General features: G+C 47.9%; 1 protein-coding gene across 1 annotated transcript; it reads right to left on the reverse strand.

The window, feature by feature from the left end:
* Positions 1-16,577: 16,577 nt before the first annotated feature.
* On the reverse strand, positions 16,578-107,982 carry LOC126536039 (vitamin D 25-hydroxylase-like). The gene is made up of 8 exons (XM_055073352.2): positions 107,769-107,982; positions 98,096-98,217; positions 94,853-94,959; positions 93,550-93,854; positions 73,861-73,976; positions 48,306-48,564; positions 26,809-26,999; positions 16,578-18,989 (listed from the first exon to the last, which is right to left on the reverse strand). The coding sequence occupies exons 1-8, from the start codon at positions 107,945-107,947 to the stop codon at positions 18,805-18,807; spliced, it is 1,464 nt and encodes a 487-aa protein (XP_054929327.2). The 5' UTR covers positions 107,948-107,982; the 3' UTR covers positions 16,578-18,804.
* Between the last annotated feature and the right edge of the window lie 36,197 nt (positions 107,983-144,179).

Below are 144,179 nucleotides of genomic sequence, written 5' to 3' on the forward strand. Positions count from 1 at the left end.
CATGCCCAGTGATCCAGGGTGGCATCAAAGCGGTTCATTGGAGACCGAGTGGCACATATCCAGTACTCCAAAGCGGCGTCAAAAAGTCTCTTCTCAAAGCAGCACTTGCTTAGATCCGCGTTTACAGGGACCCATGTCGCCGTGAAAAAGGTTCGTTAAATAGCAACAAGAATCTTTACATCGTGTTTTGCTGGACCCAATAAATGTTTATTCAGGCACTCGGTAATGGGCAATGGGTTTGAGCCACATGTGACGTGGTTCGCCGGGGTCCTGCTTTTTGCCAACTTTTCGGATGTTTCGATCACGAGTCTGAACCCCTGAACTTTCTACATTTTCGGGTCCGTCAAGTCAAAAGGAACACGCCGATACCCGACTTTTATGGGTGGCTGGACTTGTGTGATATTTCTTGCCGTTTCTCTTTTGAATACGCCGTTACTGTGTGTTGAGCCTAAACGTGTTAGGGTTCGCGCGGCGAGAAATCGCTCGCCCGCCTCTTCTCGTCGGAGGCTTTTGCAGCGACTTTGTGATGGAGTTTGAGGGGTAAGGGGTGTTTTTAGCCCCCGAGGACTTCACTAAGGACTCCGGGTGGCAGCTCCTTTCCGCCAGAGGTTCTTCAATGAGAATGAGAAACGCGGCCAATGCCAGTGTGATCGACGTTCAGCATAACGCCGGTTCGAAAGCTCGGGACCGCGCCGACCGCGCGGGTATTAAAGGCAAGATCATTAGAGGGGGCAGGATGCCTCCGCTGCCCAAGGAGGAGGCAAAGGTCGTGATGCGACCCACGGGAGGCCTGTGTATCGGCAAGTTCGGACCTACCGCAGTCACCGACGCCATATGGCAGGCTGCCGGGTTCGATTCGGCGTCGCGGGACACCGACACGATGTGTCCCAAGTTTCAACAAAATATACTGGTGATCAGCATACCCAACAGGGACAATGCTGCACGCTACATCAGCATCGAGGGCATCTCCGTTGCCGGTCAACGTTTTGAGGTGGGCGCTTACGAGGCCGCCCACAACTCCACGTGCAAGGGCGTCATCTGAGGCGTCTCCCTTACCGACGGGCCCGCGGTGATCGACAAAAATCTCGTCAACGCGAGAAACCCCACGGCGCTGGGCGCAAAAATATTCAAGAACACCGGCACCGTGGTGGTCCTGTTCGAGGGGTACCGGGTGCCAAATTTTGTCTCGTACGGCGGCACTATAATCAGGTGCACTTTATTCCGCAAGCAAATGGACGTGTGTTACAGCTGCGGCCGACTCGAGCACCGCTCCGACGTCTGCCCTTCGCCCAACGACGCCATCTGCAGGGGATGCGGAGAAGCAAACCCAGACGCTCTGCATAGGTACGATCCCAAATCAGGCACGCAACCAAGGGGGGGGGGGGGGGGGGGGCCAGGGGGGCCCGCCTTGGGTGCGTGCCCTTAACTTGTTAGAGCAGTAAACGAGGGATCCAAAAGAACTGTGATTGTTCTGCAAATATATATTTCTGTATATTTCTTCCAGAGATAATTCAAAAACGCTACTATAGTCGGATACAATTTAAGAGGAAGCTTTAGCTCGGCCCCAACTGCAAGGCGGCCTATTCAAATACACGTAAAACGCAAAAACGTTTTTCTGAGATAACCCCTGAGCCGATTTTAATTAAATTTGTTGCATTTGAGAGAGACAGTTAAATTCTAGTGACTGTTTGAAGTGGAATTTCGATGTAGTGCCTGAATTTTGTTAAAAAGATTTTCAAATATTCGACAGTTTTAAAAAAGTAGAAGCACGAAGTTTACAAATTCATTACGCTGCATCAAGAACAGATGTCGCGGTTCTGTAAAGGGCATCCATTAGACCATTCAAAGCGGGCGAATTCGATATATCATTTTGCATATTATGTGAATTTGTTGCGTTGTTTACAAGGGTTCTGCAAAAGGTGTATTCCCATATTACTAAATTTTCTTGAGATTCATACATAACACTTTTGTCTGCTTTAAATGTACTATTAGATGCAATTAACAGAATTGTGATATCATTTTTAGTTGCCGAAAGACAGAGTTGTAAACTTGATGTATCAGTATGTATAAAACACGACAAGGCAAGTTTTGTTCCTTTACTAAATGGCGTGCCACAAGGGAGCGTACTAGGTCCTATGCTTTTTAACCTTTACATTAACGACATTGCTAATATTGATACAACCGTAAAATTTATCGTGTATGCCGATGGCACTAATCTTCTCATTTCTGGTCCGAATTCACAAGAATTAATGGAAAAATGTAACTGTCTACTCAATAAGCTATCTGAATGGTCAGTCGCTAATTGCCTAAAAATAAACCCTACGAAAACTAAAGTAATGTTATTTCGCGCAAAAAATAAAGTTATTACTAGTAATCAAACCTTAGTGTGCGCGGGTAAAGAACTGCAAGTTGTGGATGAACATAAAATATTAGGGGTCACTTTTTCCTCGCACCTTACTTGGGATAAACATATTGAAAATATCTGCACAAAAATGTCTGCTATCACAGGCGTTCTGTCTCGATGTCGGCGTCTTCTTCCAACCAAAGCAAAACTGAACATTTATTATGCCTTATTTTTTTCCCATTTAAATTACTGTAGCTTAGTGTGGGCGACTACAGGAAAGACTAACATTATGAAAATCCTTTCTTTGCAAAAGAAAATGAATCGGCACATTGACAACATGGGTTATCTGGAGACAACGCAGCCAGCGTTCTTAAAGCATAAAATTATAAAAATAGAATATTTCTACACGTTTCGCCTTCTAAATTCATTTTATTTCTCAAATACTGCCTTCAAAAATTTCCTAGCGTCTACTGCATCTTTGCCACCAAAATTCAATTCTTCCAATACAAGAAATAGTGATATATGGTATGTCCCGTGGTTTCGTAATAAATATAGCCTACAGTCATTACAACATAATCTACCACATATATTAAATAAATATAAAGGTACATATACCTCTTCATCGAAGGAACTGCGAATGCATTTTGTAAACATGTGATCAGTGATTGTTTATCGTTCTTTCAGAGACAACTGTACGTATTACTAATTTTGTAACCCATACACATGTATTTATATCTTCTGGTGTATCGAATGTTTTTTTTTTCATTTTTTAGTCTGTATTATCTACTCTCTATATCAGAGCGACTTGTATTAGTTTTGTTAGTAACCCTTACACACATACTTCCATTTTTCTGATGTATCAATTATGTCTTTTCTCTTAGTCTTTATATTATTTTCGGTCTTGTTATTGTGCATTTTTAATTAATTTATTCTGAGTGTCTAACAATGTTACAATTTTGATGCAACCACCATGTATGCCTTGTAATGGACCATCGGCCTAGTCAAGCTGTTTTCCAACAGCTTTTAGCCTTTGGTATCCACCAGAACACTTGTAATTCTGGAAATAAAATTGAATTGAATTGAATAGTCTCGTTTCCTGAAAATTTTCGATTTTTGATAATTTTTAATAAAAATTGACGATATAAAGCAAAAATTTGAAACAAACACTCACTAGAGTTGAATTTTTTCTTTTAAGTGCAACAAACCTAGTCAAATTTGGTGCAGTTGTTGCTGAGAAAAACGAATTCTCCTTTTACATGTATTTAGATAGGAGCACCCGAGCTAAAGCTTCCTCTCAAGTAGGCAATGAAGCCCCGCCCACGCCCTCATAACCACCAGCCACTATTCCTCCGCGGGGCTACAAATAATTCGTACTTCAAACCTCTTCTGTTACCCAAATAACGCGGTAACTACAAAAATAAAATTATTACCGCGTAATTTTATACCTTTCCCCTCGCCTATTATAGTGGAATGGCGAATGCCTAATTCATTATTGAACTGAAATAACATGCTTGCTTCGCTACAAGTATTTGTTGTGAAGTTTCACTTCAGTTGGTAGTGAAGTTTCATGAGTAAAACGGATTCTGCAGTGAAATTAACTGCACAGCAGACTTTTGAAGGGTGAAATGCTCCGACTCGATATATTTTGTCCATGTCTGTTGCACACCTCATTGTTTCCGCCGATGAAAAAACTTCTGAAGAACAGCAGACGCTCCGGAGGTATCAAGTACGACGCCATTTGAAAAGGCCGCATGACGACGATTTTGTTTGCTTCTGACCACGGAGGAAGGAAACTCAGGAGAGGCCCTGACGTCACTCTTTGTGAAGCTAAAGTGAAGCCGGAAGTTGGCGTTGCTCATGGCGTTGCTCCGCCTATCGGTCCAGCTCTCCTCTCTTGTTTACATTTCTCGCGAAACCACGCCGCGCTGCACGCAACTGTGCTGCTCGGACGCGCGCGCTCCGCAGCAATACTAAACAATCGTTAGCACGTTAGCATGATTCCACGAAAGAGGGCAACATTTTCCGCGGATATTCCTTCGTCCGTTGCCATTGCCGTGGCGCGGTACATTGCGTACAGCGTTGCATGCGCGTTCATTTCACGAACTTTAGTTCCTCTTGTCCCACCTGGCCACAGCAACATCCGGTAGAGCACGGTCCAGATAACGCAGCGCAACAAAACACAGAGACCAACGCAAACCTGCCCGCACGGCGCCTTTGCCACGGTACGAAACCTACGCAGCAACACGTGTGAGCGCACAGAACAATAACAAAGCCGCCATTGTGGCCCGAAAGGCGTGGCCGCTACAGCAAAGAAATAAAAAACAGCAAAAAAGAGGAGAACCTACTACGTCATTTCCTCTACACTTTTCTCCTAGCGCGCGGAGGGGGTAGGGCCTCTCCTCAGTTTCCTTCCTCCATGCTTCTGACATTGGCTGGCGGAGTAACACAACTCCGCGCGGTCCGTGTGCCTTTGTTGCCAACTGCTGTTTTTGAAGTTATATTCTGTTAAAGTAATTTTTATTTTACACTTTCGCATCTTTACTTGTTCTTGGCAGTGTTCTTCCTGCGCGAGTCCATTTGGCGTGGTTCTTTGTTTGTCAAGTAAAGGAGAGGTGTATCGCACAGGTGTACCTGTAAAATACACTTTATTTCATTTCTCTTTTGTGGGATTACGCGTTCTTATGGCGAATAGTGGGCGTTATTCACATTTGTACTAGTAAAGGTAGCCCCCCCCCCCTCGTTTGTATAGAAATGTTACTTTGGGTGAGGGTCGGCTGCGGGAAGCAGCCGACCCTCACTTGGACCGATCTGGCTGGTCCCAAGCCCGGCGCCAATACCGAGGCTGCTCCGGCACCTCGTAACGACCCGCCCAAAGAGCAAGCTAGGGACGAGGAAGTCAATCGCTTACGCAAAGAGAACGACGACCTCAAGAACACGATCAAGAGGCTAGTTGACATAATGGCAGAGATCAGGAAACTCGTTTCGAATGTGTTGGGTAACGGTGCGTCAGTAAGGGCCACCGAGACCCTAATCCGAGCTCCGGTAGGCGGTACTGCGACGTCCTCCAAACGCCGGGAAGTAGTCAAACAAACATGTCAATCGGGAGCGTTGTCCGCAGAAATCAGCGAGATTAAGCAAACTCTCATTGGGCTGACAGACGGCCGCAACAGGTAACCGCTAGCGTCAGTTTCTTCACCGATAGCGTTCGCCAAATTCAGGTTGCGCTCGGGGACCCCAACAGGGGCCTCGGAGCTCTCGCAGATCACATCGACGCCATTGAGGCGCGAATGGCTTCATGCGCCTCCGTCGTACAACCACTAACCGTTCCCGCCATACTAAAGGAAGCTGGACTTCATTATCCCACCAGCGCGGTGACAGGAGGTCCCAGTCTTTGCGCAGCCCTAACTGCCCCGTTAAGTGGTAGTCCGTCAGGTTAGCCATAATGGATAGATCCAAAGAGAGTTTTCGCATTTGGCAATGGAACTACATGGGATATTCTAACAAGAAAGCCCCTCTGAAACAGTTTTTCAGGTCTTCCGCTGTCAAACCTCAAGTCATTGCTCTCCAGGAAACATTAGACTCCGCCGCCTCGCTTCAGGGCTACAGGGCCGTGTCGGGCCGGCCCAGGAGGTGAGGGACTTGCACCTTGATCGATAAAAGGCTGACTCATCTCACCCACGACCTCAAGCTGGTGAGTGGTAGAATCGAATATGTCATGGTTGAGATCCTGCTCGGCGTACAGCAACGGAGTCAGCGCAGAAACAGCGTGCTCAGTATATATAGCAACCCCAGGGACTCGCGCCAGCAGTTCAAGACCATCCTCAAGAAAGCGACCGACTTGACCGGCCCTCGACCGCTCGGTCGTCGTCGGCGACTTCAACGCACCGTACGGCATCGGGTGACGTCTACGACACTACCAAGGGGCGCAACCTGTTGCAAAACGCCACCAAAAATGACCTCACTCTGGTCACTGACAAGGATTTTCCTACGCTCATCGGCAACTCGGTCACCCGGGACTCGACACCCGGCCTCGCCTTCGTCAGGAACGTCGAGGACGTGGGCTGGGAGAACATCGCCATGGAGTGCAGCAGCGACCATTACATTCTCGAGACCAACTGCAAGGTATCTCGGAGAAGGGTCAGGGAGTTCACGTTGATCGATGGGGACCATTTTCGCAAGATTCGCGAAGAACCCGGGAGAGCCAGGGCACCCGCCACTCTCGAAGAATGGTGCGAAGGCATCCGGAACGACGCTTCCGCGGCCACCAAGAAAGTGGGAACCGATCTCGACGTCGAGCAGATGGACAGCTGACTCGCCCACCTGATCGAGGCCAAAAACGCCCTGCTCCACCGATGGAAGGGTCAAAGGCTCAATCGCAGACTCCGAAAGATGATCTCGGAGCTCAACAAGGCCATGGATGACCACTGGAAGGTGCTATGCCAGCAGTAGTGGGACGAGCTCTACGAATCCATCGACGGACAGATGCGCAACGGCAAATCCTGGGATATGCTGCAGCACATTCTCGAGGAAAGCGGCTCAAAGTCAAATCAGAGGCATACGTTGGCCCGGGCCCTTCACGAAGCCACCAGGTCTCACATGGTCGATGAACGCGTCTCAGAATTCATACAGAAGTACCTGCCCGTCCGTCGCGACGGGCATCCAGTGACCCAACTCGATCCCGAACTACCGAGGCCTTCCTCTCCCCGAGCTGGACGAAGACTTGTCCGTTGCCGAGGTCAGACAGGCCATCTTCGCGCTCAACCGCAAGTCTGAGCCGGGTCCGGACTGAGTCACCAACAGAATGTCGAGAAACCTCGACGACGCGTCGATCGTCTTTCTGACCGACAAGATCAACGAGTCCTGGAAGAGCGGCGTTGTTCCTGCAGAAAGGAAGACGGCCTGCACGTTGCTCATTCCCAAGCCCGGCAAGGCCCTGAACATCGAGAACCTCAAGCCGATTTCTCTAACCTCATGCGTCGGCAAGGTCATGGAGCGCGTCGTCCTCAGCAGGCTCAACGGGTACCCCAAAGGCAACGAGGTTTACACGTTCAACATGATCGGCTTCAGCACTGGACTGTCGACGCAGGATGCTATGAAACTAATCAAGCACCAGATTGTGGATGGCCGTTGCAGAGACGTTAAGGCTCTGCTCCGTCTGGACTTCTGAAGGCTCCACACCTTCATCGTCAAGACCATTTCAGACCTGGGTCTCGGTTCCAGATTCCACAGCTACGTTAGCTCTTTTCTATTGGACGGGAAGGCCAAGCTTGGCATTGGAGATTTCCTCTCCGAAGATGTGCCCCTCGGTGGGCGGGGCACTCCTCAGGGCGCCGTCATCTCCCCCACACTGTTTGACATCTGTTGTGGGGTTCTCACACCCATGCTCTTGAGACAAAGGAACGACAACACAGTAGTGCAAACAATCACAAGGGACAGATTGCACCTTTCATAGATCAATGCCTGCTAGCCGAGTTGCTATCCACAAAACATGCCGATGGGCGCGCCACAAATCTAGAAGTCCGACTCGCCGCGACCGGATAGCGAGCGAATATGTTCACCCCATTCTGGATCCCAACGCCTGGTCGTTCACGTGTACGGTCACGCGAACGGTGGCGCGTTCGAAGGCGGCCACGCGAGACGGTCTCGCAGAAGCATGGATCGGTGCACGCCCGGGACGTCCGCGGCACTCGCCGACCCGCCGCCCAAGGGCCCCTTATCTTTCCCGCACCCCCAAGTAACCCTGCCGTGAGGCGGCGCTAGCAGCGCAACACTCGCGCCATCTCTCGCACTGCGCCTCAACCACTCCGACCACTGCGGGCGCCAGGCCACGCGACGAAGCCGCACTGCCGAAGACAGGAGCTATGCGGGAAAACAAGATATCAGGGGACACGTGAGAGTCACGCATCCCCACACTGTATGATTGGTCTTTCTGGGAGGTTGGCACGTGTCGAGGACGTCAAGCACACCATCTACGCCAACGACATCACCATATGGTGCTCCTGCGGTTGCGAGGGCAGAGTCGAAGAAGTCATGCAGGAGGCGATCGACGTGATCGACGAGTATCTCCGCCTCACCAGATTTCGATGCTCCCCCGCCAAGTCGGAGCTTCTGCTTTACAGAAAAGAGACAGGAGCCCGACCTAAAGATTGGAAGCCAGTCTCCGAAAGCAGCATCAGTCTTCGCAGTTGTGACGGGGGGTGATAACCAGGGTTCAACGTTATTCGGGTCCTGGGCATGTTTGTCGAATTCAACGGCGGGAACTGAACGGCTCACCGCAAGATCATCGCAAAGATGGACAACGCTTTCCGCCTCGTTCGCAGAATCGCAAAACAAGCAGAGAAGCTTCTCTTTGCCCACTGTCAATAATCTGTTCCTTCTCCAGTGCGCCTGTGAAAGGCCTACTTTCTGGACACAATGCTCTGTCCATGCATGCATGCATTTTTAGCTTGTAAAGACGTCTATTACCCCTTGCCTCAAGCTGGTCCTTGCTGGTGTCACCCAAGAAAATATTGGGGAGTATGGCGGTGCACACTTACAAAACACTGCTGATACCAGTGAAACCAGATTAATGGAGCTGCTGTTTTTGTTGTTTGCCCACTCCATCCTCGTCAGTTACAATGAGCAGTTCTTTGTCCGAACAGAAGGCATATGTGGTTGGTCGTGCATAGCCTGCGCACTGAGACTTGTTGGCATGTTATGACCTTAGCACAGTGTTTATATGTAAAAACCTTCTGATATGTTGATGACTTCCTTCTCTTTATCATACTTTGCCTGATGGAGCCAGCAAGTGGGTCAACCAGATGTTCAACAGGCTTCCCACTAGTTTTCCCAGGGTCTCCTTTACCAGGATTCTGCTCATAGATATCTGTTTTGTTGACCTTGCACTGCACTTCAACCGTGGCCACACCTGCTAAACCTATAGCATGCGATCAAAAAAGTGCTATGCATCAGGTTGCTCCAAACTCGTGACATGTGCTACAAGGCCTTGAGGAACACCCTCATCATACTGTATGAAGCTTTGCATGATAAGTGCAATGATTAACATCTGCTGGTTTTTCAGTGTTATTCCTGTCCAGCTTGCTGAAAGCTATCCTGAGTGTTTCAAAAGCAAAAGACCGCTGCTGGACAAGAAGTGCATAGAACAAGGGTCGCTATAACCACATATGTCACACAATATGAAGAAGGCCACTGAGTGTACAGGTGGTTTACTTCATATCCAACAAGCTTGGTTCTCCCTTTGCAAGTGGGTCAACTCAACTTGCCCCGAAGACACGGCTTGTGACAAACTATGTGCCATATGCTGTGTCCCCTACAAAGCTGAAGATGTGTACGAAATTCTGACACCCCGCAGCAGCTTCTACACTGGGCAAACATGTCACTATAAAACGACTGCCTTTACTAACATGCTAATAACATGAAAACGGGCAGAAATCTGGCTATTCATTGGCCCCAACTGCAGGTGCAAGCTATTCTTCCACCAGATGTGTGTTGTTCAAAAGAACTGGAGCTATACAAATGCACATAATAACAATGATGTTTGAAAGCAGTGTTTTGGAGTTGAACAATATTCTGCACAAGCAGCGCTACCTGCAGCGCTGGTGCCTTATAGCCCCAGTCCATCACTGCGCCACCATGCAAAGGCGCTATTTGTGAATTATTAACTTCTACTTATTATATTTATGGTGGCAATACACTGCAAGTACATATCATCCATATTGTGTGCAATATGGTTAATTGATGTCAACTATGATAGCCATTCCTAATCTGAAATGCAACAAAAGAGCAAAAATAGGCAACAAATTGTAATTCAATAAGAGAAAGACAACCAGTGCACAGGATAAGTGACAAACTTCCTTTTATTGAAAAAAAAATGTCATGTGCGAGTATGCCTCCAGCAGTGGGCAGCAAACTTTCAAGCTTTGGTGACGGAGGTAAAACTTAGCAAAATGCTACACTCACACTCAAATGTAAAACGGCCTTGGACACAGAAAACAGACATTATATTGTACAGAATCAAAGGGCAACACTTCATCCAAGAACACTCTATGGCACCACATACTTGACATGGTGTAAAAGATGTTTACATGCCCTCCCCATAAACTAAACGAAAAAAAAAACAAAAACAAGGAAAACATTTCTGAAAATGCAATGTGCAGAGTCTGAAACCCAGAAAAAACAACACAAGAAATTTTTCACTAAGTCTTTCAACGATTAAAATTGTCAGTCTGTCTCATCACTTAATGAAAAAATTGTCAGTCTGTCTCGTCACTTCTTAATGAACCTGTACAGCTGAACAGGAAAGAAAGCCCAATAGCAGGGCAGCAGAAAATGTGACCAAATAAATATACTTTGCTTACCAAGGATACCTCCGGTTTAGTTGTGGTCTGACTTTGCACAATAATTGTGTATAAGCTTTTCTTGATTAGAATGGTTTACCAGATAGGGAAGAAATGGCCATGGTGTATGCATAGTCTACGCACAAAAAGCCACTGCTTTCTTACTTTTATTTTTTTCTCTACTACTATTCACGAGTATTTAAGTGCCTTAATAGCACAACTGAGATCCTACTGCAAAACACAAAATTGGGCAAATTTTGGCATAAGAAAATCGCAGTTTCACTCATAAAGGAAAACAATGATGCAGTAGCTGGTGAAATATGCGCAGGAAGGTTTCTTCATTCGGTGTTTGTTGAAGTGAACACTTGCCAATGGAAGTCAGTAATCTCCTTTAGAAAAGTAAAATAAGTACGAATCGTATTTATTTGTGGGAGTTGTGGCTCCCTGTGTTGAAGTGGAAAGACTCGACTTTTCTTCCACTTCTTTCATATCCGGACTTGGCCACTGGTCTCCACCAAAACAACCCTTTAGCTCTTACTGCTGAATTTGTTTTGGTTTTCTCAAATCTATATTTGGGCTACTCATTGCTAGGTCTCGCGCTGTGCTTGACGAAAACGAGACAGCAACAGCCCCATCCAGTAAATCTGAGAAGCCAAGCACTAGATGAAAATTAATGAAGCAGATGCACCCAATCACTGTCATTACATGTCTGAAGAAAAATTAACATAGGCCTGCCTTTTTAAGTGGGAAGGTAATGTGTCAGAACTTGAAGGCTTGGACGCCAGCTGTATATACAGTACGCAGACATTGAGCAGCTTTTAGCCAATCATGGCACCTGTTGGCTTGATTGCGCTCTCCAGGATCAGTATTCACCACTACTGTACATTCAGCGGAGTGACTGAAATATAGAATTGTGGACTGCCAATCTTTTGATCATATGTTTGAATCCTCGCAGCACAATGAGAACTTTATTTGCAATATTCTAGCAAGAAATTTGGGAATTCCAGTAACAACACCAGTAGACATCAGAACAACCAAGGGAGTTAACCCATGCTGTAAAAAAGAAGACTGGCATAAGCACAAGAATTGAGATGGGTACACTACATGCCTTTGTTCTGGTAGTGGTCCACTACTTTGGTGCTACAGTTAATGATCTCGAATGAGTTCAATGATCAAGAATTTAGCACAGAAAAATATTAACGCTTAACAGCTGTATCTAGTTGTATCATTTTGCCTATGTAGCTTTATATAACCCTGTCCACACTTGCCTAAAGCACATGAGTGGCATCCTGAAGAAGAAGGATGAGCTTGATATTGCTTTGGAGAAAATTCATCTGTTTCAGTCTTACAGTACATATACATACTGCGCATTTCAGTATACCATATCACCATCTGTTAAGTCACCTTCTTAGCTCACCAGCGAATCACTCCTGCAACCAAATCTGCTGGTCCGGGTTTTACCTGCATTTCCACCTGTGCAGTTGGTAAAAGTTCTTTGGCTGTTTACTGTAACTTCATATTTAAAACATTTGGTTGCAAAAGAGGCTTTGGCAACACTGGCAACCCTAATGCCTGGGCAGGCTTCACGAAAGGCCACCAGTACCTCCTCGTTGCAGACTGTGCTCGACATTCTTCTTGGTTCGACTGTGACTAAGAACCCATATATCTTTCCTCCAAAGCGGCTGGTATTGGCGATGCTTTGACGCAGAAAGAGGCTATTGTCGCACGTGTCGACCTTAGGCCAGAGCCCAATCTGGCACAGGTGGAAATAGTCTTGTCTTTCCCATATACTGGTTCAGCCTCGCGAGACATATTCAGTCAATTTGCACACTGTCAATGTGATTGAGACTGATCAAAGGTTGGCTATGGTGTCATGTTTCTTGCCTGGTTTCGGTAGTGGCACCATGGCCAAGTGTTTCCACTTTGTGGGGAATTCCAATATTCCAGATTTCATTGATTACAAGGAATAGTGCTTGCTTCCTCGTTTCGGCAAGATTTCTCAACATCTGCAAAATGACTCCATCTTTGCCATGTGCGTTTTAAGTGTTGACATGTTCGAGACCATCAACATGTTGTGCCATCGTAAAGAGGCTTTCCATTTCTTCCTTGGCAAGTGGTCATTAAGGTGCGTAGTACAACTCTGGTGACGGTCAGTCACTGAGAGGTGGTCGGGGAAAGCATCTGCAGCTTGTTCCTCAATTTACTCAGATGTGCACGGATGATTGAGCAGCGTGTTTTCAATAGTATTACAGTATTTGGTTCATCCTGTTGTAGCCGAGAATGTGTCGCATCTTACCGAGACCTATACATTGAAATGACACAGAGTGGTCCATCCACTAGTCTCTGCAAGTTTCTTACTATGACATCTTGCCTTCTTAGTCTTGTGCAGAACATTGATCAGGGTTTGTTGCGTGCAGCCGTAATTTAAGTACGCAGTATGCAGCTTGGCTTGCTCACCCCAAGGTTGTAGCAGGTGCTTGTCAGGGCTGGATGTTGCCCCAGTAAGCTCTAGTTCGCATGTTTCTCTGCAGTTTGTAAAGGATGCGCGTTGCTAGCGATTCTTCAACACTTTCACATTCTGCAGACTCAAGTGCATCACGGAAATGGTCCCAGCCCGAAACCCTAATTTTGTGAATGTGGCGCATTTTCACTCCTACATCAAGTGCTATACTGGATAATGGTCGCTGCCTCTTGGGACAGAGTCGCACTGACACTCTGGATGAAGGCCCCAGTTGCCCATGCTGGCTTTAATGGAGGGTGTGGCAGTTGGGATAGTTGGTGTCATTTGTTAATTGGAGGTCTGTGGTGTCTGCTTCATCAAGGCGGCATCCTCTTGGCCGTACGTCTTTGCATCCCTATTGTGGGTGATGTGCATTGAGGTCACCTTGACTGAGTATTCTGTGCTCGGGAAAGAAATTTCAAAGTGTCAAAGCCAAGTGAAGTCGCCTCGGCTGCGGTGCCTAGTTTTGGGAGAGCGGTAGACCAATGCCCAAACCGCTTCCTTTCACTGCCTTAGCCTGCAGCACACCACCACAACTTTCTGATCAGACATGTTTATTTAAGCTGTTCTTTCCTTCCCCTAATTCAATAACAGCCAATTTTAGGAGTTGCAAATCAAGCTGACTTCAGAAGACTGCTGATTTTTTAGTTAATTCTAGTAGCTTATTGCGTGGTTAATTTTCTAGGTGGGCATGACACACTTCGTGCTTAAAGAATGAACTCTTTAAAGAATTCTAGGAGTAATATTAGGACAGGCAACTCTAACTGAGTGATCACTGCTTTTGTCGCAAAATGTGGCAATGAGCTAGGCAGATGCTCCCACAACAACGTGATGTTCAGGTTGTACGAGTATAGAAGAAACAAAATTGGAGTTGGGAAGTTCAAAGCCATATTTTTACAGCCTCTCTTTATACTGCTGACATTAGAGAGCTTTAGAATAGTGGACGCAAGCAGCATGCGTAAACAAGAACCCTGTTTGCGTATTTCTGGGACCCATGTGGTTTGCATAACCAATCAGCACATGAGTCGCTTGCATCCTCTTATCAAATACTATTATTTTCATTGTAAAGCAACCAATATCGCAGTAAGTCTGATCAAACTGCATCAATATGCTAGAAATTTTCAAGCACTTTAAGGTGTTTCGGGTGAATGTTTTAAAGCATTTCACCACACCCTTTCCACTAGACTTGTGCTTTCCAGTATTACTTGCTAATCAACTCTTGAGGGGTTTACATTGTTTTTCTGTGCTGTAAGATTAGTTTGACAGTTCTAATAAAATTGTTAAAGTGAAGGTCTGGGCTGTTGTATTGGCCATGTCATTCTAAAGCTGTTAGGTCTGACACTGTCAAAGCATTTGGCAACGTTAATAAGCTTCACCTCACTACATATATGTATTGCGGTGGGACCATTCAGCATGTGAAAATAAAAATAGTGGCAAATAGAGAGTTGAAGAGCACGTGAGATTATAGTAAAACGGGCGGGGCAGTAGCTTCAGGGTAACGGGGACATCAAAGCTGGAACTAGGGCTGCCATACATCCCGTCACCGCAATACACTGTTTACTTCATCGCATTACACAAAAGTGTTCCGGTGAAGTTATTGAAGACGCACATATACACATTCATTCGTCCCAACTTTACACAGAACCTTGCATCCCATTGCTAAATCTAAGAGCGCGAAAAACGGGCAGAGATGCAGCTGAGCATAATGGCACAGTATTAAGCTCGACGTCACAGTGCTTATCGAGCCTTCAGTACGAATAATATTAAACATCTACTGTGCATTTTAGTTCGTGGAATTCTGGCAGACCATGTGATGTCACTAAAGCTCCGTTAAGTTCACAGCACTACGCGATAACTGTCGCAAAGCCCACAATAAAAGTAAATCACATGAAGTCACGAATGGCGCACTAGCGCTGAACACGATTGAAAACATGCGCTGTCCCATTTCAAGGACGCATGAACAGGTATGAGCAAACACCACCTAAGCATTATGTTACCTACGTAACGTAAGTCGTGGCGAAGAACACGTACAATACCTCCCCCTACGACGCCCGTCAAGTAAAAGTGCATGTGCGATGTGATGACGTTGCTGCACAGCGCCGGTTCGCAAATTGCATTGCCGAGGCACTACGCCACTTCAATATTTCGATCGTCAGAACCACTGAATTCTTCAGAAATACGGGTCTCGCACCACCAGAGTTCACCGAGACCAAAAGCCGACATGCCACACCACTACTAGTGCACGACTTTTCGCCAACAAATACTAAACTCACTGCGGAGACATCATACGACCAGCGGTCGGCGGGGACTGAAGATTCAACGCGCCACAAACCAACTTTGGCGCCACGGCATCACTTGGCGCCATATCATCGCGCCTTCTCAAAAGTCCCTAAACGATCCTGTCCCTAGGCACCTAGGACCAGGTCACGTGAGGGATTTTTGTACGACATTTAGACGCACGCGACTTTGTCAAGGTATTACAGAGGAGAAGTTTCTTTGCTCGTGTCGTATGCGCTCGTCCCTAGGCATGCCAACATTGCGGAGTGAGTTCGCGCGCTGGCCATGCCCATGCGCAAGTTTGTTTACGCTCCGACGCTGGCGTCCGGTGCGGTGAACAAATTGAAGCAGTTGACACTCGCGCCGCACCTAGTGATCGCTGTGACCAAAGATACGTCGGACATGCACGAATCCCAGAAGCTAAACATACGCAAAAAGGAATCCCGGAATCCAAAAAGCTCCGCAGGCTGGAGAAAGTCTGTCCGACGTACATTTAGCTCCTGGGATTCGCGTACATCCGACGAACCTTTAAACACAGCGATTGCCAAATGGGGCGCCAGTGCCCACTGATTAACATGGTTCACCGCGCCGGCAGCGAGCGACTGAGCGTAAGCTAACTCGACCTCACTCCGCAATGCCGGCACGCCTAGGTACAAATGCATCGAAAACGAGCAAAGAAACTTCTGCCATCTTCTGCTCTGTAGTACCAAGGCAAAGTCATATAATCAAGGAGCAAAAGCCCGCAGGCTTTCTCCCTCGCACTCAACTCTTACTCGCGCCTGCGCACAAACGTTGGGCGATTCCTGAAAGGCCCGTCTCGTGCCCGCCCGCGCCGCTGTATCTTGAAAGCCATCTGCGACGGCGACAGAGTCCGACCGCACGAAGGTCAATTCGCTAGTTGCTGCGGGCGCCGCGCATCCTCACTCCCGCGTTTCGAGAGCGAATTTACGCGGTTCTCCAACGAGATGTGTTGATGTTTGCTTGTGAGTGCGTGACACCATGCTTGTTGATTTAATTAGTAAGTGAATGTTTACAAGTTTATACGGCCGATATAACTACTATCCTTACTTCGTGTAGCTGTCTACTAATTTGCTATCGTAATCGATGAGACCTTTCGGGCGAAACTGCGACTTTTTTTATTCGTACAGCGGTAGACTGGAATGGCCTTCCCTGTGACATTGCAGCCATCACGTGTCCATCAACTTTTGCACAAAACGTCGCAGCACACTGTTCCACATGTAGACTGTGCTTTGTAACTTTCATTTGGTAGCCCACCCCTTATGCAACACCCCCTAAACGGAGTCTTTGAGGTAATAAAGTGAAGTCTTCATTCAAACGTGATTACGCCATCGTTGTCATGCCATCGTCGGTATACGATGGTGGTTGTGCCATCGTCGTTACTTTAGCTTCATCGTGCCGTCGTCGACTCGCCATCGTTTTCCACAGTCGCCATTCAGGTTTCGTGATGCAGTCTTCGTCATGCCATTGCCATCTTTCACTCGGCGTTACACCATTGACCTCATACAATTCCCATGCCATTCTCGTCATTGCATCGTCGTCATACATTAGTCGTCACGCATTCGTTATACCGTCGTCGGGATGCCATCGCGGCCTCTGCATCGTCGCCATTCTAACTTTTTCATCCCAGTCTCGTCATGACAATTTTTGTCACGCCATCATCGTACGATTATCATCATGCCGTAGTCGTCATGGTGTTATTTTACCAGTCGCCCCATCAGCAATGTCATTCCAGTGTCGATCGTCATTCCGCTCGATCCATCGACATCATTCCTTCTTTGTCATTTTATCGTAATCATGCTGTCGTCATTTATTCATGATTTTACCGGCCGGTTGATGCCATCGTTGTTCTTGCGTCGTCGCAAATCGTTATCATGCGTCCGTAGTCATACCGTCGTGGTCATGGTCATGCCATTATCGTATTCCAGCTTCGTCCTCTAGTTGTCATACCTTCGTTGTCACGCCACCAGCGTCATACATTCGTCGTTCTCATGTCGTCGTTACACTGTCATGGTTATACTGTCATCATTCTTTAAAAATCATCTTGTCATAATGCCGCCGTTTTGTCATACTTTCCTTTGTGGTTTCATCAAGGTGATTCACTCGTTGTTCCATCACTGCGCCGGCGTCATACAGTCGTCGTTAGCCACCAGGTTTGTATGCAAGCTTGGCAAACGAGTGCCGAAGCAAAACCTGGGAATATACCGGAACACGTCGCATATAGCCGGAGCAAGGGAAGTCTTGGAATGACCACTACCTATCTTAGATAAACGTGAGATATTCACGAGGGTTGCAATGTGGGCTTGTTGGCAATGCATCTTCAAGGGGTGTGTGGTAGCGCGATTAAAGGATATTCGATGTACCGGTGCATTGCTCGAATGCTAATCGCATTGCCTTCGACACTGATACTGAGATTGGCTCTGCCCTAATTTTTTTAAGAACCGCTAGATCAACGAGAGGTTCTATGTCGCTGAAGGCTTGCTGTGGACGCAGCAGTGATCCAGAGTGGTGCGCGTCCTCTTGCCCCATTCGTATCGAGATGCAATGACGAAGGAGGACATGACTGCAGCGTAACAAGAACGCCCGAAGGACTGCTCATTGTGAAAAGTGTGCATGCTCTCCACTGTTTCACGAACGCGTCATTATAATTATTTGCACACATGAACTGCCTCACACACGGCTCAAATGAAAATGGGAACACGTGCTTGAGTTGTGCAGTTGTTAGTTTCTTGTAAAATATATGCTTTATTATTTGTGTATGCCTGTAAAGCAGCGCAATCTTTCTTACTTCATGCTCCTCCGACGCTGGTGCATAAGTAGTCTCGACACTTATGACCCATGGCGTGACAGTTGCGGTCTTCGGCAGTTTTCTTTCTCTTTCGGGGTGAACTTTGCGTGAATTCGTTACTTAGCAGGAATTAACGGCAGCAGCTTTCTGCATGACACTAGCCCGTTATGAACTTCTCCAATGACGTGCTTCAATAATTTCATTTAGATTGTTGCCGGACTCGTCCATTTAAGCAGCTTGTGTAATTTTCATAACTAGTTGTCGAGCATTACTATTTTAGTGAACTTAAATTGTATGCCTATGTGGTAAAAGAAATCCAGAGGAAATAGAAATAGCTTAAGTATTCCTACTTTAATGAATTTCGAAAGCGTTTCCCATAACAGCCTTCAAACTTTACGGAATTAAAATTGCCGAAGTACCGCGTTGCAGCGTTCTCTCAATTTGCGCTTCAGGCATAACGCTCCGCAGTAGTCCATGCATGCGTTTCCCTCCCCCGCGCTGCTGGAGTGTCGCGGAGGAGGCCACGTGAGCCCCTTCGCTGTCACCGCCTGAAGAAGCGGAGCCTGACTGAGGCCAAGTCGTTGGATCGGGCAGCCAGGGATTCTACGCGCTCGAGCAGGCCTTCCTGATCCTCCTCAGGAAGGATGCGGAATGCGTGTAGCAGGTGGGTCGTGTAAAGGAACATCTCCACAATGGCCAGCGCCTCGCCCGGGCAGCTCCTCTTGCCTGCAAGAGAATTGCCTACAAGTCAGTTTTTCTGTACAAGGAATGACAGGAGGGCTCTGGGTCAGCTTGTTTTGCCTATAATCATACAAATATATTTATCCAGTTTTGATAGACACTTTGTAGGCTGCTTGCCTACCTGCAGAATATTATTTTTGCTTAACGTATAAAAATGCAAAATCTGTTGAATATATTTAGCTAGGTTATGGTTGATTAGATTAGCCCCAATGGCATGTGTCCGAACACAGTGACCTGCGTTTTTCCGTTAGAAGGAACAGATCTTGCGCTTACCGCTGCTTTTTTTCTTGCGAAATTTCACAGCAAGATCAAATATTTCGGTTGAGGTTGTTTAATCTGACCGTGTTTGCCAGATATTAACAGTAACGATATAACAGTGAATATGACATTGACGTAACACTGTGATCACAATACTCATCCGGTTATAGGTTTCTTCCAGATTTATTACATCCATTTTCTTCCAATGTTCTCGCTACTCATTAAAATCTACATTAAAAAAGAGGACCCAGTTTACAAACATGGGCGTGTCCTTTCTGCAAAAAGCACTTTCAGAAGCTTTTAATGACGGAACGCGAAGAAGCTGACAAAGCTTAACACATACAGCAGGGAGCTCGATACGCCACAGTATCCACGCAATGGGATTCGATTGATGCTGATGGGCAGCTGATGCTGGTTTCTACTGTGGGAGATACATTGCTATGGGTAAAGTCACCTGTAATCGTGAACGCTGACTTGAGTCTTGCGTAAAACCTCGAAAAGAAGGCGATCACTTAGCCTTGGTCAACTGCCTTGCGCAGATCGCAGGCTGCTTCGTGTGTTAACGGACGGAAACTTCCTTAAGAAGCCTAGCAGCTTCGTGGAGGGCCTAATTCTTACGAGACCGAAGGGAATGAAAAATATGCGACACTCACGTACCTGCTCGGCAAAATATCCGACGCGGCTCATTATTCATTAAAAGCCAACTCCAACGAAACTTTCGACCACGTAAAAAGCCTAGTTTCAGGTAATTTAGACATGCAGTATATATGTGCAATATCTTATGCTTGAAATGCAGCTCAATCCGTTACAATGATCTCGCAAAAATCGATGTTTTTCATACCGAAACTGAAAAAAAAAAAACGACGCCTTAATCTCCCGGCGGAAGGACGTACATACAGTGAAGAATGTGTAGAACCAGTGCCCGTGTTGTCTGCTTTCCTTGCTTGTATTCCGTTCCGGTGTACCAGTCAACAGGTCCTGCAGTGCGCTGTGACAAGGCTGTTGCGCGCCCGCGATGTTCTTTTAACGCGGAGTGTTCTTCGAGTCCAGCCGGTTTTCTGTCTGGTTGTTTACGTTCAACAACAGGCCTTCGATGCGTTCTTCCTCCGCTCGAACAAGAGCGTATTGGGGTGGCCAAACTAACGCGTGGCGCAGTTACGCTAAATTGGCGAAAATTGGACGCTCTACAGTCTTGTGTGGCTGGCGTGGGAATAGAACATGTCCTATCGCACACCGCAGCAACTGGAACAGGGTGCATCGCGCGGTAGTTTAGCTGAACAGCAGCAGTATGCTGTTCGGGTTCACTGAAGCGATCGTGTTGCATTTGCGACTTCAACAAATAAGCGCTCGCTCGTCGCGCACTTTTCCGCTAGCGCTGCGGTAACATCTGATCGCCGAATCGCCACGCTGCTGGATCGCCGCGCTGCTGCAGGTCACGTTTAAAGTGCAGGATAAGTTTTTAGCGATTTTAGCGTCTCTGGCATGACGTATCCCATTTCACCGGCGGCTGCCTAGTACGCTGGGAGCTCCGGACTCGTCGACCGATCAGATCGACCAGACAACTACCGCTACCTGTAGTGAAGGGTGATAATTAGCTGAGGCTTGGCATGACCGGGCTAGAGACGAGACGTTCATTTGAGGGATCACCAGTCGTTTGTGCGAAGGCGCGACTAAGAGCGGGCGCGAGAGAGAAAATCTGGGGCTCTTGCTCCTTGAATATATGTCTCTGCCTAGGTACTGCGTGTTGTAGGCGTTCGTTCCTAGGCGTGCCGGCATCAGCCGGACGCTGGCTGCCGGCGCGGTAAAAGAGGTGAAGCAGCGGGCTAAGCCAGTCGTGCGGATCGTAGCTTTTTAGCTCCTTACGGCAATGCACCTCGTAAATAACATCACATATGTTTCTGTAGGAGCAGTAGATACCGTAGTAGAGCCCGGGCATCATATATTGAAAGTCTGGAAGGCAGAGCGCCTTAGCAACCGCGTTTGAACGCAAGTGGTTGAAAGGCCGCCGGTGACGATGACTGACCCAGCACCAGCTCCGCAGGCGCGAGGAAGTCTGTCCGACGTACCTGCAGAGCCAAAGTTCTGACTGGTGTTGCAGAAGTCGCGGGGCGTGGTAGTGCTGAACTTAGCGTCACAAGTTGGCGGCAGGACGTAATTATATTTATTCAAACGTACTTTTTTTGCTAATTGTAACAACGTGTCCTTATTTCGTATTATTGACGGCGCCTCCAGGACACCAAAGCGGCAACGGGGAAGGCAAAACTAGCACCCGAACTGGTCCGTGGGTTGGGGCTCGCCTAGGCCTGCTCCTGCCAGGGGTGTATAAGATCGGCTGTCAGCCAATTTTTTATGCGAACACCCCCTGTCGTGCTTAGGCCTCTGCGGCCCCAACCCACGGGCCGCCCTGCTTGCCACTTTGATGCCCCCGCTACCCCTTGGGTGCCCTGGAGATCCTGCGCCGCCTATAACCTCAGGTGCTCGCCTGAGGCCTCCGTTTGCCGGTTACATGTGCCCTCCTGGAGCAGTGCTTGTGAAAAATCCAGTATATCGTCGCGACTAAAAAAGCAACCCACGTCTTATACAACACGTACCAGTCAGAACCTTGCCTCTTCAGACACAGCGATCGCCAAATTCGGCGTCCGTACCCACTGCCTCACCGCGCGGGCAACCAGCGGCAGAGCGTAAAGAAACTCGACCGCACTCCGGTATGTCTAGGGGACAAACGCATAGAAGACGCGCTAAGAAACCTCCTCCGTAGTGCCTAGGTAGAGCCATATATTAAATGAGCAAAAGCCCCCACACTTTCTCTCTCCCGCCCGCTCTTACTCACGCCTGCGCACAAACGACCGGCGATCCCTCAAATGAATGTCTCGTGGGCTAGAGGGGTTCGGTGCTAAGTATGCATAAACTCACGGCCAGACAGGCCCGTCCGGGCCCCGAACACTATCAAGTTCAACAAATGGCCACAGAGCGCGAAAAATCGACCGCGTGGCGCTGCTGAAAAAAAAAAAAACAACAACAAACAGGTACAGTAAACCAATTAAAAAGGTTCCCCCGTGACCTCATTATCTCCCGCTGGAGGCGCCGTAGTAAGCGCTGATTTGACCTACAAACTTTCTTCAACAATAAACGAAGTGCTTTTATTACATGACAAAGTGTACAAAATTATCATTCCTAATTTTACATAGTACACTTTATAACCAACTTTGCTGTTTTTTGCCATTTTTAACGCAAGATAGCGTTCAGCATCATCGACCTCCCACGAGACCTCTGGCCTGGATTTAAACTTTTTACCGGTATGTTCGCGTGCACGGCAGGTACGTATTCTTTGGTTCGTACATAGATTGGTCATTTTGTGCTAAAACCAGTTTATTGCATTTCGATATCTCGCGTTATATAACTTGGGGTGTAAGCCCGAAAGCTAGGTTTCAGTCGTGAGTCATGTGGAACACTTCTGCATCGAAATGGGAGCCGGATCCTGCTGCGACTGGGGAAGGCAATAGCGCTGAGTCGTTTACCATCGCTGCTTCAATCGCTATGTAATATATTCGTCGCGTTAACTAACAGGCGGAGGAAAGTTAACGAACTAGATGCTGCATTACATATCGGCAGTCAGGACACCCCGCTGCTGTTTCCGAAATAAACTTTCAGTTGTGAGGCCATCACACATTCACGAAAGAGAAAGCGATATCGGAACGCGCGTCACATTTTTCATCGCGTTGTAGCCGTAGCCATGGGTGACTGAGCAGCTTTATCAATATAGACATATTTTTCGAGTCCGCCGGCAACTTCTTTCGTCCACAGAACCGAATAACCCTTTGATAAACTGAAGATAAAGTACTGAATTTAATCTATGAAACAGTTGCACGCGTGATAATTCACCGACATTTCTTACCTGTTGGTTCCAAATGTTCTTGCTGTTCGGTTTGGTATACACGAGGACATCTATTTTTGCAGTAGTGAAGCGGCGCATTACGTTCATGCAGAAAAAGAATGCATCATTTCTAATAGCTTCATGTCTTTAATGTATTTGCTTGTGAAACCAGCAGTGTGATGTCTTCTAGTGTATAAACGAGCACACAAATGTTCTCATTTGTGATCGTAATAATACTTAAGCTGTTGACATGCATTGTAGTTAAGCAGACATCAATTTTATTGAGAGTAACAATATTTATTTACCATGCAGCTTAAGCACCATGGAACAAAGTGTACATTTGCATGCGTTCTGTGATCTCAAACCATTACAATGTATATGTCACACCTTTTCGCATTTCATATAGCAAAACTGTGCTTATTCAATTTGTGATGCAGTCAAAATTTCTGTTCCAGACATGCAGTAATGAGGACGGCACCAGTATAAACCAAAACACTCCATGCTACAGAAGCTGCTGCCTGCTACGACAAGGTTATTGTGTGGACTTTGGCGGCCACTACAATGTAAACAACACCTGGTTCAGAAATAAATATGCTTCATATATGCTGTATTGGCTTGCTAGTCTTGAGATACATGTCATTTGTTTGTAGCAGATGATATGAACGTTTGTTCATGTTTACAGTTCAGCATAATTGCTTCGAACATAAAAGAAAACACTACATGAATTTGGATAATCTCTGCTGTATCACATGTGTCATTGTTCTGTCCCGACAGAGTCTGCGTCAGGTAGACCCGGCCGCAAAATATTACGGACCATGAAATATGAGAAAAAGCTGACTGTCTCCGCAACATCCCAAAGCAGACTGGTATTTGCATTTCGACCCTCGACTAGGATATGCTAATAACATTGTCGTATACAGTTCTTCAGGGTACTGCTACAGGTGCTCGGGAATTCAACGTTTTCTGATATTCCGTGGTCCGTAAACTTTTGTGGTCGGGTGTACATCTTGGTCATCACGGGAGCCCCTATCTACACCAACAGGAAGGGGCTGGAGACGAATTCGCAATGCTTTACAATCCAAACAAAGAAGCCATTCCAGAAGTATTTGGATGAGAGATCAAGTCTACGGACGACTGTGTCAAGAGTGAAAAGAACCTCCGCCATCATTCCACCAGCACAGATATTGGCCGAGTCACCCAGGTACCTTAAAAACAAAAGTACTGTGTCTTCAGATGTACCTGCAACCTCTGAACAAGCACAGACGACGCTGGTCAAGAGTTCCATCAGCTTGCCCTTCCTTAATGAGCTTCCTGGCCATGCCAAATTCCATTTGTGCCAAGTATAATTATTTTTCAATGAATGCAAGCTTTTTCATTCCACATTCGTGTTAGAGATCATTCCTCTTCCTCATCCAAACATTTAAGGTCAAACGATTTTTTTTCATACTTCATACCAGTCACTGTCTAGAAGCATAACATATCTGTAGCAGTATTTTCCAGCGTACGTTACCATGTGCAATTTCGCTCCTGAAATAGCTGATGCGGCATTGCTTGTGTCTTGCATTAGCCTTTGCACTGTGTGCTATGTAGCATTTAACTTTTCTTAATGTTTTTGGCTTTCAGTGCGTGCAAGGAAGAGTGGCTTCTTTCTTGAATGCAAGCTTTCTCATTCCCATATTTAATTCCTAGTCTCATTCAGGATTGCTATTCTTGCTCGACAGCCTGTATTTTTGCGCAAGCTACATTGAAATGATTCATTGCAGAATCTGCTTTCGCTGTTGTCCAACTTGTTACTCGTCACCGTGTTACATTTCTCGCATATGGGAGCCTGGCCAGTTGCACTGGGAAACAGTCTCTCGAGGCAAGCACCTGCCACTACAGGCCGCACAGTGACATAGACTGCGAATCTCTATAGAACTCCTCAGCCACTTGAGCTATCGCATCCATATTAGTAATGATATTGCCGGCTTTGCCTCTTAACACATACATCTGATTCTTGCCTATTCCTAGTTTCTTCTTCACTGCTTTTAGGCTTCCTCCGTTCCTGAGAGCATGTTCAATTCTATCCATATTATACTTCCTTATGTCAGCTGTTTACGCTTGTTGATTAACTTCGAAAGTTCTGCCAGTTCTATTCTAGCTGTAGGGTTAGAGGCTTTCATACATTGGCGTTTCTTGATCAGATCTTTCGTCTCCTGCGATAGCTTACTGGCATCCTGTCTAACGGAGTTAGAACCGACTTCTATTACACACTCCTTAATGATGCCCATAAGATTGTCGTTCATATCTTACACACTAAAGTCCTCTTCCTGAGTTAAAGCCGAATACCTGTTCTGTAGCTTGATCCGGAATTCCTCTATTTTCCTTCTTACCGCTAGCTCATTGATCGGCTTCTTATGTACCAGTTTCTTCCATTCACTCCTCAAGTCTAGGCTAATTCGAGATATTGCCTTCCTATGGTCACTGCAGCGCACCTTGCCGAACACGTCCACATCTTGCCGAGCACGTCCACATTAAGGAACACAGAACATGTGTTCCTTAATTTGCACACGGATATGCGCCATCTTCGGTCACAGTACTAGCACGGAGAAGCGGAGACGCCTAGTAACTTTACTGGCAGGCCCTCATAGCTTTAGATAGACCCTTGCTTTATTTCCCGTTTAAATGTCCCCTTGACTTACTGAGTTGTTTTTACATTAACGCTTTATTTTTTGCTAGCTTTCCCAAAACGCAGATAGTTTTTACGCGATAGTTATGCGCGCGCGCGCATAATTAAAGGACGCGTGCTCGGCCCGTTAACGGTCTCACGTACGAGATACGGACGGCGAGCAAAACGAGGTGTCAAATCGCCACAGCAAGGTCAGAAACAGCTCTGAATGTTCTACCAGTATTCTTAGTAGGCATCTAAGTGCTCATACTGCTGTGTTGCGTTGGCGCCTGTATAAATATGATACGCACACTCTGTCGCCTGACAGAGGCACTTTCCATTCTTGGTATGCTTCGGCGCCTAATATTACTGTATTGCGGCGAACCTGACGAGTTTAATTTCAATTATTAGGCGAAGGCTATTGTTGAGATCGAAATAACGGAAGTTTGGGTACATAGAAATGTATGGGCGCCAGCCGAGACCTTCGGTCGAGATCGAATTAACCAGAGATGAATTGACAGAAGTCTACTGTGTGCGTATTTCCCGTATTCACTCTTATTATCGTTGTTTCTATGGCTCTTATGTCAGTATTTGTGCGCACTGTGTTTTCTGCCGACGAGCGTCGTCGTGTGTACATCAACACGAAAGCTTGTTAACTCCTGCGAATCAAATATTTTTGTGCATGTGAACCAATTGATAGTACGCGTTTAAGGCTAGAAACAGTCGGCGTTTTATATGAATGCACAGTAAGAGACAACGGCCGAGCGGGGCGAGCGTGTGTGTTTGTGACTGCCTTTCCTCCATTCGTTGTTTGACACTTCTTGGAGCTCGCCTACGAATTAAGAGCACAGGAGTAGGCGGCGCCCTCTAAGAGGTACCACGTGCATCTCTTGTAATGCAGCTAGTTAAAATAATAGCAATATCGATAACAACAGCAAAAAACGTTTAGTTCCCTGCCTCGTCGTCAAGCGGCGAACACTCGCGCACAAAATGAGAACTCTTCGATCGCCGCGATCCACGCTCACCGATCGAGAAGGGAATGACGTGCTCAGGCCTCACGATGAGCGCCGATCCATCGGCCGGAAGGAATCGGGTCGGGTCGAACTTGGCAGGATCCTTCCACACTTTGGGGTCCATGTGCACGGCCCACAGGTTCGGCATCACCGTGGTCCCCTCGGGGATGAGAAGTCCGTCCACGACCACGTCCTCCGCAGCACTGCCAAAGGGATTAGGAAACACGTCCTTTTTATTTGCCCCTTTTGAGCGCAGCAATTAACATCGGGGTCAACTGTTGCTGCATGGCGCGTCGCTAGTATTGAGATGCAAGCTGCTATGTGTAGCCACATACAAATGCGTACGTGTTGTGTTTCACTAGAAAACCTTGAGGAATCGCATTGTATGACGCTGAGACAATGGCGCAGTGTTTTGATGGCAGCGCCTACAGACAGTTTCCGGATGTATATTATAATGCAAGCCAAGAGAGGTGCTGCGGCGCGCAATAGGTAAACATTAGAAAAGATGAGCAGATGCGTACACAGACGCTCTTCGTTGCGTGCCCCATTGCGGGGACTCACTCGCGTAAGTTCCTTGAGAACATCCCCGAAGTATGAACCATAACTTGAAACCAATGCCATGCAAAGGGGCATGTGGCAAAGCCTCGAGTCGCGAGGGACAGCGCGCGAGGGTGAGCAGAGAATGATTGTGGCTAGATGTGCGCATTCTTCCCGCGCTCTCAGTGTTGTAGGTCACGAGATGAAGCGCGCACTAGGTGAGGAAAGCGTGCGCCTCCAGCTTGTCGGTGGCTGCGCATGGCCGTCCCCGCGGGAAGGCGCCTGCCCTGTCCTGCCGGTGGAGTATGCGCAGCGGTAAGCGGCGGTGGGGGCAAACGCGAGCTGCGATGGCTTCAAGGGGACCTTCTTCCCGCGCGCTTCGTGTTGGAGGTGGCGTAATCTCAAGTTTCAGAATGAATGAATAAACTATATTTGAAACGACTGTTCGTCCGTGCCGTCTGCCTCTTCGAGACACGTTGATGTGAGAGGCAGCATGTATCGTTCGCTGACCGCTGCATGCCGGCGCTCTTCATAACGCCAGCATTGTCGCCGCGAGTGTTCGTAGTTAGATTTTGTGACACACGTGCTTATTCTACCTGACATGACTTCTATAGCACCCGGCTAGTCTCTGCTGCGCATCCATGGCTTCTATCATAGCCAGGTTGGCATTAGCTTGTACTATACTCGTGTCCTTTTTCGAACAAGCATTAATTGCGAGCGAGCGCTTGTGTTATCCTTTTACAGAGGATTTGTATGTGTCTAACTTCCCATACTTTTCTCAATGTTCGTATGGATGGATGGATGTTATGAGCGTCCCCTTTGGAGCAGGGCGGTGGGCTGCGCGACCAACCTCTTGCTATTATACTGCCTAATGTCTTACCTAGATTAAACAATAAAAAAAAGGAAAGAAACCACTATGAACTCCCACAACCAAATTTTCTGATTCCCTGTGGCGAACTGTGCTTTTGTACGTCTTCATTTTTTGTCATTTCCCTGCTTTTATTCCACCAATCCTCCAATCGCCTCTTACTAATCTCTATTCCGGACATGTTTACTTTCCCCTTGCCCTCGCTGAACCCAAGGGCTTCAAGGAGTTTAGTGGTGCCTAAATCGACCGCTGGGCAGATATCTTCACATTCTAATAAAACATCGTTTCAACTTCAACTTTATAATTCTTCTAGTATACACTAGAAAGGTCCTTCTGGGCTAAAAGCTGCCATAAGCGGCTTGACTGGACCGACGAGACGTTGTTGTACATGGCAGGGCGATAACAGAGAGTACTTTGTAACATCAAACAGTTCAAAAGCAATTCAACCCGCACATAAACAATTGAAACATTTTCAAATATAAGCCTATTGACAGGATAATTGTCTTGCGATACAGAAACAGACAACATTCAGACATATGTGATAAGATTAAGAAAAAAAAATCCACAGCAAACACATGCTTTCTGCGGTAAAACCATTTTGAGATCACAGGGCCGTCTATCCTCCGGCGCTACGCTGCTATGTGGGATCGCTCTAGAGGGTGCACCGCGAACGTGCTGTTGACGTCAAGTGGCAAGTTCTCTCGTTTTCCTGAAACGTGTCATCTTTTTAACGTATCGTTACTCAGATTTTAGACAGTTTTAGTTTAACGTACATTATACCATTGTGTACGCTATAATATTGCCGCGCCAGTACTCCGATGAAGAAGAAAACAATGCGAGTAGGCATGATGGTTTTTGTCAAGGCGCAGTGAAGAAGAAGTCGCAGTTGCGCTCGGTATTAAAAAAGGCGACCCGCCACTGTGCATCCTGAATAGCGCTCTACGTCCCCTGTTTCTGAAGTTGTGACACTGGTGGAGGTGCTGGAGCCTCGAATCCCATGCGGGAAACCCCTGTTCGTAGCCGTACACCCAGTCCCGAAGCTCCACCGACTCCATAACGACTCCAGTTCACCGTTTCAGTCGGCGCCTGGTCGGCCTCAGCCCGGAGTTCCCTCCCGTTTCGACTGTCACCGACATGGCTACATCATCGGCACTTCTCCCTCCTTCACAGACGGCGCCTGGCTTCTCCCGGTGACTCTTGAACACCCTCAGGTCCCCGGCATCTTCCATGGCAATGTTCTTTAAGATGTTGAGGATTGGCTTGACCAGTACGAACGCGTCGCTATTGTCAATTGCTGGAACGACCAACAAAAACTCGCCCATGCATGCTTATTTCGCACTTGAAAACAGCGCTCGAACGTGGTACGCGAACAGGGAAGCGAGCTTCCAAACGTGGGGCAATTTTCGTCGTCAGCTTTTCGATACATTCTCGAGCTCGGGCCGGCGCGATTGCGCGCAACAACTTATTGAGGCCCGAGTAGAAAAACCCAACAAAACCGTCACCATGTATGCGGAAGGTATGGTCCGTCTGTTTCGCAGAGTAGCCCAGATATGATCGAGGCAAAAAAAGTGCGTCGCCTTATGCGGGTAATTAAGGAACCGCTGTTTGCCGGTCTTGTCCAAAACCCTCCAACAACGGTCGACGAATTCGTCAAGGAAGCGACTGTCATCAAGCGGGCCCTTCAGCAACATTGCCGCCACTTCAACCGCCAGTCAAACAACACACCAATAAGCTCCGCAGCTCAGATTGTTGACCACCTTTCTTTCCGTGGCATAATTCGTGACATTCTGCGTGCAGAGCTGCAAGCCCAGGCATTCCTTCTATGGAGTCGCCGGTCGTTTCTGTTGCCGAAGTCGTGCGCCAGGTGTTGCGGCAAGCCTTCTCCTCACCAGCCCTATGACCAGAAACACGTCCGTCGACCTATGCCGACACGGTCCGCCGTCCTCCCCTTTCACCTCCGGCAGCACTATTTCAGTAACGGCCCACTCCCGTGCCGTGGGGGCAACGAGAGTCTGTGAGATGACCTCCAGTTCGCCGTACCTACTTGTAGCGCGCGGCCGACCGTCGACCACTCTGCTTCCACTGCGGTGAACCAGGCCACATTGCCGGCTACTGCCCCGATCCAAACGCTGAAGTCGGCTTATTTTCGCCTGCCGCTTCCGTGCACTTCGACGACCGTCGCGCCCCGCGCAGTGATCAGCTGTCAACAAGCCAGGCAGCTTCACCCCGTCGTCGCTGGCAGTCCCCGCCACCTGTGCGTTACACTTCCCTAAGCCGTCAGAGTTTCACCACTTACGTCGGCAGGGGTGGTCGCTCCCGTAGTCCGCGCCGCGCCGCGACCTCCGGGGGGAAGGTTGCCCTGTGTCGAGACGCTCCCCACGAAGACGACCTGACGACAACGAATACTCACGCCGACGAAGACGATCTGACGACGACGAATACTCACGCCGACGACATTGCCCGTGCCGATCTCAGCATTCTGGTGGATGGACATCCCGTCACAGCACTTGCTGACACTGGCGCAGACTTCTCAATTATGCGGCAAGAGCTGGCTGACCGAATTAGGAAAATGAAGATGCCGTGGATAGGGCCCCACATCAGGAGTGTCGGGGGTCAGCTAATGACACCAACGGGAACATGCACCACCCGAATCCACATCGGTAATGACAGCTTCGTTGCCACTTTCGTCATTCTTCCCGACTGCTGCAAGGACCTCATCTTAGGGATGGATTTTCTGCGAGATCACGCCACAGTCATAAACATTCCGGAAAGTATGGTGACATTTTCTGCCGGCCCATATGGCGACACGATGAATGACGGGCAACATGAGCGCTTGCGAATCACCGGCGATGTGACCATTCAGCCGCGATCCTGCCGCCTTGTATCTCTATCATGCACGAAGTCCTACCACATGGATGTGGACCTCGGGGATGGACCCCGGGGTTCTCTACGCGGACGCCTCGCTTCCCAAGCACGGAACCAGAGCAACGGCGATCATCACCACCATCGATAAACTGGTCACAGGCGCGTCGATACGGACGACGAATACAGCCGAAGCAGAAGTGGCCGTGGCCCTAGCACTCGCACTACCGGGAGTGAGGACCGTGGTCACAGATTCCCAGACCGCCTACGCAAGCTTCATGCAAGAGATGTTACCGCAAGGGGAACATCTCTTCCGCGGCACTAGCGATCCTCACCAAATGCAAATCACCGGGACGGGCCGTTGAGCTCGTGTGGGTCCCGACTCACTCGCAAGTGGAAGGCAGCGCACTCGCCGACCACTACGCCCGAGAACTGTCAATCCGGGCCGAGGACGAGCCAGAGCTACCGCACCCCGTGGCAAGTTACAAAGACATCACCCAAATGTACAGAAGTGGCTAATGTAGGCTTCCCCGTCCGCATCCGCAACTTAGCCGAATGCAGCAAACGAACGTGCGACGCACGCAAGCGGGGTCGCTAGCGCATCCCGCCCTTTTGCACAAGATGTTCCCAACAGAGCATGACACTTCATGCCCGTTTTGCAGACAATCAAAAGTCACTCTAGCACACATCCTTGCAGAGTGCACTAAGCTCAAGAACCCCCCACCATCCCTACTCCTCACTCTCCCCAGCCCCAACCCCCTGAGCGATGGGAGACCTTGTTGTCCAGCCCCGACCTACCGACCCAGCTCGCGCTGGTGGCTAGGGGCCAGGAACTGCTGGACGCATATACGACCTGAGAAGAAGGTTCCACCCCATCTGGTGCCAGCGCGCACCAACCTTTACTAAGGGCTCAGTATAATGGTTGATTCTCTCTCTCTCTCTACGCATAACTATTTCGTCAAACACTTGCCTTTTCTTCAAATTGACATATTAGACTTCGCCCTGCCATTTGCTAGCCGCCTGGTTAGCTGAGATAGTAGAGCGACTGTCCCGGAAAGGCGGTGGTCCCGGGTTCGAGTCCTGCACCAGGACGAATTTTTCTTCAACAGCGAGGCTTTTCTTTCGAGGAACCCATATGGATTTCCTTTGTAGCAATTGCTACGAACGGGTGGCTGTCTAATTTTCCTTTATTAGCTGAAGACTACTGTTAAGTACTGTATTCTGTAAGAAAACACTCCAAATGAATGGAAAGTACCATACAAGATGTATTATCTATGGGCTTTTGTTCACTGATGCGTTTAAATAAACTTTTTGATCCATGCAGGTTTTTTTCACATGCAAAAGTATTTGAAAGGGTACATTACTCGTACTCAATCTACTTGTCACTGAATTGTCCAAAACATGATTCCACTCAGAACATTACAAAGTGTTTAGCAGGTTCTGTTACCCCAGCTCTGGCCTAGTAGTTTAAGCATCCGCCTCGCATGCGGAAGGTGTGGGGTTCTATGCCCAGTGCTACCGGGTACCGATCGGTGATGGAATGGCTAGGAGCTTTTCCCTCTACTTGTACTCGGCTTCTCTGTGGTGAAATGCTTGGAAAATGGGCCTTTAACCTCTTGTGCAAATAAAACTAATGTGTGGAATGGGGCTCTCTGACCAAAGGCGCCCTTGCGCCATAACATTGAACATCAACAGGTGGTTCTGTTGTCAACTAGCCAATGGTCAGGTGTGAAAAATTTGTCACTCATTTTTGTGCCGGTTTTCTCCGTTACAAAGCCGCGCTATTTTCAAGCGTTTCATAAAGCACAACCAAGGCTTTGGCCATATGAGTGCTGCTTGTCAAATGTATACTGCTTTTTTCCATGTATGTAGTAGTTGAAGCTACCGTTGAAACCTATATTTATAAAACAAAACATTCCAAATGAATTTGAAATGTCTTACAATATGTATTATGTATGGGCTTCTTTAAGTAATGCACGTAAATGAACTCTTTGATCCACGCATAGCATACAATGCTTATGCAGACTTGCCTCAGTAGGTTCTGTTCTCACGAAGCTGCTTGTAAATATTTTCCTGTGCGTATAATTTTCAGTAGGTAATTACATTGTCTCAGTGGTTTTGGACAAGCGAGAACTGTTGCTGCTAGGGAAGCCCGGTTACAGAGTCCCTGAGGGTGCACATTGGGCCAGCTGTTTGTCCAGATACGCAAGTGCTAAGGGACCCGTTTTTCAAGTTCTTTTCTGTAGCGTATATGAATGCTGGCTTTGCCAGTGTGTGACATGACACTGCTCCGGATGTTTTGTCTCACTACAAGGTTACTCGATTCTTTTGCAAAGGTTACAGTTGAACCATTATTTGTGGTTACGATTGCATCATGATTGTAGTACCACCATAGTTGATGGCAACTATAATTTTATAATTCAGGAGGACAGCAAAAAACAGTGCTTGTGTGGCGTCGGTCTCCAGCCAGTGTGTGAAAGACTGAAGTCAGCACTTTAGTCACTATAGTCAATAGGTAGAAGTGAGCCAACGTCGACAAATGTATTTTCTTGGCCTAAGCGCAACGTAAATATCAGCGCAGACATCAGAGGACCAGTCCCTAATGTGTTTCTATCCCCGTGCAGTGGATTAGAGTACAGTGAGAAATGACATATTTTTTGCACTTGTGTTTCCTCCTCTCTGAACAGTGGACATTGCCAGTGAGCAGCAAGTTGATTACATTCAGTCAGGATTTCGCCTTTCATGGCAAGGCAAGAAGTGCTCTAAATTCATGTGTTCTCTCGACATGATCTTGCATTTTGTATGAATCAGTGCATCCACAATCCTCTCTCCGCAGTCTGCCCCTTGGGTGATACCCAACCATAGTTTTCATGCATTTTTTTATTTGGGCAACCCAAATACAAGGACAAGGTTTGCCCGCAAGGTAAGGCAAAAGGAGGGCGTAATCCTCCTGTTGTTCCCCATGTTTAATTCTCATGTTCTGTATTTCCTCGTGAACCCTCCCAATAGGCTCCAATGATCAATGATCAAGTTAACACCTGACAGAGGGAGCGAGATGTAAATGTTTTACTGTCAATGCTAGTTATGTATGCACATCTGTTCATATGTGTACGTTGTCCTAGTCTAATGCACGCTCTTTTGTCACACTGAAGCCACTGGTCTTGGGTCTCTTCATTCGAGCCCAACACAGCATATTGATTGAATGGAAAAATAAACAGAAAGTCTGTCTGCTAGTCTGTGTCTCAAAAATTTCTTGCCACAGCAGTAAGTTAATAGGAACAATGGTGAAAAGACGCAGCAACATTGCCTCGTGGATTGCTATATAATGTTACTGTACAAAAATTACTTTTGTTACAATATCGGATGAGTTAAATATTGCCTGTTTATACCATCCAAGTGCCCAGTGCAGCTCAACCAAGCACCGATCTTGGACAAAAGAAATTCGCAAATGTCTTTTCACATGCAGCTTGATTTTTTAAATTTGCAACAGTACAATTATGCTTGCAGTACTCTGTTCATGGCACTTGCTAATCAAGGGTACTAGGCCTTTGACATTTGCTGCTTCTATGAACGCCAGCGCTTACTGTTATGTATAGTATGTGGTGCTTAGCCTCGGGAAGCTGTACATGGGCTATGAGACATGCCATGCACAGCAACTTAGCAGCACTGCCAGTTGCAGTAAGATCATGTGTGTGCCTAATATAAGGCAATGTTTGACTAGTGCAACAATCAGACATGCACCTAAGACATTTGAAATGAATTCTCCACAATTTAATGTTCATTGTTACCGAACGCAATTGCTTGCTCTGTAGTTCAAGGGTGCATCACACATTTGATCTGGGCAATTAAGATGATTAAAACGGTATTAGGGTGATTCTACTCAAGGCTGTACAAAGACAGTTTATTTAGGCATAAAATAATTGCACAGTGCCCTCAAATCGTCAAACACAGCTCCTGACTTCTTGGTGACATTGGATAAGTGGCGAAAGTGACACATTGGTAATGAGGGACAGCACATTGGAGGGCTCTGGAATAATTTCTACCATCTGGGATTCATTAACCTGTACTGAAGTCGCACAGTATACAGGCGGCTTGCGTTTCACCTCCATCGAAACACGGCCGCCGGGATTGCAGCGATCCTAGTGCTCAGCAGCCAAGCCAGCGCACAACGACAGCGTTCATCGTTGCATAGCGAAACCAAGGTGAAAATTATGTGCCTTTGGGTAATGCTTGACAATTGCGCTATCTCAAAAGGACGTGCGCAACGCCAGCGGCCAGTTCTGAAAGCCCGCCAGCAAGCCGACAGCGGTTCGTCAGTGGTCCTGTCCAACCACGAAAAATTACAAGGAAACGTATATAGACTAACCTTAAGGACGTTGATGTTACGATGCGATGAACGCATGGGTACAACTGAATTCAGGTTGAGTCCTCGATCAATAGCACTTCTCACTAAAGAAATACTTCCGAATAGCACGCAACAGCCCGCACGATCAATACGAAGAGACCTGGTTTTGGCTGGAAAGGAAGTGCAGGGACGCCCAAAATACTGTCTTGCTTCGCTGCAACTATTGATTGTGAAGAAGGATATTTAGCTTGACTTTTTGGTGCATATTAACATGGAAAGAAAATCGAGCGCAAACTTGACAATATGTATTGTCAAGTTTCACTTCAGTTGGCAGTGAAGTTTCATGAGTAATGGAACGGACTTGGCAGTGAAATGAACTGTACCGTAGACTTTTGAAGAGTGAAGTGCTCAGACTCCATACACTTTCTCCATGTTTGTTGCCCACCCTATAGCTTCCGCCAATGAAAAGACCCTTCAAAAACAGCAGACGCTCTAAAGCAATCAAGTACGACGCCATTTTGAAGAAGTCTCATGACGACGATTTTGTGTGCCTTGGTTGCTAACTGTAGTTTAGATTGTCTCCTACTATAGCATTCGTGCTCCTAAAGTTTTCTCGGTGCGATTTTCTAAACATTGTTTACCTGGCACCTGGGCATCAATCTTTACAAAATAAACAACTAAAGAATAACACGATGTTGCGAAGGGTCGTTAACATGAAGTACTCGATAAAATGACCTGATAGTGTCCGCGAATATGACATATGATCAACCAGATGCACGCGACGCACTGAAAGAATATGCGCAATATTTTAAAGCGAAAGCTTCATTGGCCGCGAACTTGCGATTTCGCCATGGCCGTGCTGCGAGGAGGCACATGACGTCACACCGCGTTCCTCGTCATTGCGTTCGGCTCCGCTCGCTTCGCCAGCTGCGTCGCATGCCTGATAACATGTCGGAGGATTTAAAAGGAGAGCTCGCGTGCGCCACAAGCACGGTTGAGGCGGCAGTATGGACGGCGACAATTCTGATAAACAGGAGGAGGCCTGGAATCGACATCGGAACAAGATGAAGAGGAAACGAATCGCCCAGGAAGCAGACGAACAGCGCGCCTAACGACTTCATAAATGCCGCAACATAGCTAGACAACCAGAGTAACCTGGACTTGCAATCAAGATTAACCAAGGCTAACCATGCTATGCCTTAGCTTTCGCCACGCGCATCCTGACATAGCCGAGCTAAGCCACTGCAAATTTTGTCTCGAGTGGTGTCTGTGTAAGGGCACCTGGCCGACTCTGTAAATAGAGCTAAAAGACGAACGACTACTCTCTGCAGCCCCATTTCATTTTCTGAACACAGCGCGCGATGCGAGTCATCGGCCAGACAGCTTACCGGCAAGATTTGAAAGCACGGGAGATCCTAAGGGAACTAGAGGGCTGGCCGGAACCCGGTAGGAATGGCTTTGGTTACAGAACGAAAAGTACACACCATCATTTTTCTTCGTCTTCACGTACTGTTTTCATATGTCCCCCGTCAACTTCCACCAGAACGCTTGTTGCCAAGAACGATAATCTTGAAGCACACTTGAACGTAATAACTTTAACGTGCGTGCACAAAGAAATAGTTGTTTTGGTTCATTCGAACTAGTTCCCCGGCTCGAATACGCAAATTTTGTTCATATCCCAATTTGATCATGGGTGCCGAGTTCGTTGCCGTGCGCTCACTGGCAGTGAAATCTTCTGAAGATACACGCGACGAAGGTGACAGCGTCAACTGCTTTGTCTTTAACCCAAAGTGGACGCTTGTCTGCAGTCGCAGACAAGCGAACCCTTCAGCTTCCCTTTAATTTATCGTTTCTTTATTTCATATATTGAGCACAAGTAACTTCCCCTATGTTGGCCTTGGTGTCAGTGTTTGTTGGCTTCTTATAATATGACTAATAAAAATCTGGCCCCTCGGTTAACCCCCTCTCTTCCGGTTTATATACATACATATATATATATATATATGGGTCATTCCATCTCAAGTGTACTCGGTGTTTTATCGACCATCTGCGATTCTGCTGAAAAAAATCATGGTGTTTTACCTCAATGTGGGAAGTAATTATTCAAGCGATTTTTCAGAAAAAAAATTTTCTAATGCCGTGAGGACGCTTTGAAGGTTGCGCACACAAGTGAAACTATGCCAGGCAGAAAAATTTCTGCAAAGTTATTGCTTTGACCTGCTACTGCGAATATTTTTTTAAATTGTCGTCAGATGGTACTCTTTCGTGACTATTGTCGTTTATTACTTTCTATTTTAATTTACATAATTTTTCGCCGTAAGAAAAAGTCGACCATTGCCCCTTTTTTAATATTTTTTATAAAAAAAAAGTAAGATTTACATGAGGAATATATTAACAATAGGGGCTTGGTATGTGTGTATACTAGATGATAAAAATATTCTGATGAGAAATAAAACCTAAACTTTCGCTTAATGTCATGCTAAAAATGAAAAAAATTACGTTCTGACTCAATTTGTGGCTTCATTTTCGCAATGTAGCGTTCCAAGTAAAAATATGGCATAGTCGGCATTGCATAGTATGCTTTGCTGTCTATCTATGTACAAAGATTTAAAAGATTAAATTTTGTTTTAAGCGAGAAAAAAATTTTTGAACTGCACAATCACAACGTTGCGCGGAGCATCTCTTCGCTTCGCCTTCACTGCATAGCACGTCGGTCGGCGTTTCAGTCTGGCTCATTTTACGTGTTTCTTCTTTTTCTTCTTGAAGACGAGGTCTTCTTTGCGACTTCAGGTTGATTTGCGGTTCGTGGGGACTGAGTTTCGGGCCATTGTCATTTTGTAAAATTAGATAATTGGAGGCCTTCTAGTGCACGTAGGACAAGAAATAGGCCTGCAATTATCTAATTTTACAAGGTGACAATGGCCCGAAACTCAGTCCCCACGAACCGCAAATCAACCTGAAGTCGCAAAGAAGACCTCGTCTTCAAGAAGAAAAAGAAGAAACACGTAAAATGAGCCAGACTGAAACGCCGACCGACGTGCTATGCAGTGAAGGCGAAGCGAAGAGATGCTCCGCGCAACGTTGTGATTGTGCAGTTCAAAAATTTTTTTCTCGCTTAAAACAAAATTTAATCTTTTAAATCTTTGTACATAGATAGACAGCAAAGCATACTATGCAATGCCGACTATGCCATATCTTTACTTGGAACGCTACATTGCGAAAATGAAGCCACAAATTGAGTCAGAACGTAATTTTTTTCATTTTTAGCATGACATTAAGCGAAAGTTTAGGTTTTATTTCTCATCAGAATATTTTTATCATCTAGTATACACACATACCAAGCCCCTATTGTTAATATATTCCTCATGTAAATCTTACTTTTTTTTATAAAAAATATTAAAAAAGGGGCAATGGTCGACTTTTTCTTACGGCGAAAAATTATGTAAATTAAAATAGAAAGTAATAAACGACAATAGTCACGAAAGAGTACCATCTGACGACAATTTAAAAAAATATTCGCAGTAGCAGGTCAAAGCAATAACTTTGTAGAAATTTTTCTGCCTGGCATAGTTTCACTTGTGTGCGCAACCTTCAAAGCGTCCTCACGGCATTAGAAAATTTTTTTTTCTGAAAAATCGCTTAAATAATTACTTCCCACATTGAGGTAAAGCACCATGATTTTTTTCAGCAGAATCGCAGATGGTCGATAAAACACCGAGTACACTTGAGATGGAATGACCCATATATATATATATATATATATATATATATATATATATATATATATATATATATATATATATATATATATAGAGAGAGAGAGAGAGAGAGAGAGAGAGAGAGAGAGAGAGAGAGAGAGAGAGAGATAGGTGGATGCAGGGGAAGGTACAGTAGCTGTCGGCGGAAACCCCCCCCCCCCCCCCCCCGAAATAAGTTTCTGGCTGGAGGCAATTCATCATCATCGCCACCCTATTTTATGTCGACTGCAGGACGGAAGCCTCTCCCTGCAATGTACAATTACCCCTGTCATGCTGCCAACCGATTGCAACTAGCGCCCGCGAATTTCCTAATTTCATCGCCCCACCTAGTCTTCTGCCGTCATCGACTACGCTTCCTTTATCTTGGCACCCATTGTGTAACCCTAATGGTTCACCGGTTATCCAATATACGCATTACATGACCTGCCCAGCTACATTTTTTTCTCTGAGTGTGAATTAGACTATCGGCTATACCCATATACTCTCTGGTCCCAACCGCTCTCTTTCTGTCTCTTAACGTTATGCCTTGCATTATTCGTTCCATTGCTCCTTATGCGGTCCTTAACTTGTTCTCAAGCTTCTTTGTCAGTCTCTATAAGTTTCTTCCCCATATGTCGCCACCGGTAAAATGCACTGATTGTACACCTTCCTTTTCAATGACAATGGTAATCGTCCAGTCAGGAGCTGACAATGTCGGCCGTAGGCGCTCCAAACCATTTCTATTCTTCTGCAAATTTCCTCATGATCAGGGTTCCGTGTGATTAATTGACTTAGGTAAACGTACTCCTTGACAGACTCTAAAGGTCGACTGGCGATCCTGAGTTCTTGTTCCTTTACCCGGCTATTTATCATTATCTTTGTCTTCTGCATATCAATATTCAACCCCACTCTTACACTCTCTCTGTTAAGGTCCTCAATCATTTGTTTTAACTCCTCTGCATTGGTGCTGAATAGAACAATGTCATCGGCAAACCGAAGGTTGCTTAGATATTCGCCGTCGGTCTTTACTCCTAAGCCTTCCCAGTTTAATAGCTTGAAAACTTCTTCTAAGCCCGCAGTGAATAGCATTGAAGGGATTGTGTCTCCCGTCTGACCCCTTTCTTTATAGGCATCTTCCTGCTTTTCTTGTGTAGAATTAAGGTAGCTGTAGAACATCTGTAGATATTTTCCAAGGAATTTACGTAAGCGTTCTGTACCCCTTGATTATGTACTGCCGCTATGACTGTTGGTATCACTACTGAATCAAATGCCTTTTAGTAATATGTGAAAGCCATATAGAGAAGTTTACTGTACTCTGCGTATTTCTCGATAACCTGATTAACGACATGGATGTGATCCATTGTAGAGTACCCCCATCCTGAAGCCAGCCTTTTTCCTCGGTTCACTAAAGTCCACTGATGCCCTTATTCTATTGGAGGTTATCTTGGTAAATATTTTATATAGTACTGGGAGCAAGCTGATGGGCCTATAATTTTTTTATTCTTTATCGTCTCCCTTCTTGTGGATTAGTATAATGTTTGCATTCTTCCAATTTTCTGGGGCCCTTGCAGTCGATAGACACTTCGTATAAAGAGCCGCCAGTTTTTCAAGCATCATGTCTCCTCCATCTTTGATGAAACCGACTGTTATTCCATCTTCTCCTGCAGCTATTCCTCGTTTCATGTCTTGCAAGGGCCTTCTGACCTCATCGCTAGTTATAGGAGGAGTTCCTGTATCCTGTTCATTACTGTTTCTAATTGAGGTATCCTGACTCCTCTGGGTAGTGTACAGGTCAGTATAGAATTATTACGCTGCTTTTACTATATCTTTGAGATTGCTGATGCATGTGAGTACATAAACTGTCGTAACGATACAACAATGTTTCTAGAACCTGTTACAAGAGAGGAAGTTGTGTCAGTATTATTAAGCCAAAAGAATAGCAGATGCCGAGACATTGACGACCTTCAGATAGGACCAGTAAAATATGTTGCTGATATTGTAGCCCCCGCAGTTACACACATATTCAACCTCTGCCTAACTACATCTTCCTTTCCAGAACAAATGCAGACCGCCAAAGTAACCGTTTTATTTAAAAAGGGCGACCAAAATGACTTAGGTAATTATAGACCTGTATCCATACTTCCTGTTTTTTCTAAAGCATTAGAAAAAGTAATGCACTCCAGGTTCACTAAATTTATTGACCAATGTAATTTGCTCACTCCGTGTCAGTTCGGTTTTCGCAAAAATAAATCAACTGAGCTAGCACTTCTACATCAAAAAGAATATATTCTGTCCCAGTTTGATAACAGAGCTTTCGTAATAGGTATATTTGTAGATTTTTCAAAGGCATTTGACTTGGTTAGTCATGAATTACTCCTAAAGAAGTTATGGTACTATGGTATCCGAGGCCAGGCTGCAATGTTAATAAAATCATATCTTTCGCAAAGAAAACAAGCAGTTAGCTTACATAATGTACTATCCGAGGTAAAACCTATATTCTCTGGCGTCCCTCAAGGCAGCGTGTTAGGCCCACTTCTTTTCAATATATTCCTTAATGACATTGTTAACATTAACAAAAATGCCAAATTCATCATATACGCTGACGACACGAGTATTTTTTTTTGCTGGGAAAAACATTCAGGATCTAATAGTGTCTTGCAATACAACAATGGTCACGCTGGAAAAATGGTCGAAATCTAATGATATGCGCGTGAATGAAAAGAAGACAAAAGCCGTAATATTTCGCCCGAAAAATAAGCCGGTTTCTATTCACACTTATATTCTATATAATTCTCGACCTATAGAAATAGTTAATCATTTTCAATGCCTTGGAGTTATATTTTCTTCAACCATGTCATGGGAACACCATGTAACTCACGTTGTCAAACAACTGGCTAGAGTAGTGGGCATGATTGGTTGCACACGGCACATTCTTCCGACGTCACTCAAACTAACTCTTTATAACGCACTTTTTTATTCTCACGTAAATTATTGTCATCTTGTATGGGGAACTGCAACACATTCTTGTCTTCGCAAAATACACATGCTGCAGAAAAGGTTCCTTCGCTACACCTTCAATGTTAGCTATGGGTCACCCAGCAAAGGTCTCTTTCTTACAGCCGGTGTGGTCCAAATCTATGAATTATATCGATACCGGTTGAGCATTTCTTACAAAACAGAAATAAAAAATGGTACAAACGATATTCGACGATTGGCAAACTTGCAAGAGAAAAGCACAAATTACCCTTTCAGACAACCCGAACAATGGATGGTGCCAACAGCACGCCTAAACTCCGGGCAAGAACGTTTGCAATTCACACTCCCTTCCCTTCTGAACGCTTATACATCTGCACATTTTGACTTATTCACCTGTACTCATAAGGTATTGCGTAGGATGTATATAGAAGGTAGCTCCGAACAATTTTCATCCTCAGTTCTGCCAAAATAAGTCTTTGCTTCTGTATCTCATATTTCATGTATGAGAGTGTGATATGTAATAACAATCTTTTTATCCCTGTGTTTACTCAGTACGCTTGAAGTGCTCTTGCGATGTATAGCATTACATTTTTGTTCTTTTGTTTCGTTTATACGACACCTGAAGTTGAGTCGTTGTTTGTCTTCTGCTGTTGCCTGTAAAATGGGGGTTGCGGCTTTGTCAAGCTGTATTTTTACAGCTTTTTCTGCAGCTCCTCTGTCCATGTATCTTTGAGGCAGAAATAAAATTTATTATTTATATTTATTATTATTATATATTACCCTGCTTACCTTTCAGTGCATACATCTTGATTTGTCCTATGCCAAGTTTCTTTCTCACCGATTTCAGGCTGCGTTCACTTTTACGGCTTCTGTCTTTCGCAAGTGATAGTTTCGAATGTATCTTATTTTTGCCTTGTTGATCACTTTTGACAGTTCCGCGAATTTTATCTTATCTTTTGAGTTGGACACTTTCATTTTTTGTCGTTTCTTTATTAGGTCCTTTGTTATTTGGGAGAGCTTGCCTACTGGTTGTCTTGGTGCCTTGCCTCCCACTTCAATTGCTGCCTCTGAAGCCAGCCTTGTTACGGTTTCATTCATTACCTTTATGTCATCATCATCTCTCTGTTCTAAGACTGCATATTTCTTTACAAGTACCAGCATAAATTTCTCTCCTTTTACCCTACTGCCTCTAAGTTGACCTGTTTTTTCTTGACCAATTTTCCTCTTTCTCTGTTCAAATTGAGGTGAATCCTAGGCTTCACTAATCTATGATCACCGCACTTTACCCTGCCTATCACTTCTACATCCTGCACTACGCTGGGATCGGCAGAAAGTATGAAACCAATTTCATTTCTTGTTTCACCATTAGGGCTTTTCCAGGTCCACTTTCTGTTGCTACGTTTCCTGAAAAAGGTGTTCATTATTCGAAGCTTATTACTTTCTGCAAATTCTACCAGCATCTCTCGTCTAGCGTTTCTAAATTCGACACCGTAGTTGCGAATTGCTTGTTCACCAGCCTGCTTTTTCCCCATTTTTGCATTGAAGTCACCCATTACTACAGTATACTGAGTTTGCACTTTTCTCATCGCTAATTCAACATATTCAAAAACTGATCTACTTCCTCATCATCGTGAGTGGATGTTGGAAAGCAGGCTTCAAAATCCACTACCTTTAATCTATACCTCTTATTAAGTTTGATTACGACTACAGCTACCCTCTCATTAATGCTGTAGAATTCGTTTGTAGCCCGCCATGTCCTTATGGATTATGAATCCTACCCCGTATTCCTTATTATCTAGGAGACCTCTTTAGCAGAGGACTTGTCCCTTATTGAGCATTGTATAAGCTTCACGAGTTCTTCTAATCTCACTAAGGCCGATGATATCCCAAACGATGTCTGATAGTTCCTCAAAGAGTACTTCTAAGGTTGCCTCACTCGAGAGGCTTCGGGGGTTAAACGTTGAAAGGGTCAGTTTCCATTGGCGGCCTGTCCGGACGCAGGGATTCTTAGCACCCTATATGCTGCGTTACAGACCTGACCGCCGCCCTGGTCAGGTGCTCCGCAGCGCTGGGGGATAAAGGCTATTGGGTAATTGAGTGAGCCATTTGGAAGGGGGTGGCCGAATACTGCACCAGGGAGGCCAATTCCTGTTCTGGTAAGGGTGTATATTGTTGAAGCTTTGTGGGCCTTCCTAATTTGGTTGTACCTGGATTAGTATAGCTCCACTCGCCCTCGGCATCTTTTGCCGGTGACAGGCGTCACTCTAAGCCTGCAGAAGTTGTGCAAAAAACAAATACTTCAATGTCAACTTCAACTTCAATAAAACTTCAATTCCAAATGAAGTGAAACTTGACAGCAAATAGTTGCAGCGAAGGAAACATTTTATTTCAGTTCAATAAAGAATTATGCTTTCACCGTTCCACTATATTAGACGAGTGAAAACGTACAAAATTCCGAGCTTGTAATCTTATTTTTGTGGTTACCGGTCTATTTAGGGAACAGGGAAAGTTTGAAGAACGAACTATTTGCAGCCTCGCGGAGGAACAGTGACGGGTGGGTATGAGGGCTTTGGCGGGACTTTACTGCATGCATGAGTTGTATCCGACTATAGCTAGTATACAATGCGTTTTCAGTGCGTAAGCATTCTTTGGCGAGTACCCCAGCCCCATCGCGCAAAATGTGTAATGCCTTGTAACTTCATAAAAACGCGTAATTTCCCAAATTTAGACATTTAGTCGCTGTGATAGTATAAATGTAGATGTCTGGTAGCTTTATCAAAGATAAGGAACAATAACTCCCCCCTCCCCCCCCCCCCAAAAAAAAAATTAACATGCCCATAGAGATACATAGGGCTCCTTAGAAAATGCGTGGGGAAGCTCCTGGTAGGAGTGGGCCAACATCGAAATGGGGGGTGGTATAACATAAATTTGGCGGTAGACCAACTAGAAATTTGGGGATAAACCAAGTTGAAATCTGGGGGTGGGCGAACTAAAATTTGACGGTCACCAATTTGAAATTTGGGAGTGGGGCAACATAAATTTGGGGGTGGGCCAACTTTAAATTTTGGAGTGGACCAACTTGAAATCTGTCGGTGGGCCAAATTGAAATCTGGGCGTGGGCCGACTTAAATTTGGGTGTGCGCCAACTTAAATTTGGGGGTTAAAATCTGGGGGCGGGCCAACATAAATTTGCGGGCGGGTCAACTTGAAATTTGGACGTGGGTCAACTGAAATTTGGGGGTCGGCCAACTTGAACTTTGGGGGGGGGGGGGCAACTTAAACTTTAGGATAAGCCGAGCTCAAATCTGGGGGTGGGCCACCTTGAAATTTGGAGGTGGGTCAACGTGAAATTTTGGGGTGGGCCAACTTAAATTTGGGTGCGGCGGGTGAACTGACATTTGGAAGTGTGCTTACGCATACTTAGACAACTCCAGTGGAGTTTCTGCATTATTTTCCAATTCTTGAATTTGCTTTGAATTGGGCTGCCAAGCACGCATGAGTGAGTGACGATTATTATTTGCTTTTCTCACGGATACAGACAATGTGCTGGGGGTGTTCAAACGATCGCGCACGCTTGCTCGCACTGAAATTGCGCAAGCGTCCTATTCAGTTTAGAGGCCACAGTGCCAAAGCTACTTTCACATTGCGAAGATAAACGCATGGACGGACGATGCACTCGCGACTAATTCTTTGTAAGAAGGCACGCGAGATATAATACCTGCCGTGCACAAGGGCGCACAGGCAAGAAAAGAATACAAACACATATATATGTTCCACAAGCACTACTACAACAGATGCATAAAGTAAAACATCTTATCATGTGGCAGAAAAAATGTCTAGAGTATAGAACCCATCTCAAAGCTCCTTTTACGTCCATGCACTCCGTGCATAGGGCTTTAAGAAGAAATCAACTTCCTCATTACCTTCAGCATTCTGGGTGCTGTTATCACCATTTCTAAATGTTTCCGACAACACTGAGGAGTCCAACTGGCCCAAAGTCATGCGCCTCCATCGAATACTGTGGCCCGCCCGCGGGTGCCGAACCGAGTGTTCCGTGGGCAGAAAGGGCGCGGGAGCAGAATCGAGGAGGAAAGCGCCGTGGGGAGGAGAGTGTCGCTAGTTTCGAATTACTTACTACTTTCTGCTTACTAAATTACTACTTTCAAAGAGGAGAAGAAGATAGGAAACAAAGAAATAGGAAAGGAAATAAACAAATGACAGAGGCACGGACAAAAGAAAGTAGGAACGCGGAAGAAATTTCTATAAACGGGAGGTCAAATCAGTTTTCTGCGCAAAAAGTTAGCAAGGCTCTATGGGGCTGGCCGCGTTGAGCAGTCTCCCACCCGGAAACAGGTAATGTCAAAGGTCGTACAATTGAGTCCAATCAGTCCATGTTCCTTAACGAGCAGTGCACGTTGTGTGACGAATGCGGGACACTCAGTATAATGTGTTCAAGTGTCTCACAGGAGCCATAGGACGTACACGACGGACTGACTGTCCGCACGTCCTTGACGATACAAGTATTTGCGCACCAACACAGAGTGAACTCTTAGTTTCACTAACAGTGCTCTAGCACTACTAGGCAAGCCACGAGCACGGGGAGGGAACGAGCCGTTTGCAACACGGTGGTCTGGGTGCTGCTTTAGGAGGTATGGGCGGATCAACACACGGGCGTTCTTAATCATACAAGAAATTTGTGGGCAGTCAAGTACAAGCTTGAAGCGAGGCGATCAGCCTCTTCATTTCCAGCAATACCCACGTGCGAATGTATCCACTGCGCAATGAGGGACACCCCACGAGAAGTAATTTTGTCCGCGGACTCTATTATACTGCGTAGAATTGGGGTATTGGCATCATTCCTCAACAGCCTGCTAAAGGCAGCATGACAGTCTGTAAGGATGACGACCTTCGATGTGCTTATTTCTTCCTGTACGTACTTCAGAGCAACATCAACCGCTGCCAGCTCCGCAGTTGATGAGGATGGAAGAGGTATTCGAAACACCCTTCCTATATCAGTCGAAGGGCTGGAGAAAGCTGCTGCAGCGCCTTGAGCGTCGCTGCTTACCGCCCGTAAATACTTTAAGATGGTTTCCATGTTTTTCAAGTAAGTGCAGCTGGGCCAACTGGAATAGTGCTGGTCAGATTTTCATGTATCTCAAGAATCGAAAGGTGAATAGGGAAGGGTCATTTGTTGTTGTGTTCCTTCGGAGTTGTCAGAGGTAGTGTCTTATGAACTGTCAGCCATGGGAGACGGTTGCTAGTACGCCATCTGCGGCATTTCCACGGCTGCGCAAGGAACCGAGTAGGCAGCTAGTATGTTGCGTGCACTGGTATGGGCAGGCCGCGTGTAGAGCGTATTGCGGTATAACAAGCCGCTCACGAGGCGCAACTTCGGGACCGCACACGTGAGCGTCGGGCACCACGAACCGGCGAGGAGCGTGCCGAGGAGGTAAGCGGCGGGCTCGAGTGGAAAGCCCCCGAGATTAATGCGGCGCAATGACGGAGGTACCGCGCTGGGAAAGCTGATAATTACAGTGATGCGGATGCGCGATTCCGCCGACACTTCGTGGACCATACGTTTGGCTTCGGTGGGGTGTGTGTGACTGACTGTGCTCTGAAAAGGACCTATCAGTGATTACGAACGTTTCTTACCAAGATGTTTAAGGCTACACTGGTCATCCTCCTTCGCAGGGCAAAACGGCCTTGATTTTTTTTTTTCGTCGTCGTCTAGTTAGCGCTGCTGTTTGTCAAATATAGGCTATGCGGAGTTTAACGGAATAGGCTACCCCGCGATGTTTGGGCAAGAGTATGCACCGTGCGCATGCGCTCATTGACGCTACTTTCGCAGATCTGCGCTCCGCGACATCGCGCTGACCATCGTGTCGTTCGACGCTTCCGTGACAGAACAGCGACAAAAGGAGACGTACGAATACGCTCGAGCCGCCCATCGCCGCAAGCCGCACCGCACGCGTGTGGTCGCGCGAAAAATTGCACGTATCAAACACTTGTGCACAAATTTCGGTTTACAATGTGTAAGGTAAACACTGTGTACACAGTGTAAACGGTAATTTGTGCACAAGTGTTTGATACGTGCAATCTTTCGCGCGACCGCACGCGTGCGGTGCGGCGATGGGCGGCCGTGTTCCGAAAGGGGCCCGCTTTGCGAGAGCAGAAAGAGACTCACCCCCTCGGTATGCCCAGCGGCGTGGCGGCCTTCCAGCGAAGCGTCTCCCACACGCAGGCCATGACCAGCGGCAAGCGGGTGCGGTCGCCCCAGGCGGGCGAGCGGTCGCGGCCGACCACGGCGTCGATCTCGCGCTGCAGCGCCACCTGCAGCGTGTCGGCGCGCGCGGCCACGTTGAGCAGCTGCCAGTGCAGGAACAGCGTGGAGGCCGCCGTGCCGCCCAGCAGAAGGTCAGTCACGTTGCCCACCAGACGCGACGCTGCACGACAACAACCAAGTCGCTCAACCTGCCGCGCCAAACATGACCTATCGCTGCTGCACCCGTGGAACCGAGGATGTAAGTGGTTAACCACAGCTGAATGAAACCAGCGGCATACGGTTTGTCGTCATGTGGCGTTCTTATAGTATCTTTTTTATTCCGCTTAATTAGCTAATTAACGATTAATTATGGAAAATGTTTAACATTCACTTTTGGACCAAGTGCGCTTCCTTGCGTTGTAGAAGGGTTGACGTATGGGGTTTAACGGCGCAAACACATGTGCTGGTTGACAGCTCTGTTCTTTACGCAATTCCGCATTGAAACAACAAACGCTGCCTAAATATCTTCACTCTAGCAAATATGCACATTCAAGCGCCGCATCATTCCTTAAACAACGCGAATAGATTTGTAAACGCGCTCGGCTATACACTGACGACAATCGTCGATGCTTTCTGCACAGTTTTGAACGCGAGGTCCTTGGCGACTTCACACAGTTTTGACCCACCTGGGATCTGTGTATAATCCTGGCTCGTAGTAAGAAAACGGCTCTTTCGCGCCTTCACACCGTCGTAGCGAGTCTCAAAATTTGTTAAAATGTGGGTTTCAACGAGACAAGGAACGAGAATTAGTAAAAAATAGGTAAAATTATCTATATGGGCGTAATTAGCGCCAGCGTAGTAGGAAATTAGCCGCATTCCACCACAGACTGTACTACCTGAGGGATGAGCCCTATTGGTGTAAAAAATAAAAATAAAAAAAAGCGTGTTAACCAAAGTCGACACGACAGAACACAAGGTACATGTGCGTAGGAAAAAATATTAACGAACGCGACATGAAAAATAACTCGCCGAAACTCCTCTGGGAGTTGTCTGAGTATGCGTAAGCATTCTGAAATTGTGTCCACGCAGCCCGGTGTCATTATCAATGTTCTGAAACTTGATCCGACCAGTACAAACGACAGCGCTGCGGCGACACGAACTGCCACGGATGGTGGCGCAAGGTGCATTGATGACGCGAGCAAAGTACTGCAGGTGGTGGTGCCAGGTGCACTGCTGACATTCCGATCATTACAAGCCGTTATCGCCTTTAGCGCCTTATCTATCCACTTTGAAGCATTATTAACCGTGAGCAAACGTACTCGAGCGGCTGCGTATCGCATGGCCGCACGGACTGTTTCTTGAAAGCGATCTGCTCTGCCGAGTGCTGATAGCTTCGCGCGCTGTGTTCTCGCCGCTTGCTTGGCGTTGACCAGAGACGCGCGGGCCCGTATGCCTCGAAAGCGGTCTGCCAAAGGGGCCGAGTGCGGCGAGAGCGCTGTGTTCTCGCCGCTTGCTTGGCGTTGACCAGAGACGCGCGGGCCCGTATGCCTCGAAAGCGGTCTGCCAAAGGGGCCGAGTGCGGCGAGAGCTCTGTGTTCTCGCCGCTTGCTTGGCGTTGACCAGAGACGCGCGGGCCCGTATGCCTCGAAAGCGGTCTGCCAAAGGGGCCGAGTGCGGCGAGAGCGCTGTGTTCTCGCCGCTTGCTTGGCGTTGACCAGAGACGCGCGGGCCCGTATGCCTCGAAAGCGGTCTGCCAAAGGGGCCGAGTGCGGCGAGAGCGCTGTGTTCTCACCGCTTGCTTGGCGTTGACCAGAGACGCGCGGGCCCGTATGCCTCGAAAGCGGTCTGCCAAAGGGGCCGAGTGCGGCGAGAGCGCTGTGTTCTCGCCGCTTGCTTGGCGTTGACCAGAGACGCGCGGGCCCGTATGCCTCGAAAGCGGTCTGCCAAAGGGGCCGAGTGCGGCGAGAGCGCTGTGTTCTCGCCGCTTGCTTGGCGTTGACCAGAGACGCGCGGGCCCGTATGCCTCGAAAGCGGTCTGCCAAAGGGGCCGAGTGCGGCGAGAGCGCTGTGTTCTCGCCGCTTGCTTGGCGTTGACCGGAGACGCGCGGGCCCGTATGCCTCGAAAGCGGTCTGCCAAAGGGGCCGAGTGCGGCGAGAGCGCTGTGTTCTCTCCGCTTGCTTGGCGTTGACCAGAGACGCGCGGGCCCGTATGCCTCGAAAGCGGTCTGCCAAAGGGGCCGAGTGCGGCGAGAGCGCTGTGTTCTCGCCGCTTGCTTGGCGTTGACCAGAGACGCGCGGGCCCGTATGCCTCGAAAGCGGTCTGCCAAAGGGGCCGAGTGCGGCGAGAGCGCTGTGTTCTCACCGCTTGCTTGGCGTTGACCAGAGACGCGCGGGCCCGTATGCCTCGAAAGCGGTCTGCCAAAGGGGCCGAGTGCGGCGAGAGCGCTGTGTTCTCGCCGCTTGCTTGGCGTTGACCAGAGACGCGCGGGCCCGTATGCCTCGAAAGCGGTCTGCCAAAGGGGCCGAGTGCGGCGAGAGCGCTGTGTTCTCGCCGCTTGCTTGGCGTTGACCGGAGACGCGCGGGCCCGTATGCCTCGAAAGCGGTCTGCCAAAGGGGCCGAGTGCGGCGAGAGCGCTGTGTTCTCGCCGCTTGCTTGGCGTTGACCGGAGACGCGCGGGCCCGTATGCCTCGAAAGCGGTCTGCCAAAGGGGCCGAGTGCGGCGAGAGCGCTGTGTTCTCTCCGCTTGCTTGGCGTTGACCAGAGACGCGCGGGCCCGTATGCCTCGAAAGCGGTCTGCCAAAGGGGCCGAGTGCGGCGAGAGCGCTGTGTTCTCGCCGCTTGCTTGGCGTTGACCAGAGACGCGCGGGCCCGTATGCCTCGAAAGCGGTCTGCCAAAGGGGCCGAGTGCGGCGAGAGCGCTGTGTTCTCGCCGCTTGCTTGGCGTTGACCAGAGACGCGCGGGCCCGTATGCCTCGAAAGCGGTCTGCCAAAGGGGCCGAGTGCGGCGAGAGCGCTGTGTTCTCGCCGCTTGCTTGGCGTTGACCAGAGACGCGCGGGCCCGTATGCCTCGAAAGCGGTCTGCCAAAGGGGCCGAGTGCGGCGAGAGCGCTGTGTTCTCGCCGCTTGCTTGGCGTTGACCAGAGACGCGCGGGCCCGTATGCCTCGAAAGTGGTCTGCCAAAGGGGCCGAGTGCGGCGAGAGCGCTCGCCGCTTCGTTGGCGTTGAAGGGAAAGGCGCCACGAAGGTGAGTTCGCTCGCTGCTATCTTGAAAGCGATCGTCTTACGGGACAGAAGGATGGACGGTTTTCCTTGTTGAGTGAGCATACGAATGCTCACGCATTTAAAAGAAATAGACGTTCTGGAAAGAGATGTGGCGTCGGACAGTTAAACGAAAAAAATAACGCACTTGGAAGAATGCCATGCAGTTATGGAGCACTGCATCGTCTTTAAAGGGACACTAAAGGCAAATATTAAGTCAAGCTAATGTGATTGACAGTATAGTTATTCTGGCGGCTAGCTTCCCACGCTATGCGTGCCGCCATCGCACCTGGTTAAGCTTTTCCTAGACGCTAGAGTTATGCTTTGTCCGCGCAACCTTGAGCGATCGGAAAGCGCGTTTCCCCCTCTTGGCCGGCGGAGAAGGGAGGCTTCGTTCCGGCCGCGAAGCTCTCCACATCTCTGTAAGGTGCCTTGTGGATGTCTCGTGCTGACGATGCCTTCTCGGTGAGCGCATATTTCCCCCCCCTCATCTTTTAAGAGGTTCAATACATACAAGCATTTGTCTCGCAAACCAGATTTTTTTTTCAAGGGAATTTTCCACGTCTCAGTAATTTCTCTCGTCGTATTCGAGTGCTGATTGCCGTGTTATAGTTTGTTAACGAAGCTTTCCCTCAAGTCTAAATATTTTAAGGCAGTTTTCCTAGCCTCTAAAGCCGCTCGAGTTCGCTCTTCTCCTCGAGCGGCCATTTTTCCTAGAAAGTATGCCTTCCAACTACTAACAAACCGACTATCGCGGACAACATGAGTCTCTTTCCACGTAAGTGTGAGGCTCGGAGCAGGAGCTGTGGCGCATGAAAGTAGCCTGGGGCCTGACGAACCAACCGACTGAGCTATCTTTCCGGGCAACATCGAAGGGTCACGAGTTCAAATCACCTGTTATGTTCCTTTTTTCTTTCGCCCATTTTTCTTCTTTTTTCTTTCTTTTAATGTCTTTTCCTTTATTTTATCACTGTACGGGAACCCTCCTAAAAAAAAAAAAAGAACGATATATATCTTCAAATATGTATGGCCTCACACTCACATGTGCAGGTCATAAATACCAGGTTCTGTAGCCGAGTGCCATCCATGCGGTATAACCGAGCTCAGATTGGTCCACCTTGACTGACCAAATAGGGCACCACTGTAGGTTAAATGAGGCGTACAACTCCTGCGGGACCCGCCGTGGTTGCTCAGTGGTTATGGTGTTAGACTGCTGAGCACGAGGTCGCGGGATCGGACCCCGACCACGGCGGCCGCATTTCGATGGGGGCGAAATGCGAAAACACCCGTGTACTTAGAATTAGGTGCACGTTAAAGAACCCCAGGTGGTCGAAATTTTCGGAGTCCTCCACTACGGCGTGCATAATCAGAAAGTGGTTTTGTCACGTACAACCCCATAAATCAATTTTTAATTTAACTCCTACGGGGACGGTAGAGTATCCGTCTCCAGTGCAAGAGGACCGTGATTCAAATCCCGGCGCCGCGCTATTCTCCACCGGAAAATACAAAAAAAAACCGTGTGTTGAGAAAATTGCACAAACAGGCCTGGAGTGCGGCCTGATCCCGGTGACCAGAACCGGTAACGCACTCTCTCACCAGAGCAGGATTGGCCACCCTGGTGCAGTACTTGGCCACAACCTCCTATATGAATACAACAATCAAACCCCGGCCCTCAGTCCCCAGCAGCCGCGAAGCAACTGACCACGGCGGCGGTCAGATCTGTGACGCTGCAGAGGGTGCTAAGAATACCTGGCTCCGGACAGGCCGCCATTGGAATCTGAACCTGGCAACGTTTAACGTTAGAACGCTATCTAGTGAGGCGAGTCTAGCAGTGTTATTGGAGGAATTAGAGGGTAGTAAATGGGATATAATAGGGCTCAGTGAGGTTAGGAGGACAAAAGAAGCATATACAGTGCTAAAAAGCGGGCATGTACTGTGTTACCGGGGCTTAGCGGAGAGACGAGAACTAGGAGTCGGATTCCTGATTAATAAGTAAATAGCTGGTAACATACAGGAATTCTATAGCATTAACGAGAGGGTGGCATGTCTTGTTGTGAAACTTAATAAGAGGTACAAAATGAAGGTTGTACAGGTCTACGCTCCTACACTCTAAGAAGAATTCCGGGGAAAACGGGAGTAACTGCGCAGTTCGTCCCAAAAAGAGCGCTTTCGTCCCTCAAGGGAGTAACTGCATGGATGTGCGTGCCGTGTGCAAATTTTGGAGAGTAAGTGTTTAGTCCCTGGTCGGAAAGAGAGCAACGGGAGGACGAACGGCAACAGTTACTCCCCATGCGCTCCGCTGTTTTCGTCCGTGTCGTGCAGTGATGCGGCAAGAACTGTATTGTCTATAAATCGTGAATAGTTCGAAGTTCGTGCACTGTCCATTGAACTACATGCAAAGCAGCACTTTGCCTCTTCGTGAGAAAATTGCGTGAAATTTAAAGTTGGAATGTGAAGAGCCATGCCCTTCGTGCGCACCCCATAAGTTAGCGATACACATTAAACGCGCAAGTCATTGATAGACTGCCAGATTTTGCTGGTCAATAGTACCTAAGTTCCTTCCGTTCCAAGGAGATTACGAACTTAACTGAAGCGATGTGTAGCTCAAACGGGACACACTAAGCGACAGAGCAATTGTCCGTCTCTGTCATCTTAGGTGCCCCGTTTGAGCTCGCTACACGTTTACGTCGTGTAGTGCCTCAGTTTAAAGCACCCTAAGAATACTCGGGCATATTTCTTTTCGCATTCGCTTATGGTTGCAAGCACACTCAACGTTACACTCTCCTCGCACAGCATACACAAAATGCCGAGTCGCTTTTACATTGCCGCACCTGCGTTCAGATGCTTAACCTGTCTCAATTTCCTACCCCGTCAAGCAATCTGCCGTGGTGTATACACCATACGATTTGTTTATGTTATTAGGACTTCATTCATTATGGAGAAGTCGAATGATCGACAGACATGCCGAGCCACCTCGCTCGACAAGGTCTATCTTCCGTGAAGAGACTGCTCAAGTCCGTAGTGTGGTTGCTACATATGATCCCGTACCTGAATGGATTTCGCGTCTGGACGCTTGTGTTTGTTTGCCAGAATTTTGAACTGTCATTGGACTGCATACTGTGTGTGAATTTGTTTTGTGTGCGTGTATGTTCATATGTAATGTAACTGCATTGATTTGACACTACCATTATTTCCATGCAATAAAGAAAAAAAAAAATCTGCCGTGGTGCAGTGGTTAGAGTAGCTAACATGGAAGCGCGAGGACGTGAGTTCGAATCCTGCTTTCGGGCATTTTTTTCTCTTTTTTTTCAGCTAAGCAATCTTTTTTATTAGCGTATAAATGCCTAATTTCATTAATTCCACCTTGGCGGAGCATCGGAAATAATGACCGTTACTCCTTTGAGGAGCATCGGAAAAGAGCACCTGTTAGCCCTCGGAGGAGTAACGGCATGGGGAGTAACAGTTTATCCTCCCGCACTTACCCCCTAAAGGGAGGAATGGTTGTGGCAGATCAGTTGCTCCCCTAAAGGAGTAACCTCAATACCCCATTTCCTCCTTTTCTTCTTAGAGTGTACATCTAGTCATGATGACCAGGAAGTCGAAAGCTTTTATGAAGACGTAGAATCGGCGATGAGTAAAGTCAAAACAAAATACACTATACTGATGGGCGACTTCAATGCCAGGGTAGGCAAGAAGCAGGCTGGAGACAAGTCAGTGGGGGAATATGGCATAGGCTCTAGGAATAGCAGAGGAAAATTATTAGTAGAGTTTGCAGAACAGAATAATATGCGGATAATGAATACCTTTTTCCGCAAGCGGGTTAGCCGAAAGTGGACGTGGAGGAGCCCGAATGGTGAGACTAGAAATGAAATCGACTTCATACTCTGCGCGAACCCTGGCATCATTCAAGATGTAGACGTGCTCGTCAAGGTACGCTGCAGTGACCACAGGATGGTAAGAACTCGAATTAGCCTAGACTTGAGGAGGGAACGAAAGAAACTGGTCCACAAGAAGCCAATCAATGAGTTAGCGGTAAGAGCGAAACTACAGGAATTCCGGATCAAACTACAGAACAGGTATTCGGCTTTAACTCAGGAAGAGGACCTTAGTGTTGAAGCAATGAACGACAACCTCATGGGCATCATTAAGGAGTGCGCAATAGAAGTCGGTGGTAACGCCGTTAGACAGGAAACCAGTAAGCTATCGCAGGAGACGAAAGATCTGATCAAGAAACGCCAATGTATGAAAGCCTCTAATCCTACAGCTAGAATAGAACTGGCAGAACTTTCTAAGTTAATCAACAAGCGTAAGACAGCGGACATCAGGAACTATAATATGGATAGAATTGAACAGGCTCTCAGGAACGGAGGAAGCCTAAAAACAGTGAAGAAGAAACTAGGAATAGGCAAGAATCAGATGTGTGCGTTAAGAGACAAAGCCGGCAATATCGTTACTAATATGGATGAGATAGTTCAAGTGGCTGAGGAGTTCTATAGAGATTTATACAGTACCAGTGGCACCCACGACGATAGTGGAAGAGAGAATAGCCTAGAGGAATTCGAAATCCCACAGGTAACGCCAGAAGAAGTAAAGAAAGCCTTAGGAGCTATGCAAAGGGGGAAGGCAGCTGGGGAGGATCAGGTAACAGCAGATTTGTTGAAGGATGGTGGTCAGATTGTTCTAGAGAAACTGGCCACCCTGTATACGCAATGCCTCATAACCTCGAGCGTACCGGAATCTTGGAAGAACGCTAACATAATCCTAATCCATAAGAAAGGGGACGCCAAAGACTTGAAAAATTATAGACCGATCAGCTTACTGTCCGTTGCCTACAAAGTATTTACTAAGGTAATCGCAAATAGAATCAGGAACACCTTAGACTTCTGCCAACCAAAGGACCAGGCAGGATTCCGTAAAGGCTACTCAGCAATAGACCATATTCACACTATCAATCAAGTGATAGAGAAATGTGCAGAATATAACCAACCCTTATATATAGCTTTCATTGATTACGAGAAAGCGTTTGATTCAGTCGAAACCTCAGCAGTCATGGAGGCATTACGGAATCAGGGTGTAGATGAGCCATATGTAAAAATACTGGAAGATATCTATAGCGGCTCCACAGCCACCGTAGTCCTCCACAAAGAAAGCAACAAAATCCCTATAAAGAAAGGCGTCAGACAGGGAGATACGATATCTCCAAGGCTATTCACAGCATGTTTACAGGAGGTATTCAGAGGCCTGGAGTGGGAAGAATTGGGGATAAAAGTTGATGGAGAATACCTTAGCAACTTGCGATTCGCTGATGATATTGCCTTGCTTAGTAACTCAGGAGACCAATTGCAATGCATGCTCACTGACCTGGAGAGGCAAAGCAGAAGGGTGGGTCTGAAAATTAATCTGCAGAAAACTAAAGTACTGTTTAACAGTCTCGGAAGAGAACAGCAGTTTACGATAGGTAGCGAAACACTGGAAGTGGTAAGGGAATACATCTACTTAGGGCAGGTAGTGACCACGGATCCGGATCATGAGACTGAAATAACCAGAAGAATGAGAATGGGTTGGGGTGCGTTTGGCAGGCATTCTCAAATCATGAACAGTAGGTTGCCACTATCCCTCAAAAGGAAAGTGTACAACAGCTGTGTGTTACCAGTACTCACATATGGGGCAGAAACCTGGAGGCTTACGAAAAGGGTTCTGCTGAAATTGAGGACGACGCAACGAGCTATGGAAAGAAGAATGATGGGTGTAACGCTAAGGGATAAGAAAAGAGCAGATTGGGTGAGGCAACAAACGCGGGTAAACGACATCTTAGTTGAAATCAAGAAAAAGAAATGGGCATATGGGCCGGACATGTAATGAGGAGGGAAGATAACCGATGGTCACTAAGAGCTACGGACTGGATTCCAAGGGAAGGGAAGCGTAGCAGGGGGCGGCAGAAAGTTAGGTGGGCAGATGACATTAAGACGTTTGCAGGGACAACATGGCCACAATTAGTACATGACCGGGGTAGTTGGAGAAGTATGGGAGAGGCCTTTGCACTGCAGTGGGCGTAACTAGGCTGATGATGATGATGATGAATGTGATTGATTAGTACTCCACAAGGTCTAAGGCGCCATTATTATCGCGAATAGATCTATAGTAATCCATAAATTTAGGCAAATGCAGGACGCAATTAGAGAATACACAGGAACATTCAACTACTAGCAGGATGACGAAGGTACTCCTCATTATAATTCTGTCACTATTACTCAACCGCTCGTAATGAAAAATAATTTCTTAGCATTATAGGACGAAAGAAAATGTTACTTTTCCAGCTCTATTTTATTTTTAGAAAAATGACTCATCGACGTTGCCCTTGACAATGACGTGGGCAGACGAAAAGTTTTGTCTTCTCCACTCGGTGCCATCCGCTGTTTCGCGTTTTAGTATATTTGCGTTATAGCGCAATGCTGCGCTGGTGTTCCTGGGTCGGGAAACTAGCACGATCTGCAAGTGTCGGAGAACGTCACGTGAGGTCGCGGTATTCCCGAGCGGTCACTTGACCAAGAGCAGCTGCAACGGCGAATACAGCGTTCTGTCTTGGCTCGGTCACTTCATGGCCGCACGTTTGCATTTTGCGCAGGAAACCGTGGCGCCGTCCGCTGGGCGCCGTCTTTGCTTCACCGACGGAAGGGCGGTGATGCAACGTCACCACTTCCCGCTCGGGCGGGCGCGATTTGAATTGTCGTGAAGCTATGCGGGCTCTCCAGATGCAACTTTCTCGTAGTCTGTTTTTTGTTGACACGAAATAAACGCTGCGAGGTTTCTGGAATGGTATTTTAACAGTCCACTTCGACTTAGTATTTGCCTTTAGTGTCCTTTTAATGCCCTCAACTTCAGTAAATATATATACGTTTACCATGTACGTCAACCATCTCTTCTATCGCTTCGACTTTGGTTGATATACCTTTCTCTTGTTTTCGTTTGCACTAAGGTGCCCATTGACCATGAGGCGTTGCTATAAAGTGAGGACGGCATATTGGAACAAACAGGCGAACACAGTGAATCCATCTTTTAACTACTGTTCACTAACGTAGGGACACTAGCGAGAAAGGCTATACTTACAGAGAGGAGCGAATATGGTAAGGTGAAAGCTAGAAGGCAGTGTCATGCAATAAAAGACGTTCGTTATGAAAAATGTTACGGCCGAAACTCCCTTAAGAAGAATCATCGGGGTTCGAAGCATATATAGTGGCTCCTTATGCACGTTTGCAAGCTAAACCTTCTTGCTTCTCCGGCTAAATTAACGTATACCCGCTAGATTTGCGTAGATCCGCCTATTCCGGGCCATTATGGCGCATGACGTAAAAGCAACGCCTCCCCCCCTCCCCACCCCCTACTTTGGTCGAGGCATGTTTGCAGTCCGAGAGCAACTGGGGCGCCCTCTGTCCGAGCATCGCAGCAACGAGTGCGCGCCTCGGCGTCGCGCCAGTGGCGTGGTAGCCGCGCCGCCAGCAGCTTCGGACTTTGTCGCCGGTGATGCGACCTTCGTGCCCAAACCGACGACCCCCCAATTATTGCATGGTCACGCGACTCACCTTAAGTGAATCCTTACTACATAGATAATACAGATTAGCTATCTTCAAACATCTGACAGTTTATCACTTCAAACTTCTCATGAAACCAAAGAAATGGAGCTTTATTTTAAATGTCCTTTATCTTCCCCTATTACAGCCTTTATTGGGTGTAGTTCAAGATTGTAGCAATACTTATCCGGATTTGTAAGCGAGTAAATAGATGTTTTAAGATGAAATGATCAACTGACATTAACCTTTTGTTTTATCAACAATATTAACAATTTTATTAACAATTGTAAAGTCGCGCAACTTTAAAATTGCTAGTAAGTACAGTGGGGCGTGGCACTTCGGGAGGCGCCAGAAGTTTGTGCGAATGCGCAAGTAAGAGCGTTTGCGAGAGATAAAATCTGGGGGCCTTTGCTCCTTGAATACCTGCCTGCCTAGGCACTACGGAAGAGAAGTTTCTTTGCGCGTATCGCATGTGTTTGTCCCTAGGCGTGGCGGCATTGCGGAGTGGGGTCGGGTTTGTCTACGCTCGGACGCTGGCTGCCGGCGCGGTGTAGCAGGTGATAACATCGCAGGTGTTTCCGTGCGAGCAGTAGGGACCGTGTAAGAGGCTGGTCTGCGCATATTGAAAACGTAAAAGGAAGCCTTAGCAACTGCGGTTGAACGCGAGTGGCTGAAAGGCGGCCGCTGACACTCGACGCCCCCGCAGCCGCTATGAGAATATGCCGCGCCCCGCTAACGCGTTTTACGCTAACTTAACCTAACCAAACCTAACATAACGAGGCCGAGACAGGAAGTCAATATTTATCACGGCGTAACCGTTGTGAGAATAGGCCGCGCCACCCTAACACCTTTTACGCTAACCTAGCCTAACTTAACCTAACCCAACCTAAGCTAAGGTTAACCTAACCTAACTTGACGTGGCCGAGACGCAAAGACAGTGGTCCGCATGGCGTAGCCGCTGTGAGAATGCGCTGTGCCACCTTAACGCCGTTTACGCTAACCTTACCTAACGTAATGTAGAGAAGACGCAAATCCAATAATCCTGGCGTGACATCAGGCAATCGCGTTCAACTACGGTTGCTAAGGCGCTATGCGTTTATTTCACTCAAAGGTTACCACTCAGAAATGTTCCGGAAAGGTCGTGGACACAAGCATACGAAATCCTGCCAAGAGCGAAGATACCTTTCCAGAAGAGCAGGCCCAGCATCTACTACGGCCCCTATTGCTCCCCCGGGAGAATCAGTGTTTTTTTTATTTAGTTTTGAAGGTAGAGTGCCGTAAGGCGCGAAAAAGTTATAATGTGGCATGACTGGCTCAGCACCAGCTCCGTACGTGCGAGAACGTCTTTCCGACGTACCTTTAAACACAGCGATCACCAAATGGGGCATCAGTGTCCGCTGCTTCACCTGTTTCCCCGCGCCGGCAGCTAACGTCCGAGTGTAAACAAACTCGACCCCACTCCGCGATGCCGGCACGCCTATGGGCAAACGCATTCAACACGCGCAAAGAAACTTCCCCTTCGCAGTGCCTAGGCAGAGTCAGATATTCAAGGAGCAAAAGCATACAAATCTACCAACTCGATCACTGTGCACTTGGCATCTCTCAGTGATGTGCAGAAAATGTGCACTTTAACATCTATCCCGCTGTCAGAAGATCAACACCTGCCTGTGCAGTGCTACTTTGCATCGGGCCCTAATATACAGAGGTGTGTTGTCTATGGCATTCACCCAGAAGACACCCCTGAGATAATATGTCGTGAATTGACCTCCACGACACACAGGGTGCTCGCAGCTAGATTCATGGGCAAAAGCCGTACATGCTTAGTGACGGTACAGGGCCCTCCATGTATCCCAGAACGGTTTTATTACTATGGTTGCATATTGCGACCTAAACCCTACCTCCCTCGAGCAATATTCTGCTACCGCTGCTTTCAACGTGGACACATGCAGGCATTTTGCCCACAGCGTACTATTGATCCAGAAAAGCTCACACCAGAAGGCCAACCACGATATCGATGTGGCTTATGTAAATCTGATGAGCACGATATGACAAGCACAAATTGTCCGACAAAACAGAAGGCCACAATGCGGATACGAAAGGCTATACCAAAAACGACTATAGTAACAACACACAATCGTTATGAGGTTCTTGCAGAAGAGCCAGAGATGCTCTTGGCAGAAGAGGAAAAAGCCCCAGAAACACAACTGTATTCTTCTGTTCTTAAACGTGGCAAGCAGTCGCAGACAAAGAAACAGAAATTACCGGAACCTCTGCATCAGTCAGATGATGACCATGATGACATTGACGCTCGGATAGACGCACTGGCCAGAGAGATTGAGCGACTACGCAAACATAAAGAATTGGTAATTCTGCGTCGTCAGAAAATAGGACCGACACGTGACGCATCAACCACTGCGAATGCCACCGTTACGCCTGGATCCCGTCCGGCACCACAGGTCAACCAAGCTGTTTGGACAGCAGTTTTAGATCAACTTGCTCAACTAACGTTGCTCATTCAGAATTGCCTGCATCATGGCTAATTCTCTGCAGCAGCTGTCACAGGATGGAATTCTACAGTGGAATTGTCGGGGCCTAAACTCCAAGTTAGGAGAAATTAAAACCAAGCTTCAATACAATAAGCTACATGTATGGGCACTGCTTATTCAAGAGCATAATAAGCTATGCTCCCTATCCAATTTCAATGGGTATCATAACCCATCTATTAGAGATAGACGTGCTACTACAATGGCTTCAGCTCCGGGAAAAGCTGCAGTTTATATATCATCGCATATTGCTCACACAGTGATCGACCTGGAGCCATGGTGTAGTGGTAATCAAGAAGTTGTCGGGGTCCTAACACGACCAGTGAAGACTCCTGTCATTCTAGTGTCATTCTACGCCAGACCGCAGCGCACACGTTTGAACTTGGGGTGGATAGCCCATCTCCGGTCTACGTACCCGGGAATTCCTATTCTCGTGGGTGGAGACTTCAATGCCCCACATACACAATGGGGGTACAAGTACAACTCCCGAAGAGGATACCAAGTTAAAAACATCATGAGCGATGCCACTTTTACACTGCTGAACCATCACGCTGTGGCTACCTGTGCTGTACCCGCAGTATCTAGAACAAACGCTCCAGACCTCACGTGGTGGTTGGGTCCTGGAATGCCGCAGTGGCGGGTGGAACCAGACACATGGGGCAGTGATCATATGCCAATAATGATTGGTTTGCACAGAACGTGCATAAAGAAAATTCGACGACGAGTAACAGTCACGCATTGGGATAAGTTTCGGGAATCATCGATTGATGAAGTACCCTCAGAGCCCTCAGAAATTCTTCCCGCTTTGCAAGAACTGCTACGGAGGAACACCACTGTGACCACAGTTGACGAGGAACAACCTCAACCGGACCTCACCCTTTTGCAACTTTGGGCAAAGCGACGTCAGGCAGAATTGTATGCGTCGAGGAATCCCGATGCACCAGGTAGCCGTGCACGTGCTAACCATATAGCGGCGAAGACGCGTCAGCACGAAAAGCAACTTTCTCGACGACGATGGTATGAGTGGTGCGAGAATCTTGGATCGGGCATTGGAAACAGAGCACTTTGGCGTACGTTCCGGTCAATGGAACGCGGTCATAAGCAACCTGACCCTGCAGCGAGCGTTAGGTTAGCGATGCAGAGTTCGCCACATCAATTTGCAGAACACGCTGCTAGAGCGTTTTTCCCGAAATACGATCAAGCGTCACCTATAAACTGCCCCGATATTGATGAGTCTGCCACAACCTCCAAATCCGAAATATCCAGCCCTTTCAGCATGGCCGAACTAATAGCGGCGATTGAAACTTCGAAGCAACGAACAACACCTGGTCCCGATGGTATTCCTTATGAGGTTTTCAAGAACATGGAAGGAGCAGCTCTCGACGCACTTCTTCAGGCTATTAATAAAGTATGGGAGACTGGAAACGTTCCGCCTGATTGGAAGCATTCAATTGTTGTCGCGATTCCGAAACCAGGAAAGTCTCCAAATAGCCTGCAGTCTTTACGCCCAATTTCACTAACCTCAACTGTCTGCAAACTCACTGAAAAGATGCTGGCCACACGAGTTTCCTGGTGGCTTGAACGCCACGATAAATATCATCCTGCTCAAATTGGATTCCGTTCTTACTTGGGAACTGAAGACGGCCTTTCTATGTTATCAGACGATGTTTTACAGGTTTCTCCACACAGTCATGCTGTGCGCACGGTAATAGCAACAGACATAACGAAAGCTTATGACAATATCGACCATGAAATCATTATATCTAGCCTCATCGACCTGGGACTTCCACCGCGGGTGATAAGATTCATCTACTCATTCCTTCAGAATCGCACATTTGCGATTAGAGTAGATGGAAGGCAAGAAGGATACTTCACATCGAACAGAGGAGTCCCACAAGGTTCGGTTCTGGCTCCTCTTCTCTTCAACGTTGCTTTAATACCTCTAGCCTGGCAACTACATCGGATTCCGGATGTGAGGTTCTTAATCTATGCGGATGACGTCACTTTGTGGTCCGTGCATAAAGATATATCTAGACAAACACAACAGCTTCAAGAAGCCCTTGATGTGCTGAACAACTACGCTCGGAAAGCAGGATTGGACATTTCCGCCCAAAAATCAAGCTATGTTGTGGTGGCCAACAAGAAAGGACGCACAAGAATTACGCAGCACCCCTTCACATTTAGACTCGGCGCAGTGACAATCCCTGAGGCTTCAGAGGTCCGCATACTGGGTCTCGATATTCACCAATCCGGCAGTGGTGCACACTGGCTCCGTAAAACCAGACAGAGTTCGACAAAAACACTTCACCTTATTCGTCGCATTGCAGCAAAAGCAGCTGGAGCTCGTACTGACGTAGCTCGACGGTTGGTGCATGCAGTCTTGCAGCCACGAATTTTATATCAAGCACAATTTCAACGGCTGACTTTGGCACAGCTGGCACAGTTGGAGACGATTAATCGCGATGCTATGCGCACAATCACAGCACTGCCCCGCATCACTCCGATACCAACCTTACAGGAACATGCCCAGCTCAACACAATTGCAGAGCTAATTTTGCAACGTGAAAAAGCACGTGAAATAAAAACGCAACTTATTCCGGCTGTCGCTGTGTTGCATGCTCATTTTCACCGCGGCTCTCGGACTGACAATCAGCCCTATCCAATGCCTCCCTGGGAATTCACCAGCATCACAACTAATAAGCCAACGAAGTTACGACGCAGCAATACAACAGGTATTATTGACGAACACAACAACGTCGATGCATCATGCGTTAACACCTGCAAAGTCTATACGGATGCTGCCATTCTCCCAGACGGCGGAAGGACATCATTCCTGAGTACTACGCATAATTTCATCAGCGGCCACCACCGCTATATATCTACGGAAGCCAGCGCTCTAGTAATGAAACTTCAAGCCATCCACGACGCTGTGCAAGATGCGACATCTAAGCTGCCTACCATCAAGCAACTAGATATCTTCACTGATTCTTTAGCGGCTATTCAGGAACTCAAGAAGGTTGATAAGGCGATGGAAATCTGCGAGAGAATACACACTATGAATAGTAAGACAGCTACTTGCGTCAAGGTACACTGGATCCAAGGCCATTCAGCAAACCCTCACAACACTGCTGCTGACCAGCAGGCACACTGCCCTCCTAATCCTGATCCTCCACCTATTCCCCTCCCACCCCAACCCCGTAACTCGCTGCGAGCCCGTAAAAATGTTCTCCGGCAGGACACACGCGCTCTTATCCCACCGTGTGTCTGCTCCCTCCCCCTTCATCTCACTAGGGCGGAGGAAGTTGTGCTTAGGAGGCTTCGGGCCGGGGTGGCCCTTACACCGGCTGTTGTCTCAAGGTGGAACTGGTCGCATTTACCACTGGGTGCTACGTGTCCATACTGCTCCATTCCTGTGGTGGAATCAGATGCATACCACCTAATATGGACATGTACGGGTTTACAATCGGAACGCTCGCGTCTCCTACTGCAAGCCGGCCTCCGCTACAGTGTGACAACCAGCTATGACCGCTGGATACATGACAACAGATTCCACAAAACACTGCTTCAATTCATACACAACACAGGCCTCACAGCACACATATAATACACATATACGCTCCAAGAATTATGCTTTAAGGGCAAGCCTTTATCGCAATAAAAAAAAAAAAAGCCCCCAGATTTTCTCTCTCGCATCCGCTCTTAATAGCGTCTGCGCAGAAAGGTCGAGTGCCTCGAAAATCGCCCCGCCCCGCTGTACTTACTAGCAATTGTAAAAATGCGGCCCGAGAGGGCGCGCGCGGGCGTACGGGCCTGAAGTCCATTCATATTTTAAAGGGACACTAAAGGATAATATTAAGTCAACGTGGACTGTTGAAATACCATCCCAGAAAACTCGAAACGCTTGCGTCATGCGAAGAAGAGACTTATTTGAAGAGAAAACACCTTCTGAAGCGCCCGCATACCTCTAGTGCAGTTCAAATCACCCGCCCTCCGATTGAGGAGTGGTGACGTCATGGTCTCATAGTGACGTTGGCCGTCGGTGATAATACGGCGCCCGCAGACGGCGCTACGGCTTTTCTGCGCAAAACGCAATCGCGCGGCCATCAACAGAGCCAAGACAGAGCCGACAGCAGCGCGAAAGCGGAACTATGGAGGCTAGCGCAAGAGTTGCGCGCGGCGATGAGCTGGTTCTTTATTTTATGACGCCAACTTCGACGCTCATTGCAATGGACGACCCTGACAACGACCCATTGGCTCGCGATGCTGGGCTCGACTTACGCGATTTAAGCACCGATGAACGTGACCTGCTGCTGAGGGCTCGCGCTGCCGGCGTCGTGGCGGACTACTTCGACGGCAACTGTATGTCATGGCTGTACATATTTGCACCCATTTGTAGCTTTTCCTTCGTGAAAACCAAATGCCGCACTCACCGCCTCTTCTTCGACTTGCAGTTGTTCGGGCGCTTCGGAGAATGCAGGCACGACCGACAGAACAGCGCTACGAGAAAGCATTGATTTGAAAGGCACTCCACACGACTTCAGTAAGTCGGCTTTGAACTCGTAATCCTCAGGACGAATGTGCAGCGGGGAGGAGGAGGAAAGAACTTTATTGGGTCCTGAGGAACCCCTTCCCACCCACTTTTTGTTTAGTGGTCGGCAGGGGTCGCGGGCCGCACCCACGTTGGGACGGGAAGCCCGTGAGCCTCCGCCCTTTCGTGAGCCCTCTGGACGGCCCGGAGCTGGGTCTGGTGGTCGTCGCTTCGCAGGGCGTCCATCCAGTCTTCTTCTTTGCTGAACACGGTGCCGCTTAACGTGGAGCATTGCCAAAGCATGTGCGATAGCGAGCAGTACGATTCGCCGCAATCCGGACATTGCGGCTCTACGTCCGGTGAATAAAGGCTCATTCTGCCTCTCGAGGGGAACGACCTTGTTTGCAGCATTCTGAATATAGATGACTGTGGTCTAGTAAGTTTAGCGTGGGGGAGCGGGAAGGTCCTCCTCGACAGCTGATAATGCGTTGTTATTTCGTTGAAGGTGAGCAGCGGGTCTCGGTGCTCCCCTCCCTCCCCGCCACTTCGCTCGCCACGATCGCCGCGGTGCGTGAGTCCTCGCGCGCGTCCGTGTGCCAGCTCGTTGGCGTTGGGAAAGTCGGGGTGCACGTCGGCCCCCAGGTGGGCTGGAAACCATTTGAGGATGTGATGACCCACGGCACCCTCATTGCCGAGGACGGCCGCCGCTTTCCGCGATATCGAGCCCGAGGCATGACCAACACGTGTGGTTGTCCTGAAAGTTCAAGCGAAGATCAAGAAAACGAAGAGACCTATCTACCGGCATCTCATGAGTGGTTTGAAGGGGGACTAAGCACTTCTGAAACGTTTCTAACGCTTTCTTAGCTTCCAGAATGAAGGCACCAGAAGAGCAGTCAATGAAAATTAAAAAGTCATCAACATATCTAAATGTTTTAAAAGCTGCAGTGCCTTGCACTTGTGAAGAAATGTCACGGTCTAAACAGGATAAAAACAAGTCACTAAGAATGGGAGCAATGCAAGAGCCAATACAAACTCCGCTCTTCTGCAAAAAAAACATTGGTTATCCCAAGTGATAAAGGTAGAATTAAGTGTGTAATTCCTGCCGATAAAGAAGGCGGTTTTGCTGTGTTACCTGCTGAAGACTTTAACACCAAGGCTCTAGAAGCCATCAGTGCCACGTTTAACTGTTATTGGGAGGTGTCGCTGGCTAAGGTAAAGGCTGTGGCAAAGCGCATGTGCAACAGACTTAGTCTGCAAAAATTAACCAAGGCCTTTGAAAACAGCAAGCGAGACCGTTTGCAAGTTTTCTTCAGTGCCAAAACGCATAAACCCGGTGTTCCGTTACGGGTTAATGTGTCAGAAATTGATCCTTGGCAAAAGCCGTTGGGGGTGTTCTTACAACAAAAGTTGGGCCTCCTGCCTGTCAGCGACCCTTTTCTCGTTAAGAGCTCAGACACTGTGATTGAGTTTCTGAAGTCACACTCTGACCGTGGTCTTCAGGCGTTTTCTATTGACGTAAATGATCTTTATTACTCCTTGCCGCATAGAAGCGTACTGTCCTGTGTTGAGCAATGTATTGATAAGTATGGTGCTGTTTCCTTCCAGAATGAGGCCGGCATGTCTTGCAGTCAATTTTTAGAACTTTTACAGATCTATCTTAATTCCACCTTTATCACTTTGGATAACCAATGTTTTTTGCAGAAGAGCGGGGTTTGTATTGGCTCTTGCATTGCTTCCATTCTTAGTGACTTGTTTTTATCCTGTTTAGACCGTGACATTTCTTCACAAGTGCAAGGCACCGCAGCTTCTAAAACATTTAGATACGTTGATAACTTTTTAATTTTCATTGACTGCTCTTCTGATGCCTTCATTCTGGAAGCTAAGAAAGCGTTAGAAACGTTTCAGAAGTGCTTAGTCCCCCTTCAAACCACTCATGAGATGCCGGTAGATAGGTCTCTTCGTTTTCTTGATCTTCGCTTGAACTTTCAGGACAACCACACGTGCTGGTCGTATGAGCCGCGAGCCAACAAGCCACTTCTGCCGTATGCGTCCGCACATTCTAAGCTTGTTAAGCGGGCCATTATCAGTTTGTGCTTCAAGAATGCCCTTAGCAAGTCCTGCTGTCATGTTGTGGACGTAAGCTTTGAAGCGCAAACTTTACGTTTGTCCTTGGCTGGATATCCTAGGGTGGTGCTAGTGTCTGTCGCGGAACGCATTTTAAGAGAAGCGCGATCCAGTACGCAGAAGTCAGTTGCAGATGCCCCTCCCGGCACACCCCGTAAAGTAAGTGTCATACCTTACATGCACGGGATATCCCACAACTTGAAAAAGATTGCCCAAAGGGCGAATGTAAGGGTTGTTTTTTCTGCTCCCAACAAGCTCGGCAGGCTTTGCAGGCTGACGGATCCAAATGCTGTCCCTTCTGATAAGTGCAGAAAGCACCACCGGAAAAAGTTTGTCCGAGTGTGTCCACCGGGTGGTGTACAACCTCCCGTTTTCATGCGGGAAGAAATATATCGGACAAACTGGGCGTTGCCTCAACGATCGGCTCCGCCAACACAGCAGCAACGTAAAAAACGGCTCTGGTGGTTTCTTGGCGAAATTGGGCGACACGTGTGTTAGCTTCCAGTCTCTGGCTCTCACAGAAAAAGAATTAAGTTTCTTGGACGCGGCACCACATGACTCGTAACCATGTTACATGATTTCGCTCTTCATTTCCTTGTAAGCGCACGCGCGATCTACGCTGCCTGCCATGTATAAAACTGACGCAGTGGCACAATAAACTTAGTTGAAAGTTTGCGCTTGGTGTGCCGTCTTCTCTCACGTCCGTGTCGTTTTTTAGTGTCGCGCAATATCATTTAAGTAATGGATTACCAACTTGCCCGGAATGCTGCTCTCATTAACTTCGAACTCTGCCACCGCTGTGCGACCGGTTCGCCTCCTCCTCGCCCCTTGCGCGTCCCACCGCCGCGGCAACCAGTTTTGCCCCCGTTTTTGTAACGTGAGCTACACTGGCCGTGGTTGAGCAGTTTCGAGTGGCTCCTGGAGAGCCGTGCTGCGCATGCGCGAAGAGCAGTGACGTCACACGGCGCACAGCTTGCGCGCCGCCGCCGCGCGCGCCTCGCCGGTCTGCGCATTCCGGAGGAGTCATCATCATCATCATCATCAGCCTGATTACGCCCACTGCAGGGCAAAGGCCTCTCCCATACTTCTCCAACTACCCCGGTCATGTACTAATTGTGGCCATGTTGACCCTCCAAACTTCCTAATCTCATCTGCCCACCTAACTTTCTGTCGCCCCCTGCTACGCTTCCCTTCCCTCGGAATCCAGTCCGTAACCCTTAATGACCATCGGTTATCTTCCCTCCTCATTACATGTCCTGCCCATGCCCATTTCTTTTTCTTGATTTCAACTAAGATGTCATTAACGCGCGTTTGTTCCCTCACCCAATCTGCTCTTTTCTTATCCCTTAACGTTACACCTATCATTTTTCTTTCCATAGCTCGTTGCGTCGTCCTCAATTTAAGTAGAACCCTTTTCGTAAGCCTCCAGGTTTCTGCCCCGTACGTGAGTACTGGTAAGACACAGCTGTTATACACTTTTCTCTTGAGGGATAATGGCAACCTGCTGTTCATGATCTGCGAATGCCTGCCAAACGCACCCCAGCCCATTCTTATTCTTCTGATTATTTCACTCTCATGATCTGGATCAGCAGTCACTACCTGTCCTAAGTAGATGTATTCTCTTACCACTTCCAGTGCCTCGCTACCTATCGTAAACTGCTGTTCCCTTCCGAGACTGTTAAACATTACTTTAGTTTTCTGCAGATTCATTTTTAGTCCCACCCTTCTGCTCTGCCTCTCCAGATCAGTGAGCATGCATTGCAGTTGGTCCCCTGAGTTACTAAGCAAGGCAATATCATCAGCGAAGCGCAAGTTACTAAGGTATTCTCCATTTACTCTTATCCCCAATTCTTCCCAATCCAGGTCTCTGAATACCTCCTGTAAACACGCTGTGAATAGCATTGGAGAGATCGTATCTCCCTGCCTGACGCCTTTCTTTATTGGGATTTTGTTGCTTTCTTTATGGAGGAGTACAGTGGCTGTGGAGCCGCTATAGATATCTTTCAGTATTTTTACATACGGCTCGTCTACACCCTGATTCCGCAATGCCTCCATGACTGCTGAGGTTTCGACTGAATCAAACGCTTTCTCGTAATCAATGAAAGCTATATATAATGGTTGGTTATATTCCGCACATTTCTCTATCACCTGATTGATAGTGTGAATATGATCTATTGTTGAGTAGCCTTTACGGAATCCTGCCTGGTCCTTTGGTTGACGGAAGTCTAAAGTGTTCCGGATTCTATTTGCAATTACCTTAGTAAATACTTTGTAGGCAACGGACAGTAAGCTGATCGGTCTATAATTTTTCAAGTCTTTGGCGTCGCCTTTCTTATGGATTAGGATTATGTTAGCGTTCTTCCAAGATTCCGGTACGCTCGAGGTCTTGAGGCATTGCGTATAGAGGCTGGCCAGTTTTTCTAGAACAATCTGCCCACCATCCTTCAGCAAATCTGCTGTTACCTGATCCTCCCCAGCTGCCTTCCCCCTTTGCATAGCTCCCAAGGCTTTCTTTACTTCTTCCGGTGTTACTTCTGGGATATCGAATTCCTCTAGATTATTCTCTCTTCCATTATCATCGTGGGTGCCGCTCGTACTGTATAAATCTCTATAGAACTCCTCAGCCACTTGAACTATCTCATCCATATTAGTAATGATATTGCCGGCTTTGTCTCTTAGCGCATACATCTGATTCTTGCCAATTCCTAGTTTCTTCTTCACTGCTTTTAGGCTTCCTCCGTTCCTGAGAGCATGTTCAATTCTATCCATATTATACTTCCTTATGTCAGCTGCCTTACGCTTGTTGATTAACTTCGAAAGTTCTGCCAGTTCTATTCTAGCTGTAGGGTTAGAGGCTTTCATACATTGACGTTTCTTGATCAGATCTTTCGTCTCCTGTGATAGCTTACTGGTATCCTGTGTAACGAAGTTACCACCGACTTCTATTGCACACTCCTTAATGATGCCCACAAGATTGTCGTTCATTGCTTCAACACTAAGATCCTCTTCGTGGCTTAAAGCCGAATACCTGTTCTGTAGCTTGATCTGGAATTCCTCTATTTTCCCTCTTAGCGCTAACTCATTGATCGGCTTCTCATGTACCAGTTTCCTCCGTTCCCTCCTCAGGTCTAGGCTAATTCGAGTTCTTACCATCCTGTGGTCACTGCAGCGCACCTTACCGAGCACGTCCACATCTTGTATGATGCCAGGGTTAGCGCAGAGTATGAAATCTATTTCATTTCTAGTCTCGCCGTTCGGGCTCCTCCATGTCCACTTTCGGTTATTCCGCTTGCGGAAGAAGGTATTCATTATCCTCATATTATTCTGTTCTGCAAACTCTACTAATACCTCCCCCCTGCTATTCCTAGTGCCTATGCCATATTCCCCCACTGCCTTGTCTCCAGCATGCTTCTTGCCTACCTTGGCATTGAAATCGCCCATCAGTATAGTGTATTTTGTTTTCACTCTACCCATCGCCGATTCCACGTCTTCGTAGAAGCTTTCGACTTCCTGGTCATCATGACTGGATGTAGGGGCGTAGACCTGTACAACCTTCATTTTGTACCTCTTATTAAGTTTCACAACAAGACATGCCACCCTCTCGTTAATGCTATAGAATTCCTGTATGTTACCAGCTATATTCTTATTAATCAGGAATCCGACTCCTAGTTCTCGTCTCTCCGCTAGGCCCCGGTAGCACAGGACGTGCCCGCTCCTTAACACTGTATATGCTTCTTTTGGCCTCCTAACTTCACTGAGCCCTATTATATCCCATTTACTGCCCTCTAATTCTTCCAATAGCACTGCTAGACTCGCCTCACTAGATAATGTTCTTGCGTTAAACGTTGCCAGGTTCATATTCCAATGGCGGCCTGTCCGGAGCCAGGGATTCTTAGCACCCTCTGCAGCGTCGCAGGTCTGACCGCCGCCGTGGTCAGTTGCTTCGCAGCTGCTGGGGACTGAGGGCCGGGGTTTGATTGTTGTGTTCATATAGGAGGTTGTGGCCAAGTACTGCACCAGGGTGGCCAATCCTGCTCTGGTGAGTGAGTGACGTCATAGCCACGGCAGACATCACTGGCGCCGGCGCGTGCCCAGCTGTGCGCCTCCGTTGCGCAATAGCCAAGTCCGACGCTGCACCGGAGCCTCTTAATAGCGCTTCTCATTTCGTGCGCATGCGCATAGGTATCAGTGGGGGTATACATATAGGGGGGCGTTTGCCAGTGTGGTATAGCAATGGAGAAGGAGAGCGAAATTTCTGCTCAGCGGCGCAGAAGAGTAGAGAAGCTTAACTCATCGGATCCCGAAGTAGTTGCGTGGCAATTAGCGGTTGGGCGTAGGAAGAACGAACAACTGGCCCAAAATAACGCGCCTCCATAGAATGATCCGGCCCGTCCGCCGGAGCCCAGGAGAAAAAGCGTGCCGTGCGCAGCGCGCGCCCGGCGTTCGAGGAGAATTGAGGAGGAAAGCACAGCTGGGAGGACAGTGTTGCTACTTTCAAGTTATCAAGGGGTTTTACACAGGCCTCCCGGAGAAGTACGCGCCCAACCATCTACCCTCCCCACGGAGCTTTGCGCGTGACGGAGACGGCGGGCTTTCGTGTGCGAGATCGAGCCGCGATCGCCGGCTCACCCTCGCGCGTCTGGACTTTGTGCGGAACCCCAATGCCGACAGCAGAAATGTGCCTAGAGTGCCCACATAATTGCTGTCGCAATAAAACTCCCGATACAGCTTTATCTTCCTGAATACGTGCTACACAAAAGTGTTTTTGCGAGCGTGAAAGAAGCCCGCGAATACACCCAAAATGCGAATGCCCAAAAAGCGACCAGTCGCGCCGCAATATTTCGTGTATTTGCGGGTTTCTTTGCCATCGAGTGTGAGCATCGAGTGTGAAGTGTTCGTGTTTTCCTGTGCGCGCTGGCACCATGCTAAGTAATTTAGTAAGGGAACGTTGACAACGCAGTGTCCTACTCCGACGGCTGGTCGTATGGAGCGCCCACGTGAGACTTGTCTCGAATACGATCTGAGATGCGGACAGTGCAGGCGTATAGGCGCACCAGACGGTCGATAGCGTCGTGTGCGCTGTAGCACGCATTCGCTTGCGCGTCACACGGGTTAACGAAGTGAAACGTCACTGTAATTTTTAAAGTTTGGCTCAGGTTGAGTGAAACACGCTGTATAATTCTTCTCATCAGAAGCACAGAAACACCCTGATGCCGAAGGGCGTAAGTTGGTGTTCCATAATGTTGACAGCAGCGACGCGGATGGAACGTTATGCAGTAGAACATGAATACTTAGTGCATGGCGCTCAGTGCAAGCTATTGCATAAGTTTGAGGGTTTATTTTGCTCACCCTATTTTCTGCGTTTGCAAAAGTTATCATATTTACTTTGGAACGATCATGCAGCACACTTTCACCGACTCATTAATAGCTTGAAACGTCAAACTAATGTCTTACTTGTAAGGCTATTGTCGACGCAGGCTGCTCGCTTCTGTGCTTCTCTAAGGTATACGTCGATGAATGAGCGATGGCGGCTGCCTTCCTGTGTCTTCTGAGCAATGGCGACTTGGTTTCTGCAATCGATTGCAGAACACAACGAATCAGCGGTAAAGACAGCTGACGAAAAATAAAAATAAAGGACGTGCAATGCGTGCACCACCATTGCAAATGACGTAAATGATTGCATATATATATATATGTATATATATATATATATATATCTGCGATGGAATCTTCCGCCGCTGTTACTGGAAGCTGCCGGTCTATCTCAGGTTTTCATAATTTATATATATATATATATATATATATATATATATATATATATATCTCAGGTTTTCATAATTTATATATATATATATATATATAAATTATGAAAACCTGAGATAGACCGGCAGCTTCCAGTAACAGCGGCGGAAGATTCCATCGCAGATATATATGCAGACTTCCTCTTGTTACTATTTGCTGCTCCCATGGTAAGGATGATCTTTGCCTTCTGCTCATTAAAGAAAGACTTGGGGATTGGGACGAAACAAAACGCACCTTTAAACTTTTGCACTCACGTTTTCAATTCGCTTTTGTGGTGATAGGTTCTGTCGCAAAAAAAAAAAAGGACCATCCATGCACTTTGTCTACGCTAGGACACCAGATATCGCAACTTGTTTCCAACACCAAACGCGACGCGTTACTTCGGCCGGGGCGCGACAGGGAAGGCACAGGCTGGATCACGATGTTTTGCTTCGTTTCGTTATAACCAACTAAGTGGAGGCCTGTTCGAGGGCGCTGCTTTATGATGCGGGTTGGAGTGCCGGCACATGGTATTTTTCATATTTAGCGGGGTTTACTTATCAGTCGAAAAAAATTAGTACCCAATTAGTACGTCGCTGAAAATACAGCAGTTAAATGTCATTTGGGGGTGCCTGCTAATTGCTCACTGACATTTTGATAATTAGGACAGCACTTCTCGAGTTAGATAACTAGTCATAGTTATCTAATTAAATCTCAGTAACGAAAAAATTACTGGCGGTAACTCCACTCCACTGTAAACAACACGCATGAGGCTTTCGTCAAGTAAAGCAATTGCTATTTCTTTAAATCTTGGTGCATGATAGTTGCTACACCCTGTGTTCATTTATCTCCTCTGCATGCGAATAGGAGATGTTTCCATCCCTCATAAATGTTCTAAATTATTAGAAGACTTCTTTAATGAATCGTTGGTATTGCTTACGAGAAAAAGAAGAAATACTGAAACACATATCATTCACGTGCATTTCCCACACCGTTGATAAATGCCGAAGGGGTGACCGAAGTCGGCAGGTTTTCTTCAGGGACAAAAAAGCCCGCAATGAAATTTGAAGCAAGGTGAACATACAGCAACATATTCATTCTCGAGGGACGGGCTATTCATATTTTTAGAAATATTTGGTAATTGGCTACCTCCTTCTCTATCAAAAACATAACCCTCCGTGTTTGTTCAGTGGCTATGGTGTTGGGCTGCTGTGCACGAGGTCACGGGATCAAATCCCGGCCACGGCGGCCGCATTTCGATGGGGGCGAAAACGCCCGTGTACTTAGATTTAGGTGCACGTTAAAGAACCCCAGGTGGTCGACATTTCCGGAGTCCTCCACTACGGCGTGCCTCATAATCAGAAAGTGGTTTTGGCACGTAAGGCCCCATAATTTAGTTTTTATCAGAAATATAATAAACTTTGTGCTGTGTGTATATTTAAGCATATTCTGTATGTATGTACACGGTGTTTACAGCGAAAATTTGAAACAATGTTGAGGTGAGAAAATATGGGTGCGGCAGCCGCCGCTGGTGCTTCTAATGCGCTTGTCCTCGTATTGTCAGTGAGCACGTTTGACAAAATGTTTTGGACTCCGAGTCTGAGTGGGCCTAGCTGAGTAGAATTTTAGTGAGCTTCAGTCGGAGTGAATCCCGCTGATCAAATTGTGGTGGCTCCGAGTGAGCGCAGCTAACTAGAATTTTGGCGAGTTTCAGTGTTACTGGACCCGGCCTACTGGAATTGTGGCGAGATTTAGACCTGGTGAGCCTGCCTCACTAAATTTTCGTGACTCGGAGTGTGCGTGAGCCCAGCTGAATAGAATTTTTGTGACTTAGTTATAAAACACGAGTTAAAATACACTCATTTATTTACAGGGATCTATCTTGACCACTTCCTTCTCTTCTTCCGCTTCCTGTTCTTGTGTCTTCAGTCTTCTTCTTCGCCGGAACACCACATTAGTGTAAACCCAGCTGGGTAAAAATTTGGTGAGTTTAAGCCGGAGTAAACCAAGCTAACCAGAACTTGGTGACTCTGAGTCTGAGTGGCTCAGCTAACTAAAATTTTGGTGAGTCTTAGACTTAGTGAGTCCGCGGGACTAAATTTTAGTGACACCGAGTCCCGGTGAGTCCAGCTGAGTAGAATTTTAATGAGTTTCAGTCGGAGTGAACACGGCTGACTAAAAGTTTGGTGACTCTGAGTCTTAATGAGCCCAGCTGAGTAGACATTTGCTGAGCTTCAGTCGGAGTGAACCCGGCTGCAAAGAATTTTGGTGAGTCTGAGTGTAAGACCAACTGAGTAAAAATTTGGTGATGTTCAGTGGGAGTGAACCCAGCTGAACAGAATTTTTGTGATTCTGTGTCTGAGTGAGCCCAGTTAAGCAGAATTTTGGCGAGTTTCAGTGCGAGTGAGGCTGATCGAGTAGGATTATGGCGAGTTTTAGACCTAGTGAGCCTGGCTGATCAAATTTTGGTCACTCCGAGTCCATGTGAGCCCAACTGAGTAGAAATTTGTTGAGCTTCAGTCGGAGTCAAACCGATTTTGGTGACTGTGTCTGAGTGAGCTTGCCCGACTAAATTCTGATGACTCTGACTCCAAGTGTGCCCAGCTGTGCAGTATTTAAGTGACTTTCAGATCTAGTGAGCCCGCTTGACTAAAGTTTCGTGACTCCAAGTCCGAGTGAGTTCAGCTGAATAGAATTTTGGTGACTTTTATCGAATTGAACCCGGCTTACTACAATTTTGGTGACTCCGAGTCTGAGTAAGCACAGCTAACTAGAATTTTGGATAGTTTCAGTGCGAGTGAGGCGAACTGACTCGAATTTTGGTGACATTTAGATTGAGTGAGCCTGGCTGACTAAAATTTGGTGACTCCGAGTCCTAGTCAGGCCAACTGAGTGTGTGTGGTGAGTTTCAGTCGGAGTGAGCCCGTTTGACTAGAGTTCTAGCTAGTGCGAGTGCGCCCGCTTGGGTAGAATTTTGGTGGGTCTGAGTGAGCCCTGAGCGAGGAAGTCGCAGTTCTGCCCGAAGGACGAAGCGTCGATTGCGACAGCACATTAGTGCACAGCTATAAGAAGGAAGGATAGTAGTTTTATCGGCCTTATGCACTTGTACACAAAGGCACACTACGAAATTGACAAGCATGGCGTCACACGCGCACAAGAAAACACGAACAAATCTGACTCGATGACAGCGGAAAGTCGCTGTCGAAACGCTGGCGTAAGGAAGCGCCGCAGCAGCAGCTAGCGAAGGGACATTCGTGCTGCCTATGGCTTCAACAAAAAGTGCCGAAAACACACAGCTCGCACAACGCTAGGAGCTGCTGATGCACCTAGACTCTGCCTCAACCCATATCACTCTTAAGATACGGCCGGGAGACCGGGCGCAGTCGCCGAATGCACAGTTGCAGTCGAAATGCCGCCCGCCCCTCTCTCCGCTCGTCCCGGGTGCGTACGACGGCGCGTGTTCGTCTCTGTCGCGCGAGACGGAGCAGTGGTCGTCAGCTCCTCTCGCACGCCTTCACTCGCACACGCAGGATGCGCGGAGACAGTGTTATCGCCCTTGGGCTTTATACGGAACCTCAGTGCGACGCCGACGGCGGAAGTGCGCTTGAAGTGCCCATATAATTGCTATCAAAATAAAATTTTGTTTTGATAGTCTGAGTGAATTTCTTTTTTGCTGACCTAGGGTGTGACAAAAGAAAATAGGGTTGATTGGTTCCCGCTGCTCTTTTTCGTGATCACCGAGACACTTTACATCCACTGTGGCAGAAATGCCTTTCCCAGCGATTTGCAATTGCCTTCGCTCTTCATGCCACTTCCCAGCCTCTGTTGTCCTCGACTGCATCTTTGTGCCATTTGCCCTCTTAACTGACCGGCTGTCGTCTGCTCTCCGCTTTGCACAGCTCACCAAGCTCTACTGCTTCGATACAATCGCAGATGCACCCTTTCGCTACTGCTTACCTATACCTATTCGTCCCATCGCCTGTCGCGTGGTACTTAGCTTTATCCCAAGCGTCTTTGCTGTTCTCAATGTTTGAGCTGCATAAGTTACTACCGGCAGAATGCAATAATTGTATGCATGACGAGATTCATCAGGGCGCCAAATAATGAATCAGAAAAGGACACAAGATGACTTTGCGAGGAATAGTTACTGATTCGGCTAACTTATAGAAGATGCAGAGTAGTAATAGAATATTTTCGGGTTACTCGTGCGTCGCCGCCGCTATGCCACTGCAAGCGTCAGTACAACCTGCACTCTCACTAATTTATGATAGGACACCGGTGGTAACTGCATTCGCTATATTGTTCACGAAAAAAGAACAGCAGGATGTTGAAAAGCGCAACAAAACGTAGCGCACATCATTAGAGGCTACAGCGGCGACCACATTGATATACGTATAGCCGTACTTTGTAAAGCGTCGGTCTCTACGGTAAAAGCCTGCGCAGTGTGAATGGGTTCCAGCTGCATGAGAAGTCAGGTTCATGGAACTAACATGAGGGGAAAATATAAATTTACACTAAAAAGGAATAGACAAAATACAAATAAAGATAAACGTACAGAAGGCTTGAGCAGAATCGGAACCCAAATTTCAGCGAAGCAGTTTCTTTCGAGCTTTAGAGATAATCTGCCGCATATGCAAGGAGTGGTCGTGCCGAGACGGCGTCGCACCATGCAAGCTGTCTAACCGTGCATTAGGATTGGAGGTTGCGTAATCTCGAGTTTCAGTGACCCGTTGGACCTAAAGTTCCTTTATGAGCTTTAAAAGCTAAGTACCAAAAACGTTTGCAGCGCTGCCAACGTACTTTATTGGACAGCGCCCACTCCCGACTGGGAGCCGCTTCCCTCCGCCATGTTCTTCCTGGGCCATTCCGGCTGCTGAGTTCGACGGCGCTAGCACGCTTGCTTTCTTGCTTGTGCAGTTGTATTGGCTACAGATTTTTAGCGAAGGTGACTTCTGTATATATGTCGCTGTTACCTGGAAGCCAGTGTACCTTTCCACACGCTTCTTGCTGCCTGCTGCTGCAATGTTTCATTGTTCGCCTCAAGACAATGATTTACACATCTTATAGGCACAGATAGCTCAACTGCGGGCGCAATGCAAATTTCGAAAAGCCCAGCATCAGTCTGAATAGTGCTAACCAGATTCGGCTATGAACGGCACATTTGGCTTTGTGATCGTGGGTTTGTTACTGAGCACGAATGACGCGTAACTGCGCAGTGCGACATCCCACTTAACCCTTTCAGGGTCGATATTTTTTGCCACGTGCGACCGCCCAGGGTCGATTTCTTTTATTGCCGATTTAAATTCTTCAGCGGAACCTATCTCGAAAAAAATTTACTGTAATTCTTTTAGGTTGATCGTAAAGTGAGAAAAATATGTTTTGCGCTGGTATATATGTACCGTTTATTAATAAATAACAACAATAAAGAAAGGAGATAAACTTATAAGAATAAAAAGTTTGATGGATTGTTATACACATAGTTGAAGGCTTAGAAAATGCGCACACAGGAAACTTTTTTGCAAGTCTCAAATGTTCCTGCTCTTAACTAATATTTACGTCCATAGCATAAACGAACTGCATAGGTGAGCGCACTCAAGAAAACTGTGCGGTTCTCTGCCCGTAAAAAAAGCAAAACGTTTGATGAACTTCCACTAATCTTCATCTTATGGTCAACCAGAGGCGATTAGTTGTCGCGAGTCTAAAAAAAAAATAATACAGAAAAGGAAACGCATGCACGGGGATATCCTTCGTATGCGCAGCCCTGTGAGCAATAAACGAGCGAGTAACAGGCGGTCGCCCTTTGAGTGATTAGTAACGAGATAGCCATCAGTTTTGCGAGCTCAAGATGTTGAAATCGCCCGTGGAACAAAACTCAAACTAAATGCCATCCGCCCGTGCGCTGATGCGCGAGTGGTGGTGTTTTAGAAACACTGGAGCAAACAAGCTATCTCTAAAACAAACCATGCAACGAAAACCAAGAGAGGGAGGCGCAAGAAAAACATTCCCTGTATTCCCACATCGTGGCAAGACACGCCAGGAAAGAAAACGTTAGGAAATTGGTGCGCTTTTTAGACATACAGATGGCGCCGTAAATATACGGCATCGAGCATTTTGGATGCGTTCGCGGTGCCATAAATTTACGTCATTGACCCTGAAAGGTTTAAAATCGCTTAGTTGAGTTGTTGCTGAATATTTAAACAGCAACATGCAGGAGATACGGTAGTGGTTTTATTACTGTACAAAATGAAAGGAAAAGACGCCGCCGGTTTTGCGAACACAAGCTGTGACTAGCTGAAATAAAATGGATAGGGAGAAGATGGCAAGGGGAGGAACTGGGGATGGCAAGCAAGGACAGGGAAGAGCAATGCGCACTGTTTACTAAGTACAAGAATAAGTTTGCACCGCTTGCACACGAGTGTTCAGGTACAGTTCTGAATTGTACCACGGGCGAGTGACCGTTGCAAGCATGTGCAATAACAAACTTTACATACAAAGCTGTAGGCACAGTTCTGAACTGTACTATGCACGAGCGACTGATCGAAACATCTACGATAACACTCTCCATATACAAAGATGCGCGCCTGCACTCTTCTCTCGCGAACTAGGGAGCCGCACTACCACTACGCAGTTTCACCGCTCGAACAGTCTACGACAAAACAGCATGTAAATAATAGCTGGAACGCATTGCTGGCACGTTTCCCTTCTTGTTAGTACCTAACTCATTTGCCACGTTTCTTTACTGCCTCTCACAGCAAAGCCGTGACTGCAAATGCATACCATTCATGTGCATACAGCGCGTACAACCGCGCCGCCGGAGCGGAAGAACATGACAGCCGATGCGAGCCGCAAGGGAAAGCGTGGAGCGCCGAGGAGCTTGTCGCTACTTGGCAAAAGCCTATCTAGGGACTTTAGTCGGACCGAGAGGCAGACGAAGCATTTGCTCCCTGCTGCCAGCGCTTTTCCTGATAGCGTCGTGCCAGTGCAGGCGACGCTATCAGCCGCGGTGGCGGAGTGCATGTGAAAGCATGACTGGCTTCACTTAATTCGTACCACCGAGAAGATGTTGTCGATACACGTGGCATGAAACTGTATCATTCGTCGCGGACTCCCAAGTTCATCAAAATGAATTGTTTTCTCATCCAAATTTGCTCTTTTCGATTGCCCGATAACTTGAAAAATTCTGCGGCCCCTTTTCATGTAAGGAAAATCGATTGGCGAATGTGCTTATTTGCATAAAAGATCGAATTTCAAAAGAAGGAAGTTTCGACCTAACGAAGAAAATTACCTATTTTGCCGGCTTTGTTATATAGAGGTTCAACTGAATATAAAAGCTTGTTTTATCAAAATGAAATTGTCCTCCCATTGAATATAATGAACTAGATTCATCTCTGAAACCAATAAATTATTGGTTTCAGAGATTCTATTGGTCTAATACACTGTCGAGCAACAGTATTACTTCCCACCACCACGTGTAGCTGCGCTCAAGAAGTCGTGTGTTGCACACGCCAAGGATTCTCTTTCTTTTTTCAAATTTTATCACGTGTGGCCATGCAGCAGTTTCGTGAGCCTGCAAGCCGTCTTCTTATTTTCACGTTTACATTTGCGCACCCCATTGGGGATATATTGCAGTAAATATAAATAATGGATGTAACAAAGTAATTTGAATGAATTTGAATTTGAACAAGGTTTGAATGTAGTTGTTTAACAATTTAAAATGAGACCAAGATTTTATGATGTATAAACAAATACATATTGTTTTGTCATGTGCTTACAAGTAGCATCTAAATTTATACTAGCAGTTTAAACAAAACGTTTCATCAGTCCAAAGCCATATAGCTAGCCAACTCGTCGGTTACTTTATTTAAGGAACGTATCTAAGGGACACAGGTATCAAATGGTGCATGAATTTGATACTGTATAGCATGCTGAACTCGCACTTTGTTGAACGGAAAGTTCTTTATTGCCTATTAACTTGTTAGGTAACAGTCGGTGCATTGTTTTGTGTAAAAATGTGGCAGCAACTTTTAATTGGCCTTGCAATTTATGGTTATGAACTTATTGGCCTATTTGTAGCCGAAGGTAAACATAATGATACTTTACATGCAGTTGTCAGAATTTGAGAAAAAAATGCACTAGTGCTCCGCTCCCAAGACCTTGCTTGCCCACAGAAATGTGTTCTTCTATGTGAAGCACTGCTTTGCTCTGTTCTGTTGGAATAAAATGCAGCATACTATGTGGCTTACTTACATTAGAGTGCAATCTCGTTTAATGGAACCTCAGGGGACTGGAGAAATGTGGCCCATTTAACAGGGGTTTCATTTGCTGAGAAAGATGTGCAGAGGTGTATATACTATATGCCCCATGCCCTCTTAACACTGTGAGATATGTTTAGCATAACGAAGTGAATGTTGTAGCTAATTTGTCCCAAAGTTTGGCCGCAATTGACGGCTGCTGGATTGACTATGCTTCAAAACCAGCGATGTATCAAAACAAGAACAGCTCTTACTGCTTTAATCAGCCAAAGAACATGCAGTCATGCAGAGGAAGTCAAGATTATTGAACGGGATGCTGTAAGGCATCCGAAATTTCGGTTGTCCCTATTTTGGTTGTCTGTGAGTCGAGTGGCAGTGCCACGAAGCTATCTAGGTCTATAGATGCTACGCCTTAAAAATCAATCAGATTTTGCCTGCTTGAGTCTATGCTACCACTTTTTAATGATGGCTCTCTGGGTAAAAGACGTGTGTTGAAAAAAATATACCTTAGGTCCCGCCTTCTTTTCTCTTTCTGAAAAATCTTTCAGAGGGTACTTCTGTTGTTCCATTTGCAGAATTTCAAATATGTTGGTTCTAAATAAGGAAAGTTTTTTGCTATACTCAAATACAAAACCAACCAATTTAGAGGCTGTTGTTCTGTTTAAGTAGCAATTCCGTTTAAGTGATTTCTGTTTACCAAGATTCTACTGTAATTCGAGTTTTCAGAATTTTGCCCAAATTAGTTGCAGTTAAATAGAATATGATCCAGAACATAACAATTATTATATGGAGAAATACACACAAGACAATGCACAAAATTGTGCAACTAGCCATCTCTTGTGTTCGATGGTGAGAGATGGAAGAGAAAGTCACCAGGCATGACCATCTTGTATATCACAGCCACAAGGATGTGGAAGTGTCAGTGTTGGCAGTTGATAGTGGCAGCCGCGAACAGTATCGAACATCGGTACGTTCAGCTGTTCACACCTATGGGACTTCTCACCAGCCATTTTTGGCTGCATTGTAGTAGATTCGGGAGCAATGTGCGAGCCAGTATAATTGAAGGCAGCTTTCTTTGGCCCTTCCCCCAACTTTGCGGGGATGGCTGTCTTGCTAAGTTAATTAGGCCGATCCCAGAGACTGTGTAATCAAACTGTGCGCAGTGAGCGGACTTGGTGGGCCGAGCCTGACACCAGTGTATAATGTTGCTACGGAACAGTATTGGCGACGACGAAGAGGCGAGCAGTGGGAAGACGACGACAACGATTAGAAGCTAGCGCGGGCTGTTGCCTCTTGGCCAAGTGCGGCGTATTTCCTTGTAAACATGTATATAGCTTTTCGTCTGCGTCTTCCTACGTAACATATCTGGCGGAGGTGGACGTTCCCTGTACCTTGTCACGGTGCTTTGCAGTGGACGGTACGTCGAGCCTTCCTTCATGGCTCCCGGCGATGACAACTCGACTCAGCCGGCTCCGCCACCTGCAGGCACTTCGACGACCTACATCGCTCTCCCCACTCCTCGTGATGCTGGCGTATTCTTGGACAAAGATGGGGAAGACGTCGAGGACTGGATCAGCCTGTACGAACACGTCAGCCGCAGTAACCGGTGGGACCCTACTATCATGCTCGCCAATGTAGTCTTTTACCTCGGTGGTACACCTCGAGTTTGCTTTCGGACGCAAGAAGATGAGCTCACTAGTTGGGATTCGCTTAAGCAAAAGCTCCGAGACTTGTTCGGCAACCCCTACGGTGACCAACTTGCCACGCAAAAGGCGTTATCCGGCCATGTGCAGACGCCAACAGAGCACCACGTCACGTACATTTAGGACGTCTTGGCTCTGTGCCGCAAAGTTGACGCACATACGACTGAGTCAGACAAGGTTTCCCACATCCTCAGAGGCATTGCCGATGATGCCTTCAACTTGCTCGTTTGCAACAACGTGGCGACGGTGGATGCAGTTATGAAAGAGTGATGCCGCCTGGAACTCGCTAAAAGCCGACGTATCGACCAGCAGTTTGCCCATGTGCCCAACACCCCAGCGACATCTTCCTGTGCCGACGCTCCTCGTCCCAACAACACTGGCGATATTACCAGGATCGTCCGTCCGGCGTCAGATTGAGGCCGCCTATCCGGCTGCCTTCGACTCCATCTCCTCCAACGCACCTGCAGTCCCGGTTTTCCTGATCCACGCAGTTGTCCGCCAGGAGTTCGCAAACATGGGTCTTCACACCATCTGTTCGGCCCATAGCCCTGATACCCACCCGGCTTCTTCGATTCCACCCCGTCCCGCATCCTATTACCCACCACGTTTCCGCAACCCATCTGAATGGCGCACTGCTGACCAAAAGCCCATTAGTTTTCACTGCCGTTGAATCGGGCACATTTCTCAGCACTGTCGCAGTCGCTGGAGTTCCCTGACCCGGTCTATTTGTACTGCCTACTCTCGCCCCCCAGGTGGCCCTTCTCGTCCCTATGCCGCGCGCTCTGATAATGCCGCCACTGGTTCTCCTGCGCCGAACCGCCCCTATTCTCATTCGCCTTCGCCCCTATGACGACAATCTCGCTCTCCCCAGCCCTGTCGCTCCTATTCGCCGACTCCCTTCGGACGCCGCTCCCAGCCGGAAAACTAGACGATGCAGCGCCTCGAGGTGACGCTGCATTGCTCCCTACGCCGCCAAATCCTCTACTGACGTTGCCCACTCATCTGAACCTTCTTGACGTGCAAGTCGACGGTGTTTTTTTTATCTGCTCTTATAGACACTGGGGCGCATTTGTTGGTAATGAGCGCTGACCTTCGTAACCACCTGAAGAAAATAATCCCGTCCGCCACGACGCCTGTTGTCCGTGTCGCCGACGGCGGAACAGCCCCCGTAATTGGTTCACACATCGCAGTCACATAATTCAGCCATCGCCCACTGTCCCCATGACACCATCCACGGCTTAGTCTTCCTCTCCGCACATTCTGCTCTCATCGATTGTTCCACCAGTACTCTCCGCCTTGACCTGCCTGTTCTGGATCCCGCTGAACCACACACCAGTCGCCTCATTTCCGTAGACTTCGTTCGCTTGCCACCTTCGGCACTGACTTACGTTGACTTAGTGCCATCCCCACAAGTCCCCGACGGTCACTACATCGCGGCTCCTATGCAAGACGTGCTCCTTACACACGGTATCACAGTACCTCATACAGTTTTATCTATTACGGCGAATTGCGTCTGCCTGCCAGTGGTCAATTTTGGCTTGACGACACAAGTGCTACCACGCGGGATGTCTCGGGCCCAGCTTTGCTCCTTCGAGGATCACTCAGTAGCATCTATTGCAATAGACGACAATTCATCCGATCCTCCTCTACCATCGCAATCGGCAACTTGTACCATCGCCGACTTACAGAAAATGATTGCGCCCGACTTGCCGTCCGAGCACGCTGGTGAGCTCTACCGTGTTCTGTTTTCCTACCACGATATTTTTTACTTTAACTATCGTCCTTTGGTCTAAACTACAGCTGTTAAACATCGTATTAATACCGGAGATGCCCCTCCTATTCATCGCCGCCCGTATCGTGTCACCGGCTGAGCGTCAAGCTATTCACGCAGAAGTTCGCAAAATGCTTGCCAAGAACATTATTGAACCATCATGTAGTCCATAGGCGTCACCTGTTGCACTGGTCAAAAAGAAGGATGGCTCATGGCGCTCTTGCGTGGATTATCGGCACCTTAACAGGGTTACCAAAAAGGACGTGTATCCCCTACCTCGGATTGATGATGCCCTTGACTGCCTCCACGGTGCTCGCTATTTCTCCTCTATTCACCTTCGCTCCCGCTACTGGCAGATTGCCATGGGCGATCTCGACCGCGAGAAGACTGCTTTTGTAACACCCGACGGTCTTTATCAATTCAAAGTGATGCTGTTCGGTATATGTAAACGTCCCTGCCACTTTTGAATGCATGATGGACTCCCTGCTTCACGGTTTCAAATGGCCCACGGGCCTGTGCTACTTGGACGACGTTATAGTATTCTCCCCAACGCTCGCTACGCACCTCGAGCGCCTCTCAGCAGTCCCGGACGTTTTTCGTCGAGCCGGTCTGCAACTCAACGCATCGAAGTGCCAATTCGGCCGTAGCCAGATTACCATCCTTGGACATCTCGTTGACGCGAGCAGAGTGCAACCGGATCCAGGCAAGATCTATGCTGTTACGCACTTCCCTGTTCCGAAGTGTATCAAGGATTTGCGCAGCTTAATTGGCCTTTGTTCGTACTTCCGCCGTTTCGTGAAAAATTTCGCCACCATAGCACGACCACTAAACCTTCCTACGTAACAATATTGTCGCGGTAAGACGTGGACAGAAGACAGGGAGACTGTCCAGAACAACAGTACAGCCTGTTCAAAAACAAACGGAACCGACGCACGTCTTCTTCGTCCTCACCCAATCTCAGCCACCCACTAGACGGAGTCCGTTAATGCCCCCATCGCCGTTGTGTTCTAAGTAGAATACACGCGTCATTTGTCCCTCCCTAAAAGAGCATCGCCCCGATGCTAAACTAGTAATGTCACTCGAGGAAGTAAGAGTCTCTGGCATAGTTATTCGCTCACATACGGCTTCATGCGGACAACGTGCACAAGTTCAGAACAATGCGTGCGGCGCCGCGTACAACTGGGACTATCGGGGACGACCTCGTACGTGACATCAATGAGTCGGCGCAATACTCGATATGGTCCGAAGTATCGTTCTAACAACTTCTCGGAGAGGCCTCGTTTCCGTATGGGTGTCCAAACCCACACTCTGTCGCCGACGTCATAGATGACCATTCGACGGTTAAGATCATAGCGCCCTGCGTCGTAGTCTTGCTGCTGGCAGATCCGCAAGCGTGCGAGCTGCCGAGCCTCTTCTGCGCGTTGCGTAAACACATCGGCGTCCGTATCAGTGTCGTCAAAGTCGTGTGGAAGAATCGCATCCAACATCGTTTGTACATCCCGCCCATGAACAAGGGTGAATGGAGTCATACGCGTCGTCTCTTATTTCGCCGTGTTATATGCAAAGGTGATATAAGGAAAGATGTCGTCCCAATTTTTCTGTTCAACATCCACGTACATGGAGAGCATGTCTTCAATTGTTTTGTTTAGGCGTTCTGTTAATCTGTTGGTTTGTGGATGGTAGGCGGTTGACTTCCGATGAGACGTTCCACTTAGCAGCAAGACGTGATCTAAAAGTGCAGCCGTGAATTTGGTTCCTCGGTCTGTTATTACGACGGTTGGTGCGCCGTGTCGCAACAGAACATGCTCAATGAAAAAGCGCGCCACTTCGGCTGCTGTACTTCTCTGGATTGCCTTTGTTTCAGCGTAGCGTGTGAGATAGTTGGTTGTTACGATAACAAAGCGATTCCCTGCAGTAGAAGTAGGAAGTGGGCCCAATATATCCATTCCGATTTGGTCAAATGGTCTTCGAGGAACCTGGACGGGTTGTAGGAGACTGGCTGGTTTCGACGCAGGCGACTTGCGCTTCTGGCAGTCGAGGCAAGTGCGAACGTGATGTTTCACGGTGGTGGTAAGTCTCGGCCAGTAGTATCTCTGCTGCACTCTGGCCAGCGTTCTCGTGTAGCCTAAGTGACCAGAAGTCACCTCGTTGTGACAGGCTTCAAGTACTTCCGTACGAAAAGGTGCAGGAATGACGAGCAGATAGGGGGACCCGGTCGAAGAAAAGTTTCGTTTGTAAAGTACTTTCGCCCGCAAGCAAAACGACAACAGTCCTCTTGCGAAAACTCTAGGCGGTTTCGCAGACCTGCCCTCTAAGTAATTGATGAGTTCAAGCAACTCAGAGTCGTCCCGTTGTTGTTGCGCGATGGTGGATCTGTCCAGAACACAAAGAAATGCCGAGTCTTCTTCGGGTGGAGCAGAGGACTCTACTGGCGATCGAGACAGGCAGTCAGCATCCGTATGTTGTTTTCCCGACCTGTACTTGACAGTCATGTCAAACTCTTGCAACCGTAGGCTCCAACGCGCCAGTCATCCCGAAGGATCTTTAAGGTTTGTCGACTAACACAGTGAATGGAGGTCGCTGATAACTGTGAAGTGGCGGCCATACAAATATGGGCGAAATTTCATAACCGCCCATACTACGGCGAGGCAGTCTTTCTTTCTCAGTCGTGGAGTAATTAGCCTCTGTGCGTGAGTGTTCTACTTGCATAGGCAAGTACCCTTTCTGTGCCCTCCTGCTGCGGCACAAGAACAGCTCCCAAGCCAACATTGCTTGCATCAGTGTGGAGCAATGTAGGAGCGGTCTCATCAAAGTGAGCAAGCACTGGAGGTGTCTGGAGACGTTCCAGCAAGTCGTTGAATGCACCTTGCTCTTCGTCGACTCATACAAAAGCAACGTCTTCTCTCGTCAGGCGAGTTAACGGCGACGCAATACGAGCAAAGTCTGCAATAAACCACCGGTAATAGGCACAGAGGCCGAGGAAGCGCCTGACAGCCTTTTTGTTGGATGGTACGGGAAACTGTGCGACGGCAGCAATTTTTTCGGGATACGGGCGGACACCTGCGTGGCTGACGACGTGACCAAGAAACTGCAGTTCCGCAAAGCCAAAGTGGCACTTCGCCGGTTTCAAGGTAAGGCCGGCGGACCGGATGGACCGCAGAACCGCTTCAAGCCGTTCGAGATGTTCTTCAACTGTTGCGGAGAACACGATGACGTCGTCGAGGTACACTAAGCAGGCTTTCCACTTCAGGCCTGAAAGCAGTGTCCATGAGGCGTTGGAACGTAGCAGGGGCTAAGCACAAGCCGAAAGGCAAGACCTTAAATTCGTATTGGCCGTCTGGTGTCACAAAAGCAGTTTTTTCACGGTCCTCGGGTCTACCTCGATTTGCCAGCATCCGCTTTATAAATTCATTGAGGAGAAGTAGCGCGCGTGTCGAAGCCTGTCGAGTGAATCGTCTATACAAGGAAGCGGGTATACGTCTTTCTTCTCACCTGATTTAGTTTTCGGTAGTCCACACAGAAACGCAAGCTGCCGTCCTTTTTCTTGACTAGAACTACAGGAGGTGCCCAGGGACTCATTGATGGTTGGATCACGTCGTCTTTAAGCATTTTTGTCACTTGTTGTATGGCTCCACGTTCTCTGGGAGCAACACGATAAGGATTTTGGTGAATTGGTCTTGCCGTATCCTCTAATTATTCGGTGCTTTGTTAGAGGTGTCCGACCGACGCTGGACGTCGACGAAAAGCAGTCGCTGAATTTGACCAGTAGCGTAAGATGTTCTCGTTCGTGTGCCGACAAAGCAGTGCTGACGTCAAGTACAGGAGCCGGGTCTTGCGTAGGCATTTCTTCGAGTAGTGAACAGCAGCCGCGGACATCGGCAACACCGTCAAAATAAGCCACAGCCGTGCCTTTTGGAAGGCGCCGTCGCTCTGTGCTAAAATTTGCTAGCAACAGGTTCGTGCGCCCTTCGGTGACATTTACGATTCCTCGTGTGACCGAGATACCATGAGTGAACAACAACGTGGTTATTTGGTGGGCAACGCCCTCGCAATGAAACGGCACCGAAACAAGGGTACATGATCGAGGTGGGATGACGACATCGTCTTCTGTTAGACGAAAGGAGTGGTGTTGCGGCGTTAAGCAATAGAATAAACCAGGACTCTTACAAACTATCACCATGCGATCTGGGATGTTAATTACGGCGCCATATTCTTTCAGAAAATCCATTCCGATAATCAAATCTTTACAGCACACAGGCAGACGATGAAAGCGGCCACGAAAGAAGAATCCCCGATATTAATCCTAGAAGTACATCTTCCAGCAGGCATCAGTAGCGTCGTTTTGCGGCGTTGACCAAGAGGCGGCGAACGACGGCTGCTGGTGTGACTGCAGCGGCATAACGGGTGCGCGCCTCGAAGCATCCTCTTGCGGCGGCGACCAAGGAGCGGCTGTTGGAGGCTGGTGGTACGGCGGTGTGGTTGTGACGGGTGGTCGACATCAGACAGCGGCGGCGTAAGTCATGGGACGCTGGTGATCTTGAAGATCGGCTGCCGGGAACGCCTGCCTGATTTCGTCGCGCACCACTTCGGCGATTGATGCTACGGGTCTATCCAATGTCGGTGTCAGAATCTTTTGCACTTTCTCTCTGGCAAGCTCTCTGATCAATTCACGCAAGGATTTCTGATACTCGGCAGTCCCTGCGGCGACATTGATTGCAGTGCTGGTGGATAGTCGATCGTACTGCCTGCACCGTTGATGAAGGGCCCGCTCAATAGCCGTAGCCTCTTTGATTAAGTCAGCGACGGTGACTGGTGGATTCCGCACAAGCCCCACGAACAACTGCTCTTTTACACCTCGCATGAGGTAGCGCAACTTCCTATCTTCGGTCATGTTCGGGTCAGCTCTACGAAAGAGGCGGGCCATGTCTTCGGCGAAAATTGTGACCGACTCATTAGGTTGTTGCACCCGCAGCTCCATCATCTGCTGGGCGCGGTCGCGTCGGTCGGCACTTGCAAAAGTATTCGTGATCTTCTGCCAAAAGTCATTCTATGTCGTCAGGCTAGCTTCACGGTTCTCGTACCAAGTACGGCCACTGTCGTCAAGGGCGAAATAGACGTGGGAAAGCTTTTGCTGCTCAGTCCACTGGTTAATCTGTGCGACGCGTTCATACTTGTCCAGCCAGTCTTCAATGTCTTCGAAGACTGCACCGCGATAGCGATCGGGAGCCAGTGGATGCAGAGCGGTTATCCGTTGTGGACTGGGAAACTGCCTGCTTTGGATGCTTGCGATGAGCTGGTTTCGGCCATTGCGAGATGTGTGCAGCTGCCGGAGAGAGGTTGTTGTTGTTGTTGTTGTCCTGAGTGGCCGTTGCACATACCCACAGTGGGGGATTGGCCAAGAATCGGGTGGTTTAATTAGGTGCATAAAAATAATAATGATAACAAGGGAGTTAACAATTTGAGTGTGTGAGTTTAAAAGTAAACGTTTTGTGTTTGGAGAAAAAAGGCAATAATCAGATGAAAACCGGGTATAAAATAATAATAATAATAATAATAATAATAATAATAATAATAATAATAATAATAATAATAATAATAATAATAATAATAATAATAATAATAATAATGATAATAATAATGATAATAATAACAATAATAATGAATTATAGATAAGAAATAAAAGAAAGCTATGGTTGGGAGGGAGAACGATCGAGAGGTGGTTGAAGAGGGAACCGAGGCATGTCTTCTTCGTCCTCACCCGATCTCAGCCACCCACTAGACGGAGTCCGTTAATGCCACCATCGTCGTTGTCTTCTAAGTAGAATACACGCGTCAATATCAACAGCAATCTCGAAGATATAGTAAAAGCAGCGGAATAATTTTATACTGACCTGTACAGTACCCAGAGGAGTCAGGATACCTCCATTAAATATAGTAATGAACATGATACAGAAACTCCTCCTATAACTAGCGATGAGGTCAGAAGGACCTTGCAAGACATGAAACGAGGAAGAGCGATAGGAGAAGATTTTATTTATTTATGTATTTATTTATTTGAAAATACTGCCAGCTGCTTTTTGGCAGCCGAAGATGGAATAACAGTCGATTTAATCAAAGATGGAGGAAACATAATGCTTGGAAAACTGACGGCTCTTCATACGAAGTGTCTATCGACTGAAAGGGTCCCAGAAAACAAGCAGAATGCAAACATACTAACCCACAAAAAGGGAGACATTAAAGAATTGAAAAATTTAGGCCCATTAGCTTAGTCTCAGTATCATACAAAATATTCACCGAAATAATCTCCAATAGAATAAGGGTAACACTGAACTTTAGTCAACCAAGGGAACAGGCTGGCTTCAGAAAAGGATACCCTACAGTGGATCACATCCATGTCACTAATCAGGCTATGGAGAAATGCGCAGAGTATATATATATATAGATTTCATAGATTACGAAAAGGCACTTGATTCTGCACAGATACCAACAGTCATAGCGACATTACGTAATCAAGGCGTACAGAACGCTTACGCAAATACCTTGGAAAATATCTACGGAGGTTCTACAGCTACCTTAATTCTACACAAGAAAAGCAGGAACGTACCTATAAAGAAAGGGGTCAGGCAGGAAGACACAATCTCTCCAATGCTACTCGCTGCGTACTTGGAAGTATTCAAGCTATTACACTGGGAAGGCTTAGGACCAAAGATCGACGGCGAATATCTCAGCAACCTTCGGTTTGCCGATGACATTGTTCTATTCAGCAACAACGCAGACAATTTACAACAAATGATCGAGGACCTTAATAGAGAGAGTGTAAGAGTGGGGTTGAAGATTAACATGAAGAAGACAAAGATAATGATAAATATGCGGACAAAGGAACAAGAGTTCAGGATCACCAGTCGGCCTCTAGAGTCTGCGAAGGAGTACGTTTACCTAGGTCGATTAATCACAGGGAACCCTGATCACGAGAAGGAAATTCACACAAGAATAAAAATGGGTTGTATCGCATACGGCAGACATTGCAAACTCGTGACTGGAAGCTTACCATTATCATTGAAAAGGAAGGTGTGCAATCAGCGCATTTTTACATATGGGGCAGAGACTTGGAGACTGACAAAGGAGCTTATTCTAGTATAAATCAAAGCGCGCCTTTTTTATTGCGGTAGCAATTATATGGACACTCCAAGCGCATTTGGCCCTCGGCGCTGCTTGGCCGTCGACGCTGACACACTGCTTGTTAATTTTGTTAGTATGCCTATGTGTACATGCTTACAGTGCCGATAAAACGACTATCCTTACTTCGTAAAGCTGTCCACTAATTTGTTATCGCAATCGACGCTTCGCCTTTCGGGCGAAACTGCGTCTTTTTTGTGCTTACGAGGGTTTCCACGGGAATTTAGGGTGCAGGCTTCTTTCCCAAGCGTATCACCCCTGAGGATAGCCGAATGCCAGGCCGAAGTATACTTGTGCCCATTTAAATCAGCGGGTGCCTGGCAGTGGTGGTGATCGAATTGACAAGCTTTCGCAGCCGAGGCGGGCGCTGTGCAGCTAGGCCACGGCTGCGGTTCGCTCGTGTGTTCGCTCTGTCTGTTCATGGGTTCGCTCTGCAGTATCAATGGCGGAAAGTGCCCACCTGGAAAACTCAGTGACTTGCTGGGCGAAGCGTTCCACAAAGGCGCTCCGACAGTCCGGCAGGAGCAGCCTGGCCAATCGCCTCAGCCACGCGGGCAGAAATTCGACGGGCGTCGAAGCCCCGGCGCGGAAGAAGGCTTCCACCTGTCGGTCCACGGAGCGACGCCGCGGGTCGTCCAGGTCGTGACGCTGGCCGAACAAGTACAGAGCCACGCAGTTGCACACGCTAGCCGCCAGCAGGCGCCGAGAGGGCACCGGCTTCCCGTCGCACTTGGCGAGCGTCTCGACCAGGTGCTGCACTTCGTCCTGCGAAAGCGCGTCCTGCGATGTGGGCCGACGCGGTTGGTGTCGATCGCGGCTTCTGCATGCAACGCTTAAGAGCTGTCTCCCCTTGCAGCGACATGGTAACGAACATCCGCCTTGTACGTAACGGAACGGCCCCGTGCGTCGGCCGCTCTCGTGCTAGTTCGCAAATTGCTTCAATGAAGCTGCAGGTGAGGTTATTTTTGGCATTGACCAATCCTGCTGCTTCTTATTTCTATTTTTGATTTGTGGAGCATAAAAACTAACCTATAACTAATAAGCTATCCGAGTGTGTATATTATGTCTCACTTCACACGTATTTTTGATTCAGAACGCATCCCGGTTCAAGGGTTCAAGACATATATGAGGAATCTTAGTTTTAAAGTATATGGTCTCCAATGGACGGGGCCGCATATAGACTTCGGTCCCTATGGGCCATAAAGAAACTCTCTCAAAGAGTGCCCGAGTCGTTCAACTAGGTCACTTGACCGTAGAAATTTCAGTAGCGCCTTCGTCGCTTTCTGGTGTGAAGACCGTTAGGTATCTGTGTGCCTGTGTCCTTTCTCTCTCTCTCTTTCTCTCTCTCTGTAGTTTTATTCTTTATTTGTTCGTCTCCGCTTACCCTTCCCCGGTGCAGGTTAGCAAACTGGACGTTTATCTTCCGGCCAAGCTCAATTCAGCCTTTCGCGTCTCAGTTATCTCCTTCTCTCTGAAAATGTTAACTTTAGTACGAACTCTGATGACCCCTTCTCAAACATAGCAAGTACTGGGAAGTGATATTTTTCTTGATGATAGTGTCTAGGCAGCAATATACGCCTTAATTAAAACTAAGTAGCGCATTTGTCACTATTCTGTGAGAACGCAATTGTACCATGATAATTTCGACAGAATAAACTCAAGCTCCCGACCAATCTACGAAACGCTTAATCGCATCTACTGTTCTTGGATTTTGCAGCGTCAGTGATTCGCTCACTGCGTGTTGATGAAGAAATACTTCATGCCTGGACTCTGATCCACATTACATCCTTGCCGAATCCCAGCTCAGCCATCGCCTGCATGCACACCCGCCGGTTCTCCTTCCAAGCTTTGCCGTTGAGCGCCGATAAGCCTGAAAAGGATCAAGCCATGGTTACAAATCACCAAGCTATGGTTACAAACCAACACAGAAGAACACTGTCTAATATGCAACATGCATCTGGTTTAAAGGACTTCCTGAACGGCGGAATGCTGCAAGACAAACGCTGTGGCTTGAAGAGGTGATTGCATGTGGGAACTGTAATGACTTCCAGCACACTGCATAGTTTTAAAGCGCTTTTATTCAGATGGCATTTATATGGAAACTAAAGGCGAATTTTGCTGTCCCTGTGATGTTTCGCATAAAGTCCCCCTATCGCGCCCCGCGCGTCGTATGTTGTGGGCGCGAGTGAGAGCACGCGAGGGGGAGAAGGATGGCGAGCAACGCAGCAGCAAAGAACGTCAAGCGAAAAGTCAGAGACGCTGAGATAATCTCTTGAGTGACGGCAATGGAAAAGAAACCTGCCATGAGTAACTACTTGAGAGGAAAAAAACAAAATCAGGAAAGAAACAATTTATGACAACTCAAAGGGAAGCACATTGCTTCTCGAAGCGAGATCAGGATGCCTTAGAACACGCACTTATAAATCGAGATATGAGAAAGACGAAGAAGCATGTGCTTGCTGCGGTAAAGCTAGGGAAACGATGGAGCATGTTTTATTACAATGTGAATATAACTTCCCAGCGGTCGATTTAGGCACCACTGGTCTCCTTGAAGCCCTTGGGTTAAACGGGAGCAGGGGAAAGAAAACATGTTTGCAGTAGAGATTAGTGAGAGGCGATTGGAGGATTGGTGGAAGTAGGGAAACGACAAACAACGGAGGCGTACAAAAAAAAAGTTCACAATAGGGGTTCAGAAACTTTGGTTATGGGAATTCCATCGTGGGTTTCCTTCTTTTCTTTTTTTCTTCTTCGAAATAGGAAGGACATAAGGCAATAAAGTAACAGTAGCTTGGTGGCGCAACCCACCGCTCCGTTCCAAAGGGGACGCTCATAACATCCATCAATCCAGCCTGATGCGCGCCATCTTCCTGCGCGCCCAATGTTAAAAATGTTGGCCGAGTTGGTATGGATTCATTTTGGTAATGGTGCCACAGAAAAAAAAAGTGCAGACATGAACTGGCACGATAACATAAGTGCCGTTTGTCCGCGTCAAACAGAACAATATATACAACACGTGCTTAAACAGGCAGTAGAAAATTAGACCATGCAAAACAAAAGTCCTTGCTCGAGCGGTGTGATTGAAGGATGCATGCATATCTTATTTTGTGGTGTATATGCCATGCCTCGATAATCTCCCGCGTTGTCTGGCTATGGCGCTTGGCGACAGCCTGATTGTACCACGGGCGCGCAGGCGAATTTTTCGCAGTGCCAGGCATGTGCGACTGTCAGCTGCCACGTGTCGAAGTCTCGTGCTAATTTAATCTTGGTGAACTTAAACAGCGTCGGTTCTGTCCAATACAGGCATAGCCCCACGAAACATTGTACACGCCACCCTCGAGGCAATTAGAATTGCCTGCCAGTTCATTTGGCATTTTCTGCCTTCATTTTCTCTCTTTGACGGGCGCAAATGCCCCCTAGCTTATTCGGTACAGAAAAAACAAAAACTTTTACGCCGTAAATTTAGTCCATGAGAAAGTGCGTGAACGTGTGGGACCGCTGCCACTTTCTTTGTTTTTATACATGTATTTTTCATGGCCATCCGTGCCTTTTCTTAATTGGACGAACTGCCTCTTCACATGATCTAATCAGAAAATAATCTGGGATACCCACGCATTTTAACCAGCCTTCTTGTCTGGGAAGGCTACTATCCTTAGGATCAAGGTACCCTTTACAGACCACCGAACTCACACAGAAACGGCAATACCACCTTTTACAACGTTCGATTGCCCAGAGGAGTAAACTAATGGTTATTTTTCCTAGTTACGTGAAATCTCAATAAAACGTGACCTGGTGCTACGAACAACATCAAATGCAGCATCAAAACGGCAAGCTGGGCCAGTTGGTTGGGATTCATAGTAAGGTTTGTTACAGCGCAAGACAAGACAAGGACAAAAGAAGGTATAAAACGACGACACAACGTCGTGTCGTCGTTTTATACCTTCTTTTGTCCTTGTCTTGTCGTCGTGTCGTCATTTTATACCTTCTTTTGTCCTTGTCTTGTCTTGCGCTGTAACAACCCTTACTATGAATCAAATCCAGGACGTGCAGTTTCCTTACGTGGGGAATCTCATACCTGAAGCCTCTACTGCATTCTGCGAAAACATTAATTGCATCAAACATTGGTTAAAAAAAGACGGTTAGCATTCGCTGTCACAGCTCAATGGACCTGAAGATTATAATAACCATACCATCCATGTTCTATGCAATACATTCATAAGCGCAACCCGCCTAAAATATTGCTCAGAAGAGGAGCAATTCTGAACCCTATGCGGATACCTTCATTATTTTGTAAAAAATAACTTGTCAGGCAAACGGCCCTCTTGGTATGACAAAATTAATAGGCAATAGGCATTTAAAATAAGATGTCAAAATCTCCGCGAGAGTAATAACGGAAGAAGGACAGCTACATACAAAATCGCACTCATCGTTGCATATGTCCTGTTTGATACGGACACTTTTCCTGGCATCACTCAAGTTCCCCGATCACATCCAATTGCCGTCGCATTGCAATCATGGTGCGCTGGGGCGCGTCTACCACGTTACCCAACCCGTCAGACGGGTTGGCTACCCCCACCTCACAGTCATAGCCTCCTCACGGATTGCAAATTTTCTTGTACCAATAAAGCCGTATTCCTCCCTTCGCAAGCTGCGAAGCGTGGATGCCAAGTGTATTCGCGAACGAAACGTGCTGCAGAACGAAAACACGTGTGGCAGCAGAACAGCGTCGTCCGAGCTTCCGTTCTGGAACCCCTGTCGCTGCAAACGTCACGCATTTATCTTGATTACAGATGCAGGTTGCTGTCGAATGTTAACTTAGCGCATAAGTATTGCCTGAGCGCGTGCTTGCTGCCGCGTAGGCTCTGTCTCGACATCGAGGCGAAAGCTTTGGAAGTAATCAGTTCAGTACTTGCTTTTCGAAGGGCGCTTACAATAAAGCTTAGTGCGCCCTAACCAAGGCGTGTTCTTTTATCGCAAAACAAATAATGCCAGCTAACAGCATGTCATACCTTCTGTGGTGCTTGTGAGCGCCCAGTCCTTGGAGCGATGAAGGAGCTCTTTTCTTGTAACCAATTTCTTGACGGTTTCGTAGTCATTCAGAATAACAACTTTGATGCCGGCCAGCTTTACCCTGGTTGAGAGTACACAAACCACACATGCTTAGCTTTCATACACCTAGATTTGGCTTTGAAAGGCGCCTAACTTGAGCTTTGAACTTGCTGTAAATAAGAAAATGCAAACGCCATCGTTAACGATGTTTTTATTTTGTGGACTTATACTGCGCTTGGGACAAGACACCGAGATGGAACAAGACAGGACGATCGCAGTCCTGTCATATATAATCAAGAGCTCCACGAAAGCGCATCTGGTCGGGATGAGACATGACAAAGACGTACACCGACCAAGTAAAGCTTATTAAAAGACAAGACGTTTCGGCTTCCATACGGAAGCCTTGTTCATAATCTGATTGTGAACACAATTATTGTTCACAATCAAAAACAATTGCTCACAATCTGAGATTGCGAATGAGGCTTCCGTATGGAAGCCGAAACATGTTGTCTTTTAATGAGTTTTACTTGGTCGGTGTACATCTTTCTTTGCCCTGTCATATATTCGGCCGGCCGAAACTTCTAAAGTAATTTTGTTGTGGTATTCACCAAGGATTTCTTCAAATATCTACATGTATGCATTCATTGCAGGGAATGCCGCAGCATCCCTGTCTTAAAAAATGCCACATCATTGCGATGTGTTGCGCACAGCGATGCGCACTGCTCCATGGCGCCAATATATAAAAGCTTTGAAGCCACCGTAACACAAATAAACACTGACTAAGAAGAGGACAGGACACCACGGGTAACCGCTGCCGTATCTATACACACACACACACATATATATATATATATATATATATATATATATATATATATATAGTTGTAGTGGGTAATGTGCATGTGGCACAGTGCGGACTGCCACCGCTGTGGCGCGAGACCCGAGCTCGGGCTGTTGATGCGAAGCGCTAGGACTCGTGATCTCTCTCTCTCACTATATATATATATATATATATATATATATATATATATATATATATATATATATATATATATTCTTTTTATCAACTCTAGGTTACGCTACAGCGGGAACCTCGCACATGGTCCGTTGTGCTATCTTATTGCGTTTCATTTGTCGCTGAAAGCCATCATGAGTGGTGTCCCCGTTAGCCTCTGTAAGGACGCAGACCGTTGCGCTGTTTGAATGCACCGGTAGAATGCACTGTTTGTACACCTTTCTTTTTAGTGATAATGGTAAGCTTCCAGTAAGGATCTGAGTATGTCGGCGTATGCGCTCCAACCCAATGTTATCCTTGTGTAAATTTGCTTGTTATGGTTATGGTCCCCTGTGAGTAGTTGACCTAAGTAAGCGTATTCCTTCACGGACTCTAGAGGCTGACTGGCGATCCTGCAATCTTGTTCCCTTGCCGGGCTGTTGATCATTATCTTTGTTTTTCTGCATATTGACACGTGTACTTATCTTTATCCGGCGACCAAGTTTCGTCGCCTAACAAATGTTATCGCACAGTGCAGGACGCGCCTGCATGTAAAAGAAGTTGCTGGAATGTTATCGATGGTTGCGTCCACTGTCTTTCACTGCAACTTGTGTAATCTGATTGCATGTATGCGCGACGCGAATAGTGTAGAACTTTGTGGAAGACACGTGGGTCCCAGCGGTTAATCTGGAACATTCGACGACTGATCTATAAGAGCCGACGCGCTTGACCCGCTGATCAGATTTTTGACGATCGCCGACCGTGTTCGCCACTATCGTTGTGCTATAAGTGTAGCCTGTCTTGTGGGCACAGGTTCGCCCAATAAAAGTTAGTTTTGTCGTTCACAGTATTTTTGCTACTGTGTTCTTCAACGTCACCACCACGTGACATCTGGTGGAGGTGCTTTTTGTTCATGTACCGGACGCCCCCGACAAGCCGTGATCCAAGCCCGGACCGCAAAGAGAACACCAACGTAGTCCCGGACCTTAGAGCAAGCCGCCGTCTTCAACAGCTGCCCCCGGAGCACGGTCTTCTACCTGAGAATACCAAGAAGATTGCGGCCAAGGCAACCCCAATGGCAACCCCAGCGTCCCCCATCGTGCTGCAGCAGCCCAGGGAGCCTCCGACGTTCCGCGGTTCAACATTCGAGGACCCGGAAACCTGGCTTGAGACGTATGAGAGGGTCGCTGCGTTTTACAGCTGGAACAGCCACGACAAACTGCGACATGTCTATTTCGCATTGGAGGACGCCGCCATGACGTGGTTAGAGAATCGAGAAGCCACCTTGACGACGTGGGACCTGTTCCGAAGCGGCTTCCTGCAAACATTTACAAGCGTCGTGCGAAAAGAGCGAGCCCAAGCTCTACTGGAGACCAGAGCGCAGCTGCCGAATGAGACGATCGCGATCATCACTGAGGAAATGACCCGTCTGTTCCGCCACGCCGGCACGGAAATGTCCGAGGAGAAGAAAGTCCGCCTACTCATGCGTGGTGTAAAGGAGGAACTTTTCTCCGGAATGGCAAGAAGCCCACCGAAGACCGTCGACGAGTTTCTTCGTGAGGTGACGAGCATCCAGAAGACACTGGAATTGCGGAACCTGCAATTCGACCGACGCACCAAGCCAACAAGCTACGCCGGAGTTCAATCAATGGCCACCGACGACATGCGCGAGACCCTCCGGGCAGTCGTACGAGAGGAGCTTCATAGAATATTCCCTTCATCGCAACCTCAAGTCGCCTCAATCACCGAAATTGTCAAAGAAGTCCAGCGATCGCTCGGAGTTCGCGAGGTGCAACCACAATCATCGCAGCCCCAGCCAGAAGCGATGACCTACGCCGCCGTCGCCCGCCGTCAAGGTCCCCCTCCACGACCGCGTCAGGGCCCTGTGACGCCGCAATTCCGTCGACCACTGCCGCCGCCACCAGCACGCCCACCCTTCGCCCAGCGCAGCTACCCGAGGAAGACAGACGTTTGGCGCGCTCCCGACCACCGCCCGCTCTGCTACCACTGCGGGGAAGCCGGCCATGTGTACCGCCGAAGCCCATACCGCGACCTGGGATTGCGAGGGTTCGCCGTCAACGCACCGCGCCCTCGGGTAGGTGAACGCCCTCGTGAAATCGTCGACTACCTCGCCGCTACTCAGTGGAGCCCTCGACGGCCGTCCCGGTCGCCGTCACCAGGGTGCTACCTGTCGCCGCAGCGCCGACCATACACTGACCCAGCACGGGGCCGGTCAGCGAGCCCATATCCGGAAAACTAAAAGCAGCAACCGATGGAGGTGCGGTTGCTGTTCGTCGAACTGACGAAGATCCTCCTCCGCCGACGAAGACACGGAAGAAACTACCTCGACGACATAACGACACGCCGCCGCCCCGACGAAGTCTGGAAGCACAGAATACGACGACGAAAGACGACCTGACGACGCGATGTTCCAGCTTCAGCTCAACACGACGCAGCCGTGATCCGACGCCAAGACCTAACTGCAACGCCAGACAAAGAACCACTGACCTCGACGTGCTTCTCGACGGCCACGCAGTTACGGCCTTAGTGGACGCAGGGGCTGATTACTCCGTAATGAGTGGACACATCGTCGCCCAGCTGAAGAAAGTTAAGAACGCATGGAAAGGCCCTCAAATTCGAACCGCTGGAGGACACCTCATCACGCCGACTGGAATCTGCACGGCAAGAATGACCATTCATGACTGGACTTACCCTGCCACCTTCGTTATCCTCCAACAGTGTTCACGAGAAGTTATTCTCGGTATGGACTTCCGGAACCAACACGGCGCAACCATCGACCTGAAGTCAAAGTCAATAACGCTGTCGGAAGATAAAGCGATACCGCCGGATAGCCCTCGTAGTCACCACGCCTTGAGTGTGCTCGAAGATCAAGTGAGCATCCCGCCTCGCTCCAGCATTGTTATTTCTGTCGGCACCGAAACACCCGCTGACGTAGAAGGCGTCATCGAAGGCGACCAATGTCAACTGCTAGACCGTGAAATTTACGTCGCAAGAGGGATCGCTCGACTGCGTGGAGGGAAAACTGAAGTGTTGCTGACAAACTTCAGCCAGGAGTTCAAGCACGTCAACAAGGGCACGACGATCGCGTACATCGAGGAAATTCTGGAAACCAGTAATGCGTTTGTCCTCTCGGATTCCGCCGCATCTACCCCCACGACCATGGTTCCCGAACCAGACTACGACATTAATCCAAGGCTCCCCGCGATTAAGCAACAGCAGCTCAGAAGTCTGCTCCGACGATACAAAGGCTGCTTTTCGACGTGATCGAGGATTCGACAAGCACCAGTCGCCAAGCATCGCATAATCACCGAGGAGTACGCTCGACCACTCCGCCAAAGCCCTTACTGAGTTTCGCCGCGAGAACGTGAAGCTATAAGAGAACAAGTCGACGAAATGCTGCGCGACGGCATCATCCAGCCGTCGAAAAGCCCGTGGGCATCCCCTGTTGTCCTGGTAAAGAAAAAGGACGGAACTCTACGTTTCTGCGTCGATTATCGTCGTCTGAACAAGATCACGAAGAAGGATGTATACCCCCTACCACGGATAGACGACGCATTAGATCGGCTCTGCAACGCAAAATACTTCTCGTCGATGGACCTCAAGTCTGGCTATTGGCAAATAGAAGTCGACGAAAGAGATCGCGAAAAGACCGCCTTCATCACCCCAGACGGCTTCTACGAGTTCAAGGTTATGCCATTTAGACTGTACTCGGCGCCTGCAACGTTCCAGCGCGTGATGGACACGGTTTTTGCAGGATTGAAGTGGCAGACCTGTCTCGTTTACTTGGATGACGTCGTTGTCTTGGCCGGAAATTTCGACGATCACCTTAGGCGGCTTGCAACAGTACTCGAGGCCATCAAGTCATCAGGGCTCTCTCTGAAGCCAGAAAAGTGCCGCTTCGCTTACGATGAGCTTCTGTTCCTAGGCCATGTCATCAGCAAGTCTGGAGTCCGCCCCGACCCGCAGAAGACAGCTGCCATTGCAAAGTTCCCGCAGCCCATCGACAAGAAGGCAGTGCGTAGATTTCTTGGCATGTGTGCCTACTACAGGCGATTTATCAAGGAGTTTTCACGCATCGCTGAGCCGCTGACAAAGCTAACTAAATGTGACGTCGAGTTCAAGTGGGAAACGCCGCAGGCCGACGCATTTCAAGAACTCAAACGACGCATGCAGTCGCCGCCCGTACTTGCGCACTTCGACGAGCCCGCCGATACCGAAATACACACTGACGCCAGTAGCCTAGGCCTCGGTGCCGTCCTAGTACAGAGAAAAGATGGACATGAACACGTGATAGCTTACGCTAGCCGGTTGTTGTGAAAAGCGGAAGGCAATTATTCTACAACGGAAAAGGAATGCCTCGCCATCGTTTGGGCTACAGAGAAATTTCGCCCTTACCTATATGGCAGGCCATTCAAAGTGGTCAGTGACCATCACGCGTTGTGTTGGCTAGCTAACTTAAAGGACCCTTCAGGACGGCTGGCACGGTGGAGCCTCAGACTACAAGAATACGACATCACTGTAACATACAAGTCCGGACGAAAACACTCAGATGCCGATTGCCTATCACGCGCCCCCATTGACCCGCCGCCGCAAGATGACGAGGATGACTACGCCTTCCTTGGAATAATAGGCGCGGAAGACTTCGCCGAACAACAACGAGGGGACCCGGAGCTAAAAGCCCAAGTCGAGTATTTGGAAGGGCACACCGACGTTGTCCCTAGGGCATTTAAGCGTGGATTGTCTTCGTTCACGCTTCAAAACAACCTACTGGTGAAGAAGAACTTCTCATCAGTCCGCGCCAACTACCTTCTTGTTGTTCCGTCGGCGCTGCGTCCAGAAGTACTGCACGCCCTACATGACGATCCGACCGCTGGGCACCTCGGTTTCTCCCGGACGCTATCGAGGATACAAGAAAGGTATTACTGGCCGCACCTAACCGCCGATGTCGCCCGTTACGTCAGGACATGCCGAGACTGTCAGCTACGCAAGACACCACCGACAAGGCCAGCGGGATCACTGCAGCCAATCAAGCCTCGTTACCGACTTTTTCAGCAGATAGGGATGGACTATCTCACCCGCTTCGCTGAAACTAAAGCTCTACCGAAAGGCAGCGCAGCCGAAGTGGCGAAATTTTTCGTCGAGAACATCCTGCTGCGACATGGTGCTCCAGAAGTCCTCATCACCGACAGAGGAGCGGCTTTTACAGCAGAGCTCACGCAAGCCATTCTGAAATACATCCAGACACCTCACAGGAGGACAACTGCCTACCATCCGCAGACGAATGCTCTCACGGAGCGCCTGAAGAAGACCCTCGCCGACATGGTAGCAATGTACGTCGACGTCGAGCACAAGACGTGGGATGCGGTCCTGCCGTACGTAACATTCGCTTACAACACGGCGGTGCAAGAAACAACACAGATCACGCCATTTAAGCTGGTTTACGGCAGGAACCCGACGACGACGCTCGACGCCATGCTGCCGCACGTCACTAACGAGGAAAATCTTGACGTCGCTACCTATCTCCAGCGCGCCGAAGAAGCCCGACAGCTCGCCCGCCTGCGAATCAAGAACCAGCAGAGGACCGACAGCCGACACTACAACCTCCGACGACGCTTCGTCGAGTACCAGCCCGGCGACCGTGTGCGACCGTGTGTAGGTATGGACCCCGATACGCCAACGAGGACTCAGTGAGGAGCTACTCCGACGCTATTTCGGACCCTACAAGGTCATCCGACGTATTGACACTCTGGACTATGAGGTCGTGCCAGACGGCATTTCGCATTCACAGCGGCGCCGCGCACGATCTGAAGTGGTCCACCTGGTGCGCCTTAAACCCTTTTACGGACGCTGACGAACTTCCTTATTTTTGTTGTTTTCTTTGCTACGAGTGCTTTTGTTTATTACTTTCGTTTGTTTGCAGCACTGGGTCGATGCCTTTTAAGAGGGGGTTAATGACACGTGTACTTATCTTTATCGGGCGACCACGTTTCGCCGCCTGACAAATGTTATCGCACTGTGCAGGACGCGCCTGCATGTAAAAGAAGTTTCTGGAATGTTATCGATGGTTCCGTCCACTGTCTTTCACCGCAACTTGTGTAATCTGATTGCATGTATGGGCGACGCGAATAGCGTAGAACTTTGTGGAAGACACGCGGGTCCCAGCGGTTAATCTGGAACATTCGACGACTGATCTATAAAAGCCGACGCGCTTGACCCGCTGATCAGATTTTCGACGATCGCCGACCGTGTTCGCCGCTATCGTTGTGCTATAAGTGTAGCCTGTCTTGTGGGCACAGTTTCGCCCAATAAAAGTTAGTTTTGTCGTTCACAGTATTGCTACTGTGTTCTTCAACGTCACCACCACGTGACAATATTAATCTTCAGCCCCACTCTTGCACTCTCTCTGTTAAGGTCCTCAATGATTTGTTGTAACTCGCCCCCCGTGTTGATGAACAGGACAATTCTATCTGAAAACAGAAGGTTGCTGAGATATTCGTTGTTGACCCTTACTCCTAAACCGTCCCAATTTAATAGCTTGAATACTTCTTCCAAGCATGCAGTGAATAGCATTGCAGAGATTGTGTCGCCTTGTTTCACCCCTTCCTTTATAGATATCTTCTTACTTTTTTGTGCAGCATTAGGGTAGCTATGCAATCTTTGTAGATATTTTCCAAGATATTTACGTAAGCCTCCCGTACTCCTTGATTACGTAATGACTCTATGACTGCTTGTTTTTCTACTGAATCAAATGCCTTTCGTAATCTATGAAAGCCATGTAGAGAGGCTGATTGTACTCTGCAGATTTCTCGATTACCTGATTGATTGCATGGATGTGATCCATTGTACAGTATCCCTTCCTGAAGCCAGCCTGTTCCGTTGGTTCACTGAAGTGTTGACCCTATTTTATTGGAAATTATCTTGGCGAATATATTATACAGTGCCGGAAGTAAGCTAATGGGCCTATCATTTTTCAATTCTTTAACGTCTACCTTTTTGTGGATTAGTATAATGTTGGCATTCTTCCAGTTGTCTGGGAACCCTTGAAGTCTTCAGACATTTCATATAAAGGGTCGCAAGCTTTTCAAGCCTGATGTCTCCTCCGTCTTTGATTAAATCGACTGTTATTCCATCTTCTCCTGCCGGCTTTCCTCATTTCATATCTTCTAAGGCCCTTCTGACTTCCTTGCAAGTTATAGAAGGAGCCTCTTTAACCCGTTCATTACTACTTCCACTGGAGTTATCCTGGTTGCTCTGGGTACTGTATAGGTCAGTATAGAATTCTTCTGCTGCATTTACTATATCTTCAATATTGCTGATGAGGTTACCCTGCTTATCCCTCAGTGCATACATCTTGGCTTGTCCTATCCCGAGTTTCTCCCTGATTTCAAGCTGCGTCCGTTTATTACTGCTTCATGAGTCTTTCTTACGTTATAATTTCAAATATCCTTCATTTTCTTCTTGTTGATGAGTTTTGACAGTTCCGCAAATTCTATATGATCTGTTAAGTTGGACTGTTTCAATCTTTGTCGTTTCTTGATTAGGTCCTTCGTTGCTTGGGAGAGCTTACCTACTGATTTCCTCGGTGCGATGCCTCCCACTTCAATTGCTGCTTCCGAAGCCAGCCTAGTTATAGTCTCGTGCAGTACCTCTATGTTATCTATATCTCGCTGTTCTAAAGCTGCATATTTGTTTGCAAGTATCAGCCTGAATTTGTCCGCTTTTATCCTTCTAGGGGGGTATGCCTTTAACCGTCTAGGTTGGTATATTTCTTCTTGACCAATTTTACTCTTTCTCTCTTCAAATTGAGGGGAATCCTAGCCCTCACTAACCTATGATCACTGCACTTTACTCGACCTATCACTTATACATCCTGCACTATGCTGGGATCAGCAGAAAGTATGAAGTCATTTTCATTTCTTGTTTCACAATTAAGGCTTTTCCAGGTCCACTTTCTGATGCTACGCTTTCTGAAGAAGGTGTTCATTATTCGCAGCTTATTCATTTCCACGAATTCCACCAACATCTCTCCTATAGTGTTTCTGGAAGCGACGCCGTAGTTGCGAATTGCTTGTTCGCCAGCCTGCCTTTTCGCTACTTTTACATTGAAGTCGCCCATTACTAGAGTATACTGAGTCTGCGCTTTTCTCACGGCCAATTCTACATCTACATAAATTTGATCCACCTCATCATCATCATGACGGCAGGTTGGAGCGTAGGCTTGTACTACTTTTAATCTATACCTCTTTTTAAGTTTGATTACGACTACAGCTACCCTCTCAATAATGCTGTAGAATTTGTCAATATTGCCCACTATGTCTTTATTGATTAGGAATCCTACCCCGTATTCCTTCTTATCTAAGAGACCTCTATAGCAGATGACAATCTCACTAAGGCCGATGATATCCCAAGCAATGTATGATAGTTCCTGAAGGAGGTCTGCTAACTTAGCCTCACTCGAAAGAGTTCGAGTATTAAAGGTTACAAGGGTCAGTTTCCATCGGCGTTTTTAGGGATGCAGGAATGGTGTACCCCTCCTTCCTGCACTGCTGTCGGACGCATGCTCAGCAGCGTGGCTGGCTGGCATTTGACGGAGCATGCACAGAGACAAAGACGCTCACATGAACACGGTCCCGTACAGCGCCGCCCAGCGTGGACACTGTCTGAAGTGGAAAGTGGTGCCCACCGAGAGCAGGTTTCCCAGCAAGGGCACACCGCGGGGACCCGCAGGTAGCGTCGTCGGGGGGCGCTCGCACCTCTGCACAAGCGCAAGCGCCACCGCCAGCGACAGCAGCGCCATGGCTACCGATGGCACAACGACGCTGCAGCACAACGAAATGGCGCCGGAGAACTGCACGAGAAGGACTTCAGACCAGATGGGGCAAGAGAACAATCAAATGTCGGGCTATGGGCGACACTAGACAGCTCCGTGACAGCCAACTGTAGGTCAACGTTAAACGTTGCGTAGGTGATTTGCTCGTTGCGATTCGAGTCTAAACGCTGTTACTTGGTGGCGCTAATAACTCTTTACTAACATTTCTTTTTTTCTGCTCATAATCAGTTTGATTATTACCTGACAATTACAGCGCTAGTTGCACCGACATCCATATTTTAAAAATGTGCAGATCCCGCGCACTGTGGGAATCGATGCAAGCAAAGCTTTCTGTGCTGTAAGGTAGAAAGATAGGCGAGTTGGGAAGGATGTATACTTATTGATCAGCGCGAAAACAACGCAAGACACAGTGTTAGAAGAAGACAGGCCAAGCGCTGTCTAACAACATCTTGTTCGATCATCTTGTTGAATTTCAGTTATTAGACAGCGCTCGCCCTTTGTTCTTCAACCTCCCTGTCTTCCCTTGTTTTCGCGCTGATTAATAATTTTGCTTTCTCTGCTGCTTGCGCCCGTTGGCGCTATTTGGTGGTCACGTTGACAGCATACGACAGGCGTGATGTAAAGTTAAACGTTACCTTGACGGCACCACTTCTCTTTGTCCACGTCGCACACAGAACACAGAGAGATGTGCATTCATTAACTCATTCCTTTACTGATGACAGCCCAATGAGCAATGATTTCTGATCCGGCTGTACCCATTACTCCTGCCTCATCTCTCTCCACCTCCTCCCTAGCATTATCCCTACCTCCTCCCTGGACTGTCGCTGCTGTTGCGCGTGACCACGGAGGCAAGCGTGGCAGCTCCTTGAATGCTTTTCCGAGGGCCACGCCTAATTACGGCGTCTAGAGGGCATTGCTGCGTCCCCCAAAGAGCTTCAGAAGGCACTGTGGTGTCCCCTAGGGTACGTCAGAAGGCATTGTGGTCCTGCTCTACCGAAACGCCATCGCATATCTGGTCTCCCGCAGCCGTGCCGTGAACTTTCAGCCACCCTGACGCGGCGGGCAAGGCGGCGGCGGTGGCAGTGGGAAAGTCGAAGAAAGAGGCAAATGAAGCTTCGCTTTAAAAGGAAATTCCCATTTGGCATTCTGTTCCTGTAGTAAAATCAGTATTACGATGAAACGTATAGTTTTTTTTTCAAGTTCTTTGCAGCAGGCGGGTTAGAGGAATACGTGCCCCTTTTGATGCGAAGTGATGTTTTGTCACCCTCATAATAACTTCAAGCACCACGGTAGTTCGAACTTTCATTTTTGTTAGAATCTACCTGGTGTCAGAAAATAAAAGCCAGACGCCAGGCTCAAATGAAAAGAGACGTAATCATTTATATCGCAAAGTAAGCGGCTTAGTCTGCACATTACCGACATCGGATGCTGTATCTAGCCTCCTCTTTACATTTCATTCCCCGTTAAGCTTGCGCTGGTGTAGTTTTCTCAAGTGCTTGGTGCCAATGCAAGGCCAGAAGTTAGAAGGTACAATCCCAGCTCCTCACTGAGAGCTAGACCGAGATTCGGAGAGGCTCGGTGCATTTCGCATACATTTTTTTATGGGGCCTCGACCGCTGTACGTGGTCAATCCACAATTGAAAGACAGGTGATCTGACGTTTGCAAGAAGAGAAAGCTTTCGTGAGTTGCCGGCGAGTAAAAATAAGCACATTACGAGCACTGAGAAAGTATGAGGCGTCTAGAAGACAAACTTGCACGCTCATCTTCAACGAAACCTCACAGACGGCTGTACAATCGCAGGGAGATTAAAATGGGCCATGGCTTAAGGCTGTTTCAAAAGCTGCGACCGGAACGACGAAAATCAGTGCAGGCGCACGTGTCGTAAAGGAAGTTTTAGAGGTTCCATTTCATACGATTGCGATGTCAACAATTCGACTCGTGCAACGCCCAGGGTTGCTTGCTGCTAGGTTTCGTGGCACACGCCGCATAAATCTGTTAATGTAATGAAGAAAACATGCACATTATAATATTATTGATCTGTCTTTATTAGGAGCAAATATTACGCGTCTTTGGTAATTTAAGAAGGGTTTTGAAGCATAAATTTGTTCTAGAGTGCGCAACGGCAGTTTCTGAAGCTCAGTGCGATGAGACACGGCGCACGTAAACAGCAGCTGTTCGCAGCTAGTTTTTCAGCGCTGCGTGTTGTCTCACGTGCCTTCTGTGTCGTTCTGCCTGCGCTGCAACAACCTACCGGATGACCTATCGAAAAGTTGACACAGCTGCCCTCACCGCAGTATTCGGAATTCGGCTGAAGCGGAGTCGTCGTGTCAACGAGTTCCTCGCGCTACCCATGCTCAGCGCCAGCTTGCTTCTGGAGAAACGATGTGTGTGCTCGTGATTGCGCATACGCTGTGCCTGCTCCTAGCCATATTCTTGCACCAAACGCACCAATCCGAAAGCCCACGTCGGCCCCTGAACGCAACTGATCTGTGTGTGATTACTCAACGAAGAATGGAAATTGTGTTGCGAAACTCAACCTTAGCGCCAGCGTGTTTCGTCCATCGCGGTGCGTGTGCTGTGAATATATATAGGAGTCCTCTCCGAATATTTATAAAGTTGCAAAAGGCGACACCAAATTCTCTGAGCAGCTACCGTCGCTTGTGTGGAAACCTGGACGTGGCATCATAGCATTCTAAAAGGCACGTACGCCTGCTGCCCACTTTATTGTCCTGTGTCTCGCGCTGTTAGTACACTGTGAACCTATAACAAGAAGACCATATCAATAGGTGCTGTGCATAATGCAGGAACGTAGGCCCATGGCACGCGCAGTTGCCGTAGGGCTTTTCGCCTTGCTGCTCAGCCTCGCACGTCGCTCACGGTTAGCCTGTTTTGTGGAAATAAATATTATTATTATTATATTAATAATGTTACGAAATGCTATAGTTCCTTCATTGTAATTTATAGCAATAATCTAGATTTGTTGCGCTTGTCATGTATTCAACCGGTATTAGATCAACATTGTTACGACAAGCTAATAGGAGTGGTTTCAAACTAGATTACTCAGCCAAAGAAAGTGTGAAGCAAAGCGTCAATGTTCATTCCTATCTGGTATTCCTAAACAGATCCTATCTACAGAGTTTTATGCCCGCTTCAGTTGCCTGCAATTCAGTGCTGAAAGCTGGAAACACTGATTCATTTTCTTCTTGTCGGAAGGCTGCTTCAAATTCGATAGCTAGCTATTAAAATCATTTCGAAAGTTTTAAGCAAGGGCTATATCTCTAAGCTTAATAATGCGATTTTGTTTCATGAACGCTACTAAGTTTTCTTTCTCCCTCTCGTTAACAGCCATGGAATTAAACTGCTCACTTTCAAAAGTTGCACAAGGTCGCGGGATAGAATCCCGGCCACGGCGGCCGCATTTCGATGGGGGCGAAATAAAAAAAAAACACTTGTGTACTTAGATCTAGGTGCACGTTGAAGAACCCCATGTGGTCCAAATTTTGGGAGTCGCTCAATACAGTGTTCCGCATTATCAGATGGTAGTGTAGACACAGAAAGCACCATAAGCTCTTTTTTACATTCTGGAATTTGTCCTGACCATTTTTATTCGTCCGCATCCTATAGTGCGCATACTTGTATCAAGTTCTAGTGTTGCAATCGCAGTTATGTACGCAATATTAAAAATATGTTGCAACAAAGTAATTTATTCAAGCGATGCTTCTTTGCATCACTCGTGTCGGCGTCGGTGTTGGTGTTGCCGTGAGAAAAAAACCGAACTCGCACGAAAATAAAAATTACTTTTCGGGCTGCGGATTCGAACCACCTACCTCTGCGTTGCGAGACCACCAGGCTAACTGATGCAGTCACTGTCGGTTTTTTTTTTTCTTTATTGCATGGAAATAATGAAAAAGAAACCGACAGTGACTGCTGCATTGATTTGACACTAGCAGTCACTGTCGGTTTCTTTTTCATTCATGGCATTTATTACAGTAGAATTCAACCAGATATTCACCATGTTGTGCATAGTGAGAGAATGGAGGCCACAATGAAAGTCGCACACAGAAAAGGCAGCGTTCATACTCTGGGTGGAAACGTTGGTTTCACTTTAGAAGGGTGGTGAGGATAGGCACCTCACCAAAATGGGGTACCAGTCCGGTTGTATATCGAGTCAATCATAAACATGCTTAGGGTGTAGTGTCATCTGGATGAAATGTACCCTTCTAGGTACAACCGTTTCGGCGTTTCGGTTCATCATTGGTGTTTACCAGAAACTGTGCATTCCCATGAGAAAAAACATATCGAAAGGTGCATTATTACCAGAGGTCGGCAGCAGGTATCGCTCAGTATGAGCGTTAATCTCAAAGTCTTCTGTTTAAGTCCGTTTGGAGGCATCCCAATATAGGATAGCGTCAGTGCAGCTAATAAAACAACGTTCCGTCGTCTCTGGTACATCACAAAGGCGACAGTTAACAGAAGAGTCAAAGATACCCTTTTTTCTGTAGCCATGTTTTTACCGGTATGGTTTCACTAAGAAGCTTTACTGACGGTTCATCACACGCACCCTTTAAAGCGCGGTTTTATATGCGTGAAGAAGTAGACGCAGCGCAAAGCGCGAGCCAATCGCAGACGTCCCCTCCCTCCGGAGGAGGAGAGAAAGCATGTGAGCGCGTGTTCGCTCGCCTCGCGCCCGCCGTTTCCCGCTAGTTCAGGCATGGCGGTCAGATTGGGATTGACTGGCTGAAAAACTTTATTGCTCGAAGTATTTACAGGGAAGGTGCGAAGCGGTCCCTAAGGGGCCATTACTTGTAAACACTAGGTGGGCTCCTCATTACAAGAGCGCATTGGCTGTAACCGCGGCTCGGACACGGCCGACCAGGGCCTTGTGGTTCGCCAGGTCAGAGCAGCCGAGCAGGGCCGCCTCCCAGTCCTCCCGTGTAGGGTTGGGTATAGGGGGAAGGTGCGGTGTTGATTGGCATGCCCGCACCATGTCGAAGATGTCCGAAGATTTTTCCTCACAGTGTGGGCACTTCCCTGTGAACGCAGGGTCGAAATGTTTAGGGCTGCCAGGCACAGCAGTATTTTAGTATAGAGGCGGAGGAGTAAACGTTCCTCCGCCTTCGTGAGGCGCTTGCAGTGCCTAGGAAAGATTGCATGGCCGAATTGCTAATGTTGAGTAATTTCTTTAAAGGTAACTGCCGGATTACGGCCGCAGTCCGCATCGAGGGGAGGCGAGGGCCATGCCCGGAGAGTGAGCACGCGGGCAGCGGCGTCAGCCGCGTCGTTGCATTCGAGACCTTTGTGCGCGGTAGTCCCTATTATCGTGCGAGATGCGGAGGCCCCGAGATAATTGCTGTCTTGAAGTATGCGGTTCGCAAAATAGGGAATGAAGACCCTTTCGATGGTTTTGCTCGCCCCTCGCGAGTCGCTAATATTGACCCGTGAGTTCTGATCTGCGACGGCGAGCGCGATGGCCACCTCTTCCGCATGTGTATTGTGTTTTGCAAGTAAGGCCGTTCACCGCGCTGTTTTCGTGGGCGACTGCAGCCACATGGTGTGGGCCGGATGCGTCCACGTAAAATAATCCGTGTTTGTTCCCATCTTTCAGTGCCAAGGTTAGCACCCGCGCGAGGCGCCGGCCCATATGGTCGTCTCGTGTCATGTTGGCCGGAAGAGGGCGCATGTGCAGGGCGTATCTCCAGATTTGTGGGATGCGCACGCGCTTTTCCGTCTGTGTTAAATGGTGGATGTGTAGTCGGGCAAAAAGACGGCGACCCGACGGCGTCTTCGAGAGTCTTGTGGAGTGGCTTGTCAAGTGTGCTTCTCGGAGTTCTGCGAAGCCGTTGACTCTTCCCAGGCCTAGGAGGCGCTGGTTGGACGTGTTGACCGGCAGGCCGGGAGGACGCTTGTAAATTTTACGGAGAATCACTTCGAGGATGTTTACGTCGAACCTGCGAAGGTGGAGGTAAGGGGTCAAGCACAAGACTCGACTGGTTACGAATGCGCGCGCCAGACGCAAGGAGTCTTTACACCGTAACCCTCCGCGTTTATTGGAAACCCGGCGGACGATGCGGCCCACCTGGTCCCCCATGTTGCGCAGTTTGGCCAGTGTTGTGTCGACTCGGCGGTGTTTATGAATAAAGAGACCCAGTAGGCTTATCTCATCGTGTTCTGTGATGGTTCCGTTTGCTAGGGACAGTTCAATTTTGGCAGTGCATTTCATCTTATATCCGTGTTCTTCATCTTGTATCCGATATATACGATTACCGGTCGGAGAGAAATTGCCTAACGTATTGAAATGTGCTGTGTCCGCAGTTGGTTTGAGAGAGGTGCGTCAGAATTATGTCGTGTGTGACATTGTCGAAAGCCCCCTTAAAGCGAGGGCGAGTACTGCCTTGTCATTGAGTGTGTATTCGACGGGCTTTAGAATTTCGCGGTCTAGTTGAAGCAGGGCATCCTGCGCGAACCGGTGCGGGCGGAACTCGAACATGGTGTCTGGGAATACGTTTTGGTTTTCCAAAAACTCGGACAGCCTATCTCGCACCATAGCCTTCATCGACTTTCCCGCACGAGACGTGAGGGAGATGAAGCGGAGGTTGTCCGTGCTTATGGCTTTGCCGGCTTTCGGAATGAAAGTGACCATGGCGGTCTTCCTTTCTACTGGGAGGGGTGCCTCACCGAGCCAGATTGAGTTTATGTATGCCTGGAGCGCCTCGTAGGCCGGGTCGGGAAGGTTGGCAAGTAATTTCACTTATTTTGTCTCTTCCCGGCGCCGTACCTCGCTTCATTTTAGTCAAGGCCGCCTTCAGGTCGTGGATTCAGAATGGTCGATCCAACTCTGCTTTCTCGGAACCTGCATACGAGTACGCTGGCCCTCTGGGGTCCTGCTCTATCGCGTAGTTTGCATGCTAATTTTTAGGTGTCTCCGTCAATGCTATCGATAGCCCGTTAGAGATGTTCTTGTGTCTCAGTTCTGGTTTGAGTCGGATCGATCAAGGTGCGAAAGAGACGCTAGCTTTCTGGTAGACATTTGTCTAGCGGCCGTGTTGCATCGGTTCACCCATTTGGAGTCGGCGAGCTGGGCCGCGTACTCTGCCGCTCGTTGGGTGAGCTAGCCGATGCGAATTTTGAGCTTCCGATTGTGTTTTTGGCGGCGCCATCTGCGCCATCGCCAACTCAAAAGGAAGCTCATTAGTTTTGAAAGCGAGAACAGGATGCCTTAGAACATGCACCTATAGAAGAGATATAAGAAGGAAGAAGAAGCATGTGCTTGCTGCGGTATAGCCGCGGAAACGATGGAGCACTTTTTATTAGAATGTGAAGATATCTGTCCAATCTTCGATTTAGCCAACACTGGCCTCCTTGAAGCACTCGGGTTCAGCGAGAGCTGGGAGAAAGTAAACATCTTCGCAATAGAGATGAGTAAGAGGCGATTGGAAGATTGCTGGAAGAAAAGTCGGGAAACGTCGGAGACGTCCAAAAAGAAAGTTCATAATAGGGGGTCGGAAAATTTGGTTATGGGAATTCATCGTGGTTTTCTTTCTTTTTTTTTCTTTTTTAACCTAAGTAGGACATTAGGCAGTATAATGGGAAGAGCTTGGTGGCGCAACCTACTGACCCGCTCCAAAGGGGACTCTCATAACATCCACCAGATTCAGGTTCAGATTCAGATTTATGGGTTCCAAAAAAAAGAAGTAATTACATGACAAATATACAGACGAGGGTCCTATAGTGAAAGTACTGTAGTGGGACCCTCGGTTAATAACAACAACATTGATGGTGATATCAATAGTCAGCAAATTAGAGTTATTATAAACAACATCTACAGATCAAATACATCATTAGACATGTCATTTACAATCAAACACGAAAAAGCACGTTATAAAAAAAAGTACGAAAAAGTATGGATGAAATACAAGAAATGACATGAAAAGCCATCCATCCATGCTGTCATCCCGGCTCAGTGACTCACCGGGGAGGCCAAAATGGCGGCTCTTCTGTTTGACCGCAAGTTTCGTCTTTAAGCCACCCTTCGGCGCAGCCATCTTTTGTGTGCGGAATTTCGCCGCACACCCCGCGAGTTTGTGGAGTGTCCACCGCCACAAACCGAGCACCGCGGAACGCACTCGCTAGTTGCCCGCGCCCCCTCTATATGCGGCGCTTGCCGCCCGCAGAGTCCGCACGTGCTCGGCTGCGTGCTGGGAGAGACATCCACTCCGTGGCCGACGGCTCCACATAGGCCGCAGGCAGGGCTCGTCCGGTAGTATTTTTGCACTGGGACAAGCATGTTCTCGTAGTGCACAAAGCGCAGTTTCTCACTCTGCGAAGGTGACGCGAGCTTTGTTCGAGGAGCCGAATTTCCTCACCTCGACGATGGTGCCTGCTCACCATTGCACCTGCTGCCGAAGCGATTCAGTGATGTCCGAGTTGCTGACGTGGAGTGGAATCGCCCCACGCTCGGTGGTTATGAAGGTGTCCCCGAGGAGCCGATCTGCCGCCGCCGGGTTCGAGGTGTGGTTCACTATGAGGTTTTGTTCACGGGACGGCAGAACCTTAACAGACCTTGCCGCCTCGTGTTTGAGGTAGGCCGTAATGCCGGCGCTGTAGCCGATCTCCGAAAAGGCTTGTGCAGCGACACATGTTCGCGTGGCTTGAGCAACACCACGAAGTCGTCAGGGCCTGATCTTGGGAATGGGCGAGGCGTCCACTTGGTAAGGGCCTTGCGTTTGCTTCTCGCAACGCGCATGACAGGAGTCTGCGTCTTGCCGGCTGGTGTGCCGGATGCCGGGACGGTGGCGGACGCCGCCATCTTGGCTTGAATGAGCGAGCGGTGCGCGACCTCTTCATTGGGAGATTGGTGCCGAAATATGACAGTTGGATTTTGGTCTTCTGATGTTGAAACAGTCATCCAGGCCATGCCTTAGGGATCGTAAAACCTCAAAAATGACGCGGGGCCGCCATTTTACCTCGGGAGGCCGGTTCCACGCCGCCGGGCATCAGCGTCGCCGTTAGGCCTAATGGCGTCGCCCACGTATAGTTTGGTGTACTTCGGTTGTAAAATTTTCAAAAGTGGGCCCACCTGGTGAACTTCGGTATCCAGGTGGTGTATATAGTTTGCTGCGTCGATTAACGTTGGTCTTGTTGGGGTGCATAGTTTTGATCCGTGGCTCGAGCCGGAAATCGACGGAGCTGGTACGCCACACGTCTTACTCCACCGCTCGCTCGCAGGGTTCCCCCAGATGGGGAGGCCACGCTTGGGTCGTTCTGCCTAAGAGCAGGCTGCACTGAAGGAGCGGCAGCGGGCCACGCGTCGTGCGTTCTACCGAAGAACAGGCGGCGTTTGATGAACGTCGCCAGGAACTTAATCGAGAAAGGGCTCGTGTTGGATGGGCGGACCTCGCGATGAGGAAGCGCGAAGCCGAAGCGTTACGACAACGAAGAGCCGCGGATCTCGAGCTTCGCTTGCACACCTCGTCACAGTAGTGGAAGGGCGGTCAATTTTTGAACTTTGTTTTCAAACCATCAAAATGTGGCCAACCTGTACCGACCACATTATTAAACAATAGAACTGCAGATTTAATGGACGTGTTGGAATCTATGCGAAGTGAAGTTTTTGTCATGTGGTCAGCTAAATGCTATTAGCGTAACTGCGATATATACAATTGTCCTTATTTTCAACAATCCAACGTGTCATGCAAGGTTTGTTTGTGCACCGCATAGGTCAATGCCTTAATGTTATGTAATGCTTACGCACTGCACTTTTCACAAACTATACCAAAATGCAAACGGCAATTAATGTGGATGCGCACTGCGAGACATCAACACAGTGGCGTTTATTGAGGGAGGTGGCGAGAAGTGTATGCAAAGAAATTAATGACATGTACTTATGTATTTATTTATTCATAAATACACCTCGCAGGCTTCAAGGTTGGAGTGTTAGGTGAGGGGGAATAAAAATGTAGTTACGAAAGGAAGAAGGGCACAGCCTTATACAATACTTGACTACAACAGAACAAAGAGTATGAAAACCTTTATGCCACCATAAGGCTAACAAATAAACTTTTATTAAACATGCCGAGTAACAGCTGATTGACAACCTATAAATTGAAATTACGCAAAAAGGAGAAGCAAAAACTGATGTGTGCCCTTACAGGTCCCAACAGGAAACGCATCCATATTTAAAAGCGTAACAGAGGCCATGTTGGCACAAGATTCTGCTAGCGTTTTTAGATCTACAGTTTCCATAGTTCCTCTAGGCAGCCGATCTGCAAAGAATTCTAGCTACTTCTTCTACAATGCAGGTTCGGATGTCGAGATATCCGAGCGTGCATTGTAGAGGAAGACGTACCTCGTAAAATTGTTTATTTGGTCAATGTTTCAAGAGCGTATAGTGTGATGCAGTAAGAACAGGGTACGCTAACTTCTAACTAATAAAAAGGTTCATTGTGAAAAATCGGTTCTTTATAAAGGTTACCAGAAAGTAGTACAGCAAGAAATGCAGTTAAAAACCAGAGTTTGATGAAACCAAACATAATAAAAAACAGGAAAGAGAGAAAATACAAATAAAAATACAAGCCCAGAACGGAAGAACAATGTTACCACCAACTGCGGCAGCTACTACCTTCCAATAAACTTAAGTATTTTTTTTTGGAATGGCAAGAAAGTGGAAGAGTGTACTTGCAGAAGCAAGCTGTCAGTCTGTCCGCGTTTCTTGAAAGCTCCTGGCGTGCACGAATGGCGGTTGTAATGGTTATTTTTTCCTGCACTTGGAATTTTTATCTCTATTTCCTTTCTGTAACGTTTTTATTTATGTTTGGTTGCATCAAGCATGAATATTTACCCGACCTTCTTGCTGCATTTTTTGAAAACTGTATAAATCTCCTCATTTACACAATAAACCTCAGTTGGAGTTAGCCTTCATCCCTTTCTAGTGCCATCCTGTTGACATTGCTTCGTGCTATGCGTTCTTGCAACATTTGCGTGTGTGTGTGCGTGTGCGTGTGTGCGTGTGTGTGTGTGTGTGTGTGTGTGTGTGTGTGTGTGTGTGTGTGTGTGTGTGTGTGTGTGTGTGTGTGCGTGTGCGTGTGCGTGTGTGTGTGTGTGTGTGTGTGTGTGTGTGTGTGTGTGTGTGTGTGTGTGTGTGTGTGTGTGTGTGTGTGTGTGTGTGTGTGTGTGTGTGTGTGTGTGTGTGTGTGTGTGTGTGTGTGTGTGTGTGTGTGTGTGTGTGTGTGTGTACATAGATTTGGATGTGAAATTGGGGCCTTGTGAGGGGCCGTCATTCTCATCCTGTGCAGTCATATGAATTCATTAACTACAGTGCGTATATCTATACAGCGTTGTCTATCTGTTGCGCTGTAGCTAATGGTGAATACACACCCACTCATCCAGTTTTTAGTTCTGATGGTGGGCTCATGAGCCTGCCTTTGTCCTGGAATATCTACATGGCTATGTAGCCTGCAATTTAATTTCTTGGCGATGTGCTTAGAAGTCACATGTCAATCTCTCGATTTTCCTGACAATCTTGTGAGATGTGCAGGCCCTTAGAGTTTCTGCTGAATCCATGCAGCCATGCAGGATGTTGTAGTCTGCAAATTTACAATGCAAGTGCTGCTTTGATTACTTTCAGTCTAGCTTTGCTGGGTGTAGGATGTCCTGGAATGGTCCCCACTTTAAGGTACTTAATATGTAGTGTAATACTACTGTTACACTGTCATTACCACATCAATGTACTGTATGTCCCTGATGTCTGCTCGTGTCTTCATGATTAGCAACCTCCTCTATGTGTTTGGCAGTTGCATATAGTCTCCTGGATTAATTGTTTATCCCCATATGGCACTGTTTGGGCCTCTTGTGTTTCGATTTCTGATGCTTCTGAGGTTGTGTGTCTGAAGGGAGGGGTAGTCGTCTTTGCATTTCATATGCTAGCTGGCATAGTATCTTGCGACCAGGTTCCGAGCTCTTGGGGCAGCAAATTTGGGCCGCAGGCGGCAACTCTACTTTGTCAAGGTATTGTTTGTTTGCTCTTTCGCGTAGAGGTCTTCAAGCATGGTAAATTTGGAAAGACATGTCATTACCTGGTGCCTGTATTCGATGAGTTGTCTTTTTTGTGCACTGCTGGTAATTCATGCCGTGCAATACCTTGGACACAAGTACAGCATCTGCGATTTTCCATACTGTTCGCTCGTCAACCCCCATGATTTTGAGAATATTCATTTCACCAGATGTAGAATTTGTTTACAGGCCTAGAATAATTGGTTCACCCACGCGGTGGCTCTGCCGTCTTGGTCTTACACTAGCTGAGAACTCGGGGTTTTGACTTGCGGGTATATTTGTCCAGTTTTGTGAAACACAATGTGCAATGGTAGTTCTTTATTCTAGTCTTATTTCCGACGTCGATGTAAGCTGACTTAGAAAGCGAGAAGCCAGACTAGCTAAGAAAGTTTGCAATGTTGTCGAGAGCTTGTTGCATCGTTTTTGATTTCTATATAAGATAGCTTTCCCATAGACTGTAGTATTCCACAGAATGTAATACTTCTTGTAGTATGCCGGCGGTGTTGGTGTGGGTCTGTTAAATGTACCTCGAAGCCTCACCTGGAATTTTCTGTCTTTCAAAAAGTTGCCATTGAACGTAAGTACTCTACAACAAATTTTCTTGCTCATCGTTCCTCCTATTAGAGTACCATGAGCATTAAAAGCCTCTTCATTCTCTTCATGCTTTCATAAGTGGTATTACACAATCCCCTCTAATAAAGTTTCTGCTGCTTATGGCGAACTCATATCGGCCAGAAGGGACAACTCCTGAAGGTTTTCTTTGTGCTGTGTGCATGCTGTAGCATGAGCACTGGTGTCTTTTGACATTTATACATCTGTAGAACCAGCTACCTCATAGAGTACCTACTATGCCCGATCATGCTTATTTGTGCAGTGCTGTTCAACAATACGTATCAATGTAATTAATGTTTAGAGATTCACAATTGTTCCCTTCGCATATGATTGGCGTTAGTATACATATATTAGTTCAAGTCGCTTTCAATAATCGAACCTTGACAAAATGTCATCAATCTGGATCTCATAAGACAGCGTGAGGGAAAACAGGCTGCAGAAAGAAAGATTCAAAGGCTTGATAATTAAGAAAAATTTTCTTACTGATATTTTATGCTTTCTGTAATTCCGATAGTTCATACGGCGGTCTTCTGATTAGCCTATCTTTAGAAAATATTTCGGCATATCTCAATATTTGCATAAACATCGTGCAATGTATTCTTTCTGCAGACAGTCATTGCTCCCACACTTGCAGCCTCCTCTTCAAAGATTATTACATAGCTAATATACATGGGTCTTGACACTAGATACTAGAATGTTCTTGAACTTACTTGAGTAAAGTTGTGCAAGTACTAATGTTGCTCAGCATTCTTGACTTAAGTGGTTTCGTTAAAATATCAACAGTGGGAGGGGTCTGGGTTGAGGGTGGTCCCTTTTCGACAAAGTCACGAATAATCTTAATAAACCAAGAAAGCTTGCTGTGCCAGAAACAAGTGTTCTAGAAAAGTTTAAATGCTTTCGCCTACTTATTGTGACGACACCGAAATTCTCATGACGGATGACCAACTGCCAATTATGAAAGTAAAACAAACTCCAAACAAACAAACAAACAAACAAACAAACAAACAAACAAACAAACAAACAAACAAACAAACAAACAAACAAACAAGCAAACAAACAAACAAACAAGCACACAAACAAACTCCAACACCTGTCCTATGCTTCAAACAAGTCGCACGAAACAGCCTGTAGGCTCTGTTAAGCAGATTAGAGGAAAGCCTTGAAAACCATTTTTAAGAGAATTGTCCTGAGCAGGTTGCTCTGGTGCATTGAACGCAGCCGACTTGCGTTACTTTTAGAAAATATTTCTCTATATCCCGAAGCTACGCGTTCAATAATACCTTTGTGCATCACTCTGTCCTTTTTCAATCTCTAGTAATGATCAACCGCCGATTGACACATGCTTCTCCTGCATTTACTGTTTCTCAACAGGAAAAACTTAGTGCTTTATGTCGTTATTGTCTTGGAGCTGTGCCATTTATGCCTAGATGACGATAGAAGAAACGAAGTGCATTACAAATTTTAAGAAACATCTGCAATATGCTCGCAAGGAATGTCGTATTGACATCGTGTTCGCAATGTTACAGATCTGAATGAAGCTCTAGTGGGCTTACATGTTGTATTGCGAAACAAAACCACATATGAAAAAAAAAGACTATAGACATTTTGAATATAATTTGCTGGATATTTATCGGCATATTAGCACAAGGGTAGTTATGCAGAAATTTGATTGATTGCAGAAATTTGACATGTTGTTTGGACTAGCAAGTATACCCGTGTTGTGGAATATAAAAGTTAAGTTTTTGTTTCTGGTATGCGAAAAATGTGGATCTGCTGCTCTTGATAATCTTTTTATTATTCACAAATAACAGTTGCGACAAAAATTGCTTTCGTAGAGTTGTGTTGTGCACGCGAACAAATACGGCCTCTGTTGCAATTTTCTGTCTATGAGAAATTGTAGGAAGCTGTCTTACGTATGTAAGATTGTAGTACAGTATGCGCCCATTTTTTACTGACTAATGAGATACCCAGCTCTACATTATTGTATTGTGTATTGAATGCCTCGCTCTGTGACATGTAGCTAATAAAAACCGTGAATGAAGTCCATTTTTCTGCCTACCTATATTTTGCTGAAACAAAATAGCCGCGTGGCATGGCATGCTGGCTGGCGCAACTTGAAATGAAGAAGATAAGTTTTCACACACTTGCATTGCACATACGTTGTATGCAAGGAAAGAACATTAGAAGCCGAAGAGTGTTGAAAACAAAATCTGAAAGAGAAAAACAATCTGAAAGAATCAATGCAAGCGGTGTTGATTTCCGTTGGTGCTTGCAGAGAAAGTCGTGTTCTCGTCGAGCGCATAGCAGACGATACGCGGCATGGCATTTCCCACTCGTGCATGAGCAAAACCATTGCCATGGAAGCAGACCATTCTTTTTCTTTGTTTTTCCTCTCAGAGTTCGGCCTACCAAGCACCAGGGGACAAATTGGCACTCGTGCCGCAATTCCCGTTTACCTGGGGTTACACCAGCTGACCTAGCCGTGTTTGGAAAGCCTCCGGGGTGTCGCAGAAAATCCGGCGTCGGACGTCACTCCGGCAAAAAGATTTTCGGGTCGCCCACACCCAGGGCCTCCATGTGGCGCAAGCAAGTCACTGAACCCATGGAATTTCTCAAGCTAAACTACGTAGAAAAATGGTAAAGTGCGACTTACACACAACCTACAGACATGATAGCACCAGGATTGCAATTAGACTATACGAGAAAACATAATTCTGTTACGCGAAAACTCAAAGAAACCCATTTCCCAGCGTTTCTACCACTAATATACCGACCACGGTATCCGCATTTGCGCGCGCCGGCGCGCGAGCATCTCTGGGCCACCGGGCGGCGCGCCCGATTCCTTGCAATTCCTCCCGATAGCGCTCACCTCCGTCGCATCATGACCCACGCAAAAGGCCGCGTTTCTACCAGAATGCTCGCCTTCGTGCATGGCGTTCGCGGTCAGCTTTTCCCGGTAAACATTATGGATACATACGCTCCAGTTGCCGGGAAGCTCGAGAAGCAGGGATCTTTGAATGCTATCGCGTTCCATTCTTAAAGACGAAGCGTCCTCCAAATGTTTTCTCTAGTTGGCACTGGTCAGCGTTTTTTAATCAAAGCCAAGGTTCATGTTATTACATTTTATTGTGTCCACGACTGCAAATCACCGACGAAAAACAAAACAGCAAAAAACCGGGCGCTCGTTCCTTCACACTGCGGCGGTTCGATGGCCTGCAGCTTAGAGGGTACTAGGCAATGGTCGACTGGGCCGAATCGCTGACGCGCCGCGTGTGGAAAAATTATGCGAGGCCGGTGCGAGCGAACCGGATTGAGGCGGAGATGCGTTTCGTGGCATATTCAAAGTAATTTCACTGCCTGCGCTTAGACCGATTGCGCGCGTACGCTCTTATAAAGGCTCTTTATTTCTACTTAAAATTTATCTTGACACCTTTTTGCTACGTATGCATATGGGAGGGATGGGGTTATACAACATGACGTCTTCAATTTTGCAGGTGTCGTCAACTACGTCGTCTGCTAGCGAGCGCGCGTTCGTTGCGCGGTCACGGATTTTTTCTGGCATAAAATCTGTGCACTCAAGTTTTTATGTTTTTAACGCGAAAGCGTTAAGGACCTCGTGTCGCAGGAAAGCAGGTGTCGTCGGCGACGTTGGCCGTGAGCGAGAAATGGCGGAAGGCAATTCATAAATAAAAACAACTTCCAAGATGGGCTGGGTGGGAATCGAACCAGGGTCTCCGGAGTGTGAAACGGAGACGCTACCACTCAGCCATGAGTTCGATGCTTCAAAGCGAGACAAAAGCGTCTCTAGTGAATGCGGTGTTGCCTTAGAAACGTGCCGTAGGAAGGATTACTGCGGTGTATATCGGTAATTATTAGCATGTAAATTACAGAAGTCGCAGTTAAACGCCTATCGAAGTACGTTTCCGCTACATTTCTTCTGCGCTTGGCGCGCACGCAGAGCCATCTTGCGGCAAACACAGAAAACCCCCTCCTCGTAATGAAATGTACGGCGCTGCCCCGACAGGTGGCGCGCCACTCAGCCACGCGATACCGCGCGACGCGGCTCCTCTTTCTGCTCACAGCACGATTCCTAGGTGCAGCGTCCGATGTGGGACACCTCTGACGTGATCGTTGCGCCGTAGCGCGTCTGGTGGGAAAGCGTCCCCTGCGATGTGTGCCGGGCTGCTGGCGAGGAGTCACGTGTCTGCGTGGTGCTCCCAAGCGAGATAGAGGACGATCGCATCGAGGCGTCAGCCCTATGATCGCGTCCGCCTTCATGGCGCGTCGCGGCCCGGCTGTCCGTGCCGATCACGACGTTTGGCTCGCGTAGATCCTTACTCCCTCCAAGACACCGAGTTCTTTGGTTCGTTCCGCTTGCTCAGGAGCCAGTTTCGTCTTTGTGTGACTTAAAGGGATACAGACACAAAATCTGAACATTTTACGATACTAGAGAAAATGAGTCCTCCGTGTGCGAGTACACCGAAAACAAGTAGTCACTTCGCTCATTTTTCAGCGGATGGCTTTATTTTTGCCGTTTTTGTGAGCGCGCGCAACGCCGCCCGACCCAAGCGAGTTGGAAGGCGTGACGTCACGACACCGCCGTCGGATAGCCAGCCGGCCGGCCGCGGTCATTCGAGGCGCGCCGCCGCCGCCATCGCGAGCATGGATTCGGGTTCTGGTGCCTCTACCAGCGATGGGTACACGTCTGTAGACGAGCACCGTTCCAACCTAGCAAGAAATATAACCGCTTACGGTTACGAGCCTTCCGCGTCAAGCGGCGAAGAAGAGCAGGCGGCCTTGAACACAAGCAGGCAGGTCAGGCAGTCCGGGCCAGCAACATGGTAATTTCTTTTTCTAGTAAACTTGAAGTGCAGCGGCAGCAGTTCGTAAAGTTATGTTACGTAGGATGCAAAATGCCTAGTTTCGTGACCCGCGTTGAGGCGGAAAGGCAGCTATTACGGCTGAATCGTAGGTAGCGCAGCTCGTCGCTTTGTGCTTACCTACGCTGTCGGCTTTCGATCGCTGTACACTTCGTTTTTACGCGACGAGGCACGGCATGTGTAGAATTTTCCAGCCGTCTCATAGCCCTGTGTTTACGGCTACTATCACATTCACGCCATTAGAAGCCATTTGCTGGTTGAACTCGTTGAGATGGGCGGCTGCGCTAGGGACCCGTCGACCAGATCACTTAGCTGCATCGATTCTGTGGCCATAGAGAAAGGAAGGTCTTTGGCTGTGACATTTACTAGGGAAATGCTGCGCGAACAACCAAGTCATGAAACCCGACGCATGATCATGCAGAGACCTGTGAAAATCCGTAATTTTTTGCTTGAGGTTGAAAAGCAACGTGTGAAAAGGCAATGTAGATAAATGTGCTGAGCATTTTAGATTACTACACATATATGCTGTTATCTGGCGTTCATTCACTGGCCGTGTTTTGTATATTTGATAAATTAAAAGAGTGCTCGTATGCTGTCGTTCAATATTAGACGCAGCGAAAGTGTACGCAACATGACTATTTTGTTTTGTGACAAAAACATGCATCCGCACCGTAAACAATTTCTGTCACAAGCCGAGAATATCTGTTCTTGCATAGCCAATGAAAGGGTAATTTCCCTTCTTTCAACAGGCGCCCCTGCGGTCACCGCTGCGGCTACATGCATACAGAAAGAGAGAGGGTCTGTTGCCAGAACAACAAAAGGTGGCGAGCGCAGCTAACAGTTACGAATGCATCACTAATCACCCGCTCTTTCAATTGTATTGCCTCAACAGGAGCCTTTTGAGCGGCATGCCAAGGCTTTTGAGCACAGCCGGACGGGTCGCATAATCATCGTCGACGAAGTGGTCCGCGCAAATGAAGCCATTTTTTAGAAGTCTCCATGCTGAGTGTGGTGACTGACAGGCACGTATGCAAAGTTTACGCACCTTCTCGTCTCTGGGAAACGTGCGCGACGGCGTGTCACGACCGATAATGCTGTTATAACAGCCGTGGGCGCAGTAATGTCTGGGCATTTTCTTCCGCCGCGACGAATGCGTCAGTACCGATCGACGACCGTGCGAACACGCGTGTAAGACGCACCACCTGCATGGAGCGCTGACAGGGATAATGTTTCAGACGGACCACGTGCGAACATAGCCGACGGCAATACAAAAACGCTGCAAGCGACCGACACTCCGGAAAGACTGCGCCGGCTGTGGCTGACCTTGGCCGCGCGCGCGGGCGCGCCGGGGTGTCATGACGTCAAATTTCAGCTTCTCCCGGCGGCCGCTTGGAGGCAAGGCGCAACAGAAAATCGCAAAAGAAAGGTGTTTCTCGTTATTTTTTTCTAAGCAGCTTGTCGTATTCGCCATTTTTAACAGTTCAACTTTTGTTCTGACGCAAAAAACCACCCACCAATTTTTGTGTCCGTATCCCTTTAAGAGCATGCCGAGCAAATGAGTGGGTGGTGCAAACTGGGTGCGATAACGCTATCGCGTTCCACTCTTGAAGGCGCAGCTTAAGCGTCCTCTAATTTTTTACTTGCTTTGGTGCGCTCACGACTCTTCTTGGCCTGTACCAATTGTAGTTATAGCCAGGTGAACTGCTAATATCAACACGACCCAGCATATTGCAGGATGCAGAAGTGTTAGGTAGGGTAAAGTGCAGTGATCCTAGGGTAGTGCGGGATAGAATTCACCTCAATTTGAAGAGAGAAAGAGTAAAATTGGTGAAGAAGAAACAGGCCAACCTAGGCGCAATAAGGGTAAATGCAGACCAAATCAGGTCGGCAAATTCAAACAGAGAGATGAAACAGACATGAAGATGACATAGAGGCAATCAATGAAACCGGAACTAGGCTGGCTTCAGAAGCAGCAACTGAAGTGGGAGGTAAGGTACCAAGGCAATCAGTATTTAAGCTCTCCCAAGTAACAAAGGACCTAATAAAGAAAAGACAAAGAATAAAAGTGTCCAATGCAAGAGATCAGATAGAATTCGCGGAACTTTCAAAACTAATCAACAAGGAGAAAATGAGGGATATCCGAAATTATAACGTGAGAAAGACTGAAGAAACAGTAAAAGATGGACGCAGCCTGAAAACAGTGAGAAGCAAACTAGGCATCGGACAAACCAAGGTGAATGAACTGAAATATAGGCAGGATAATATCATCAGTAATCTCGAAGATATAGCAAAAGCAGCGGAATAATTCTACACTCACTTGTACAGTACTCAAAGGAGCGCCGATACCTCTATTCGAAGTAGTAATAGACAGGTTACAGAGGCTCCTTCTGAAACACAAAGGACCTACACCGAATGGGTGAGGGACCAGAAGAAGGCCCTCGATAAATTTACCCAAGAAATCGCAACGACGTCACAGACACCGTACGTGGACGCCAGACTGACCCACATGAGGGCGGCTCGACACTTGTTAACGTGGCGGTGGAAACGTCACAGAAACAACAGAAAGCTGGCCAAGCGCATAGCAGTCTTGAACAAACAGATCGCCGAGCACGCGGCCAAACTATGTAAGGAAAATTGGCTGAAGACCTGCGACGGCCTGCAGGGCAAGCTCTCGACGTGGAAGACGTGGTGTCTCTTGAGGCATCTGATCGACCCGCTGAGAAGCAAAACTGCGACCAATCGCAACCTCACCAAAGTATTGAACACGTACAAGGGAGACGGCCGCAGGCTCCTGGAAGACCTGAAGGCCAAGTACTTAAAGACAGAGAAGGGCCAGTACCCGGTGCCCGAGAGGTACGAAGGACCCGACAACGAAGAACTGGACCGGCCGTTTACCATGACGGAACTGTGGACAGCGATAGATGACAGTAACAAGAGAAGTGCACCCGGCAGGGACGCCATAACTTACAAATTACTCGGTAACATGAGCGGTACAGCGGCCAACGGCCTCCTAGAGCACATTAACGAAGCCTGGGAGAGCTCGCAGTTGCCGAAGGAATGGAAGGACGCCGAGGTCCGTTTCATTCCAAAGCCCGGCAAGGCCCTCACGATAGACAACATGCGGCCCATCTCTCTCACATCCTGCGTGGGGAAGGTGATGGAGCGCATGGTCGTTCGCCGGCTTCAGGAGCACCTCGAAGAAACGAATCAGATGCCAGAGACGATGTACGGCTTCAGGCAACATCTCAGCACCCAAGACGTGATGATCCAACTTCACGAACTGGTCGTCAAGCCGGCAACGAGGCACGTGCCGCGCGGGATACTCGCTCTCGACCTGAAGGGAGCGTTTGACAACGTGTCCCATGCGAGCTTGTTGCAGAATCTAAACAAAACCCGGTGTGGCCGAAAGACATTTGGCTACATAAAAGATTTTCTGTCAAACCGAACGGCGACCATGAGGATAAAGGAGGAGAAGTCGGACCCTGTCGAACTCGGCGATAGGGGCACCCCTCAGGGATCGGTCTTGTCGCTCCTGCTCTTCAATCTGGCCCTGCTGCCCCTGCCCGATCTACTCAAGCAAATTGAAGGCGTGGACCACGCGTTCTACGCCGACGATATTACGGTGTGGACGGCCCGAGCCGGATCCGATGCCTGGATGGAGGAAGTCTTACAGCGGGCGGCAACGACCGTGCACGAGTACGCAAAGTCGTGCGGACTGAGCTGCGCTCCCCAGAAATCAGAGCTGCTCATGATCCAACCGGAAAAATCCAAGAAGGAGCTGCCGCCGAACGTGATTATCACCATCGCCGGAACTACCATCGAGCCAACACAGCAGATTAGGATTCTCGGCCTACTACTTCAGAGCGACGGGAAGGCACAGGCCGCCATCACAAAGATCAAGACTTCAACCGAACAGATACTTGGTATGATTCGGAGGGTATCTAATAGAAACCGAGGCCTTAAAGAGGACCATGCCATGCGCCTGGTACGCGCGTTCGTCGTGTCGCGGGTTACCTACTCCGCACCGTATCTCCAGTTGACGAAGGCGAATAGGGACACCCTAAACACGATGCTTCGTAAGGCAACGAAACAAGCACTGGGCATGCCGATTTACTCGTCCAAAAACTGCTAGACATGGGCGCCCACAACACGGTGGAGGAGCTCATCGAAGCCAACCTCTCTAATCAGAGAATCCGGCTCAGTCACACGGAACACGGACAAGCCGTCCTACGCAAAATAGGATGGCAGATCGAGCCAGTACCCATAAGGACGGCCCTTACGGAAGACTGGAAAACGATCATTCAGACAAAACCCCTTCCCCGGAACATGACGCCGGGCAAGGACGACGAGAGGCGCACCGCGCGAGCTAAAGCCCTAGCCCGGAAGCTGGAAGAGAACCCCAGGGTCCTCTACGCGGACGCCTCGCTCCGAAAACACAGTGACCGTGCAGCGGTGGTGGTTACATCAAAAGACAGGCTGATCGTCAGCGCGTCCCTGAAGACAACAGACCCCGCAGTTGCCGAAGAAGCGGCCGTGGCCCTCGCACAGCCGAGCGTGGACACCGTAGTCACCGACTCAAAGACAGCCTACAGAAGCTTCCGCAGGGGGGTAATCTCCTCCGCGGCCCGAGCCATTCTAGCCAAGTACAAGCCTCTGGGAAGAGCCATAGAGCTCGTGTGGATCCCGGCTCACTCGCAGGTAGCAGGCAACACCATCGCCGACTACCATGCCCGAGAAATGTCAATCCGGGCCGAGCACGAGCCGGAAGAGCTACCGCACCCGGTTACCAGCTTTCGGGACATTACCCGGATGTACCGAGAGGAAAGGTGCAGACTGCCAGAACCGCACCCCAAACTCACCAGGCAACAACAGAAGATCCTGCGTCGAGCGCAGGCGGGATCGCTTGCGCATCCCGTACTCATGAACCGCATGTACCCTGCGGAATACGATATCCTCTGTCCTTTTTGCAGAAGAGAAAAGGGCACCCTGCCGCACGTCTTGGCAGAGTGCACAGAACTCAAGACCCCCCCTCCTCCCCTTCCCACCAACACCCCCAATCCCCAACCCCTTGAGCGATGGGAGACCTTGTTATCCAGCCCCGCCCTACCGATTCAGCTCGCACTGACGGACAGGGGCCAGGAGCTTTTGGAAAAATATAGGTCCCGTAACTAGGGAACCATCACCGTCTTGTGCCTGCGTGCACCACCGATTTATTTCGGGCCCAGCAAATGTTGCTTCATCATCATCTTCTATAACAAGCGGTGAAGTTAGGAGGGCCTTGCAAGACATGAAACGGGGAAAAGCGGCAGGGCAAGATGGATTACCAGTCAATTTAATCAAAGATGGCGCAGACATAATGCTTGAAAAACTAGCGGCCCTTTATACAAACTGTCTATGGACTTGTAGTGTCCCAGAGAACTGGAAGAATGCCTACATTATACTAATTGAGAAATTCGCAGAGTAAGATCAGCCTCTATATATGGCTTTCATATTATACGAAAAGGCATTTGACTCAGTCGAGATACCAGCAGTCATAGAGGCATTACGTAATCGATGAGTAGAGGACGCTTACTTAAATGTCTAGGAAAGTATCTACAGAGATTCCACAGCTACCTTAATTCTCCACAAGAAATGTAAGAAGAAACCTTTAAAGAAAGGGGTCAGACAAGGAGGCACAATCTCTCCAATGCTATTCACTGCGTGCCTGGAAGGAGTATTCAAACTATTAAACTGCGAAGGCTTAGGAGTAAGGATCAAAGGCGAATATCTCGGCAACCTGCGATTTGCAGATGACATCGGCCTGTTCAGGAACACTGTGGACGAGTTGCAGCAATGGATTGAGGACCTTAACAGAGAGAGTGTAAGAGTGGGGTTGAAGATTAATATGCAGAAGCCAAAGGTAATCATGAATAGCAGGGCAAGGGAACGAGAATTCAGAATTGCCAGTCAGCCTCTAGAGTCTGTGAAGGAGTACGTTTACCAAGGTCAAATAATCACATGAAGTCCTGACGATCAGTAGGAAACTTACCGAAGAATAAAAATGGGTTGGATCACTTTGTCAGCTCCTGACTGGAAGCTTACCATTATAATTGAAAAGGAAGGTGTACAATCAGTGCTTTTTTGTGGGGGTGACATATGGGGCACAAACTTGGAGACTGACAAATAAGCTCGAAAAGAAGTTAAGGACCGCGCGAAGAGCGATGGAACGAAGAACGCTAGGCATAATGTTAAAAGACAGGAGGAGGGCGGTGTGGACCTGAGAGTAAACAGGCGAAGCCGATATTCTTATTGACGTTAAGAGAAAGAAATGGAGCTGGACAGGTCACGTAACGCGTAGGTTAGATAACCGGTGGACCATTAGGGTTAGGGCAAGACCTGCTTGCAAGACCGTTTCGCAAGACCTGCTGCTTCAAGAACAAGAAAAATATTTGTTCTCCAAAGAGAACCGTACAATAGCATGGTAGAACGAAAGCCGACACTGCGGCCGCAATGCATGCGCAATCACTGGGCGGCATAAAAAAAAACACAGAAAGAAAGAAGAAAGGTATCTTTTCGCAAGGCATGAGTACATGTCATATGCCGTTATAAACAGCGTTTGAGCGGTCTGAACGCATATACTAGCGCGCGAAGTAGTACGAATGACCCTTCCGACAAGTATCGCCAGCAGTTTCGAACGGCTCGACCTTGATGCGGCCCCATCCACTTCGATCGCAGCGCCGCCACAGCATTTTTCGTCGTCGCGCACCTCACTGCAAAGCATGCGCCGCTCCCAGCCGCTCGTCCCACTCAACCTTATTCTAGTGCACTCTATGCACCACCTATAGAGGTGCCACTCATGGCCACCTAGCGGGCGCTTTCGAAAGTACGCTCGGGATCAGTACAAGATAACTTTTTATAGCACGGACGGCTCAAGTTCGCGGCTGCGATTTGAGCTTTGTTCGGATGACAGAGCACTACTTCGCGGCGACAGCTGCAGGAAAGAAGCCGGCCTCGGTGAGAAAAAACACGTGCACGATGTTACCGGGCGTTTGGGGCAACCCAGCCCGCGTACGTGCGAGGTCCGCATCCTACAGACAATCGCAACAAAGCGCAGTCACAGGAATTGGAGCTCGTGTTAATGGCCATGCTTTTACTCATCTAATGTCTTGATCATTCATTTTTATTTTTAATATTTCTGTAGCACTGTTTTTGCACCTCATAATAGGCACACGTCGAAGGTGCAGTCTTGTATAACAAACGACTCCACCTGTGGCGGCGTCTGCACACATTGTAGTGAGCTCGCTACACATAAATACATGTGACACTGTCAAATATATGCCGTCAAAGACGCCTAAAGAGGATCAATTGAGAATTCGGTAATGTAAATGCGTACCCTATTCAACGAAGTCACCAGATATTCGAGCGAATAAAAAAAGCGCGAGTTAGTGCTGCGTCGTTGATACAACTGTGATGCGTACATCGACGAACTGCCCTTCCATGCTGCAGTTATCGCAATTTGAAATTACCTTAGTGACCTGCTTGCAAGACTTGGATAACTTTTTTTGGAATGTTACGGAAGAGGGGAAGCGACAGGCTATATTGAAAGGCATAGTAGCGCCGGCCAAAGTGTATGGATACCTATGGTGCTATGAAGCGTATGCAAGGCACTCCTACGACGCTAACAATAAGAAAGAATTCAATAGCGTACAAAACGCACAGGCATAAAGGCACTCAGCTGTGAAAGAAACAAAGTAATCTGCGTGTAGGTGCATGAGACGGCATGAATACTTTACCAACACTACGCGAACTTTGCGCTGAAAAAGCGATGCTAGTTAGCAATCCCCGCCTTGAGCTACCTTTTCCGAACACATTTCCCAATAAACACAACATGGAACATGTGTTCGGGTCAAAATAATAAAGCTGTTAAAGAAGCACTTGCCTGTAATCATTCCCATAAGCATGTGAACAAGAAATTTCCTTCCGAACGGCGCCGATTCATTGCTGCCGTTGCTCAGGCTCATGAGGTGTCGCGGGAAACGATTAGAACCGTGCCGCCGGCAAGCTTTCGCAGGTTCTTCAGCAACCCACTGGGCAACGATTGTTCTTTAACAGGCCTTGAAGCATTGGGCACCACACGCATGCGACAAGGGTTGCTTATCTCGCTCCCAAAACGCGAATCAAACAGAGAAACCCAAGCAGCGACGCAGAAAACTACGGTGGACGGGCTATTTTCCAAGTCAACTATTTTCCCGAGTCCACTTATCAAGGCCGCCACCAGTGGCTCGTCCGTGCGCGTGCGCTGCGCCACATTTCAAAGCAATCCTGCGGGCGCCGCCGTGTTTAATCGCGTGCTCACGCGTCCATTGCTTACCTCAGCTGCCTCCGTATTTACAGTGAATGTGCACTACGCCCGGTGCGGCTCACCAAACCTCTGTTTCGGCGGGTATCGCGCACGGTGGGCGGACGACACGTCACAGTCTCGGAGGACATGCACAAACGCTTTCGGAACTCTTCAAGCCTTGCCCAAACGACGCGAGCAGCGTACGCGGTGCTTATACCGCAAGCGAGGCTAGAAATCTATTACAAGCTGTCCAAACTTTCCGCTTATGAATGAAATCAGGATCAGTGTGTTCTGCAATTCGGTCTTTATTTAGCAAACACTTTGAAGCAATGGCTTCTCATGGTTCCAAGTAATATTCCTCGGTGCGGTCACTTTCCGGTTGTGTTTACTTTGCCTATTCACTCGCGGGTGTGCTCAGTTGCGATATATTTGTTCATGCTGCTCACAAGGGGGGCTTGGAACGTAGGTGTCCTACACATTGTGATAGCTTTTAGCACAGACATATTATCGTTGATCATTCGCTTACTCTGTGTACCGTCAGGTAACGTTCAGCTTCGAACATTCGTGTGCTGTTGGTGTAGTCACTGTCCCCCATGCTTCGGCACATTGATTTAAGTCTGCGCCCATTCACCAGCGATAGGGCAGCCGCAAGTTTGTACGTGAGTTGGAGTGGATGTCCAGACAAAGTGTAATATCCTATGCCAGGAAGCGGCGCTACTCGATCCCTTCGTCACTGTGTAACGAGCGGTACTCACTCTTGCCGACGTTCCGGTGCTGGAGTCCTTTTTTTTCTTGGAGGTTAGCGAAGCAATGCTGGCGGATGAGCGATTTTGCTTATCCTCCAAAAAAGCCGTGCATGGCGTAGGGCCGGCATCACAGGCTGCCGTTGTGTAGCAGCGGACCGTTAAAATGGCCACACAGATTCTTTCAATTCCTTAACGTGCCAGTCACTATTTTTGTAGCCAACTAGAGCCCACCATTTCCCACTACAGCTATAGATTTTACAGCACGAATGGAGCACCGTGCGTTGGCAAGCACTCTCTTTCCCTTCGGACAGCTTTTCGCACAGAAGCAGGACAGAAGAAGTAATGGTTTCGTATCGGTGCGCTCTCACTGAGGAAACGTGCGGCGCGCCGCTGAAAGCACCATCTCGTTTCTCTAGAGCAAACTACTCCGCGAAAAGGGCCTGTAGACGTTTTTATCGGCGAGGAGGAACGTAGCCTCGAGTCAGCGCGCCGCACCGCTCTCCTCTTGGCATGATATACGTGGATCGCCGTTTCACCCAGCGGGAGCTTGGAACTTCCCGATTGAGGCGAATGAGGCGTGATTCTAACGTGTTCCGTCTCTGACTGCTGTGGTATCAGATGATCAATGTCAACGGTCTACCACTGTGCTGTATTTGGCTGCACAAATAACTTTCGGAAGTGAATATAAAGCGCACCTTCAGCCGCGGCGACTCCATGGACTCTTCCGTTGAGGTTGCAGACGAGCGTCCGCTTTGAATTGCTAGCGTAAACAGAAAGGTCTTGACGCCATCAGTTTCATCACGTGTATATTCGGAATATTTTGTTTCCAGCAGCGTACGGCAACGAACTCGGCACCCGTGATCGAACTGAGCGAAAGGTGGGTGTGTTTGAGTCAGCGAACCAATGAACGAAGTCAACTGTTTCTTCGTGCTGTGGTATATAGGTTATAAACAGGAATGAGGTGCCTCAGAAAGGCTGGCCTTACAGGCACCTTATCCCTGTTTATAACCTTCACTGTGTGCTATTCCACCTGTTGGCCCCTTTCTTGATGTTGGGTTTCTTCGTGCTGTTATTCTGTTGAAATGTGTTCTATGATTATCATACTTGGCAGCTGACGATATGTTGTAAGTTGTCTGGGGATGCGTTATGTAAACAATACGTGCTGGCGAAGAAAATGAAGGTGTCTTCTTTTACGTTCTGTAACCAAAGCCGCGCCTGCTGTGTGCCCAGCGCGTGCGGATGCTTCCGAGTCTCGCCGGTAAGCTGTCTGGCCAGCGCCGCGCATCACACGCCGTCAGGAAGTTGCTGTTGCAGAGAGTGCTTTTCATTTCTCCCGAGTGGGCGAGCTGCCCTCGCGCAGCACAGACCTACGAGTGCGCATATCTTTTCGACGCGTCGCGCTTGTCTGGTTGTTCGCGGCAAATTTGTGGCCACTGCCACCTGGTAGTTTTATCGAGTATTCCATGTTAAGGGCCCTTCCTGTGGAGATATTTGAAAAAAAAATTAGGGGCACGAAAGCTAGCAAAACGTGTTTCCTAGGAGCTTCGCTAGTTACCTCGATATACACTTGTGTGCAGGCACGTAGTCAGGGGGGGGGGGGCCCAGGGGGGCCCGGCCTCCCCCCCCCCCGAAATCAAGTGGCATACCCCCCCTCCCCACCCACGCCACCACTCCTCACACATTCCTAAAGCGCCGCCAGATCAATGTTGATACTTGGCAGCTGTTCATCGGTCAGCATTATGCTGCCTTTTTCACTCCTTTTAGATGGCGGTAGTTATCGGCATCTCTTGTAATGTGAAGGACAGTTTTCTCATAGATTCCGCACCCGTGCGATTAACTCGAGATGCGTTCAGTTGTCACCATCTATTCAACCGTCACGCGCATAGCTGTTGCTTTTGTTAGTTCAACCTTCTTTGTTTAGGCTGATCCTGGGACCAGGAGAGGGATGCGGCTGTTACTCAGCTGGTCTGTACTCTCATGGAACGAGTTGCGGCCGGAGAAAACGCCAATTTCGTTTAACTTTTCCTTTGCTTCATTATTTCCTCGAGTTACGGCTCGCCGCGACGCTGGCAGATGCCCGGAACCATATACACGTGATATGGGTTAGATAAGGTGGGAAATAAAATAATGTGAAAGAGCGTCAATCATGAAACCATGCAATGACCCTTAAACCCATAAGCAAGATGACTGTCGCCCGTTACCTCGTCTGTTTTTCCCTAATTGTATAGCACTTTTCGTGCAAAATTGGCTACTAGAAACGAAAATCGCAAGGAGTTGAGAAATTAAGCGATCTACTAAGGGAGAGAGCCAAGACAACAACCAAACTGGAAGCAAAAGCGAATAATAAAAAAGTTAACCGTTGTTTATGAGAATATTTATGTATGAACATCTTTTTATTTCTAAAGGAAGTAGAGAAAACGCCGCCGGAAGTGGAGAACAATTACTTGTTTTGAATGACGCTTCTACAGTTATCGGTCGAACCGCCTCACGTAGCTACTTCTCTGCTCTGCTTATGTGTGTGTTTTTCTAACCTTTCTCGGTGAGCGCAGTACGTCTAGAATCGCAGAGTCCTTCGCTCTACGCGGTTGTATGGGACTGGCGGCCGCACAGCGTTACGCAATTCACGGAACTGTCAAAACTGATCAACAAGTCGAAAATAACTGATATTCGAAACTATAACATGAGAAAGACTGAAGAAGCCGTAAAAAATGAACGCAGCCTGAAATCAGTAAAAACGAAACCTAGCATAGGACAAACCATGATGTATGCACTAAAACATAAGAAGGATAATATCATCAGCAATCTCGAAGATATAGTAAAAGCAGCGGAAAAATTCTAAGCTGGCCTGTGTACAGTACCCAGAGGAGTCACGATACCTCACTTAGAAACAGTAATGAACAGGATACAGAAACTCTCCTATAACTAGAGATGAGGTCAGAAGGGCCCTGCAAGACACGAAACGATGAAGAGCGGGAGGAGAAGGTGGAATAACAGTCGATTTAATCATAGATGGAGGAGACATAATGCTTGGAAAACTGGCGGCTCTCTATACGAAGTGTCTATCGAGTGCAAGGGTCCCAGAAAACTGGAAGAGTGCAGACATTATACTAATCCACAAAAAAGGAGACGTTAAAGTATTGAAAAATTATAGGACCATTAGCTTGCTCCCAGTATTATAATAACATATTTACCAAATTATTCTCCAATAGAATAAGGGCAACACTGGATTTTGTCAACCAAGGGAACAGGCTGGCTTCAGGAAGAGATACTTTACAATGGATTACATCCATGTCATCAATCGGGTTATCGCGAAATCTGCAGAGTACAATAAGCCTCTCCATGTGGCTTATATAGATCACGAAAATCAATTTGATTCAGTAGAGATACCAGCAGTCATAGAGGCACTACGTAATCAAGGAGTACAGAACGCTTACGTAAAAAGCTTGGAAAATATTGCTACATGCGTGTGGTATTTGTTTGTTTGAACGAGGCGCGTGGGCGCCATCACTTCAGAAAAGAGGAGGAAGAACGAACTGGGCTCGCGCTGTGAATCTAACCGGTCAGCGTTGCAACCGTTGTAAATATAATCTGTAAATAGTTTCTCGTCTTACTGACTCGTCCTTCGCGTAAGAATATCTACAGAGGTTCTACAGCTACCGTAATTCTACACAAGAAAAGCAGGGAGATACCTATAGAGAAAGGGGTCAGACAGGGAGACACAATTTCTCCAAAGCTATTCACTGCGTGCTTAGAAGAATTCAAGCTATTAAACTGGGAAGGCTTAGGAGTAAAGATCGACGGCAAATATCTCGGCAACCTTCGGTTTGCCGATGACATTGTTCTATTCAACAACAATGCCGACGAGATAAAACAAATGATTGGAGACCTTAACAGAGAGAGTGTAAGAGTGGGGTTGAATATTAATATGCAGAAGATGAAGATAATGATAAATAGCCGGACAAAGGAACAAGAGATCAGGATCGCCAGTTGGCCACTAGAGACCGTGAAGGAGTACGTTTACCTAGGTCAATTAATCACAGGGAACCCTGATCATGAGAAGGAAATTCACAGAAGAATAAAAATAGGTTGGATCGCATACGGCAGACCTTGCCAGCTCCTGACTGGAAGCTTACCATTATTATTGAAAAGTAAGGTGGTGCAATCAGTGCATTTTGCCAGTGCTGACACATGGGCAGAGACTTGAGAGCAAGTAAAGGACCGCGCAAAAAGCGATCGAACGAAGATTGCTAGGCATAACGTTAAGAGAGAGAAAGAGAGCGGTTTGGATCAGAGAGCGAACGGGTATAGACGATATTCTAATTGACATCAAGAGGAAAAAATGTAGCTGGGCAGGTCACGTAATGCGCCGGTTAGATAACCGTTGGACCATTAGGGTTACAGAATGGGTACCAAAAGAACGGAAACGCAGTCGAGGACGACAAAACACTAGGTGGAGCGATGAAATTAGGAAATTCGCAGGTGCTAGTTGGAATCGGTTGGCGCAGGGCAGGGGTGATTGGAGATCGCAGGGAGAGGCCTTCGTCCTGCAGTGGACATAAAACATGATGATGATGATGATGATGATGATGATGGAGGTGGTGGCCCCCCCCCCCGAAAAAAAATCCTGGGTACGTGCCTGCTTGTGTGGCACACTCCATGGCAGATGGAGACACCTTTGACTGTTGTACCCTGAGTGATACCTGAATAAAGCTCAAGGGTATATACATACAATAATAACACATAGCACATGCGTTACATATCGACAATGTTAAGACTCCACTCGGGCCTCCTATTCCGATCGCGGGCATAGCCGTGGCAGCGCCTCTAGACCTGTCGCCGTTCGATGTTGCCGCTATATCGAAGCTCAAAGCTTAGTAACGAAATACTAAGTTTCTCAATCGCAAAAAAGTTGTAGAGACCTCTCAGGAAAACGCAAAAACGACGCACTCGTTGTCAACAGCAAGTTCGCTGTCCACCCTCCAGTGTGCTCCCACATACCAGCATGGCGCCGGACGATAGACTGCTCTGTGATCGCACAATTGCAGCGCCCTCAATAAAACTGTGTATATAGCAAAATGCCCGATACAGTAAACGCTTCTATCGAGCTCACCTGGGTTTAACATAATATAGTTCTAGGTAAACTGCTACGACGAGCCCACCTCGAGATTGAAACTTGATCGGTTAAATACCTGCTTTCATTTTTCCGGAGCTAGCTTAGGTGCCGACACATGTGTTTCCAGCGCCGGAAGTTCCCCCTCGCAGTGCCGCTGACCGTGGCACACACTCGCGCCGGACGACAACGCAGCACGTTGGCGGGGTGCGCTAAAAAGCGATGAAGGGAAACGAAGCCAAATATTGCGTCCTTGGTCGCTGCAGCTGCGTGTTCCAAAAGTGAGTAATCCAGGTTGCCCTGGAAAGCACCCACACCTTTGTTGCATTATTTCGTCATCCACGCTGGGAGAGAACGGAGAAAACTGATTCGAGTGAATTTTCTTAGCAGCAGGAAACGGTCACGTATATCAGTGGTCAATGTCCTTTTGGCGCATATTGTAGCTGTGTACACTAGCTAAGGCATACAGAGAAATTCCCAACGTGGAGCATCTAGCTGCTGCCGCGTAACCATGGTAGAAAAATATCTCGATGCTTTATGACCGGGCCAATAATAAAAGGTAAAGCCCGACGTGTATGTTGCTGTTGCGTGCACGAAAGCCAGCGTGAGCTCCACGGGCGTGGATAACCATAGAAGATTAGGGCTGTCAAAGCAAATGGTGTCCCCGGACGACCACTTTCGTTAGCCCTTCATCAGAAGGCCTTTTCTTCCTCCTGAAAACCCTGAAACAAAATTTATCTGTACGCGGAAGCAAACAAACTTGCGTGTTATTAAAAGTAGGAAACAAAATAAATGTTATATATTCGAAACGTCTGTAACCTATTGTGCAGCTTGAGCAATTCAATCCTTCAGGATCGTTGACTGTTGGGTCAGTTGGTGCATCGTGTTCTGCTGTTCAGCGGATAAGGACGCGAAGAAACGACGTCGACAGGCCCTATGCTCTCCTCTTGCCTCTGTCCTGTCCTCATCGTTTATTCCCACCCTTGTTGGGCTCAACATAAGATAATTCAATTCTTATTTGGAGATAATTAACATTGACAATCTCTCCATAAGGGCTGCAGCACAAGATGTTACATTTTCGAAATATTTTCTTGTAGTTGTGCTTACAATATGCATTGCCAAAAACACAGTGAACAAGGAGAAGGTCGTGTACCGCTAGCTATTGAAAAACTACAGTTATAACCGTTTCCGTTGCAACAACCTGCGCAAGGGTAAATGGCAATTATGTAGCTTAACCTCTCGAAACTGCGCACTCAGTTATGGGACACGCCATAGTGGTTGTGCTCCGGAATAATTCCGACTGCCCAAATAAACGCACGGCACATCCGCGGCGCGCCAGCCCCCTTCAGAATTGCCGCCTCGCTCGGCAGCGCGACGCCACTGGGCTACCGCACATTGAGTACATAGATGGGCGGCACGTGAGATATTCATGGGCGCTTGCAAACTGATTGCAAGCTGTTTGCAGACTTATTCAGGCCGTTTGGAGTCATAAGGACGATGTGGTAAGCAAATACATGCAGCATATATCACGCCAGCTGAGCCACCCTGCTTGCAGCTGTCGCAGCGCCATCTGGTAATCTTGAAGCGAAGCTTTCTTTTCCGCTTCCTTCGACATCCCTTACCCCTATCGTAGGCCTCGGGCCCTCCCTTCTAATAAAAGTTTCAATCAATCAATTGGACTTTCCCACTGCTGCTGCTGTCCGGCACGCCGCAGGACGTAGTTGAGACGCACGCCATAACGGCGGCCACGTCGGGACGTGGTCGAGACGTGGCCACGCCACAGAAGATAAAAGGCATGTGCTGTCAGTGTTTTGTTTCGTGGCATTTGTTTATGAGCTCTCATTCTCAAAATTCCGAAAAATAACTTTGTAAAGAATACAAGGCAAGGTGTGCGCCACGTGGAGGGTCTTCGCGGTTGTGGTTCAGAATGATTATTCGCCAAGCGACGCCCGCAACGTCGACACCGGATTTTCTGCGAAACGGGGCCCTTAATGCTGTCGCGTTAGTACATGACAGGAGTGTGGCACGAAGGAAAGACGACCAGAAAAGCTCGTTTCACGATTTACGGCGGGTCACATCTGCACAATGCCTTCTGGACGCCTAACTAGGCGTGACCCCTCACAAATGCTGTTCAGGAGCTGCCGTGCTTCTCTCCGTGCTCACCCGCAACAGCGACGACAGTAGAGGGAGGAGGTGGGGAGAATGTTGGCCAGGGAATAGAGAAAGAAAAGAGGCACTTTTGTGAGGTACAACGCTACAAACCAGAATGGACATCTTGAAGGGGCAGCATCAACATTCCGCTTGACAAGCCCCAAGTGCTCGGAGGCTTTTATACCCAGGAGGACGCTGTGGTCTTTCTTAACAACGAAAAAGTCACTGTATATCTTACAGTCACCAATCGTAACGTGCGTCGAAAATGAACCGAGCTGTTTGATGACGCTGCCGCTATACGTCCGTACAACTGCCTGATTTATCTTCAGCGAACCGACTTTTAATTTTGAAGAAAGCGACAGAGGTATAAGGTTTGCTGGAGACCCTGTGTCGATCTTGAAGTTGATGTCCTTGCTTTCAATATCTGCCGTCATGAACCAGTACCGGTCACTGCTAATATTTCCGATGGCGACGTCCAACGCATTGAAATCGTCGTTTCGGTCCTGCGTCTTCGTCTCGTGCTGTACCTCACGGATGGTTTCTCTTGATTCGCAGCATGAGGCAAAATGCTTACGCCTTTTGCACAAGTAGCATGTTTTCTCGTAGGCTGGACAGCGTCGAGCTGCATGTGTTCGGCTGCAGCGGGAACAATGAAAGACCTGCCGTGGTCCTTGCACAGCGCTTCGGCTCGATGATACTGCAAAAACGTGAAGTTCTCCGTCTGTCTTCCGCCACAGCGTGTTCTCGCGTGCTGACGTTTCCGCCGCCTTGCATAGAGCAACAGCTTTATCCAGGGTAAGCAACTTGTCCATTAGCATCTTCTCCTGGAGATTCGGCGAGTTAGTACCAAAGACAATTTGGTCCCGCACCATCTTGTCCATCATCGTTCCGAAGTGGCAGAACTGTGCTTGTCTCTTCAGCGCGCGAAGGAACTGTTCAACAGGTTCAGCTTCGTTCTGGAGTCGAGAGCGGAAGACGTAACACTCGTGAATTATGTTTTGTTGCTCGACGTAGTATTCCTCAAATTTATCTATGACAGTCGCATAGTCTTGCTTATCCTCGCCTTCACTGAACGTGAAGTTGTTGCAAACTTCGAGGGCCTCCTCACCAGCCCCGCTGAAGAAAAGTGCTGTCTTCGCTGCCTCTGGCCTCGGTTTTTCAGAGCATTCCGTGGCTGCAAGAAAAAAAAAACGAATTTTAGCCTGAACAGCTTCCGCGTCCTTCCTCCGTTGGCCACGAGGCCCAGAGGTCCCGGTGGCTTGACGTACTCCATGTCCTTCGTCTTCTGTTGCAGGCGTACAGGGCTTCAGTGTCCCTCTTCTGACACCATGTATAGACCCGGTCCCGGTCGAAGAAACCAACAGCACGCGTGTCAAGACAACAGTGAACCCTTATGTTTATTGCGCTGGACATCTTATACCGGAGCGAGGGAAAGAGCGTAATGGAAATAGAGGGCAAGGAAAGGCACGTGTAGTTCCAGCACGCAAAGATAGGTTGTGTTCGTTGAACTGATACGATACAGTTATTAACCTCTTTCTCGAAAAAGAGAAAAACGGACTAACGCCACAGTATACGACCTCGCATAGACACGCGGCACAACGCTTATACATATATTAACGTTGATGCCGCATGCTTGGACCATGCGTTATATAGATCAAGGTTATCTGTAATACAGCACATATTACTGCTTAGGATGCTCGCACAGTTCGTAAACGGTCGCTTTGCTGCACAGGTATAGTTCACACTGTAAGGTATGGTGGTATTGCTAACCAAAACTATTTTATTCATGGGTGGAAACCTCATCCACAGAACCAAGTAGTCACTGTTACGTTTCGCCTACGACGCGCGGTATAGCCGGCGCGGATGCAACGGACGCCGGGGCTTCGTTCAAAGCGGCGGACATTTTGGCCCGTTCAGCGCCGCCGATACGCCTCCCCGCCACGCGCGTCCAGGCATGTTTCAATGCCACGTGTCTTCAAGTGTGCGTGTGTGTGTGTGTGTGCATGTTGGTGCCCACGCTTGTCAAAGCGCGGCAGTCGGGGAGAGGAGCTCCCCAAGTGTGAAGCGAGGAGGTCTGACCGGCGCCGGCTCGGCGGATGCGTCACTACACTCGTCTCAACATGTCTCTCAGCCTGTCCGTGCCCCGCATCACGTGCGCCTCTGACGAGGCGTTCCCTCTTCCCCTCAACTCCGAGAGTATAAGAGCAGCTGCCCCCGGACGCCAAGAGAGAGGCTCCGATTTCTTCCGTCGAGTAACGTGCTCTCCCGTCTCTCCCCTTCGGTCGACCTGACCGCCCGCTCTTTTGCGATGCTAGAATAAACAAGTTGTTC

This window comes from Dermacentor andersoni, chromosome 4 (assembly GCF_023375885.2).
Source record: "Dermacentor andersoni chromosome 4, qqDerAnde1_hic_scaffold, whole genome shotgun sequence".
Taxonomy (NCBI): domain Eukaryota; kingdom Metazoa; phylum Arthropoda; class Arachnida; order Ixodida; family Ixodidae; genus Dermacentor; species Dermacentor andersoni.

Bases quoted from the DNA above. Each gene is read 5' to 3' on its own strand.
- LOC126536039 (XM_055073352.2), bottom strand. From the start codon at position 107,947: ATGGCGCTGCTGTCGCTGGCGGTGGCGCTTGCGCTTGTGCAGAGGTGC. The intron at 73,977-93,549 runs GTGGGCACTTTC...AATCGATTGCAG, and splicing joins CAAGTCACTGAGTTTTCCAG to AAACCAAGTCGCCATTGCTC. The intron at 48,565-73,860 runs GTAAGACATTAG...GTTGTCGTGCAG, and splicing joins CGTCGACAATAGCCTTACAA to CGTCGCGTCTGGTGGGCAAC.